The sequence below is a fragment of the Alosa alosa genome, chromosome 11 (assembly GCF_017589495.1).
Source record: "Alosa alosa isolate M-15738 ecotype Scorff River chromosome 11, AALO_Geno_1.1, whole genome shotgun sequence".
In the NCBI taxonomy this organism is placed as follows: Eukaryota; Metazoa; Chordata; class Actinopteri; order Clupeiformes; family Clupeidae; genus Alosa; species Alosa alosa.
This window is the reverse complement of record NC_063199.1, coordinates 9351945-9467298: the sequence shown is the minus strand read 5'-3', so window position 1 is coordinate 9467298 and position 115354 is coordinate 9351945. Positions and strand designations below refer to the sequence as shown.

Here is a 115354-nt window from a genome sequence, read left to right as displayed (position 1 = left end):
TTACTGGCCCTGAATTAAATGTGTGTATGTGTGTGTGTGGTGGGGGGGTATGTGTGTGCATCCCTGTGTGTGTTTGGGTGTATGTATGTGTGTGTGTGTGTGTGTGGGAGGGGAGGGGGTCAGTCTTTCTTTAGCTCTACACTCGGAGGGAAAAGCACACATCTCGCACAGTTGCCTTTGTGGGTAATATATTGTATCATGGCCTTCCCACTGAGCTTATTTCTCGTAGATAATGACGTGAGCTAGGTGGAAGTCCACAAGAGCGAACGTGTGAGCTAATTAAGATTATACGTCAAGAGCCGTCTGGGCACTGTACCACCCGGCAAGGCGCTGCCTCCATTGTTTTTTTTTCACTCTAATTTGAGGTGTGAGAGAGGGAGAGGAAAAAAAACACATCCATTTAAACAACAGGATCTAAATCACCTGGAGAGCAATTTATACCAATTACACCATATCATAAAATAACCCAATTTAATAGTCAGGAAATCAACATGGGGCATTTGCCATGTGTTTGAGACAACAGCTAAAGGATTAGTTTCTAGTCAACGAGCTGTCATTTTGTCTAGCTGATGGGCGCCTCTCTCGCGCTATGGGAGACAACTCTCATTTAACCACAGGGAAATATAATTTCACTCAGCACCCACTCAACTCTGAATGTATCTGAATTTAGCACATACATGTCAAAAATTTCTTTATCGCCAGAATAAACTGCTACATAAAAGTGGTATGGCAAAAAAAATGCAACAATTATGTATAGTCCGTACATTTTAAGGGTGCTTGTTTTTCTTTTGCTACTCGATAACATCTGTTTTTACTCCACTCGTCAAATTTGCTGAGAGAGGGAGAGCACAAGTGAGAGCACACAAGTTCTTCTCCGTTTCTACGAGATGGGATGTTAGCACTGCCATAAAAGACTCAGCAGTCTAGAAATTAATTGGAGAAGTCCATAAATCCTAAGGTGGCCATACTGGCTTGTTTGTACTTTTGCTTTCAGACAGAAAGAAAAGCAAACAGGACGACGAAAAGAGAGTCGGACATTTTACAGTCGTTGCTAATGCAACGCAACAGTAAAAGGCTTTGTTAAGCATTTGCCAATAACCCATTAGACATTTATTTAGCCATCAATAAAAAAAAAATACTATTACACTTTAGATGAAGGGGCATGCCTAGTGCCCACATTATGTGCACATAAGGACCATGTGGCATGCAGTGGAAAACCATGAACCCATGGCTTAAATACCAAATTCAAATAGTGTATAGATTTGTTAAGAACATGATATGTTTTCTGTACATAACCATCAGAACCAGAAATCCTGCTTTAAGCAAATACAACAGGAGACCGAATTATTATTAATAACTGCAAAAGAAATATGAGAGCTTCATGACCAAACAGTGCAATAATGTATCTACACAATGTGCAATTTATCACATGGAAATGGGGAAAAAAAGTTCCATCTCAGATTTCAAATGAAACTGGTCCATTGTGAGCGCTATAATCCACTCCTAATCTGGATGACGGATCCCAGTATGCTTTCTCTCGCTAGTCGCCGCTCATCTCCTCCCTTTGTGCGTGAGCCGGCCTCCTTAACGTTTTAGCAGAGCCTTGACTGGCTGAACTTTGATCTGATGTCTTCATTGAGGAGAGCTCCAGGTTGCCCATTTAGGATGCAAATCCTCTGGGAGGCCTACTGGCACTTTGTAAAGACGGAAAGGGCGAGAGCGAGAGCGACAGAGGGAGAAGGAGAGAGAAAGCCTATGAGAGAGAGAGAGATAGAAAGAGAGAGAGACACTGTGTGTGTGTGTGTGTGTGACAGAGAGAGTGAAAGAGAGGGAGGGGAGGGAGAAGTCCCACAGGGGCTCTGAGGGAATTCTGAGCAGGGGTGCACTGCCAACCCCCCCCCCCTGCTCCCTAATCCACATTGCAATATGGATTAAGGTACAGGGATAACCTCTTTTTAACGCAGAAGAAAGAGTATGGCATAGACAAGGCAGGACCCTCTCTTAATACAACAGCGCGCAATAAAAGCATGCTCTGTGTCAGGCCTCTGTGAATGGGGCTCAATGGAGCTGATTCTCAGGCCTGGTGGGGAGGCTTGCCAAAACCTACCTAGAGCCAACTAAGCGTGAGTAATCTGCCTTCGCTCAATGGCCAGGGTGAAGCCCATTCAGACCCTCAGAAGTTTAAGAGTTGATAAATTTATTATCAGTGGCGATTAGGCGGCCTGGCCTGTCACCTCCTTAGATGGGACGCTTCAAGGGAGAAGAAAGGGGGGATATGAAACCCTTGCAGTGTGCTTTTCTCTCTCTCTCTCTACATCTCTCTCTCATGCTCTCTTTCTCTCACTCTTTTCTTTCTTTCTCTCTCCACCCTCTCTTTCACTTGCTACACTCACACCGCCAAGGCCTCTAATTGCAATACTAATGTGCACCAAACCTCAGATTTGAAATGAACCAAGGCAGAAAATTGATTTCATGCTGTGGCAGTTTATATATTGCCTCGAGAAGACTAATGGCTCGTTCAATGGGAACTGCAACCTTCTAATTTTCTTTGGACAAAGAAACATAACAACACTTTGTTATGTACATGAAGTTTTATGAAACAACGACCATAACAAATATCACTATGTTTATTGTCACAGTCTGTCAGAATGTTACTGGGGCATAAGGCAAAACATGGAGTGAGCACAATAACAGACTTTTGACACAGGAGTCTTGCTCTTTGTTCTTTTAACAGGTTGCAGTGACAACTGAGTTAACGGGCTGTGTGCAATGAAATAAAACGCAACAAGTCAAACAAGCTTTATTCTGAGGAGGATCACACCCACCCGAGCACCCCACAAAAGGTTCAGTGGTTTGGTACAAATCACAAGTGCTCCTCACACACACACACACACACACAGAGACAGGCACACACACAATTTTATTAGCTCCAATCACCTCCATTAGTTTTTCCTTTTCAGCCGCTCAGAGAGCTACGCAGAGGAGTAGGCAAACAGAGAGAGGCGGTGTGGTGCAACAATACGTTGCCATGCTTAACTCACTTAACTCACCCTATTGAGCCCCAACAGCAGTGTAGATGCAGTCAGGGTAAATAGACTCTGTACCTTCAAGCAGACGTAATAGTCCCCCCAGCACCCCAAAGTGTCCCACTTCAGAGCTGGGGCTTGTGGGTTGTGCGTTGAAGACTGGACACTGGGGCAAAACAACTTCTCTGAATGACCAGTGATGGCTCCCCGTCAACAAAGAGGAGGGGACGGGGACGAGGGGGATTCGACGCCATCACTCCGCTGCACAAACACAATGTCCATGTCATAATCATTAAAACAATCATGTGCAAACACAGTAAATATAATCTCGACGCTTCAACAACGGCCAGCCCAGCTAAAAGGTAGGGGAGGGAAGGTGAAGGGGGGAGAAAGACATGAGCGAGACAGTGAAAGAGTGAGAGAGAGAGAGTGAGAGAGAGTGAGAGACAGACAGAGAGAGAGAGGCCCTCAGTGTTCCACCATGCATCTCACAGTCAATTGCCCTGTGCCTGTTGTGTGTACATCGGAGTCATTATGGGTAATTCATCGAGCACGTGTATGGATGTGTGCGCCGAGCTTTCAATCATCTTTATGAGGGGCTCGCTGGTTGACTGGAAGCGGCTGCTCCGGCAACAGTCCATTTATCTTAATGGGGATTGAATGTGCTAACAACTTTAGCTGCATCCTCATTCAGACATCATTTCATATCAATCATCGGGCATCAGCCATGCTGATCTATGATGGCAAGCATTCAGCGCCAACAACAACAAGGAGCATTCCAGTGAGGCAGCTCCACTGACCACAGGGAACAACAGTACTCGTCAGCAACAAAAGACATATTGCACATGGACTGAGTGCAATATTTACTGTAACCTATGATTAATATGGACAATGGTTATAATACATAATGGTTATCATGGTTATATTTACTCATTTACTGATTGTACCTGTATACTGTAATTGTTCTAAATTCTTATTCTGCCTATGGTTTATGCAGAGAACAGCGTCTCAATGTGGCTTGTAGTCATAATAAAAAAAAACACACACACACACACACACACACCAGGAACTGGAAAGAGAGAGCGGGTGTGAAAAAATGGAGATGGAGAAAACGGATGAGTTAACCCCCCCACACACACACACACATACACACACACACACACACATCCTCCCCTCGGGAGCTTCACCTTTCCAGTGCAATAACAAAACAAGCTATTGTCTCACAAGTAACACCTTAAATTAGAGCAGCCACATTTCCCAACACCAGCTCTCCTTCATTAGGCCTGCGAGGGGATGCCGGCCAATCAGGCACCTGGGCCTCTGGCATCCCTGTCCAGCATCATTAAGGTAATTCCTGTTTAAATGCTCATGCAATTCTCCCTGGGCTGGACAGTTACCACACGCACTGGTGGAGAGAAGTAGCAGAAGAAGAGGGCAGAGAGAGAAGAGAGGGAGGCAAGAGAGAGAAAAAAGGTAAGAAGAGAGAGAAAGAGCGGGGGATAGAGAGAGGGAAGAAAAGGAGAAAGGAAGGGAGAGAAAGAATACAAGGTAGGTGTTGGAGAAGAGATGTGGAGAGACAGAAAGAGAATGGAAAAAGGCAGCTTCTAACCTGTTGCCATTTCAGCTGCCCACCCGCCACTGTCCACCCCATCCTTCTCCAGTGGCCAGCAGCTTTGAGTTAGCGCCTCCTGGGGGATATCACACTCCTCACACCGGTCAGGTTTAATGTGACAAAACAAGGCAGAGGAGGGGAGGGGGCAAGACAGAAGGGACGAGGAGAAAGAGAAACGAGGGAGGGTTTCCCTCAGGTGAGAGAGAGAGAGAGAGAGAGAGAGAGAGAGAGAGATAGAGAGAGCGAGAGAGAGAGAGAGAGACCTGCCCCCTGCGTTTACTGTAAGCTCCCACCCAAGCAGGAACAGCGACTCACACAGAGTCAGTGACCTTTCTTTCTCTCCACAACCCCCTCACCCTACTCCCCAACACACACACACACACACACACACACACACACACACACACACACACACACACACACACACACACACACACACACACACATACACAGAGAGATCCCCACGCTTTACAAACACACACTTACACCTGTGCTCACACACCTGGGGTCAAAAGCACACAGGTAAGCGGACGCAGTTCACACCACCCTGTCTTTGGGGACATCTTGCTAAAAACAAGATGAAGACAATGGTTGAGGACAGAAGGATAGTGGAGTCTCTGCTCTGCAACACAGTTTCACATCATATATCTCAACACAGTTTCACATCACTCATATATTTGAAAACATCTCAAAATAACAACACAGTTTCGCATCACTCATATATCTAAAAATAACAACCAATACTATCCTTCACTTCTCAGATAAAATCTGAGATATAGTCACACACATAGATGGTTGACAAAAACAAAAGTTAATTATATCCTTAAATAAAAAAAAAAGTCCATGATGAAAGTATGCAAAGGCACGAAGACTAGTCAGTATCCACACCCACCCACCCTGGGTATAGCCTCCATCAACCCCACCTCTGATATTCAAAAGCTACACTGACACCATGACCTCGTCCTCAATCAATCCAAATATTTACAATGGGCCTCCATCTGCCACCCAAGCCCTCACAGCCACAGTGGCTCTGGCTAGCAGAGTGGCATTAAAAAAATATCCCCCTCTGGGGGGAATCAACATGACCTTCCCTTGCTCTGTCCAATGCTCAAGGGTGTCATTAAAACCAGCAACATCACAGAGGTTCAGTAATGAGCATAATATCCACTTCCTGTCCGAGCTGACAGACACACACACACACGCACCCCGTTGTGGCTATGGCTAGCTATGAAGTAGCAGCATTGAACACTCTGAAGAAGACCACTAAAGAAAGTTTTCCAGCAACTTCTGTGCCATCACAATGGATGATAGGAGAAAAAAAAACATGTCTTTCAGACCGAACAATTATGTGTAGGCACCAGTGATAGGTGTGTAGATGTGTGTAATTGCACATTATTAATGTCACTGAAGACACCTGCCTTTACCATTATTATTAGACATTTGAGCTTTACATTGCAGGACTTAAGCTGCAGTAATACTACACTGGCTGAATTGAACTGAGGTCAGCCCTGAATCTCTGGACCATCATGCTGCCATGATGTAATAGCACCCGATCAATTGTCATTGATTTGATGATCTGTCTAATGATGTCCGCACTGCGAGGGAATCTATACTGCTGCTGTTTTGTACATTCTTGCATCGGTCCATTGCGTTGCAATTGCGTCTGCGCAAACCCTTTTTACCTGGCGGCCAGAGCAGTCAAAAATGCCAATGATTGCTCAGAGCTCTCGGAGATGAGACGCGCTGGTCAGACAGGAGAGTGGCTCGTCTCCTGCTCAGCTTCATTCTCCCCACCTCTCTCCCCCTTTTGTCTCTGAATGGTGTAATTTCGGAGATTGGGAACCCGATGGGACTCCACTGACAACAATAGGGGCCCCAAATGCTTTCAGCAATGATGGATAAATTGCTGGGTAGTAAAATATTATATCTAAGGTAGGTGATGGGGCCTGTCTCCATCAGTCTCATAGCAGAGAGGTAATTACAGTCTGTTAGGTTGTCTCTCGCTCCGCATGGGAGAAGCTTAGGTGTTTGTCATGGTCTTGTCTACTGCTGGCAGAGGACAGTAATGGTCCAAATTAACATCTGTTGCCAGCTTGGCGTCGTCAACGGCATGACAGTCCTTAACCACTGACCTTTTCTGATTATTGACCAAAAAAGGAGGAATAATTAACGCTTACCCTAAAACATCAAATTACAATGTATATTATGCTCGGTGTGAAAGACATTCAATGGCTTTAAATATGTGGCCTACCTCTACTTTTGATTGCATTCATTTTGTCGATTAGAAGCGCGTTCTTCAAACCTGTTATTTGTCGGTTAGTGGGTGATGCAGTCTTCAATGGGTTCAATGCCACTTTGCCTTGCATGCCAAAGCATGCTTTTCATGAAGATTGAGGCACATTTAAGCAGTGTTAGATAACCGGGAAATAACAAAAAGTATTTAACCTATAGAGAACTGCCAAAAATGTTTTCATTTAATGTCTATAGATAGAAGTTTAAGGTTATATTTTTCATTTGGCATATTAATTGCCTCATCAACTGAAGGTGCATTTATGTATAATTAACTAAATACAAGTGGGAGGAGTTGTTAAAGTATTCATTTTTCATTGCTGTGAGTCAGTGGTGGTGCGTTCTGGATTCCCAGTTTCCATTTTGTTGGTAAGGTAATTTTAAAATGTTGAAATGTGCGGTTATTTCCTGTTGTACACACAGACACCCTAAATAAATCCAGCCAGTCAGCAACACATCTATGGAAGTACTGCGTCCAGACACCGGAGGCAATCAACGCGACGGCCCATCCTCTGTCCTGAGCAATGGGGACCGAGCCAGAAAGACCAGCGTGGCCCCCACCCCATTACTCCACCATGAAACCAAACAGATATGGAGAGACAAGAGATTCCTCAGCTCCTCAATTTGTCCTCCGAGGGACTGTCTTTTATTGATGGGTTTCTAGGTCAGCGACCCTTAGCGCTGTTCAAAGGCTCTGAGAAGGCACCCAGATGGGCCTTCTCAAGATGGTGCCCATTGTGCCAGATCCTCTATAGAAATAAAAATGAACAGGAGCCATTAGCCAGCTCTCCAATTGTCTTACGGGGTGGGCGCTCCTCTCGCGGGGGAGTAATGATGACAGTGTCCACTGCTGATCCGTTATCCCCAGCAATTGTCAGGACAGGATTCTTATTTTTCAATGCTGAAAGAGGCTTTGCTTTCCTCAAATGCATGCTTAAGTTTAGGAATCACCTCGAGGATTTGGACTATCAAAACGCTGTAAATAAATGAATAGAGTTTGATAAATAAATGGTTTGACAATGTTTTTCTTGCGTGTAGCAGTAGACCAAATAATGTCACGGGAGTAGTTAATTAAATCGCAATGTGATTAATGTCAGCCTTCTCCTTGATTCGTGTCGTGACTCATTATGATCTGGCTCCATTTTCCTACACTGAGTCTATAAAAAGCTGTCTCATGACAAAAGCTGCATCCTCCATTCATCCGTCATGTCTATGTTTTGCTATGTGCCTAATAAGAACACCCACAGGTGATTTGTTAGCCGTGTTCTCAAGGGCCTGAGGATTTAAAAAAAAAAAAAAACAGGTGTCAGCTTTCCACCTCGTCGTGCCTGGCTCTGTTTAAAACCCCCAGCCAACGACATGAGTGAACACCGTCTGACACTGACATCACCTTATTAAATTAGCTTCTGTGGTGCTAGCGAGGCTAAAGGGAGCATTTAATTCCATCCCAGGCTCTCACCTGTTGGCAGGTGGGAGTAGCACAAAAGTTGCCACTGAGGAAATTGTGCGGGGAATTCAATTTGATTGCCAGCTGCTCGCCACAACATGCACTAACCCCTGAAACCAGAGGACAGTTTTAGGTTATTCTGATGTTGAACAGTAGAGCTCAGTGAACAGTGTCAGAAGAGAGAAGCTAAATCACCCTATTTCTATTTCTATTCTGTCTTTCAGACAGACTCTGTATTCATAAAATGTACACTATTGGACACACATAATTGTTATGTCAGAAAGATCTTATCAATTTACGAAGTTGAGGAACAGAAATAATGAAATAAATGACAAGTCACTTCAGGGACAATCTGGTGGACAAGCCTGACTGTTTTGACAGCCAGTTTGAACCGACAGGATCAACAGCTGGCACAGAGCAGCGCATCACAAGTGACAATTCCCTGTCAACAGCATTAACAAACAAACACGGAGGGCTTTGATAGTCATCCATATGCAGATTATGTTGTCAATCTTTCCAGCTGTCTCAGCAGGCTCCCAGGCCCTCTTCATCTCACATCAGACAAAGTAGCTAAATCCAATAATAAATGGGCAATCAACACCAACCTCTAAATCCCTCCAACAGTTCAAGCTAGCTTAAATTAGAGACAACTCATTACAACAATAACAACAAGAAAAAAAATATTATCAATCTGCCTCTCTTTCATTTTTTCCCTGTCCCTCTTTTTCTGTTTTCGCTCACTGCATCCTCCAAAATCTCCATCTGTGAACATGCTGGTTGATTATCATGTTTATTATGTGGGCAGGGGCTGAGGAGGAGGATGGAGGACCAGGGGAGGGGGGACTGGGGGGACTGGGGGGACTTCTCTAATCTCCTTTGCCTCTCAGCTGCCTGCTACTCTCCTACCATGTTTGCCTAATTGGAGAGTGTAATGTAATAGGCTTGTTAAACAGCGATTGCCATCACCAGTTCAAACGTCAGCCGAGCTGCCACTGCTCCGAGCAGGGCCACCGGCTCGAGCGCTCCACGAGTCTTATCTCCAGGATTTGCATAAGACGCATGGAGCTTTATACGGGAGAGCCAGGTGACATGTGTCTTGTAATCACAGGCCGTGACCCCCTGATTCTCCAGAGGTGCTACAGTCATCTTGATAAGGTAATCCAAGCTAAAGCGGCACTCGAGGGACTCCAGATGAATGCAAAGCTATCTGGAATCTGTCAGAATAGAAATGCTGTGTAATCCGGTGGTTTTCATTGTACAGGATTGCAATAAATTAACCAGAAAAAAACCCATCTGTCTGATAAAAAAAAGATGCATATATGATTTAGTATTTCAGAGGATCAGATACATAAATAGAGGGACGATCATCGGGGTCCATGCAGCACCACAGCAATCGCAACAAATGGTGGAAGCAGAAGTGGTTCCACAGCTTCAAAAGGAAATGTGGAATTGTTAGAAGATGTAATCAAATAGATCACACAAGAACCACACAGAATTTTCTATATGTCCTGCAATTGCTTAAATTTGAGCCCAAAACGTAAATATGGTCATTATATTGCCCCTAGTGGCCAAGTTATTTTATACTTGGTACATAGCTTCAATATTGTATGATGAATGAGACTATCAAGTTTCATAAAGTAAAAAAAAGTAAACAATTTGTCTTTAGTGAGGCTTGGTTTGAAGATCATCTGTGCCGAATTTTGTTTTCAATAAAATGTAATATGGCGGACAATGTGACATGACAGAAATTAACATCATGTGGTGATTTAGATTCAGTAGCTCTCAATGAATCTGAGGAAAATTTTAGAAAAAAAATCCATATAGTTCCCGAGATATGAGCCAAAACGCAAATGTGCTTATTACAGTGCCCCCTATAGTTCTGTGGGGGTTATTACACTTCTGTGAGAACTCTCCTAAATCAGAAGCAGTCTATAGGGAGGGAAAGTAACTTCATCGCCTCCTACTGGTTTTGTTCCTAACGCTCAGCGAAATGAATGGGATTCTCCATAAAGATGTTTTTAGAAAAAATATATCTTAGTCCTATCAATCTAAAAGTTAACAGAATAGCTTCCATATCATATGTATTGGGGTAATCCCTTTTGATTCTGGTGATCATACTTTTTTCAGCCACAATTTGATTGTTTAGAGATTTTTTGTAATGTGGGGATAACGAACAACAGTTGCATGTGATGTCACCAGTTTGGGCACTTAATTTAGCTGATCAAAATGTTGATTTGCTTGACTCGCTGATCATTTTTTGAAATGACGGCGAACGATATAAACCTCCTGGTGATACTTTTTATCGTTAGTTTGTGCTGTGCTACTCACGTGACGTGCTGACAGTAAGTGTAAGTGTCAAAACTAACTAGACTAACAAACAAACCATGCTACGGCGAAAGTCATGCGATTTAAGTTGTAGTCTATTTATGAAACGAAAGGAACAATTCTATTTTTTAAAAAGAAGACGAAATACCACTTAAAATTTCCACAGTTAATATATTATTACTGTACATAGTGAAAAAAATATTTTTGCCATTTTTGGAATTAACTTTGGTGATATGGCTTCATAATATATATATATTTTTAAACTAGTTGTACGAATCTCCGAGAGGAATGAAACCACTAAGGGCACAGGTTTTCACTTTCACTCCATATATACCAAGTGTGCTCTCTGTACCATAGTTTTACCTAGATACCACATGGCCTCTAGAGTGACATGGCCCATTGCCTTCTAGACGACAATATCTAAAGTGGAGGCATGGTTCACATCCTATTTAAACCATCAAAAGATAAATCATCCAAAGATGAATTCTTTTGAGCAATCTGTAATATGTCCATGATAAAAATATGTTTTTCTTTTTTTAATAAATTCTCCAAAATAGTTCCAACAATTCTCCAATGTTATTTTCCTTCACGTAAATAGTGTTGCATAATCCAAATTTTACGTGTAGTTTATCAAAGCTTAAATATAACACAACATTCTTGGCCAACAGTTGAGAAATGTATACGTTTCAGGGCTTTTTAACCCAAAACACCTACCGCTCCTCATTAACCTCCATTCATTTGCCAGTAAGTGTAGCCTTACCCAATATGGCGGCCACGTTCACATATTCCACCTAATAGAGTGGTGAAGTCCCGCCCCTTCCGTTTGCCTCCATGGGACCTATCTTTCAAAAAAATTTGAACGGCAGTCTATGGCGAAAAAGAAATTATTTTCTGGTCCCGGTTGACTTGTGCCTTGAATTACCCATATGATGTTTGTCAATTTTAAAGACAATTTTTCATGTAAAGACAGTTTGTTTCATAACTATTGAATTACAACATTGTGAAAGATCGTAATTCCAACGACTACAAACCCATCAGTCGCGCTAGTGACGTAGCTCATTCACAGCCACACTAGATTGTACAAGCATATCAGCAACAGGTCTTAATTGGGCTTTCCTTGCCGAAGAAAATACCATGAGTCAGAGGATTAAACACATCAGGTAAGTTGTATTCGTCCATAGACTGTACATTACATACTGTTAAGTGACATAGCAGGCAGCAAGATGCAACCGTTAACTAGCATAACAGCTCTTAGCGTTTCATTACGTTGGTGACGTACATCGTTCGAGACGAGAGATGTAGTCCACTGAGTGGATTTGCACAAAACCAACATAACTTTTGAAGTCTATCGAACAACAGTACTTTCTTGACATGAAAAATTATCTTTTAAATTCACACACATCAAATGTGAAATTTGTGGCACAATTCAAACTGGACCAAAAAATAATTGTTATCTCTCCATTAACTCCCGTTCATAATTTTTTGAAAGACAGGTCCCATGGACCGGAAGTAGAAGGGGCGGGACTTCACCACTCTATAGAGCTTAACAGACAATGCAGTAGTCCAGGTTTCTATATCTATGCCAGTATCATGTATACAGTAGTTATATAGTATGGTTGCTGCCCAACCACTTTTATGAAAGAAAAAGAAAGATTCTACAAAAACAACAGTATTGCAACAGATTCTCTGTGTGGATCTCTAAATATACCTTTTCAGCATCAACCCACTGAACTACCACAGATTTACTAGGATGATACAGCATTTGGCTCACTTTACCAAGCACAGGTACAGTATGGGCCGGATCTTTAACACAAGGTGAGGTGTTTTCCACTTGGGACCCCCCGCCACAAACCTTTTACAGACCCTGCCGTGGCTGAGTAGAGGACAATGCCAGCAGGTGCCTGTCTCTCACACTAGCGCCTGAGGTGATGATGGCTGACCTCCCATGCCTATTGATCCGCTCACCGACTGGAGTGGCACAGTGCTATTTCTGAGGACAAGTAGGGATAGCGGCGGCAAGACCATATCAGTAGTGCTACATGAGCCCAGTCAGTATGGCGTCTGTAAGAGTCACATCGATATGGAATAGGGATGCCTTTGAATATGATTAGAATTATTCAGGGTTTTTCCCCACTTTTTTATTCAGAAACAACAGAGGTGTTCATCTCCCTTGTTCTAAAACCACAAGCCATGCCACTCAATACTTGGCTTGATACTTTGCACTACTGTGAAACTCCCATAAACAACAGTGCTTTCCAGGTCTGTTATGAGGGACACTGAATCAGGATGCAAAGAGTGGCTCTATGTTAATCAATATAAGGCTGGCCTACAGGAAATACTGTACAATGTTTGTCCTGAGAGAGAGGGAGAAGTATGAAGATGGATTGATATAGACTAAGGACAGAAACAAATAAATAAAGGGAAAAAAGAAAGAGAGATAGAGAGACTGAGAGGCAGTGGGAGGTGTGAAGAGAGCAAAAGGCTGCTGCCACACTGGCCGGCTAATTTACAAACGAAATCCCATTTGATTTCCAGCCGATCTTCCGCAGGCCCCCCATCTACGCTCATGTATCAAACAGCCCTGAGTGCCCAACAGTGAGCCAGCCGGCCACATATGGATCGTCCCTTGATATCAGCCAGCCAGCGTGTAATCTTATTATGCAAAGTCCTAATCCGCACCTACGTGCAATGCCTAGAAGGGTCGCAATATTGTGATATCAAGGTTCTGAGGGTCATGTTTTGTGATCCCTGCTCGCTCTTTTTGAGGAGATCTGGGACTCGGGGGCTGTCCCAAGAGTCTAGTAAGCCACAGAGATAGAGTGACAGAGAGAGAGGGGGGGGAACCTGGCAGCATGGGTGTGTTTGTATCAGGAGGACAAGATTGACATGAGGTCCCCAGCTAGGATTAGACTTGATTTGGAGCAGTGGGAATTTCTTTTCTTTTTTCCCCCCTCTTCTTCCAGCAGACACATTATTGGACAGGGGAATAAGGGGCCACCGGCGAGGCGAAATTGGATCAGGATTGGCATTCACTGTGAGCAGGGCGCGGCGACGGTGGCGGCAGCTAAAGCAGCAGCTGCCTGCAAATGTCTGACTCCTTTCAGGTGAAGCCACCTCCAGTCACTCGGAAAGAGGGGGTGAGAAAGGAGGAGAGCGGCAAGAAGAGGGAGGAGGAGAAGGGGGAGGAGGGGGAGGAGGAGGAGGAGTTGTGGTGGTGCTGGTGGGGAGTTTGTGTGTGTGATAATTTTGATGTGTGCGAGATTTAGCAGCGGCGTAATGGGATTAAGTATAAAAACCTTTGCGACTGAAAAAAAGCCACCTGGTGCTGTAAGTGGGCAAGGAGCCGGGACCCTAATCCATTCCCATCTCTGGGATGTCTTTCCTAAAGCTCACAGTGATTTCCGCTCAGCTTGCTGGGGCTAATTCCATCAAGGAGCGACTCAATGAAAGAGAGAGAGAGAGAGTGTGAGAGAGAGAGAGTGAAAGAAACAAGTGGCGCAGCAGTCATTAAGCCACCACACAGACGAATCCAACATCCTTGGTCTCTCAAATAGGAGATAAGATGACATCAGGTACTTTATGAAAGAGTTGCACAAGAGCCATGAACATGTGGTTTGCAAGCTATTTTCAGTGATGGAGTACAAATACTTTGCAGAATGAGGAAACAATTAGTCAACATGAGAACATGGCCACTGACTGGAACACTACATTATTTTAACATAATTTAATCGACCTGATATATCTGAGAAATTGTGGTTGACATGGTGACAGAAGGGCTGATTGACAGGTGTGTGTGTGTGAGTGGACAAGTAAGCTAACAACACAATACACAGTATAACAATGGGAAGAACAGATACCAACATTCTGTTGCTGTCATGGTTCGAAAGAAGATCAGTCTCTGACCTAAAACAAGAGAAAAATGATCCATAAGGCCGAGTAGACCATCTACAAGCCACACAATGGCTCAAATGTCACTTTATGAAACAAGAGCATGTTTGAGTTTCTCAAGCAACAATCTATAATTATATGTATTTCACTCATACAGTAGAAAAGTACTGGGGGTACCATTCTGGCTATTCGGACATCTCTGTGCGACAAGAAGCATAATTTTACCTACAAACTGATATTTTAGACCAAATCAATTTTTAAATTTCACATACTGTGACTTACTTCTCAACCATTTTTCCCTTATATATAGTATAATTCTGTCATACTATAAATATCACGCAAATTGAGGAAGCCTACTGAAGCCTATCTGTTGCTGTGCCCACAGAGAGTTTGTTACCAGGAGTACAGGGCCACGCTATTGACCAGGACGCATCACATATAATGATCGGCAGGGGAAGAGCCAAGTGAGGGGGTGGGGGTGGGGGCTGATTAACTAGTTGGAGTTATTTTTGCGCACAGGCCTCGACATGTTGCAGCATGCAGCAGGGGAAAGCCCCAGGGCTGGCTTGGCCTCACCATGGAGCGTGCCACGGCTGTCGCTTGTCTCAGCCCTGTGCATCGGGGACCTTACTGCGCTACTACACCAGGGCCAACCACCCCCCCCCCCACTCCCACGCCCCATCTCCCAGCCACAGCTTTACAAAGAACTGTATAAAGTGCCATTTACCCCTCTGATTTTTGATAAATTGAAAGATGGGTCAGTTATTGTTTAATAAAAAAAATCAGTCTAAACAGTTTATTTAAGCTCATTTTCATAAAAAAACTAAGGGGAAAAAACATCCATCCATTTAAACATTCATAATTAATCAAAATCCCTTTTCTTTCAGTTATTTTTGCACAATATTACCTTTAATGACATCACTAAGAGTCATCACCCCCTCTGTGTATCTCTCCATCTCCCTTCTTTCACTCTGTCACCCTTGTACACACACACATACACATTCAGTCACTCCCTCTCCCACACAAACATTTGCAGCTCGGGTCTACAATGGCAATGAAGGCTGTTAGCATTAGTGCCAGCTGAGTGGCTAGGCTGATGGGATGGGCTGTCCACCTCTATAGCTCTGAAACAGTTGCAGCCATAAACAAAGAGAAAGTGAGACACTTGGCGAGCAGTCACCACTCACGTCACTGCCTGCCCGCCTGTGAGTCTGTCACACACACACACACATACACACACATACACACACAACCCCCACCTTTGCTGCCGCCCCATCCCTGGATATTCTTACTAACAAATAGGTGGTCACCTCTTCAAACGTGCTACTCACCCCACTTCAGCTTCAAATTATACCACCATTTTCCCTCTCAAAACGTACAGTGTCTTGTCTGAGAGATCAGTGTTCCCTCTTAAAGGTTTAAGGTTGGTGAATGGCTAGACAGCTACAGAATTTCCATTGTCTTTTCAAGCATTCACTCTTCCCTGTTTGGCTAGGCTAACAAGAAGGTTTATCGAAACGTTACAGCGCAGCCCTTTTTTTGTACTGGGGTTTAAATGAAAGTAAGTTTAATGAGGTTCCTGCGCCTCTACTACCCTCCCTGATCTCTATTGCAAACACAGTGAGGAGCGAGGCGTAGTGTGTTGTGACACTAAGTACACAAAGTCCTGCTCTCAAACATGCCTGTGTTGACACAGAGTGGCAAAGAACTCACACTCCACACACTATGTGTGAGGGGGATAAAGTGACAAAATATTTGCTTTTCAGTTTGTTACTGTGGTATCCTTGTCAGGGTCTTGTCAGAAAGGCATGTCTAGGCTTTTATATTTTTATTTGTGTCTGTTCTCAAACACCTGAGGGGTGGTATGATTAAAATTACGATTGCATTTATTGAATTTTAACTGCCCTTAAAAAATGAGTACAACATCTTGTCCAGTCAAAATGTTGACAGAATGTGTCTTTACAGTCAATGTATATAAATGAACAGTCACCCCAGACAGTCAACAGTTGGCATCAGAAAAATGGATAGTGGAATTTAGGGATGATGAGTGAAGAATTTAAACTATTCTTCACTCATGTTTGCATCCATCGAACAGAAGCTTAAAATGGGTAAATAAACATTGATTGGGAATACAACAATAAGGTGCACTCTTAATTAAGTCCTGAAACAAACACAAGTTCAGAATTTATGGCATCTCCTTCCCTGTCCTTAAAAGCTCACCACACCTGCAGCTTCCTCGGAAGCCCAACTTTTGTCTGGCAAACACCCCTGAACTGCACTAGCTGAGGCAATTACATTTGTGTCCAAGGCCAAACCCAGGGAAGCCATCTCAAAGGTTGGCGTTAGGATATGAAGCTGTGGGAGAGAGGGAGGTGCCTCTTTTGTCCCAGCGAGATTAAGCCTGAGTTCAAGGGGGGGGCTGCAGGGAGTTGGGAGCCTTGAAGTTCATTAGGAGAAAGAGTGGCTTTCTCTCCATCCCTCCTCTGAATGGGAGCCCCTCTCTCTCAGGGGCCTCCTTTCAAAGATACCTGTGAATTTTGGACGGAGATCAGTGAAACCCTGACGGCTCGTTCCGTTCTCACTGGACGGGAGGCTCAGGTTTGCGAGAGCCATTCCCACAGAGCCTGCGGCGCAGCGGGGTTCCTACACCTTCAATAACGTGAGAACCACTGGAACGTACTGGCGGGAAGCCCAAAACGGCTTACTCACACGTTCATATCGCACCATCCTTTTCCCTGAGTGTCACTTGCCACGTAAGGCAAACAAGCATTTCCCGACAATTTAAGGCTCATCCTTCACATTGGCTAATTATGGATGGTTGTAACAAAGGCACACAATTGGAGGAAGAACCAATGCTTTAAGTCCCAAAAAGACTCATCCCTTGCTTTCATCTCAGAGGTTTGAACTTGATCTGCGATATGAACCACAATTTTCACAATTTCCAAAAACAAAAAAATGCACTGGTGCACACTCAAACACAACACCACATTAAATGGAGCGATGTCCATCATTTCACTATAATGTGTTGTTGATCCTGTCTGCACATATAGGGGGGACAGAGGACTTAATTACAGCTTTGACAGGCCCACTCTCTAAAAGTGATGAGATTATTCGTAATTGATGTCACAGTCAATTATGGTTCGGTCCGTTGCTGGCCCACTGGCAGGTCTAGCCTTGGTTCAGACCGCGGGACGCTGATGAAAAGCCCGGCTTGCCCCGCTCAAGCTGCTCCCGCAACAAGAGGACAGATTTTCGCGAACAGCCTAATGACTCCATTTGAAGTCTAACAAACTCATGACCCCGTCCCGATGCCGTAACCTCGGCTCCCTCCGAGCACGGGGGGAACAAGAGACAATAAAACAAAACAAAACCCGGACCGAGGAGAAAGACAGAAAAAAAGAGGTTGTCATTAACTAGAAGGGCAGCTTCTCACTGAAGTGTGGAGGCAGTTTGCGACTTCATTGTCATGAAGGGGAAAAAAGCTCATTTATTTACATGCAAACAAAGTTAACACGAGCTTAGTGGCTAGTGAGCCTTTACATACACACACAAAATGGAGGGGCTGGCGGCTGGAACAGTGGAAGCAGGCAGGGGGGAAAAAAAACAAGACAAAGGTTGTTACTGTGTATTTTGAAAAGAGCATGTATTGCCGGGAGGACATCACCCAGGGCTTTCTATTTCATTTTAAGGCGTTACAGAAGGTCTGTTGTGACCCAGTTCCCCAACCGTATCCCCAGCAGTGGTAGGTGAGAGAGAACTCAAGGCAAGATGTTATGGATTTAGATATTGGGCCATCTGCTCCAAGTGATGCATACTGTACCTCAGGCGTAGCATAGATGTATGTTTTGAAATCTACAGAGGGTTTGCACATTTATTTTCATGAAATCCACATTGCACATGTTTTTGCCATAAGCACTGGGAAATATAACTAACTTTTTTTTTTAACAGAGAAATGCTTATATACAGTATGCACAGAGTGCAAATGCCTTGAAAATCATTCAAATTTTCACAGACACTGCCAGTTGAAATTCTACTTATATGTGTCATGTGTTGGTCCCAACTGAAACAACACAGTAAGCCAGACCATCTTCAACACAGCAATAAAGACTACAGCAAAATGTAGGTATTACCTTTTCACTTTAATTTACATAAAAAACTACATTTTCATAATAAGGCAAACTTTTGAAAAAATGTCTGGGATGGATATGACTCATGATGGTGAAACTTCTGCTCTCCTGTGAGCCAGTTGAAAAGAAAATCAATCTCCAGGATGGCCTCTTCAATAAGTCAGTGTGTGTGTGTTTCATTTTCATGCAGTCCTCTTAATCTCAATGCTGAGGGAGCAGGTGTCACAGCACACAATGGCTTCTTCTTCCATCTCCTCTGTCCCGATGATGAATTCCCCACCACAACGACAGCCATAAGTGTATGACTGAGTGTCTGCAAGAGGCAAGGCAACATCTAACAACCATTTACAATGGTGTCCAGTCTCAAAGTGAACTAGAACAGAACCACTAATAATATATGACAGGAGAACAGAAACACGACAGCAAATGAGATGTCTTTAGAGATGCATACCACTGTCCCAGTCCATGTCCTCAAGGGAGACTTGAGCATCCACAGGCCAGCTCTGCTTCAGCTCCTGGGCTACAGTGACACAAAACACACAGAGAGATGGGTCAAACAGTACCATGAAGGATGGAAATATGGAGCAAAAGCCTCAAATGCTCAAGAAATGCAAAGAAATGCTCAGAAGTGCTGCTCTGAAGCCTGCATGTGCCACCTGGCATAGGTAGATTAACTAGAGGGGTTAATGCAAATGTCCATGATATTTCCTGAGTACTACACTTACTGAGTAGGACAGTCCAGTCCAGACAAAGGGTCTCTGCAGAAGACTGGCTGGCTCTGCCCGACTCCCTGTGACCTGCCTGAACCTGGTGTGTGTCAGTGGGTTCTGTGAGGGTACTGTCCGGCAGAACGTCCTGCTTCTTCAGATAGACCAGACATGTCTGCCAGACAGTCTGCTTTTGGAGCCAGACAGACAATGTCGACCAAAAACAGAAAATGGCTATAATGGTGCACATAATTGTTTTTGTTGTCACAGGACGTCCGCCGACGGAAAACATGGCTTTGCTATAATTATGAAAATGAATGCAAATCAGCTCTCTGAAGAGTGAATGTGATAAGCTGCCCAAGTACTATTATTAGGCTTGATGAACAAAACATTATCCGTCTCATTAATCTTCAGGAAATGTATTTCCCTTATTTTTGTCCAATATATTTATGATAATTTACAATATAAGCATTGGAAGACCACACTTCATTATGACAGTCATTACATTCTACCTCATCTCAAATGTAAAATCAGTATATGCATACTGAATTTACTTCTCAGGCAAATCATCAGACCTTGCTCTTCCAGAAAGTCACTTTTGTTGTAAAATGAGAATTGAGGCCTTGCATACTCATACCCTGGTAATAAATCGGATAGATCTCTACCTTTTATTCTGTCCACACTACACACTAAAATGATCCCTATACACACTAGAACGCAAACCATAGCTGATATTGTGACAGTATCTCCCATTGCCATAGTTACCATTGTTGCTGTTGCTCTTTTTACGTCATTTTAAGTCTCCTTTTCACTTGTCCACACCATAGACTGTATTTATAGTTCTATATATACCGTCTATGGTCCACACGGATCCGCGGACACTGATTCTTTTTACAGATTTTTTACTTTAGAAGGTGTTTTAAAAATATTGTAAAACACTGTTTACACTGTCTATGCTGGTGGACAAAAACCCAAACACATAGAAAAATGTCAGTTTTAAAAAACTACCCAGGTGTGTGTATACAGGGCCTGAGGGAAGATGTGTAGGACTGTCCCACCAACTCATTGAGGGTGGAGAGTGATGTATGACAAGAAGCCCTCTAAGGCTTCTTGTCATACATCACTAAGGTTTTGCTAAGAGCACGAGTGTTTGGAAAAGAAATGCAAAGGATATTGTTAAAAGAAGCACGTGTTGGCTTTTGGTACTCTAGCCTCTGTAGCCACTCCCCCTCTCAGACAGCGCAACACTGAATCTGTGCACACGAGTGTCGAGTAAGATGTTTGATGTAAAATATGACAGATAACATTAACACAACACAACAACAACGTTTCGACCACTCAGGTCTTTGTCAGGTGTTCTGACGAAGACCTGAGTGGTCGAAACGTTATGCATCACCCACCATTAAACTGGGAGCTTTAGAAACAGTGTGCGGACCTTTTCTTTTGTTCTACTCAGTATTTCTAGTATCCAGCACCTGTAGAATCGGTATAGATGTGCGTACACCTCTACACTTCAGACAACATTAACACCCCATGCAGTGCCCATTCAAAACGACATAAAATTATACCATAAACTGCCACTTTGAATACTTTGGACTGTCTTTCCTGAATCGAAACAAGTGACAATTCCAACAGTGAGGTTCACTAAGGACCTGCTAAAGACGCTTTCAGAATGCCACACTCATGAAGAACATTCAGCTACAAACAGAGTCGCAGAGCATGTCATTTATGCAAAAGATTATTTTTGGAAAGTCACACCGTTGCAAATTTCATATGACAATGAATGGCATCCCTGTATATGGTGATCTGAAGAGGATTAATGCTTAAAAGCCAGTCATTGAACATCTCAAAAATTGTCTGTCAAATGACAAACAACCACATATCAGTCATTCTCATGTTAACTAAGTACATTTGATACACACCTCTAGTTGCAGGGAGAATACAAAGAGGGAAAATGCATTAATATTTAAGTACAACACTTTCAGTGGTAAGGTGGACTGACATCTCAGTCCTAGAGGTGGGAGGTGTGGTAACACTAGTCCATGATGACAATGTTAAAAGGCAACACTTTGTAGGCTAAATAGTGCTAATCATTGAAGGCACACAAGAGATTGTGCACCACTTATATTAAGACTGAGAGGAAAGCTGTAAAGTTAATTCTGGTGACACCAAAAGTGGTCATGTAAATGCAAGGTCCCAACGCCCCCATCAAGAAAGTTTACAGCCCCACAAAGTCAAAGGTGATTTGGCACTTTTCAAGAAGCTTTTTCGAGAAGCATAGGTCATTAATTCGTTTTTGTGCCCAGTTGTGCCTAAATGCACAACTGGGTTTGTGCCTAAATGCCCAGTGTTCCCCATGCCTGACTGCAATTCTTTTTCCCTTTCTTTCCCAAACACATGGAAAAAGATGGCCAAAAAAGGCTTAAATCATGTACGAATGTACAGTATGCATGAAATATACATTACTGCTCATTAATTTAGCATCTTATATAACAAGTGTATATCATTGATACTACAGTAAATCTACCAAATGATGCCAGACAGAACATGATATGTGCAAGCAAGAACAAAAGACGTTACACATTCCAGTGTTTCAGAAAAAGTCAATCTGTACTGAATCTTTGTGAGGAAATAGTAATTAGCACTCTCTCATCCCACATTCTTAACATGTTTGTCTTTAATTAGTTAAGAGACTGCCCTAAGTGGTTAACATTACAGCTATGTGTACGGCTACACATCACTGTTAAGTCTGTCGAAGGAAAATGTGTCTCGCGTGTCAAACTGACAAAGGTGGGAAAAAAGAAAAATGTGTCAATAATTTATGCACAAAGGTCTGAGTATTATTAACTAGTTTTGGGTGTGACTGAGCCATACAACTGTGATTACACAAGAATAATTATGTGGAACTGTTTAAAAGAACAAGGGCCAAACCTCAAGTAGCAAAAGACTATCTGCTAAGAGGCATTTCCAAGAGCTGGTGGGAACTGAAAGACGAGACTTCAGAAGAAACAGTAAACACTGACGGGAAACCCTTTTACATGGACATTTGCTGTTGTCTGTGTAAAAGCTTTTTCTTACAAGCTGTAATCAAACATCCTGCACTGTATCCTTAAGATGAGACTAAATGTTGAAAATGACATTCAATATCACCTTATTTAGTCAATTTAAAATGTCCACAACACACAAAATCTTGCATGCTTTAGATCAGGGATCCTAAAACGCGAGCTTCCACTAGGGTGTACGCGAGATAAAAAGGGCAATGTTGGAAAGGTGTTTTTTTAATCTTAAGCCTACAGTATGTTGTCTTTGTTCTTTGTGTTTCATAATGTTGTTCTCTACACTGATTTTTAATGTAAGAGCTCATAGACCAGTTACACATTTGGATTTTGTTATTTGTTATCATGTAGGGTGGCTAATTAAACATGATGCCTGGAATGTGTCAATAGAATGAGTTACGTTTTTATGTGTCGGATGGTGGGGGTACGCGAGCCGAGTCAGGATGTAGGTGGTGGTACGCATGAAAAAAATGTTTGGGAACCGCTGCTTTAGATTAAGGATGCTCAATATTATCAGCACAGCAAAAGTATTAGCAGGTAACAGCTTAAAAATGGTATAATCAGCATTGGCATACATGAACATCTCTGCAGATACTCCAGGCAGATACATCAGCATGCTTTTACTGGCACAATCTAGAGTTTTAGAGGAAGCATTTTTACTGTGTCAAATTGCATATTTTATATCTACACCATGTTGCAATGATTTACTTATTTTTAATGACCAAGTGTCTACATATCTTAAAAGTATACATTTAGGGTAGAATGAATGAGAGTTTTATACCTGTATATGCAACAACTAGGCCATAATAATAAGAGTAATAGGTCAACTCAATTACAGGAGAGGAAAGGAAATACAATTTCAATTTCAATTTAATTTCACTTATAGAGCGCCAAAACATTACACATGTCTCATGGCGCTTTATAGCCTAGAAATCTAGACGCACCCTAGCGGCAGCAAATGTAATTTGCAGCCAGGGTAGCCTAGCAACTCTCCGTTGGCTTGCGAGCTGGAAAAATGAAACTTCTATCAGGCCAATCACATCGTGTATAGAGTCAGCGACGGTAAATTTCCACGTGAATTTCCTGCTATTTGAGAACAAAGAAGATGGATGCTACTGCTGGCGAACAGCGGTCTTTTGAATCGCGACTCGAGTTAAGCTTTTTTTAAATTGGCAAAAGTTTGATCAACTAGCAATTAGCTCCGCTGGTGGGAAAATGCATAGGACTCATGAGTTGCAGCCGGTTGTAGTGTTTTCCTATTGCGTGCAGAGGAAATTTGAAAGACAACTGTTTATCTCGCCCCTCGGATTGAGCAGTGCCTATGGTAAGTTCCCAGACCCTACATCTTGTGGGTCTGGCTCGTCAGACTAGGTGCTTTACACAGTCTTAAAACATCAAAACATGTATAAAACAGCATCAGCAATAGGCCAAAATGAGTTGACAACCAACTTCGTCCACAAAGAGGACACTGGACTTCTAGAAAGTCAGTTCTGAAACTCGTCACCAAGGCCGGCCCTCATCAGGATGAGACCTGAACATCATTATTAGCCTGCCATTGGAGGACCGCACCGGCGAGTTCCTCTCGGCGAGGCAACACAGGTCACCGACGTCCAGCGCAGGGGGCTGAGGTGGCCCACTTGACCCTCCTCTGAGTGCAGTGCGACAGGGGTGGCGCTCAGGGCAGGCTGAGGAGCAGTGCGGGTGGTGTGTTTGGGGATAAGACGGTCGCACATTAAGGGCTGAAATGACGAGACATTACTCAGGCCTGAACGAGCAGCACTCCGAGATGAGATGAGATGGCCCCACTCGGCACAGACTGGGCCTTACACAAGGCTCTGCGCAACTCAATTACCCCACATGGTAATTACATGCTTTCTCTCTGCAAAAGCAGTATATCCTTGTCCATCCTTACATACAAAGCTGCTTTGGTAATATTTTGTTACATGTCCATCATTGTAGGTCTTCAATAAAACCAGCGCAACAGAGTACATAATGCATGAACATATTACCGCATCTAATACAACTCTAATTTAATGTGTCACCTGTAAAGGGAGATTCCAATCTTCGGGAGAAAACATCAGTAGGGTCTGGACATTTACACCGGATGCTTTTACACCATTTTTTAAATGGAACCCTATGGAAGAAGTGGGTGGTACCCTGAACAAACTCCTATTTTGTGAAACCAGTTGTTTCATTCAATTCAATTTGTGTACCACTGTGATGGTCTTTAACATCTTTCCCACAGCTTAGTAAACTATGTCGACATCTTCTAAGGACTCCAACGGTAAACAAATTATCGCTTTGCGATACAAGTGACAGTTCTAGTCCATATGAGTGAATGAGAATAGTTTATGCTAAGCATAAGTTAGGAAAATGTTAAGTGACGTCAGAAAATTAACCCAAGCTACAGCTAGTTAGCTGTTAAATGTTTTTGTCAATTGGTAAACTTTTTAAGATAGCCATCTCCCCCTATAAGAAAGTCTCTGGGTCAGTCTTTTTAAGTGACCTAGCTGGCTAAAGAGAGTGTGCAGACAATCCTCTGAACAATAGGAAAGGCTGTCGCAAATCCCTCGAACAGGTGGTCAAATCAGAGATTTTAAAGAACGAGGGAACAACATGTCACAATTCAACACACCGTTTTCCCTTGATGAAAGTGAAACCATGAGTTTTCCCACATCTCAACTTTGGCCAAAGTTTTCAGAAATAATTGTTTTCAGTGATAAAACCTCATTGAAATAATATGCATTTTTCATATGGGGTCTTAGAAGCCATCTGTCTCCTTCTAGCCACAGCGTTTTTGTTGCAAACACAATCAACCTAAGCATGCTCAGATGACGTGATAGACAAGTCACCTATCCATCATTGTAAATCCCGATTTGATTGGTCAGCACAGCTCTGGTGCGAGCATAGTTGCTCCATAACGAAGCAATGCCAGACCGAACTTCCCGACCTCAAATGTTGTGGGCGGGACTAAGTTCGGCTGGCACCCAGGTTACTAAGTTACTAATACTTAGCCCTAATTGAACAATATTACTAAAAGATAATACACTATTTTCATCATAGATTACTTTTCTTAACTTCTTCAGAGTAGTGAATTAAACGACTCTCAGGAGATACACTCACAGAGTAACTGTGATAGTTGTCTGTGGGATGTCAATGGGGGTTGACCACGTGAGCATGAGCCACGAGACAGCATTCAGTGGAGGGAGGTGTTTGCGTGCGTGTGTGGGGGGGGGGGGTGGATACTAGGATGGGTGGGGAAGGCTGGACTACGGCTATGTGACGTACTAGGCTGTGAGCCAGTAGCTGTTGTGGCGGCGCTTCCCCACTGAAGACGACAGGAGCGCTCGCCCTTGTTAACAGTGTGCTGGGAATGGATGCACATTTACTGGATGTTCTAATGGAGGGCTGTGGGGACCTCTTTCCTCAGGCAAGAAAACAGGGGGTTTGGGTTTGGGGGTGTGTGTGTGTGTGTGTGTGTGTGTGTGTGTGTGTTGTGGAGGGGGAGGGGTCAGTCTATCACTTCATGTAAGGATAGGCCATGTGTGACAAGCCTGACCTACATTTCTTTCTCTGTCTGTCTGTCTCTCTCTCTCTCTCTTTCTCTGTCTCTCTCTTTCACTTGCTCGCTCCCTCTCAACCTCCCAGAAGTCCCGCTCTGCCTCCACTCTTAAAGGAATTATCCGGAGTAAAATGCACTTTAGATCAATTTACGGATGATTGGGAGTACACACGTTGAGTTGACATCAAAATCATGTCATTCGGATGTGTTTTGAGAAAGTTCGATTTTAACGTTTTTAGTCAAAACTCGTTAGCGTGGAAGTGAGAGGGGCATATTATTTCGCCGCTACAAAACGTTATTTTTATACCTCTTCTACAGTTCCAAACAACATTACACTTACGTGGTAGTGAGTAGAGGGTCCCTAAAGCCAAACCGAAGTATCCCGAGGTCTTTATGTGGTCGGATAGAGAGTCCAGAATGAATTTCATCAAGCCAGTACCTTTCCGGAAATGTTGCCATCTTTGCTGCGATCTTTAGGGGAAAGTCCGTAGGAGTCGATTGCCAAGTATGGGAGTAACACGCTCTAGAAATTCACAATTTCGTCGCCGTTTAAAAAAAAAACATAGTCCAGTATTTCTTTTGAAATTGAAATGAAGTTGTATGGACTGGACTATGTTTTTTTTTTAGTTTTTTTTTTAAACAGCGACGAAATTGTGAATTTCGGCAATCGACTCCTACGGACTTTCCCCTAAAGATCGCAGCAAAGATGGCAACATTTCCGGAAAGGTACTGGTTTGATGAAATTCATTCTGGACTCTCTACTCCCAATCATCCGTAAATTGATCTAAAGTGCATTTTATTCCGGATAATTCCTTTAAGAGTGATACTGTGGGATCCACACACATCTGATGGCAGCACTGTTCCCACTGTCTGGAGTTCCAATTTTGGATGGCTTCTGCAGACTATGCAGCAAGTGCCACTTTGTACAATAAGAAAGCCACTTTCTATTTGCTACAATAAATATGAGAAACGATCCTTCCCCCAATCATAAACCTTACATTATTTATCATGGTGGTACTGGTGTATTACACTGGCTTACTCTTGCTTTCATGTGCTGACAGGATGAGCTGGTTTTCAAGGAAATCTTGGAAGTGCGAGCAGTTTTAAGCTCTGCAAAGTGGCTTTTGTTTACGCCCCATCTCAGATGACCTTTTCAGAAACTACAGTACAGGCCCAGGAGTAATATGTGGCCTTCATGACTAATGTCATACTACCCTGTATTGGTGACAACAATTGCAAAAGCACCAGTGGCAGAACGCCTTCAGAATAACTATCAGTTCATATTAAAAATAACAAACTGACGAGTCAAGATCAAAACAAAATGTGTGTATACAACTGTACTATTCTTCTAATATTTAATGGTTCACTTACATTGTTATGAAATGATTAGATCACTATACTAGGAGAGTTCGATCTCCCTGAAGCTTAGTTACTCATAAAATGCTCCCAATTTAATAAATGAACCTCTTCAGCAGCTCTACATCATCACAGGTGAGATCTTTGTAGACTCTTGAAACTAGGTGACCACAGCCGTTCAGAGCCATGGTTTAAAAACCTGACGACATACCACGCAGCTGTAGGTCATATTCTCTCTTTGTCTCTGCGTTGCTTAGGATCTTCCAGGCCTGGTCCACCTCGATGAACCGCTGCAGGCGTTGATCAGCATCCCCTGGTGCCACGTCCAGGCCTTGCTTGTCCGGGTGATACTGCCAATCAAGAGGAGGTGGAGGAGGTCAAGTTAAAAACAGTGACAGCCAAATCACCGTTGCATTAGACGTCTACTTGCTGGGTTGAGGCACCAGCAAGGGTGTGGACGGCCGACAATTCATTGCAAGGGACAGGAGGTAGTTTAATTAGACTGTGATCTGTCAGTGATGAGAGAAATAGTGGAAGAAAGAAGGAAGGAGAGAAAGAAAGAAAGAAAGAAAGAAAAAACAATGTCACAACCTGCACTGACAGCATTTTCTGGGTAATTTGCTGATGGACCGATGCTGTTCTTCTGGACAATTTACCAGGAGAGGCTGACAGTAGCAAACAAAAATAGACCAGGGCACAAAAGCATTCTTTAAAAAAAAAAAAAAAAAAACACTTAGGAGAGATATGTTGTCCATCAGGCTGGCTCAGTTGGGGGAGGAGGGTAACGAGGGCACAGGCCAAGCCTTACCTCCAGCCAAAAGCAGTGCCACTGATGTCGGCCTGCAACCTCAGATATCCCTACATTATGTCATCGCTTGATTAATATCAATATGGAAGGCTGCTCCTCTTTTTCTAACCACTAATGTCCAACATAGCCCCAAGGAAGAGGCCACGCTTACAGACTTCAATGTTTGTCGTCAGCTCGGAGAGGACACTGCTGGAATCCCACAGCTGTAGGTCTGGCCAGTGTGGGGCAGTGGAGATCGATTAGTTTGGGGGCAGGGGTTTTGCGGAGTTTGCCGTGCTTATGGACCCTGGCCCACTGCCCTCACCCATGGGGGAGACACTGGAAGGCTGGGAGCAGGGCAGTCTGGAAAACAACTTAGATCCTTTCAGCTGAGCGTTCAGCTGGACGCTGATTATAATCTGGCACTGGCAGGCAGAACCTTGCGTGTATGTGTGTGAGTGTGTTTGTGTTTTAGTATGGTGCTGTAGTTCAGAAGCTGAACCGCGTCCAAAGTCGGCTAATGATGCATGGGGTGATACTGAACTACAATAACCAACAGTCCTGGGCAAGCCAATTACTGTCTGACGCAATTATATTTTCAATTTTAAGTAACAGGAAGACTGACTGAATTTAATTGATCATTTTGAGCAATTACTTTAAAAACTAATTAAAATTTAAGGGTGGTTGTGCTCTGGTGATTTTTTCCACTCTCTCCTATTGTTCCTCTGCAGCCCTCCCGTTCAATTGTTTTTGTTGGTGTTTCCACTTTACGAATGAGCAAACTGAATAGGGGAAGCGGCAAGGGACGGGGCCGCGACTTTATGAACACGCCAAAAATTAACTTCCTGATTGAGATAATCATTAACAACCCCTTTCGCTCGGAAATCTGAAGTTGCATTTTGCTTTGTGAGCACTGGGGGAAACCCGCTCTCTCTCTCTCTCACTCTCTCTCCCCCGCTGTCGGTGCCAAGGGCTTTACTCCACCATTTAAAAATTGGTTCTCAGCGATGGCGGTGTTACAGTTTAAAAGGCCAGCCACATTACAAAGGGACAGGGGAGGGGAAAAGGTCGCATAAATTTACTAAAACATTCAGTGTGGTCACGCAAAGCAGGCGGGCTCCGGCCAGGCCAGCCCAGCGCCTCTCGCTCTGCCAAGCTGGGCCAGCTGATGGATGGGAGAGGGGTCAGAGCATTTAGCTGTGTCTGACCCCATTCACGTTCCCCCTTCCACACACCTCCCCCCACCTCTTCATTCTGCATAGGTAGGCTAGACGTTTCACACGAAGGCCCGGCTTACATAAAGCCAGGTCCGCCGGTCGCCATGGTAAAGCTTACACAAGAGGGACAACAGAGCTGACTGTCGAGTAAAGGGATGCGTGCCGGCTCTGAGAGACTTCTCTGAGCCAAGATGGTGTCAGTGTGGGTATTTCAGAGGCAAGGCGATGCCACACAAAAGGTTCAAAGGACCACAGCAAAAAATCCATAATCAAACGGACAAACTTTAATCTAGGCTACAGATCAGATTTCTGTTAAAAAAGTTAGTCAGTGGGTGTGGTTAGTGAGTTGACCTCACAGCCCCATTAAACTTCACACTAAAATATAGACTACTAACCACTGAGGACAAAATTCACATTCACATTACGCCCATTCTCTCCAGGCCCTATTTGCACACTCCTGTCAATCATCATGCTTCGTTACATGCTGATATGGGTATTGATTTTGTGGAATGGAAAAGGATTATCCCACATAACAGCTTTGCTGACACTAATACAGCTAATTAATCTAATCAGAATGAAGCAACACTTGACTTAGTGAGCCTGTTTGCACTGCAAAATGTTATCATTCCATTCCTTTGCCACGCTAGCACACACACTTCTATCTATGAAGTAGGCTACATTGCACTTTTTTATTACTTGTACACACTTGCGTCCATCAATTGTATATTGTAATATACTGGAGACTTTCAACAAGCTCCAGTTAAAAAATGGACCCTGTGCCATACAAATAAAGTGTAATGCTCCTCTATTTTATACCGACATCTATTCTACTAAAAAAATAATAATACTAAATCATCAGACATGCATCCATCAGACAGCGAAATTTACATGCATCACACTGTTCACATGTAACCCTGATTCAGATATGCTGTATGTCTGTGACAGCAACATGACAGGATGTAGAGGCATGCGAAACACAATATCATACATGGTGTGAACAGAAATAAACCAATAAAGTGGTTTAAGACCAAATTCATTTGGTTGCCAGTTCCTCTTCCTTTATGCAACCGTTCCTACTGGGATGCTGGCAAAACTCTAAAGTAGTCTGATCTGACCCTGCATTTGGCAGAAAACTTCCTCTGCCGTTTCCCTATCAACTTCGGGTAGCTAAGGATCTCTCAATAATTGATGCTGTGAAGACTAAGCCCTTGCAGAGAACATGTAGAACTGTAGGCCTGCATTCAACAGGAGGTTCTTTTCTCCTTTTGACAGACTGGGAGGTTAAGGACTACATGCATACTGTATCAGTAAATATAGTAGAAAGAAATAAGGAGAAAAGAGAGCAGAGGTGGGTAAAATTTCTCACTGCATGGGAGCAAAAAAAAAAAAAGCCCGCCATGTTCAAAAAGGAAAAGCACATTTTGGTTAGGCTACAAAAAAAAATCAAATACCACAAAGAGTCAGAAATGACACTTCAGAGGGTTGGCTAAACCCCCCCCCCCGCCCCGCCCTCTCTCTCTCCCTCCTCTGAGCACTCTGCCAGAGGGTCACCTCATCAGATTTCTCAGTTGGGTCCAGGTTGAAATGAAAGGCAAAAAAAAAGCCCCTGGTGGCCGGCTCGGTCCACAGAGGGCCCTGGGCTTCCAGCGGGGTGCGGCCGGGAGGCCGCTCTGCTCGGCAGCCCACAGGTGTGAAGAGCGTCTGACCGTGGAGCTTAGCCCCGACAAGGCCACCCCCCCAAACCCGCCCCGGTTACACAAACACAGTCAGTAACACATACCCACCTGAGCTACTGTCAAACGCAGCAAGGGAGGCTTCCTCCCCCCACAGTGTCCTGTAGCTGTTTAGAGCTCAGGACTTGACGTCAGCCGAGAGGTGGTTTGCTAACATTAATGCTTACATACTGTTCCTTTTCATCTATTTCACCAAGCCAGTTTCTATGCACTCATGGTGACACGTGGGATGATTCTTTAAGACTATGTGATGTTGAGATGTTGACATTTTGTAGCTGTACAGTAGTCTCGGAAATTCATTACAAAAATGTTGAAATCCCTGAAGCGATTAAAAATCAAGCTTGGAACAGGAAGTGATCAGAGAGGAGGATTTATCTGATGCTAAGAGCAGTCTTTACACCTAACCTTAAGGAAGGTTATAACATGTCAATAAACATTACACATCTCAACAAGATGGCCTTTACATCAGAACTGTGCCAGATTATTAATGAGACACTCTAGAGTCTCATGACATAAATCCCTCTTTGTGGTTAACAAGAGTTCAAAATGCAGTTACTGAAGCCATAACCAAAGTCATCCCACACACCTAGGGCCCAACCACAGGGAAGCGCTGCATTGTACTGTACAAGCAAGGCTGTGTATATTGCACGTCCGCGCAGCCGGCAGCACAGGTTTATTTTGACACAGTAAGGTTGTTAAAACCATCTCCCTGGTACAGCTCCCCCAGCTGCCTTCAGTCTGCCGTGCAGACATGAAGGGCAGAACACAATGCAATGCAGCAGCTCTTCTAAAAAGGCCCAGCCTCCTCCTCCTTCCCCTCCTCCTCCTCCCCCTGTGGAGTTACGTGCTTTAATTGCTGTCTCTTTGCACGCATTGTAAAATATTCATTTAGCGGGGCTAATGGAGCTTGGAGAGCAAGAACACAGTATAAAGGGACTGGCAATTTGGAGCACTCGGCAGTTCTGACCATACATCATGTCTCTTTCTCTCTCCATCTCTCTCTCTCTCTCTCTCTCTCTCTCTCTGTGTACTCCCACCTTTGCCAGAGACAGGTCTCAGTGAAGCCGTACACCAATATACACACATGGAGCAAAGGGGAAGAGCAAAGGCCACCGACATCACACTACTGCCACCTAATGTCTGACCACCGACACACTGAAGCCCCAAAGCAGTGTGGGGGATGGGGGAAGAGAGGCGCGCTCCAGATTTGGTTCTTAACTTCATCTATGGGAAGGGACTGTGAAGCTGAAAAATAATAAGATATAGCCACAGACAGGGCCAACATGCAGATGGCTATTAAGTGTATAAACAAAATGAGAACAATCACACAGTGGCAGCCAACCCCCCAAAAAAATTTGCGGCAGAATTAACATAAAATTATAACTGCAGTCAATACTCTAACTGACCTTGAGGGAAAGAGGGTCTGTGATCACGTGTTAGTATCTGCCCTGAGTTGACATTAATGGGACACTTCTTTCTGTTACAAGAATGCACTGACTATTAGGCCTAAATCATACCCGTGAAAAGGCCTTGATTGATTTTCTCTCTATAAGTGTTGTCAGTAATTAAAATGGGTTGGGGATTAAGCAAATCAGCTTATACTTACATTTTCAGGGATTAATAATCAATTTGGCTGAGATTAACATCCTCACCTGTGCACTGAGGTGGCATGTGTTTTATTTGGAGGATAAGCAAATCACACTTTCAAATACAATTCAGGAAAGAAAATCTGATATGCAAATTTTACCTGGCAAATATGGAACGTAGCTACATGTATGAAGGATTTTTTTCCAGAGTGCATTTATTCAATGCAGGATGCACATAAATTAACTGCATTGGTCATATCATCAACATCTGATCGGGGCAAGGCAGCGTGACTTAGACAATCCTCTGGCTTTATCTTGTACGCTCTGTTTATATTCTATACATACATACAGTAAAATCAGATCTGAAAATACAAGATAGCATATTCAAACTGTCTGGCAGTTGGCGTGTCAAATGCATTGAGCCATTTAGGTGACAATTGGCCAATGTCGGTAGACTACATACAACGCAAATAAGGCAGACAGTTTACTGACAAATGCACGAAACAATGTCAGTATCTGGCAGCAGGCTGAAAAAATGAGCAAGACAGAAACTGAGGATGCCTACCAGAAGGACAAGCTTCTGATATTTCTGCTTCAATTCTTGTAACCCATCGTTTGGACTTGCCCCGAGAACTGAGTACCAATCTATTTGCTTTGGATGCTGCTTCGCCATCTCCCTGCAGTCAAAAACAAACATATCATTTCATATCATATCACAGATGTAATGCAATGAAACCATCAGTTTACTTAATATAACGCTACAGAACGGCAAACAAGACGTTGTCGACAGACCTTACGCATTATGCATGGCGATTGTAAATGTGAATGTCTCGTATGTCATTCAAAATTCAAATTCTTATTTAAAAACGGGAGATATAGGCAGGGATTACTAAATTACTAGTTTTAATTGGGTACATTAGCGGGTCATCTCAGCGAGATTCAGCATGAGCTAACGCTAGCTTGGTAGCTTTGATACAGTTAAGGACCTGGGCTTATTTTTTAAGAGGTAGCAAAATAACAATCATTAAAACATATGTCATAACACTAAAACCGACAAAACATAATACTTTCGATTGCAGAGAACATATTCGTCATGTATTTGAACGCACCAAACATCTTCATTGCGCTATGTTGACAACTCAGCTTGTCATGCTTCTCTGGGTGTGTGTCTCGGCATAATGGGTCCCTACGGAAGCAAACTAATCTCATTCTCAACTAAAATGTCAATAAAGACGTCACTGACAAATAAATATAAATGTACGTCTATAACGTCAATTATTTAACTACCTTTAATGCAACAAATGTATCCAAATAGTGAAATGAACATATTAATCTACCAATTGTGGTTGTTTTTTCTACACGACATTTTTAGACGGTAACACATAGGGCAATGGAGTGCAAAGCGCCGTTTCTATGGGAACAAGAGACTTTTCAAGCAGAGCAGGTGAGGAACCGTTCTAGAACTTTGCCTTTCCCATGTCTTTTTTTGTGTTTTGTCCAAAGATTCTAAAATGTTGCCTACTTGTAGGCTATTTAGACAGATGCATGCATAACACATTTTAGTTAAAATATAGCTATCTAATGTAGTTTAGCATAAATCATGATAACATGCCCTGTTTGTTGGTAGGTTGCAATGCACAGTGCACAAGGCAGGATTACCGGTACATAAACTCTATCTAGTCTAGGCTATGTACCGGTTTTGGAGTAGGCTACACTAGTTTGGAGTAGGCCTACACTAGTAATGTACTAGTTTTGGAAGCTCTCAATTTGATAGTAGCCTAGCCTAGTCATATATGTCTGTTTGTGTAGAGTGGCTGTCTGAGTCTAAAATCATATGCCCTGGCCAGCTACAAGATATTTTATCTATGAGTGAGTGACTCAAATCTAAGACATTCACCAAAGCCACGTGTGAGCAGAAATAGCTTTCATAGAAATATATTTTTGCATGTCAAAAAGCGATAAAAGCGCCTAACATGTATTTCACGGTTCTGTCTCTGATTTTATAGGAATATAGGCACTAGGCCTATCCACGTTAATATGGCAAAATCAAGCATTCTGGAGGCTTTATGTCTGCTCAGTAGAGATTAAACAAATATATATATAAAAAATAAGCCCAAACTGATTCAACTTCTTTACTCAAGGAAATAGTAAAAAAAAAAAGAAGCTCACTGCAGGCCAATACCTCATGTCACAATAGGGCACAACTACCTACACATTCTGATGAAGCTATATTGACCAAAATCTCCAAGACCAATTTAAGTTTAAACCCAGTTATTTCACCGGAAATAACACTCCTAATACCTGTAATCTTTCATCCACATTTCTTTCCTCTTCACTGGTGCATCTTGAGTTAAACATTGTTTTTACAATGATATGTAACAGTAATGTATCAGCATTGATACTAGACACTGGAGCCTATTTCCGAGCATGAAGTGCAACCAAGCCCAATATAGACTTATGTAAGAGCTACAAGCCTACACATTGTTGTCCGTGTGGTCGGGTGCTATGACAAGAGTGTGTGACCATATTTAAATAAGAAGTAAAAAATAAGTGAATCGTCGATTGACACCCTGATCCCTTTGTGTGACGCCCCTGCATTTAGGTTGATATCGCCTCTATGTTTAAAAGGCGCAACAACACAAAATAAAAGAAATATCGATAGCTATATAATTCCCTCAAATAAAGGAAAGTAACAAACTTGTTTTGAAAATGTAAGGAGTAGAAAGTGCAGATATTTCTGTTAAAATGTAGGGGAGTGAAAGTAAAAGTTGGCAAAAAAATAAAAACTCTAAGTGAACAACGAAAGAGGCGTCTGTAAAACTGCAAAGGAAGTTGTAAGGCTATAATTTGTTAATTCCGTCGGGGATTACAGTGAAGGTTTTAGGCGGGTATCACAAAGAAGGGGGTGTGGTGGTGGGGAGGAGGGGGGAATCACACCCAGAACAGGTTACCCACTGTCTCTCATACCTAATTAGCAAAGTCTTTAATGAGCATTCTGACGACTGTTATATTAGACATGTAACAGATTGACTGGCTTCAATTATATCCTCAACTTGGATGTATGCAATGAGACAGAGGCTATAGGATGTGTGGTCTGCATTCTTTAGAGACAAGCTCCGATTTGCATTTACGCTCAGGGCATCTTTTGTGTTTAAATCTGCCCCCATCCCGCTGGCACAAACTTGATTTGATTGCTGTTGAGCATATTTCTCTGTGAGTTCTGCACTCTTTGGCACAGTCACTGCTGTTCTGTTTACAGTTTTTTTCAGTTACAAATTATTGTCATTACTGAAGGCAGTCAACAAAACATGACAGCCTGAGCAACCTCATTCACACTTCATCTGATTAAAAGTTTGACTAACGCTATTTCTCTTTCAAAAACAAAAACATCCCTTCTTTGACCCATCTCCCTCTAATTAGTCTGCACAAGTTGGCAATGGAAATTGCACACTTTCTGCTTGCAATAATGATCTGTTGCCTAACAAATTTGTTAAGTGGTATATTTTCTAGCCACCGTGGATATTCACATGTATAGGACTTTGTCAAATTAAACTTAAAATCATTTTCCTGACAAGAAGATGTGATGTGTGAGTGAGCTGCTACTATCAGTCTAGGTAAGTGGAGTAAAATGAAAATGTTGCCAATAAAGACACTATCGGAAGAATATATTCTGTTTAGCCTCTGTTCTGACTGTTTTCACAGTCACCTATCATGCAAATATCTTGATAGTCATAGAACATTGTCACCGCAGTAGGTCAGGTGCGGTACAATGTATATTGAATTTATAGTTACAGTGGTTCATTATTTCAATGAATAGATTAATATAAAGTAAGATAGTACTAGTTTGGCTTAATTTGATGTGGTGCCTAAATTATTGTGTCCTATAGAACATGTGGTGAAATTCTGCTCTACAGGGCTGTTTTGTGAACTTGTCAGAAAAGACTCCCCGCATCGCATTGTTATCATACTATTTCCTCAAGAGTCAGCCACATGGTCTAGCGTGAGATGTGTTTTCCAGACAATACATTACTTAAAGATAATGACTGTTTGTTGTTTGCAGTAGATACTCAGTGCATTTGACATGACACACAGTAAGCATTCAGAGTCCTCTGTCAGGGTATTCATTGTACTGTGCTGACTTCAAAACGACATTCAAAACTACCAATTAACATGTAATGAAACAACATGAGTGTCATTTAAGCCTGGCTGGAGGGGTCCTTTTGACACTCTGTTTACTAAATGTCCCATCCTGTTTTACCCTGTTTGAAAGCAGTTCCTAGAAATTTGATTGCATGTTTCGTCTGTTCTGCATGATGTAGTTCCTGGACTGATATGTTATGGTGGTGGTTGTTGGTGTTGATTAGTGAGATTGTTCAGGTGGCTGTGGAAAGTGCTGGCAGCAATACAAGCTGGCAGTCTATATCCCACCTGTCAAGTTCCATATTTCCAGTGTAGAGGTGTCGCAATCCCTTAGGATAGCATTGCTTTACCAGGGACTCACAAGAGAGTAAAAACAAATAAAAACTTTTAGTTTAGTTGTGGCACTGAACATGTAATTAGTCAAGTGTTAATTACTGATAGGGAGATTAAAGGAAGAAAATTAGAGCTAACTCTAATCAGTCATGGGTAAAAGTTGAAAATAATTCATTTAAATACATCATAGGTATCGGTGATGTGGTGCTACTCTTGGTATGTGTATTTTTAAAAATTCTCATTAAATCCAACGTTTACTGATCCATGACTGATCGAAACATCACACAGAACACTGTATTTCTCCTATTCATGTTTCCATTATCAAATGAGGTCTGACACATGCTAATTAACATGCTCAAGTACATTCTGTTTGGAATGTTCAATTTATAGTTTTGTGTTTACGATTGCTACCTTAATTCTTTAAAAGTTTTAATTAATTTCAAATTAATCTGTGCTGTATAGATATCGTTCGCATGCATTAAACATTCACTCAGGGTGAGGCTTTCTGTCTAATTCATGAAGTTCTGCACAGACTTCAGTGATGTTGACCACATTGGCATGGTTCCTTTGGGCCGTGAACCAGAACCTACAGAGGTTCTGCTGATGAATTTCACCCCTGAAAATTTGGCTCTCAAAAAGTTGGACGATGCTCATTTCCTGTGGTGTCCATGACTCTGTTCATAGGTTCATTTTTTAAGCTGCTGGATCCAGATAGCCGACCACATACATGGTTCAGCCTGGGACCACTCCATTTTGTATTCACTTGTACTTGTATAAGAGAAGCTAGTAGTCTTCTATATCTGAGGCACAGCTGTCTCCATTACAAATGTATTATTTCCTTTTCAGATGGGTTAAATGGGCTGCCAGTCCCATTCAACCCATTTAACCCATCTGATTTCCCTTAATTTTATCACCTTTTAGAAGCATTCTTGGAAGCATGTATCAGTCAATGAATCTCAACTGTAACACATTTACAGCCTTTATGGCCAGAGAGAGGCCACAAAGAAGGGAAAGTGACATGAGCAAAAAGAATGTAGAACGAGTCCTCCTTTACCACTCATCACACATCCCAGCCATCTCCTTTTCCTGAATGTTAGAGTGGGACTTGGGCACAGAGCGAGGCCTTAGGAGAGAAGCACAGGGCTGAACTTGTGGACTGGAGAAGTCAGGTGCGGCTCAATGTGACCCTCTCCCCAGAGTGGGAGGCTCTGGCGCGCGCCTCTCACCAACGTATCCATCTTCAGCAGCAGATGCGTGGGCTGCTGAAGAGGGCCCATGCCAAAGCTCCGGTGAAACCAGACGCCAGCCAGCCTTTTGTCTGGCAGAGGCCAATGTGTGTGTGTGTGTGTGTGTGTGTGTGTGTGTGTGTGTGGGCTGAATGTGGACTTTTGCAGAGTCAGTAGAGATAATTATATGTTTATAAATCCAGTTATCTGTTGTAGATAATGATGAAGTGCATAAATAGGCAAATTCTGATGCCATGGTTGTGCCGCCCCATTTTGGACTGACTTTAAACCTTTAAGAGAAGCTAAGTTGTGTCTTATTTATAGCTAAATCTTCAGTCACTTGCTCTACATTCTGGGAGATGCCTGGCGAGAGCTGTCTCCAGGTTTGGCCGCACAGCTTCATTGTTTACTTGAAACTGTCCACCTGCCGACAGCGGCTTTGTTTTCTCTCTGTGAAGCAACGAAGGCCAAGCGTGTGGCCAGCCAGCCAGCTGAAGGTGGCCAGACAGAGCGCGACAGCATGGCAAGTCTGACCAGCCGCAGCAGCAGCCGCAGCGGCAGCAGCAGGGCAACGCTCCAGGAGGTGTTGATGAAAGAGTACAACACACAGCTCTCAGCCCCACCTCCACCCACCCTGCCCAGGTAATGCAAGCGTTGCCATGTCTACACTTACACTGATGTATCTGTAAAGATTGTGTGTGTGCATCTTCTTTAACATCTATGCCATTATAACAGTACAACATTTACAGTTTTCAAAATGAGAGTCCCTGTCATATTGTTCTTGATCCAACGAAAGGTTTTGGGACAATTAATTCACAATACATGTTGATAAAGCTACAGCCGAGAGCTAGTGGGTCGAGACAAGCTGGATGAATTGCATGTAGATAGATAGATAGATACTTTATTGATCCCCAAGGGGAAATTCAGGAATGTGTATGTGTAACAGAGTTGGCGAATGAAGAGTTGTGCATAATTAACTTCACACATGTACATAACTTTAGTCATGCCACCAACGAAAACAAGATCCGTGACTAATTAGCTTTCTTGTCCATATTTGGACAATGGGTTTGTGTCCCGTGGAGGGTTGAAATGCTGTGGGTGTGAAATAGTGAGTGAGATTGAAAGTAGGTTCTAAAACTGAATTGTACAGTAGCTCTTTTTATCAGGTTTAAAACATGACTTTACCTGAGACTCTTAAAATGCTGTTTGCATGGAAAAGAAAATGAAAAGAAAGTGAGAACACTCAAAGCATTTGTTAATATGGTCATTGCTCCCCTTTTGGAAATTGCTGGAGTTAGGCTCAGGGTGGAGCTTGAGTACCTCAGCCCATGCAGCTCCGAGAGCCTTGGAGTGAAGATCAACACCTGAATGGACCATTGAGAAAACCCTTTATGCAACATGAGGACCAGTCATTTGTAATTCAAGAAGCTTTATCCATTGTATCTCACCAAGGAGCTTGCCCTCCAAACCTAGCCCGATCGCTGTGCCCTCGCCGACTCCAGAAAGAAGATGTGACAAACAAAAAGAGGAAAGAGAAAGGGGGAAAATAGAAAAAAAGGAATATCAAGGGGAGTGGGGGATACAAAAAAGAGAAAGAAGAAAAACAGTCTCTATGTCTTGTCCCTATGCGACATCCAGCAGGGAGAGGAATTTGGGGGTTGCTGAATGGCTGCCAATGCTGTCTTCAGGGGACCTGCCTGTGTTAGAAGGGGACCCCTTTTTGCGGTACAAAATCAAACACACTTCCCCCCCAGTGTGAGACGCAGGAGCACAACACAGAAGTGTGGGGTCGTCGGCGCACAAGCACCTGTGACGGCGCGTTGAGAAAGCGACGCACGTGAGCGATGGGCAGATTAAGGAACCCGAAGCCCCACGTTGTCCCACACCTCCCCTGCGAAATCCCCAACAATCCACCTCCCCTTCCCCCTCCTCTCCCCCTTCTTTGGCAGTGCACACAGCCACAAAAAGGGGGTCAGGAGCTGGGGTTTTGACCGACAGGAGTTTGGCACGAAGCCACCGGCACCGGCAGCGCCCCGCTAGCTGTCATTATTCGCGGGGTGAATTCACCACCAGTGGGGCTCCCGACGCAGGCCCGCGGCGCTTACAGCACCTCTTTAGCCCTGGAAGATGTCCTTTCACGCACATGGATTTTTTATTTTGTTTATCAATGGGGCTGGCAGCCTCACAATGGAGGAGCTGTCGACGCTGGCTAAATGGCCACTCTAGGCGTCAGCCTCAACTTTGTGTGCATTGGCGTTTTCTACTGCTGTGCAGGTTGTTTGCGTGTAAACAGCCACTGCTTAACATTTGAATTTTTACAAATCGGTTCCCTCTGATGTTTGACAGTCACATTGGGGTTCATTTCATTCTTACAGTTAGAGTGTGTATGTGACTACAAAGGGTAAGACTACACAGTGTTTGCTTGGCTTATATACATTTAGTGACACAAAAAGTGAGTTCAAAATATCTAAAAATATAAGATGTGAGAAATCCTTTTTATTGCACTGAAAGTGCTGCTAAAGTTGTGTTTTTGTGTTTTGAAAAGCCTTTGGACTAAGCATACAAAAACAACACGTTACATTCATATATCGCTTTTCTAGACACTCAAAGTGGGGGAACCTCACTAACCACAACCAATACATACACTTTAGGCTTAATGTTGATCTTGACAATAATCAATGTCAAGAAATTTGATCGTGTTTCTTACCAAACCAAACATTTCTGTCCTTCTCTTCCTAGGAAGTTTTCCTCTCCGTATGCAAGCAAGGTCAACAAGCACAGGCCTGTTAGTGCCCCTGCCTCTAAACACAGGTACAGAACTCACCTTTGTCATTACTGAACACACCAATCATATTCACTCGTAGATGGCATTACTTCCTCCTTTATCACTCTTCAAACAGTTTTGACATGATGTGATCCCCTGCATCTATGCTGTATTATCAGAAAGCCTCTGTTGATGTTTTCATTCCTCTCTGGCGTAAAGGTTCTCCAAGCCCTGTGAGGAACCTCCTGTGTATCTGCGCCAGCCTCAGAGGATCAGAGTCACTGCCTACAAGAATGGCTCGAGAGTGACCTTTACTAAAGTCACTGCTTCCAACATCGCAACGGTCATTATCAGTGTATTGCCATTTATTTATGCAAAATGCAGTGTGAAGACAAATGATCTGCCTATATAGCCTGGCTACAATGAGGGTTCTTAGCATGAAAGACTCATGATTTATTATGATAAATACTGGCTGTACATTCTGTTCTGACTGTAATTTCTCTTATAGAGCATGTGCTCTTTAGAATAGTCTCCCATATTGCATGCTAATATAGTTTATCATCTACACACCTCTGTCTAGAACTTTTTACCCATTCGAAGATCTGACCTTAATATCCATGTCAGACATACATATGTATTATGCCTCCATGGGTCAAACCCTATTTTGTGAGCTTTGTCTGGCTTTTGCTGCAGCTGCTGGAGGACTGTACACTGAAGCTGCGACTGAACTCGGCGGCCAGGCGAGTCTTCCTGGCAGATGGCACGGAGGCCCACGCACCTGAAGACATCCCTCAGGACGCCGACGTCTTCATCTCCACGGGAGAGGCATTTGTGGATCCACTGGCAGAGATCAGAGGTAAAGCTTGTGGCCAAAGTTTAGCTGAAAGCACAGGGGTTACGCTTGTCATTTTGATTAAGGCCGTAGCACTCTTAAGCAGGTTTTTTTTTTGGATGGTAAAGCTAGACCTTTAGTATTTTATATAGTTAATGAGGAAAGCAAAATACTAGTTTGTTATGAATCTTGGAGAGTTCAGTTAAAAATATGTTTTTCAACAGAAGTTCATACATTTAGTGTAAAATCTTCAATAAAAATACTTCAGATTGGCACAAATGAGAAATATATAGTAGAAAAGGATTTCCCTGCTGTTTACTGTAATTCACTGCTGTTGCCATATTGAGATGTTACTCTCATTTCGATGACAAAAGCAAGCTTTTTCAGCCATAGTAAATGTTCATGTGCTATTTGTCCTGGCCCTGGAGAGAGTCTGTTGGAGGGGAGAGGGAAAAAAACTGTGCCATCCAACAGCTAAGTTTATTTATGAGGCCTTTGTCATGCGCCAAGAAACGGCCCGGAACTTCTGTGCTGCAGCTGTGTTTCCTTGGCTGGGTTTCATGGCGACACGCATGGCTGTTCTGCGGAGTGGGGTGCGCAGGAGCCCGGCGCGGTGCGGCGCTGCCGTTGGCAGGCCCCGGCGAAGCTCGGCACAGCCTCTTTGCTGGATCAGCAAGCTTAACCCAGCGAAAATCTGGTGTGGCGCGATGGGTTTTGACTGATAATCAATCTTTGCCGTGGCCCGACAGTTGTCACTGGGACAGGGGGAGTGGAGCAGGTGGCAGATGGGGGCCTGTCTGCCGAGACCTGGAGGCCGCGAGGTGGTTCTGCATGGGCCGGGCCGAGCCCAGAGGAGGTGAACGGCCCCGGCACTGAATTAGCACACACCTCTAAGGGAAACGCAAACAGAGCTTATACAAGTGTGCGCTGTACACACAAACGCACGCATATGTGCACAGTAAATATATGAACATCCATGTGCATGTTAAACTCACGCGACGCGCTTTACCTGCATTAACACACACAAAACGCGCGCACACACACGCATACACACTCACAAACCTGCGCCGCGCATGCGCCGCGTGCGCACTCACGCATACATACACACACACACACACACACACACACACACACACCCCTACACAAACTCATACAAGTATTATACATATTTAATTTCATGTAATATGTAGTGTCTACTACAAAAATGTCGATAAATAGTAGAAAAATGAATGGTAGAAAAATATGATACAGCTATTTATGGAGAATGACTGATAATCTAGCATATTACAAAGAGCTCCCACAAAATGATCATGAGCAATTACCATGAATCACCTTGAAAAAAGTTCCTTCCTGGTCTGCTGACACTGTATTCTCAGTAATGCATCCACATTGAATTATTTTCTTAAATGACACTTCACTTCACTACATTATGACTTTTGTCTGTTTATTCTCTGTGGGTTGACTTACTTTGTTTTTATTCGTTTAGTGGTTATTGTTGTTGTTGAGAAGATCGCCACGAGAACCATGTACTGTACTTCACACTTCTCTGTCCTGGAAAATATATTTGAACCTTGAGTGAAAGATGAATGAGATTTGCAAGACACTAGGCTACCAGACAGACTCAAACAATGAAACAAGAGCACACTGGTTTGAAACAAAAGACAAGGAAAAGCAACAATAAAGGGGAAGCCAAAATTCAACACATCAGCAACCATTATTTGTATGTGTGCGTGTGTACAGGGCTGAATGATTTATTGCATTTGCGATAATATCGCGATATGATGAAACGCGATTTTCTAACCGCAAAGGCTGCGATTACTTCGCAATATGTGACGTCGCCAAAGCATTGCACCACTGACTCTTCACACAGACCATTGAAGAAGCAAAAAACGTAAACAAGAGGACCAGTTAACAGTGTCAAAAAAGGTCTTATCAGTAGAGCTACTTTGGTTAAAAATAAACCTCTTCATTACCTTTTGCTTGAACCTACAGTACCATGTCCCTGGTTCTAGTTCCTAATTACCCTGTGCTTCAACTCTGGCTGGGAACTTCGTTAACTTGTCCAGGTGACGATTAAAACTTTACGACTGTTTAGGCTGCACAGCAGCCATTCACATGTGCACTGGGGACTTTGTTTACTGGAGTACAGTGACAGTGGGGGCATTTGCGATATCCAAGGGAATGAATTAATGCATAATGTTATCCGCGAGTAGTTGACACAGCTAACCACCAACAAAACAGGTGTTCTAACATGAGCTTACCAGCTAAGGCTCTTAGGCTACATACATGCTGCCAACTGCTGATAACTTTGCCTATTTAAAGAGTTTTGTCTCCGCGATTGGCTTTGTTGTGATATGAACAAACTAGTTAATTTGCATGCATGCTTATTGCGCTGCAGTATTGATGATGCTAACCTTTAGTTAAAGGAGAATTCCGGTGTGATATTGACCTAAAGTGTATTGAAACATGATACCGAGTGTGAACGTATGTCTCATAGCCCATCTCGGCTTGTCCCCTGCACTCCAAAATCTGGCTAGTTGCCCGATGCTACCAACAGCTTTTTCAATAGTGGTGCTTCGGCGCCGGGCTAACCATGCAAATAAATCACTGTTTTACACCCATTTACGAGGGCTCAATGTATCTCCACACTTCATTGGTAGACTTCGAGGGCCCTGACATTTAAAGCGAGACATTGAGAACTTTGAAAAGCACTGGTAGTTTACTTACAAGGCGATTTATACAGACAGTATCTTCCACGAAGTTTAAGCGTTTGCAGCCATCTTGAATTTAGTCACGATAAATTCGAGCAGCAGTGAGAATGAACAGGTATGATAAAGGGATCAGATTCAAAAATAATTCAGTGGAAATGCATGGATTCCAGTTTCTTCCAGTAGCAGCAACTGGAATCCATGCATTTCCTAAAATTTTGGAATCTAATCCAACAACACCACTATTGAAAAAGCTGTTGGTAGCATCGGCTAACTAGTGCCAGATTTTTGGAGTGCAGGGGACAAGCCGAGATGGGCTATGAGACATACGTTCACACTCTGTATCATGTTTCAATACACTTTAGGTCAATATCACACCGGAATTCTCCTTTAACACCGAGCTGAACGGTCATTCGGCGAAGCCGTGTCTGTGCCACTGCATGTAGGCCTAACTTAACTAACGAAGATCATATCAACATGAAATAGAAACAAAATAGAAACGTATAAGAATCATTAAATGTTTACAAGGCTGGAAGTTCAACAAATATAGGCCTACTAATGTGATTAAAATAGTTAAATAAAAAAATATTTCATTCATCAATCTTATTCAATGACCTAATGCCATTATAACATAGGCCTGGGCTCCAGGAAAGAACAGTTTATGTTTCATTTTTTTGTTGGTCATACTATAGAATGATATATTGCTTGTATTTGTTGAATAAGACAGAAGATAAAGAGCTTAAAAATGATCGCATATCGCATCGCAATCACAATTATATTATTTTCCATAATCGTTCACCCCTATTTGTGTGTGTGTGTGTGTGTGTGTGTGTGTGTGTGTGTGTGTGTGTGTGTATGTGTGCATGTGTGTTGTGGCCCTCCTCCTAAACCTTTAAAGTGAAGCTGTGAGACGAGCCACAGGTGTGAGATGTGCGGATGTGAGAGCGGAGTCGGAGCTGTCACTGAGAGTTTTCCACTGTTTGGCTGCCGAGCTGATGTGTTGCGAAGGCCCGTGATTGACACGGGAGAGGTGCGAACGGAGTCGGAGGAGGAGGAGGAGGAGGAGGGGGCAGCGAGGGGGGAGGTGTCAGCTGGTCCGTGGGTGGACGGCGGCAGATATTTACATCTCCCCAAACCACTGACTCCTCTCGGTGGTGGGGCAGCGGCAGTATTGGGGGAGATAGGGGGCCAGGTAGCGTGCTAACACGCTAACACCTCCCTGCGTCACGCATAGGCACGGCCTTAATTGCTCTGTCATTTTCTGTACTTCAGCGAGGATCCAAGGCACCGCTGTTAAATGAAGCATGGCACAGCTCACCTCGCACGGCTGATGTTCTCCAGAATGTTCCGCACTCTCTCTCTCTCTCTCTCTCTCTCTCTCTCTCTCTCTTTCTTTTTATGTAACTGTACTCAGAGATGAGCTGAAGTGCTCATGTGGCGTGAAATTGCACTGTACTGCCTCCTCTTCTTCGCCTTTAACACAAGTTTATTAAAAAAAACAAGGTAAATCACTTTTTTAACTGTTCAAAAAAAGGACATTCAGAATACAATAAAAGTTATTCAGAATTCAGTTGTGTTAGCAGCTGAGTGGAAAAAGTTCCTGCAGGTTCACACTGGTTTACTACCTCCTGGATCGGCACTTTAATCTTCTAATCCAAATGTTCTTCTAATGACTCCGTGTGGAATAAATCTGAAGTGTGACTCCAAATATTTTGAAATGTTTTGACTGTTGGTTTAGTAAATGAAGCACCTGTGTGGCAGGGATTGTGGTCTGAACACACCATTTCTTGTGCCAGATCCAAGTGAACTATCACTTCCTTTCACAGGATTGCTATAGGAGGGTTGCTATGACTTGTTATGAAAGATTAGATGTCTAAATTGTGTAGGCTGACCGAATGTAAAGCAGTGCAAATGTTTTTTAAGGGTTATGTTGAGCATGTGTTTGTATGCATATGCAGTGTTTCCCATACATTGACTTATTTGTGGCCGCCCACCACAATATTAACATTGACCACCACACAATGATTTTCCAGGTTGTGCTAAATTGTGCTTAAATCTGGTTAGCATTATAACCACGCTGCGCTAATTTGTTAAAAACTGTTGCATTCAAGTTAATTCTGCAAACCTACCACCACAAATAGAATTTAATTCTGTGGGAAACACTGATATGCCTTATGTGTTTGTGAAATGTGACTATTCATTAGCCAGTAAGTTTTGTTACTGTGTGCATATTACATGTACATATGCAGTAAATGGCGACGTATGTGTGTTTGTGTTTATGTCTTATTTTTTGTTTCTTAGTTTTTTTTTATTGTTGTCGTTACGTGTTTATTTTTTTGTTGCTTATGTGTTTTTGCTTAGTACTGTATGTATCTGTTTGCTTTTCTGTTTCTATGTTGGAGTGTGTGTGTGTGTGTGTGTGTGTGTGTGTGTGTGTGTGTGTGTGTGTGTGTGTGTGTGTGCGTTTGTGTGTGTGTGTGTGTTGTGTGAGTATCTGCGTTTTTTGCATCTGTGTGTGTATCCACATACTTGTGTGTCAGTCTATGTGTGTATATTATGCATATTAGCGTCGTGTGAGAAAAAGGCTCATACCTGTCTTGCATAGGGGCTGGCCAAAGCTCACCTGGGAAAGCAGCTGAAGAATGTGGCCACTCCTCCCTCCCCCCCTCTCTCCCCTGCCCAGCCTGTGCACTCTGACAGGGTGATTGGCGGAGCAAATGGACTGCTCATAATGCCGTTCTGAATGCTCTGTCTGTCACATGATAGTCATGCCAAGTTATTAATTCCGGCCCTCCTTCTCACTCAACAAGAGGCCCTAGGGCCACCCTCACACCTCTCGTACAAGCCCGGTGCTGCATCACTTAGCTCCAGCATGTGCTCAGATGAATATTTTTGTTCTAGTCAACCATCAAAAAGTATTAGGAGGTTGTTCAAAACAGAACTGTTTTCAGTGCTGTTTTATGGCATGCTTTTTTTATCTCCACCAGAATGTGTGAGATGGTGCTGTACTGTCTCTTTGGTTCTTAATGTTGATATGTTCCTATTTGTTCTAAAATGTAGAAATGTAGATATTATTTTGGGAGAGGACATCACAAATGTGATCATGGTACAAAATAATCAATATATATATAGATATATCTATACAATATTTATTTATTTTATTATATTATTATTATATTTATTTATTTATTAACAAAGAATTAACTAATCTCCAGCAGGGTTGGTTTGTTTAGGTAATCATGTGAGATGATTCCACAAACACGGTGGATGCTGGGAAGAAGAAGGAAGGGTCGGGGGAGTTGAGGTTGGTGTGTTGAGGTTGGCGGTGGTTGGGCGGTGGTGGTGTAAGATGCCTTAGGGGGGAGAGCGCCCCTGGAAAAACACAATATTGAATCAGAGGGAAATAATCATTTGATTAGTGGCAGAGGCATGCTAAGGTGAGTTTTAATTATGGCTAAATTGTGGTATTACCCCCTCACGACCCCCCCTTCCCGGCATCTGCTGCCATCAGGACTAGGTGATTTATGGGGCCTTTCAGAGAGGCCAGCTTGCCGTAGCTTCTGTTTAGCTTAGTGGGAGCCGACAGCCAAGTCTCTGCAATTCGTGTGTGTGTATGTGTGTGTGTGTGAGAGGACAGCATGGGACAGAGAGAGAGAATATGTGAAGAGAGACTTTATCTGTGCGTGTGTGTACGGGGGATTGTATAGTGTGTTTGTGTGAGTGTCTGTGTCTGCGTGGGTCTGGACTTAATACAGAATAAAGAAGGATCCACCGAGGGAGAGGGAGAGGGAGTACCTCTGTCTTTTGGAAGCCAAAAAAAACTTTACCCGTCTCTCTCTTCCCCCCTGCCCGCCCCTCTCTCTGACTCTCTCTCTCTCTCTCTCTCTCTCTCTCTCTCTCCCTCTCCCAGCCCATCTGTCTGTGAACAGGGAGAGGAGCTGGACGCTGCGTGGGCTGGTCCAGTCTGGGGACGGCCATCAGCGTGGGGGCACCAGGGCCAGTGGGCTCTCGCGCCGTGCCCTTGGACGCCTGTGCCAGGCGCTGCCCACCGCTCAGCGGGTGCTCATCTTCAAGAATGGCGCCGGTAGAGACGGCCGCGAGGTCTCCACCACCACCACCACACAGAGTCTGGAGCAGGTATAGTAAGAAGCCCCGCATCACATCGCACCACGCTATACCGCACCAGGGTCTATTTTAAGATGAAATTTTGTGTTATCTTGTGCTATGGTATGTCCTGTTCTGTTCTGAAGTCTTTGGATAAAAGGAGCCAAAATTATAATGTATTTATAAGATAATGTTGCATTATTGCTCATTCCCCTGTACCTACAGCAAGCCAGAAGTACATGTGAGTTTGACAGGTTAAAAAGATTTTTCATTACCTCCAGCATATGTCTCACATGACCCACAGAGTGCATGATGTTCCCATCTCCTCTGCAGAAGTCTTTGCATCGCTGCATGTGAGAGGAGGGTGATCTCATGATGGCTGGGAGAGTGAGAGTAAAGGAGAGAGCGAGGGGGTGATACGGTTAGTTAGATCGTTGTTGGAGCGACATGAGAGCGCTTCCTGTGGAGGTGTGGGTCAAGCGAGGCCGGGCCTGCCGCTCGCTGGCCTGGAACAGACCTGTCTGCTCGCGCCCTCTCTCTCGAGTATGTGTGTGTGTGTGTGTGTGTGTGTGTCCGACGGGCCGGACCAAAGCTGATTTAATATTCCAGTGAAACCGTGAAGAGGCTTTGACCTCGGCTGCTCCGGCCCATCTGATATGCTTTGATCTGTGAGGTGTGACCCCCCACCCTCCACACACACACACACACTCTGAGTCTCAGGTCCTCGGCCTCGCATGGCCGTGCTGAATTTCAGAGGGTGATCGGCTTCCTGTCCTTTTCTCCCTCCACTGGGTGCAAAACGCACTGCTAGCCTAATCGGTGTCTGCAACCTGACCAAGGGAATCCAGCTGGAACTAAGAAAGTGTGTGTGTGTGTGCATGTGTGTGTGTGTGTGTGTGTGTGTGTGTGTGTGTGTGTGTGTGTGTGTGACAGAGAGAGCTTATGTATGCATGCAGATTTCATTATTAATTTACAACGGTTGATAATTTCATAATTGATTCACTAGAGTTGCTATTTGAAATTATTGAATATAATTGTTGTCAAAAAAATAAAAAAAAGAAGTGTAAAGGTATTCATTGGATTGATGACTGAAATGCATGAACTGCCTTACAGCCATACCATACAGCCATACCACTGTGAAGGTATGCATGCTCAAAGTATTCAGTTCTCCTGTGAGAGCTGAAGTGCTTGACAGTCTTTCACACCCGCTCTCCTGTCTTTGCCAGTCAATTTTCAGGTCCACTCCTGCACAAGCCCTTGGAGAGTTTGCTCCACACCTTTGGTGCAGATCCCCCCTACTGCCTTGACAGAGCCTGCTACAATCACACTTCCCATTGATATCTAATTGCACAGTGTTCGTCACTGCAGCAGCAAAAGCCAACTTGATATGTGCCTCTCTGTTCAAGGCGAGAGTAAGAAAAAAACAGTACATCTGTAAAATGTCATTCCTTATATTGGCATGGGTGTCAAAACAAAGATCTGGGATCGCTCTCTTGTACAAGCTCAAAAGCAATTATGGATATTGGAATGATGTGGAGCAGAAAGTTGAAACAGAGAGCACATCGCTGACACCAATAACAATTTTGTGCATTGTTTCATTGCCCTTTTCTCTTGGTGCCATCTTCTCTGTGGGGCTGAAGAGAGGCTGCATGGCTGATCAGAGGTCTCGGTCTCTGTTGCTCCCTGTGTCCCGGTTGAGTTTGTGTGCCTGAGCAGCAGCCATGTTACCAGACTCATGCATCTTACTGTTACTGCCCTGTATGCACTGGTCCCCAACTTAAAGATATTCTCTGATACTCTCTCTCTCTCTTTGTCTATCTCTCTCTCTCTCCATTCCTCTTTTTCTCCCTCTCTCTTTCTCTCTCCCATGTAATTTAGTTCCTGGATGTGTGCACTGAGAAGTTGCATCTCACTACCTCTGCAAAGATTGTGTTTAACTGGAATGGAAAAGTTGTCGAAGACCTTGACATTGGTATGTAGTGTATTTTTTACGAGTTTGAGTTTGCAATAAATACATACTGTATACAGAAAGCAGGCAAACGCTTACATTGCCGTGGACTTAAAAAGTATTAATGTCACCAGTGTCTGCTGTCTGGTAAGCAAGATCAGAAAGTGAGCATCTCTGGCAGCTAACTGTGCCAGGTGAATTTCAGAAACCCTGCAAGTGATGTCTATTAAGTGACGTGTCAGAGCGGTCCTCGCGGCCCCTCGGATGTAAATGAGTGGACTTGAGTAGCGGAGAGGAGCGCTGGAGAGAGCAGTGGGCTGTGGGGTGTCAGTGCGGATGAGCCTGTGTGATACTGAACTGACAGTCACCAAGGGAGATGGCCAGCCTGGAATGGACAGTTTCCACATGCTTGGCACCATCCCCCCTCTCTCTCTGTTGGTTTCTCTCTCTCTCTCTCTCCCCATCTCTCTCTCTCTCTCTGTCTTGTCCCTAAGAGGCTGGCAGAGGTGTGTGGGCGGGCGGGCAGGCCTGGCTGCGTTCTCTCAGGGCCCTGCCGGCACCCTGGGTGTGAGTTGCGGAGACGGCGGGGGGGGGAATAGGAGTGGGGGGCGGGGGGGACGTGTCCCCCCCTCGCAGCGGCCGGGGTAATGCGACGTGGCACGCCGTAACTCAGGCTGACAGACAATTCGTCACTCACACTCCCCCGAAACACAAGACGCTTGTACAGTCACACGTGCAAACACAAGGGCCAACACACAAACACAAACACACACACACACACTTGGCCAATCTCACTCAGTCTCGCTCTCTCTTTCAAGCATGCACACACACACACATACACATACACATACACATACACATACACATACACATACATACACACACACACACACACACACACACACACACACACACGCACACATACATCTCATCTTTGCGCTACACATCTCACCCAGTCTTTCTCTCTCTAACATACACACACCTACACTTACAATCTCTCCATCTCTCTCGCACACATAAATCAGAATGCATCTTTATAATGCATCACAGCCTTACTAAAATAACTGAGGGTTGTACGCAGAATTGCGTTCCTGAAGAGAGGTTTGTGTTCTCAGCATAATCCTTGTCTGTGTTTACATCGGGATGCTACAGCATGCATATATGGTGGGAAGTTCCACACAGTCGTAGCATCTGACATCTCCAATTGAAAATATGTCATTAAAACAAACACAACAAATCATTACAGTCCCAAATGACGAGACATGCAGTCACACCCCACAAACAAACACAGAAATTAGCCGTCACAACCCAGACACTGCAAACGATAGACATGCGGTGTGACAAAGGGTGATGGGTGTGTGTGGGGGGCTCCTCTATGGTGGGTGTGAGGCCCAGTAGGGCTTCTTCTCAGCCCTGCTGACACCTCCGCCACCCCCCTCCTCTCCCGACCCTCTGTTACCCCACCCTCCAGCCCCCCACAGCGGGGCGGGCAGAGGGGGCCGTCTCTCACGGCCGGCCCGGCGCGAGCTGCTCCGCATCAGAGTGCGAACGTGATTATTGACTGTGGCTGTCCCCCTCTGGGCTTTTACACACACACACACACACACACACACACAAACACGCCACCATCATATGTGCACACTCACACGTTCTCTCTCTCCCTCTCTCTCTCTCTGTATCACACACACACACACACTTGTGCGGCTTGCGCCTTGGCTCGAAGTCCTCTGTGTAATTGCCGGCTGTCACCTGCTCTGGTCTTCACACTGGTTCACACTCTCTTTTTACCACTCCACACAAGCACGTCCCTTGGACATTTGAAATGAGCACCGGGCCACAGAATATCCTTGCACGAGTGCCACTCACACAAAGAGAGAGAGAGACAGAGAGAGCGAGAGAGAGAGAGAGAGAGAACAGAGACATCAATACAATTAGAGACAGTGAGAGAAATTTAACACAAAGACTTGTTTTCTTTTATTTATAAAAAAAAACATCTCTTCTACTGTATTACCCAAGTACAACAAAGACTACTGTTACCAACATAAACTTCAAAGACCAAGACCAACAGTTGACAAAAAATGAGACCATGCCACATGTGCCAATGGCTCAGGAGGTAGAGGAGTCGTCCAGTAACTGGAAGGTGGCTGGTTCGAGCCCAACTCCTTCTGTCGAAGTGTCCTTGAGCAAGACACTTAACCCCAGGGCTCCCAATGAGCTGGTTGGCGCCTTGCATGGCAGCCTCCGACATTGGTGTGTGAATTGGAGAATGTGAGGCATGATAATGTAAAGCTACATGCTACTGTATACAATATCCTATACTATATGTACACTGACACTTTCAGCCATTATGTGTAAGGGGAAGGGAAGTCCGTATGGCCGTCTTATGTCACTGCTATGAAGACTCATAACTCATAGCCAACAGAGAGGCCCCCAGTAAAGCTCAACCCAGCCGGTGTGTTTGAGTGGATTTGTCAGGGTAAAAGATATAAATATGTTTGGAAAAGGCCCATACCTCCCTAGTCATTTGGGTCCCCATTGGGGTTCAGGGAGCGTGTGATCAGACGAGTGAGTCTGAATGTCTCCTTTAGTGGCCACGCTGCTCAGAGGCTGGGCCCACCCCCCAGCACGGCAGACCCCTTCACTCTCAATTTAACCCGAACACTGATGAACACAGCCTGCACCACTCACAAACACAGACACACACACACATACACACACACACACACACAAACAGACAGACAGACACCAAGCACACACACACACACACACACACACACACACACACACACACACACACACACACACACACACACACAAACACTCATACACATACACACATACACATACAAATACACTTGCTCTCACAGGGGGTGGGAGGACACACTCCTACTTTAACATACACTCCCTCCGCCGTGCACACCTGCACAAGTGGCATACATATACTTTCTCTCTCTCTCTCTCTCTCTCTCTCTCTCTCTCTCACACACACACACACACACACACACACACACACACACACACACACACACACACACACACACACACACACACACACACATGTGCTAGCAGACTACACGCTGAATCTAGCACCAAATTTCATGGAGAGAAGAGTAGATATAGTTGCAAGTTATCAATCAGCAGGCGCGAATAGAGGTGGCAAGGCATTAAGAATTCACATCGTTTTCAGTTCACTCGCTCAAGCAGAAGATCAGCCTGCATATTTAATGCACAGCTATTTCCCTCAATTTAAAGGAAAGCACGGCCTGTGAGGCATTCCATAAAGCAAAGAGAGGGATTGTGTGTGTGTGTGTGAGTGAAACAGAGAGAGAGAGAGAGAGAATTAGGGGATGCTTATTGAGAAGCACAGTGTCTATTCAGACCCTAAGTCCACACACCCCATGTTAGCATTTTAAAGGCATTCACACTGTTTGCAACCTCTGTCTCTCTCCCCTCTTTCCTGAGATGAATATCTTGTTCCTCTCCCTTCTTTCATCCCTCCATCTCCACCACCTCCTCCTCCACATCCTCATTTTTTTCTAGTCTTTCCCCCAGTGGGTGTCTCTGTCCCATTAGGTTACAATGTGCAAATCACCCACTCTGATATGTTGTGCTGTGCTGTCCTCTCCTCTGCAACAGCAAGCCAGGCCAGCCCCCCCCCCCCGGGTGAGCGCTGTCAATGTAATGGGATCACGGGAGAGCAAAACAGCTGTGAAAGATTGGTTGTAAGTACGTCAATCGGCCGCTTGTCACTCCTCCCCGTCCTCGCCAGAGATCCAAATTCGAGTCGGCATCAATATTTAAGAAAACAAGCGCTCAAAAAAAAAAAAAAAAAAAAACAAGCACCTGAGGGCCCTTCTCGCCAGCCCTCACCAGCCCCTTGCAAAGAAGCCGCACACGCGGGGTGTGATGGAGGCAGCTGTCAGACGAGCTTGTTGGTGTCTGTGTGGATGTTAATGTTTGTGTAAATTTGTGTGTACCGGTATATGTGTGTGTGTGTGTGTGTGTGTGAGAGAGAGAGAGAGAGAGAGAGAGAGAGAGAGTGCATGTGTATGTGTGTGATGCTGGAATTGTGCTTCGACAACACTTTTCGCCCAGGTAATCACATTCCACGTCCTTTCTCTCTTTTCCCATCCTGCGGCTCTGATTCACTCACAATAATTATTCCGTACGCGATTCCACAAAGCTCATGCCAATGCGGCACATCCTCTGGAAGACTTCCCTTACATGATAACCCCCTTCCCCTCCACCATCCCCCCATCAATCCAGACGATCGCTTGTGGGCCAGGCGGGGGGTTGACTTGGCGGAAAAAACACGCTCACTTGGTCCCACGCTTGGTTTGTGTGAAGCTTGTTGTTAAGCATCATGGTTCATTGTTACCTTTTGGGATTCCACTCCGTAACTCGTCAGGCTGACATAATCCTATCCTTTCACCCCTGCTTTATTCTTATCTATCGTCTATCTATCTATCCCTCTCTTTCTCTCTCTCTCTCCATCTTGTTCTCTCACCTTCTCGCCCCATCTTTCAATCTCTGTCGCTTTCACACACTCTCACACACACATACATGCACACAAACATACCCAGACATACAGATGAAGACACACACACACACACACACACACACACACACACACACACACACACACACACACACACACACACACACACACACACACACACTCTTCTTTAGCTTCACTCACCTTTCCTCTCTCTCGCTTCTTTGCCAGAAGGCCCCTTGTTCCGCAGCTCACCGAGCTTCACACGGTCCTCATCCACCAACAATGAAAGGAGCTTTCAGCAAGGCTGGTTCCAATTCATCTGTGATAAATGAGAAGATAAGGCAATCAGTGCACACCATGACACTGTGTGCAGCTAGTTAGGCACACTTCGAGCCCATTCAGGTGTGCCCGCGAGTCCTACAGTTGGGGGGGCCTACATATATATACACACACTTCTCACACACACTCCTCTGCCACTGATGGTGGCCACGAGGCATGCCGCAGATTGGGGGAGGCTTGCCGCTGTGCTTTCCAAAATGATCTGTCGATTCTTCCCTCCTGCAGGCCCGCCACTCGGCCAGGGACGCCTGTGGACTGGGAGCTGTTGCCAGTTGCACAGTTTGGATGTGCTTAGCTGTGTTTTAGCTTTGGAGTGATGGGGAGTGGGAGCCGAGAGCAAGGGCTGAGTGTGCTCACCCATGGGTGTCTCTCTCTCTCTCTCTCTCCCTGGTTCCTGATGCAGTCCCCCAGCTGGACGGCTGCCTGCTGGGCTCTGGGGCCCCGGTGCGTGGCCCTTTGTGGGCGTCCAGGGGCGAGGCGTTCAGTGCGGCCGGAGCCCAGACCTACGTGAGGGACACGGCGAAGGCCCTGAGGCAGAGGCTGGGAGTCAGCAGGCAACACCTGGAGCAGGTGAGTCCATCCATTCATAGAGTGAGTGATCGTAGAGTGGGAGAAAGAAAGAGAAATGGAAAGAAAGAAAGTAGTCGAAATGTAAATATATTACTGTATCATCACTGCATATGAGGGAGCTGTAGCTGTAGCACTGCCATAGCTGTTGAGAAGCTGCATGCAAGACAACTTTCAATTTGAATCTGAGGGAAAGGGATAAGTGTTTGCGTTCGTGTTTGCCTGGGATTGACAGCTGTATTAGTGCCTGTTAACCTTCAGGCATGCATAAAACCTGGTGTCTGCTGTCTGCTGGAGTATTGCTGTGCGTAAGCTACATGCCACGGCTACAGTGTGGTTTTCTGTCAATATACCAGGCAGTGCTTTAATGGATTGGCACAGAGAACTTCCATAGCCCACCCCACCCACCCTCCCCTTCCCTACACTTAAGCAAGTGCCAGCTTGCATTCTATGGAATACAGTACCTGTGATTGCAAGAGGTTAAACATTTTTTTTTCTTCTTCCTTTTTAAGAGCTTCTTCCACTTCAGTTGTTGATGCTGTCAACTGTTATTGGCTTTTAGATCATTTTGGCACAGACTGGGTTCACAAAAAGGTCAGGGCAAAATAATTTATTTCCGAATGTAAATTAAATGCATTTTAAATTAGCTTCCTCAGCCGTTCACAGACTCCTCTGCCACCCCCAATGCTGTTATTATGTTAGTCTGCTCTGGACGTGGAAGGGCTGCACTGTTCATTGAAAGCCCCGGGCACCAAATATTCAGCACTGTAGAAATGCACTTGGCTTGCATTCGGAATTCGTTATTTCATTTGAGTCATCAGACTAGGTGGATGCAAAGTTAGAAGGTCAGATGTTTATGAGCAATTGCATTTGTATTGGCCATGCACCAGTATATTTTCATTGCAATTAACTTTCACCTATGAAAGTGACATCTGTAGGAGTCTGTGCAGTGTTGTTAAGTTGTGTTTATGATTAAATTGTTCTGTAGATGATGCTACTGCAGCACTGATGGGCCTATAGGGGTTGAATTCTGTGTACATTACCTATAAGCAAGCTGTTAGTAAACTGCTTTCAGTAGCTTTAAGCATATGAATATTTCATGAATATATCTCACAAAGCAACCAGGATTGGTCACAGAGATGCAGTCATTAATGTCACCTGCATGTTTCTCTGGCCTTTCAGTGCAGTGCTTTCTTAGTGCGTGGAGGCATTTTGTTATATTTATATGAAGTTGTTGTATGAAGGGGAGAATATGTATGAGGTGAGAATACTTTCGCTGACAAGGGCTATTGTCTCACATTAACATTCTAATTACGTGTGTGTGTGTGTGTGTGTGTGTGTGTGTGTGTGTGTATGTGTGTGTGATGAGTGAGTGGGGGTCATGGAGATGAGTGACATGCCACTGTGGGAGGGCTTGTCTGTCCGTGTTTGGGGACAAACAGGGTGGTAGCGGGGGCATTGCAGGAATTAAATGCAGAGGCGATTTTGGAGTGGTGATGCAGGGGGTGGATGTGTCCAGTTTATCTTCACTACCTTTACGAGGCAAACAGACATTACATTACATAGACGCAGCCCAATAGAGAGAAAGAGAAAAACAGACACATGGCGTTACGACTGACACACATCTGAGAGATGATGTGTTTTCCACAAGCAGGCTTCAAATGAGAACAGAGTTGGAAGACGATAGAGTCTGGGCATTTGCGTTTTGCGTCTCGATCGATACGCTCTGCATTTGTCCTGATATTCCCTAATCCCTCATTTTCTCAGGCCACACTCACACCCGCACCCTGACCCTCCGCACTTTCCATCACCTCTTCCGTGATTTCGGTCATCTCCATCTGAAAGTCTGTCGCTTCCCCACCACTCTGAGTTGTCTTTGTTCTCCTATCGGGGGCTTTGGCGGAGCGAGCAGGTGCCATTATCTTCTCCGTAATGGACTTGAATGAGAAAGTTTTTTGCTACACTTGAGTTCACTCATTAAGCACAGGATTGACAGCATTAGAGCGTCTTAAACTTCTGACAGCTCTAAGTGCCATAACCTGTGCCAGTATCTCCCGCACTACCAACCACCCCCACCCACCCACCCTCCTCTCCACCTTTCCTTCTCCTGTGCGAACAAATGAAGTGAAAATTGCATTCTCGTCTTTGGCTGATATGAAAATGGAATTTGCGATCATGAAATATACACAGTTGTCACTTCTTAAAAAAAGGTGTCGGCAATTTGCTTCAGTGGGTAAGGTGAATATTTTCTGTGACAGGGGAAGAAGGAGAGCTTTGAGAGAAAAGGAGAGAGAGAGAGAGAGAGAAAGCGAAAGAAGAGGAGAGAGAAAGAAAAAAAAGTGTGATTCCTGTGATCAATGGAAGACTTCATTGCTTTGCGCTTCATTGCGCTTGTAATAAGCAGCTATAGATCTTGGCTGGTGCTGTCTGTGTGCCTTTGTGTGTGTGTCTGTGTGTGTGTGTGTGTGTGTGTGTGTGTGTGTGTGTGTGTGTGTGTGTGTGTGTGTGTGTGTGCACGTGCGTGACAGAGAGAGAGAGAGAGAGAGGAAGATGAGCAGAGAAAGAGAGACAATGGTGCTTCTGCTAATATGGCAACACTGCCACCTAGAGACCAGCAACCCAGCTGGCTCTGAACAGAAGACTGTATGTGTGTGTGTGTGTGTGTGTCTGTGAGTGTGTGTGTGTGTGTGTGTGTGTGTGTGTGTGTGTGTGTGTGTGTGTGTGTGTGTGTGTGTGTGTGTGTGTGTGTGTGTGTGTGTGTGTATGTGTGAGAGAGAGAGAGCAAGACAGACAGAGCCAGCTGCTCCTGTTCTCACCAATTTTTCACCCTGCTATGGACATGAGCGCACACTGATGATCTTTTTTAGTCATTTAACAGTGGGCTGGGTTGAGAGGGCGCTCATCTGAAGCTGGGAATGGAGCTTCCCCAAATGGTTGAGCAGAGCAAGATGAGAAGAGAGCAGAATATCACCACGCTGGACAAACAGGGGCTTTGTTGGCATGTGCCAGAGACTGGCTCCATGGAACAACATGTACAACCCATAAAACCTTGACTGAAAGTTCCCCATACGGATGTAGTATTGAGGGTTCAAGGGAAAGAGTCTCAGCTGCAGTGTGTGTGTGTGTGTGTGTGAGAGAGAGAGAGAGAGAGAGAGACAGAGAGAGATTCTGCCTCTGTTATAAAGTCATGAAAATACATGTTCTCACATAAAAGTCAATTTCCTGGTTCTGTCAGTTTTTTTTTTCTTTCTAAGATTAGATGAAGCATTTTATGTTAAGGACACATGCTCTTTTCCAGGTTCTCGGTCAAGTTTGATGACGTTTTTTCAAAGGACATTTTCACTGAGGCGTGTTGCTTTCATATCTGTCCGGCACAGTTTGATCTCCTCCTTGAAAGCAGTCGGAGCGCACAGCGAGTCACATTAGAGTCATGCCTAAGCCCCTACCATGAGCATAATAAAGCCGCATCAGTTCAGCTGGACAGGGCTGCCCGCTGGCAGTGCGGAACAGCAGAGGAAGTGGTCAGGTGCTGACAAAGCTGTGCAGGTTGGGATGATGGGGTTTGTGTAAGGGGGGGGCTAGGAGCTCAGAGGTCCATAAGCCGTGGTCAGGAGTGTGTGTGTGTGTGTGTGTGTGTGTGTGTGTGTGTGTGTGTGTGTGTGTGTGGGGGGTGGGGGTGGCTCTCTCCGTCCCATCTGGTGGCCCCGCTCAGACCCAGGTGAGAGGAGGGAGGCAGCAGGTTTGCTGCTGCTGCTTCTGTTTCTGCTGCCTACACTACCACCTCCCCTCCACACACACACAAACACACACACACACACACACACACACACACACACACACACACACACACACACACACACCTAAGCCGACCCATGTCACTGAGTTCAGATCAAAGCTCAGCTGCATCCCCGAGATAGACAGACGACGCCCGCACGGATGGAAGATGAAACGGACCGGGAGGTGTCCCTCTCGCAGCCAGTCAGGTCACTGATCCCAGGTCAGGTGCGTGGAGCCACGATGAGCAGGGGCTGCCTCGGAGAGCAGGTTTGAGGTCAGGCCGCAGGCGCTTTGCAAAGAGGCCTCCTTTGGGGGGCAGTTGCTCAGATTGTTTGAGGCCATGGAAGTCGAAGAATCGAAGAGCATCTGTGATCCTCGCGCCGCAGGCATGAGGTCAAGGTCAAAGGTCGGGTGGACACTCCATCCGCACGGACAGGAACCGTGGTACACGAACCAGGCCTCAGTAGTCACGCAGATGGGGAGGGATTAATTTATTTAGCAGACTCACTGGCGACCAATCAAACAACCCTGTACACCTGCACAAAGTCAGCTAAAACATGATGCTTACTGCAGCAGCCACTGCATATGGGTATTTAGTGCTCTGGATGTGCAGGCTCCAGCTCACTGCAGTGTGTGGGTATGTGTACGCCAGTCCGAGTTTTGTGTGTGCTCACACTTCCAGCCGGGGTATGACGAGACAGTGAGACAGTGAGGGGGGCTCAGACCCTTAGGGCTCCACATACAGGCATTTGAGTGCACACCCTGACATACAGAGAAGACTATATCAAGGTAAACAGTCTCTCTCACACACACACACACACAGAGAGAGACACACACACATACTCTATAGTGAACAGCACCGAATAAACATAAGCCCAGCTTTTAAGATAGTGAATGCTCACACAATTCATATGTGGAACACTGCTTGTCTGCATTACAGATAAATAGAGCACATTGCCCATGGATTATACATTTTAGATTACCCTGGCCTGCTAGTGTCTGATAGGTATATGGCACTTAAAGATATGAACAAGGCTAAAATTACATATCATATTCCTGTGCCATGCATGATTAATAAATAACTGGGTTAAAGGTCACCCAAACTCATTTTACTAGCAGCCTGTGCACGTGGAGAAGCTGAATGTCACCGAGCACTACACTGCTGAGGAGCTGAATACATTTTAGTGGCGCGGGTTGGGTTGTACCTGTAGGAATAACATATGGGTTCAAATGCTATGCTATGCAATGCTATGCACCTAGAATATTAGTCTCTGTTGGGTGATTGGCCCCCCTCTTGCAACCCCCCCCCAAACCGCAAACCCCATGCACAGTTCACAACCAGCTACGCACAGTTGCTGGAAGCCTCCCCGATATCAGTGGGCACCTGTCACCACACAGCAGCTTACCTCGGTGTAATCTGCCTGCCCTCATAACCATCTGACCACGACCACCACTTGGATAACGGCTCTTTAAGAAGTCACTGTAAAAAGAGCTTGTGTTAAGAGTCGCTAGCATGCTCATGCTCTGTACGGCGGGGGTGTAATGGCAGGGCTGGGTATTAATATCAGGAGTTAAAAAAGCCCAGTGTATTTTCCGCTACCCTTTTTTACTCAGTCTGTGGTGTTTTTAATTGAGGGCCTGTGCGCTAGCGGGGAGGGCCGGATCGTCGCTCCGCCGGCTCGATGTCAGGCCCCTCTGGAGCGTGTGCCATGCTCCCACTCGCCGCTCCACGTCCACGCTCACCACTCCACACTCTCTCCACGCTGTCCCACCCCTGACTCAACCAGGCGCTGGGGGGAAACGGCTGGCTGTGTGTGTGTGTGTGGGGGGGGCTGGAGGGGGTGACAGGCTCTAATTGCCCTCCGCGGAGATCTAACACCCCTGTGGTAAGAGGCAGTGAAAGGAGAGGCGAAGCCCGAGCCGCGGCTCCTGTCTTCTCCATTGTGCGAAAATAAATACATACAGTTCGTGTCCCAGGGAGTGAAATAACACACCCGGGGCCGGCGGGATTTTCACTGGTCATTTCATCCCCAGCTGCAGGCCGAAAACAAAATTACTCATTGTCTATCGCGGGGAGAGAGAGAGAGAGAGATGCGTGGTGGCGACGCAGGAGCGGGGGGACTTTGCCGTGGCTTTAAGTGCAGTTTATCCAGCTGTAGCCACGCAGGAGCGCGGTGGAGGAACGGAGGGGGCTTCCCAGCTGACTGCCCCTCCTGTGCCCACGTTAGTGGTAGTCCACCAGTATCACTTCATTAGTTAATCTTGGGTGGGTTGAAACAATGGCGTGGTTTTTTTTTAGGAAGGAAATCAGTTTAGAAAAGGATTGTAATGATTCTGCAATTAACTGCATCAGCACCCAAAATGTAACATGTCTTTCACAGGATTTCGTTATGTAATTTATATGTGTGACAAACGAAAAATATCATGTCATGTCACATATCCCACATTTTTACATCTTGAACATGTAGAGGATTTGCTTGCTGTCTATTTTATGGATCTCACTCACTCACTCTTGTGTGGGGAGCAGAGTGAAAAGTCCATTGTGTTGTGTTGGTGTGTGTCGTCCTCGCTGGCCCTGGTTGGTGCTGCGTAGCGCTGGTGTGTGTGTGTGTGTGTGTGCGTGTGGCTGGCAGTCCTCGGCACTCGGGCCGGAGAAGGGACGCGTTGCGTCTGCTCTCTGTCACTCCTCGTTACGGCGGAGCGCCACGGCGGCACCTGAGGGAATCAGAGTCGGCCGGGCTCGCCGTCACAATCTGCATAACGCCGTGTGAAGGGCCAAACAGAGGGGCCAAATGCTGTTACTGGAAACCCCCTGCTACTAAGAAACACTCGCTGACACTCGTTTTTTTTAAGTCTGTATCTGTTTCTTTTTTTCTATTTTTTGAGTACATTTGTCTTTTTTCACACATTTGTCATGCTTCCTCTCTTTCTCTCCACCCTGTCTTGATGCCTGTTTGCTTTAATCTCTCCTTTTTTCTCCTCAACGCCTCGCACTCCCCAATACCTGACTAAACAAAGTGTCACCAGCCTACTCCTGTCATGGTCAAAGTGTCAGGGCAGGCAGCCTTGTGTTTGCTGAGCTGGGAACATGCCCGCGAGTGACTGACAGAGGCCACTGTCTAGAGAGGCTTCACACTGGACTGAGTACTGAGTGAGCGGCCTGCATAGCGGCCAGGAAACAGATGTTTGCTAGAGGCCATAGCTCTTATGTCTTCTCAATGTAATCACAGAGATTCAGGACCAGCCGGACAGGAACGCTATTTTTTTTTTTTATTAGTTTTATTCAAATGTTGTCTTTTATTATGTCAAAGGTGTATTGTTATGTATTCATTTATTCAAATATTATAACAGAGTAATGTATACAGTATATTTTATCTTTCTATTTTTACATTCATATATGCATAAAACATATAGAATGTACAGAATATGTCAGACTCCACTGCTTGTAAATGCTTATTATTTTATCCTAAGGATGCACAATTTCACAAAAGGCTGTTTCTTATATAGTATCCTAAGTGGTAACTTTTTGTCCGTTTTAGACAATTAAGGCCAAAATAAGAATAATGTATTTAAAATAATTCCAATGTGTAAAGTTATCATTAAGGGTGGTTTACATTAATGATAATGTTTGACATTTAAATTATTGAATTTCCCCTTGGGGATCAATAAAGTATCTATCTATCTATCTATCTATCTATCTATCTATCTATCTTAAATTTATCTTACCTGGGATTTAATTTCAAGGCATTTTATTCTAAGAGTAATGATGATCCTTGATAAAAGAGTGATGAGATGATTTAGGTCATTATGTGGATAAATTAAGATATTTGATGAATTAGTCTGTATTCTTCATTTAACTTTAATCCTCTTAAATATTTCAGTTTGAAATGTAAAGCCTGTATTGTAGTCACCTTTCCACATGGGAAACCTCCAAATTATTAATATTTCCATTTACTTATACATGTACAAAATGTATGGTATGGTGGTTTCAAAATGTATTTTCAAACTTATAAATTACTTATTTTTGAAGATTTTAAAAGTTTTTAATTGTCATTGCTATTCTGCTAAACTGTGATATCATATCACCTTTACTGGATGCCTCCCTTCCCCTTTCCATGTCTCAAGGCAAAGCGCACAAAAAAAAGTTGGATGAAGCTGTTTGTCAGACCAAAAAGATTCCATGCTTTCCAGTTTTGCGTATTTTGTGATGATGGTATACAGTGTGTGTGTGTGTGTGTGTGTGGGGGTAGCGGTGTGTATGTGTGTGTGTGTGTGTGTGGGGGGGGGTGTGCGGGTAGGGGGCAGATGCCTGCCAGACCTGAAACATAACAATTAGCATCCCGGGAGTGACAGGCAGGCATGGATGCATCATCTCTGCCACTCGGCTGGGCCCACCGTGGCTGTACCTTGTCATGTGTCATCCCTCATCCTCATCCCCAGTCAGGACTGAGCTCAGAGCTGGGAGCTCCGCGCTGCTCCACACGCTCGTCTACATTTATCCCAACAAAGTGCGCCGTGTGTCAGGACATCCAGAGCATTTCATTCACTGAGCTGTCTCTGTAGGGCAATAAAAAGGAGCAAATAAATCTCCATCCATCATTAGCTCCTTTCATGGCTTCCTCTGTTGCATGCCTGATATTACACTCTCTGCTAGAAAGAAAGGCTTTACCCATCCAATTCATCAGGGCCTCCCGTTTGGAAGCATTTTTATTTCCTAAGCTCCTGCAAAACTAGTTCAGATACTGTTAGTACCAATGCGCCACTTTTCTGAGGATAATCAGTAACGGTTTGGACTTCCTTCTGTTTGAAAAAAGAAATATATCAAATTATTATTCCTATAAAACTGTAACAAAATGTAAATTATAATAACCCCATTCTCGTGAAGTACTGTAATGAAGACAAAACAACTGATAATTGTATCTCAATAACAGAGCAAATTTATGCTCAAAGCCTAACAACACAATGAAGACATCACATTTGGATAGGGTTCAACTCCGAGGCACGGTTCTGCGCAGCACAAGTGCTTTGCCTGGGATGTTTAGTGTGTGCTTGACCAGATGGTTGGTGATGGCCCCAGGCCTGTCGGCACTGGCCACGGACCAACTGGGTCATCAATATATACGCGTGCAGCATGAGCGCAAGTCATCTGTTTGCTTTAAGTGGAATATTTTTTCTCTCTTTTCTATCTCTCTCTCTTTCAGTGTGTGTGTGTGTGTGCACTTCTGTGTCTTACATATGTCCACCTCACCTCTGTTCCCTGTCCACTGAGGTCCAAGGCCTCTGATTTATCTCTGTGCAACAGACACCTGATTTCTGTTTGATTAGTGTATGGTGATGATTGTCTTATGTCAAAGTTAATTTGTCAGAATGTCTTAACTGGATGTAAAAAACAAACACCTTCCAAAGCACAGGCTTGAAAATGACTACACATATTCCAACTCATTCACTTTTCATTGAGTGCTGTGATGTCTTAAAGACAATCTGATGAATTTCTCTAGAAAGCACAAATGTGCAACGTGATAGCCTCTGCACACCTTCTCTTGTGGGAGAAAGCTGCCAATTCCACCTATATTGTGCAGACAAAATTATACTTGTTATTGGTTAAATGACTCGGAAGGGAGCCGGTGGCCGGAGTGGGAAGACCGTCACGGGCGGCTTGGCTAAATGCGCACCGGTCTTGTTTGTCGCGGGGGCTAAAGGTGTAGCGTGGCGTCGGCACGCTAATGACATGCAAAAGGAAGTGTTCCCCCTTTGCTCCGAGGGCTCGGGCGACTGTGGCCCCCGTCCCTCTGCTCACGCTTGACCTCCCCCGTGTTGGCCTGACAGAGGCTCTTTGTGTACACAGAGGCGGCCCCTCGCAGGCCACCAAAGAAACATTAATATTTCTCAGCAGGAGGGGAGGGGGAAACAGGGGTGCAGTGCATTACCTCGCCATTTTCAACAACCACGGCCCCCCATCCCCCTCCCAATTCAACCCCATCTAAGCACAATTTACTCCTCCTGCTTCGCTTTTATTTTCATATCATAACGCACAATCACACACATATTTTTAATTGCTACTTTGTTCAATTCAGCCCCCTTACCATCACCACCACCGGCGCCACCTTCATTGGGAGGAGGATTAAAAATAGGAGAGCTTTGTTAGGAATCTCATTAGGCAACTCTCCTTTTGCGAATAGTGTTATCTCAGCCATATTGCGATGATGACTGAAGGCAGTCTGTTATTACTGTCAGTTGAAATGAGGCATAACAGACAGAGATTGACTGACAGGCAGTGATAATAGTGCCATGAAATACCTAATTGGCTCGCAGTGGAGCGGTGCTGAATGGGGTTTAGTGAGAAGAGGGAAGAACGGGGTTCTTAGCTCGAGAGTTCATAACAAACTGTGGGGAGTTAAGCAAGTTAGAGCAGTATGGATGGATTCCCTTCCATGCACAATTTGTGTCAATGCTGTAATAACAATGCCATCTTAAAAATTACATGTGAAATGAAGTTATTAGGGGTATACAGGGTGACATTTATGTCAGTAACTCAGAGGGTGGATTTCAGTATGTTTGATGTGATAATCATTTGCAATGGAGCTGGGACCAACATCATTTGTGTGTGTGTTTGTGTGTGTGTGTGTGTGTGTGTGTGTGTGTGTGTGTGTGTGTGTGTGTGTGTGTGTGTGTTGTCTATGTTAGTGCGTACACTTTCCCTGACATATCATGCATGACTCTTAACGAGCGCAGCTCATCTCTGATCCCTTTTCTCTAGCTATCACTCATAACCCCCGGCAGGTCTGAAAACACTCTCCGACAAGCTTGTTCTCCTCCATGATGCCATTGTGCCGATTGGATCAAGCAGGAGGGCCTCTCTCCCAGGGCTGGAGCTGCCCAGTGGGTCTGCTGCTGAAACTACATATCAGGAGTCCTGATCCCTTCCCTCAGCCACCCCCTCCACCTCCAGCCCCATATGCACCTGCCCCTGATGCTGGGCCACTGGTGGGGGTGGATATCAAAGCTCCACGGCTGGGGAAGGCTGGAATGGTGGAGGGGGGGGGGGGGATGTAGCTGCTGCCTCCTGAAGAGGATTAGCGCGTCTCCCAGGGAGAGCGAGGGGACGTGGAGTGAACACCTGCCATGGTGTCAATGGAGTGGCGGCGGAGCACCGCAATCATACACAGCACGCCTGGCCAGGAAAGGAGGGGGGTGATGGGGGGGGTTGCGTTTGTGGGCGTTTTGTGGGCAGGGTGGGGGGGGTGCACTGGGTAAATGTTGGGATCTTTGGACAAGGGGGGAGTAAGCCCACTTACCTCCTCTTTCTCCCTCAAAACCTAGACCCAGTGTGTGTGTGTGTGTTAGTGTTAGTGAGTGTACAGTATGTGCGAGCGTGCTTGTGCGTGGGTCTGTGTGTTGGGGTACAGTAATCATCCATTTCAGACGATCATTTTAACAATGACTTGCACATCTTTTCAGGATTGTAAATAGGAGATTATTAAAGTCCTCTATAAGAGATTAGGTCAGAAAAGTCTCATTTCCACCTTAAGGATATTCATCCTCATTGTTTCTTGAACAATGACAGAAAAAAAAATGACAAGGGCAAAGAGCTGCTATTCTCTGTCTCCCTTTGTCACTTTCAAAGGATGTTTAGGCATCTGTCACCACTTTGTAATTACCCTGAAATCTGTCACTTGTCACATAACACGAGAGTAATCAATCTCCATTAGAGGAATTTCTCACTTGTAATAATGATCTGTGGAGGATAAAAAAAGATCTCATAACCTCCTATCAATGCCTCAGCACTTCCTGCTGCCCTGCTGCCCGGACATCTCAGGCACATTGTCTCAGTTCTCGAGCATAATGGCCGGCCATGACACTCTTGAAAGACTTTTTTGACCCTCTGGAGAGGCTTGCTCCTTTCAGCCTCTCGCCCTCTCTCCTCCGTCACCTGGGTTGCCGTGGCAATTGTCTTTCTGTCTTTCATGACAAGCACCATGTTATCACCTCCTGTCCTTCACTTGTCCTGCTAATACATGCTCCCCTCTTTGAGCTCGTCTTGAGCTGAATGGAGACCTGTCATTAAGGGCCCTTTACCGCTGAGGAAATGGTGGCATGGGGGGAAGGCTATGAGAGGAATGTTGATCTCTTCGACAGAGAATCAACTTGAAGGAGCAATGAAAGGCTGATGATCAGCTCGCTTGTCCTTTTTTTTGCCAAGGACTCGAAAGGGCCTTTGTCCTAAAGTGGAGGCTGGTCACAAACATACTGAAGGGTCTAACGTACTTGCCGCTGACACCCCGTCAAAAGTGCTATTGGAATATTCAGTGAATATCTCCTTAAATCGCCTTTCCAGACTCATTTTGTGACTCTTTCAGCTTTCCTTTTTCAGTGTGACTCCCTCATTGGATTCCTCTCTCAACTCACTTGCTCACCGTCAAAGACCTCTATGACACAGTGAAGACTGAACAAAGTAGGTGGATGTTTGGGGGGGGGGGGTATGCAAGATGATTGTTTGTTGGATTCTCTCCAATCGTCTGAAGTCTTTAATTTGTTTTGCAGAGAATAAGACAAAGATGGAAAAAAAAATCCATTGTTCACCTTCAAAAAGTGCTGCTGTTCTTCAGACTCAGACGATTGTCCAACTTGATCAATTCTCAATCAAAAAGCTGCACAAACTTGCCTCCTCCTCTCACAGTCCCCTCGGGATTCACCTCTCCTCACATTTTTGCTTTGAAAAAGTTTTTCAACTCTTCGTCAGGCACAGCGAGAGAGAGAGAGAGAGGGAGAGAGATTAGTGTGGACTCAGCCGAAACTGTCAAGAGTGAAAGGGTGGGAACAAGGAGGATCGGGCAGGAGGAGGAGAGCAACTGTCAGAAGGCACATTACCGGGGTTACGGACAGCCGATGAGAGTGCGTGATGGAGTGATCTCTAATCACAGTGTTTGTGAGGAGTGGCCGCCGCCTCGTTACTGCCCCTAATTAAGATTCCCATCAGCCCTCGCCACCTCTGCCGCTGTTTTGACAGAGGCTGTTAGGCGTCTATCTTTTATCAACGGCTGGCTTGCGCTGAGGTCTTTTCAAACGCAGCCTACCTGTCTGTCTCGTATTGATTCTCAGGCACTCTCTCCTCAGTAGCGATCGCCTCTCTCTATTTGCTACATTTGACTGAGGGCTTCGACAAGCTTTGGAAAGAGATATGATTACCACCAATTATGGAGCCCTGTGTATGTCAGTGCACTAAATAACGTTCGAATCGACGGAATGCTCAGATGCCGAAACATCATCATCATCAACATCATCATTGTCATCATCCGCCGAGCAAGAGGCTATTTCCCACCTCCACTACCCCACCTCCATCAGCGGTCACCAGTCGCCAGTGCCAGGTCCGGCGGGGCAGGGGTCAAGACAGCTCGAGCCAAGAGGCCTCTGATTGAGCTCACCTCACCAAGACAGAGAGGCTCTCACACTCCCTCCCTGACAGCACAATCAATCCAGTGTTGTGTATTGATTGGCCAATATCACAGTTGCTTTCTAATGAAAGGGTAGGGAAGAGAGAGTGAGAGTGATTGAGAGAGAAAGAGAGAGAGAGAGAGAAGAAGAGAACATGGTGGTGGAGAGAGGGAGGGCTGGAAGGTGGAGCGAGAGGGCTGGAATTAGCTTTCGATTTGCTCCGGGGTCTGCTACTGTTGGGACTCTCATTTTGCCTCGCCACCTTTGTCTCTCTCTCTCTCTCTCTCTCTCTTTTCTCCTTCTCTTTCCCTCGTTCTCTCTCTCCCTCTCACACCCCTCAACACCCCTCTTGATCAATACTGCATCATCCAGAGTGGGGCCGGTAATTACACCAACCAGTTCTCCCCACCCAACACACACACACACACACACACTCTCATCTTCCCCCTCACCCCACCCTGCCCAAACCAGCACAAGCACAGAGATCCACACACATACAGAGAGACATGAGGGGGGAGAGGAGGCTCGGTTGGGGTGGGGGGGGGGGGGGGCATAAGGTCATGTAAAAGCTCAAGCCTGCAGAGCTGAAGGTGGCGGGCGAAGAAAGGATTCCCCGGCTTTGGCCCGGCCGCGTAGTGAGGCGAGGGCTTAGCTGAGACGCCGCTTTTTCCCCCCTCTTTTTTAATTACTGTAATTTTCCACCCAAGCTGGTGAGTGAGCTGATGGAGTGAGGCACTCTCCTCCCCGCTGTTCCTGACGGGGCCTGATGGGCCTTCAAATTATGCATTGACTCGGCCTGTTTCGCTCCTCCCTCAGTGTTTAGCGCTAATAACCTGTAGAGTCCACCCCCCCCTCATCTGTCTCTCTCTCTGTCTCTCTCTCTCTGTCTCTCTCAATGTCTGTCTGTCTGTCTATCATCCAAATCTCCTCCATCATCAACCCATCACTCCCATACAACCCATCACTTTCCACACAAACAAATGCTCACTTTACACACACTTTCAGACACACACACACACACACACACACACACACACACACACACACACACACACACACACAGACATTACACACACACAGACATTACCCCTGCTACGTCTCAGTCCATGATATTGGAGTGGTAATTACTTTGTGTGAAATCTCTACTGCTATCACAGTGTATTTTGTGTCTGCCTGTAAGGTTCTCTTTGCTCCTGGTAGTTGTGGCTGATTCGAGTGTTGCCGTTGATGTACAGGCAAAGTCCTTTTAGGCAAGTCCCTCCACTCGGCGGCCATATACCAACGTTTTAAGGGCACTCATCGGGCACAGTCTTTGGGTTGAACTGCACGTGCGCAAGGCTTCACGTCACCAATCTTGCTCCAGCGGCGAGATCACAACACATGATTGGTACGATGTCTTCACAAAACACCATATGATTGGCTCAATGTACCATATGATTGGCTCAATGTATTCACATGTCGGACGTTTTGCGAGGAAGGGGTGGGATATGTGTAGACAACGGCCATATTGGCGTGACAAACTAGCCCCATGCATTTCTATGGAGTATTTTGTGAGTGCTGTGTCTCCACATTAGAAAGTCTCTGGTACAGGTATCACATTTGGTCGAATTACTGACTTTCATGGGAACTGGTAAAGCAATGCCCGTGGAATTGTGTGAAGCAGCAGTTAGCTTTGTTTTCCATATAGAAGTGAACGCAGAACTTTGACAAAGTTCAGGAAAGAGGTGGTGACGTGTTGTGTTGGGTCCAGGAGAACAGGTGTTATCATGCTCCACGGTTCACTGTATCACCCCATGCTTCATTAGGCATCAACGTGCCGAGATATTTTCAGTGTTACCTCACTATGCTCTCCTTCCAGCGTGGGCTTGCTAATTGCCTGATGAGCTTCTCTCATCCTCCACAGTTTCACTTCCTCAACATAACACATGCATTGGAAAACAAGCATTTCACAAGAGTGGGGAAAGAGAGAGTGAATGGCAGACACAACAAGTAAGGTATTTGTTGTGCTGTTGTTTTTTTTTTATTTATTTATCTAGGGCTCTATTTATTAGGGCTCTGCCCTATTACAGGTTTCCGTCTTTGCCGCTGCGGTACAGAGATTGGAATGTTATGCATCACTGGCCACGAACGGCAGCCTCCAACTGTTCTCTCTGCTGCAGTCGGCGTGTCGACGCAGGAACAGACACATAACCCGCTAAACTGAGGGTGTGACTTCACAGTTTGCCTGAAAGGCCTGCGGTGAGAGACTACCGGCTTCACCGACAGCTTTTGTTTTTTTTTTGTGTTTTTTTGGGGGGATTGAGAGCGATGGAGGTTGGGATGGATGGGGTTCAGCTGCTCTTTTCCGCAAACTGCTCTGTGGTTTGCTGTGGCACTCTGTGGTGTGCAGTTGACATATGGAGATGAGAGAGTGAAATGGCAGCCAGTGAAATCTATTTATCGGTTGGGTCCTCTCCCTGCACAATGTGACTCCCACTCAGCACTCTCCTTGCTCCTTGAAAAAAGAGTCCAGCTACACGCTGTCCAAGTTAAGGAGACACGAGGTTCAAACTCGAAAGACCTGCACAGGTTTCGACGTCTCACGTCTTTGTTCCCTTCAGTGCAGGACAAGAAGGAACAAAAATAAACGGAGGCCTTTACTGTGTTTTCTTCAATCAATGTGCTATTTCTCCTGGTAGCTTCATTTTTGAGCATAGGGTCGCAGGGGATGGATGTCCAGGCAGAAAGCCTGATGAAGGGGCTGGGCTGCGGGCGCTGGGTGAGTCCACTGACAGGTTGATACTGTAGTGGCCTTTCAGCGCTCTCCTCAGAAAACAACAGCCCTGGGATGAGTTATTGACTTGTGTGTATATTATGCTTCTTTCCTGAGTCGACGTGGTTGTCAGTATAAATAATTGATTTTACACCATGACTGGTTGATTGATAATATTTGTTTTGTTTTTTCCATATAGAGCTTTTACTTTTCTGTTTTTCTTTTGTCAAAGCAATTTTCCCTTGTTGTCTTCTTTTACAAAGTAGGACCTTTAAGAGCATCTTATTTATTCCTACGGCAGACATTTGAAATTGACAGTACAGTAGAAGGATTTCATCAGCCTTACACATTCCACTATTACAGTTAGGCTACAGAAATTGTATTTTGTGTATTTTTTTTCATTCTCTGTCTTATTGAATTTGTTGGTTACAGTGGTTTTTTTTACTTTACTGGGACATTTCAATAGAGTTGCAGTTGATTCAAAAAGCATTTGTCTTCCAGCTGGAGTCTGTAGAGGCAAGCAGGACAGAGGATGTCACATCAAAGGAGATCCTCAGTTTCACCGGGACACAACGGGCAACGGCCAGAGAGAAGGTGCAGTTTATCTTAATTAATAAAGATGTGCTTTACTGTTGAGCTTAAACCCTTATGACCCCCTTACCTAATGAAGAGCTAAGACATACTGCACGTCAAATCATGCCCAATCTGCAGTGTAACATAACTCTTACACACCGGCTTCAAATTGTAACCTAAAATGCGGTTTTAAACGTAGACTATTGGCTCTTCTTAGGACAAACACACCCTACTAATGTTACACTTTTGCATAATAACAGTTATAAAACTGTATGGTATGTTTCTTTGGATAGTATGTTACTCCTCAGTACATTTTACACTCTGTAAGGGTGTGAGTGTTAGATGCCGCATCCAGTCTGGCCACAGCTCAATTAGCACTACAGCTCTTGACTGTAACTCACAAATGCTTAAAAGGAGACAGCTGCCTCCTGTCGGCTCTGCCAGGAAAAACCCTTTGATGCTGTAAAGTTTTCGCCGAAATCAGCCTCGCGCGTAGACAAGTCCGCCATCAATCCCCTCCACCTGATTGTGTGGCCGAGTGTTTTGTCTGCGCTCGCAGCGAGCCGAAGGAGAAACGGAGAGGCATTGAGTCGGGGGGAGGCCCTGTTGATCCTAGACGGAACCTCGTATGAATGCGGACGCGTTCATTAGCCCCTGTCCACTCTCTCTCTCTCCCTCTCGCTCCCTCCCTCTCTCTCTCGCTCTCTCTTTCTTTCTTTCTCTTTTGCTCTCTGTTTCTTTCACTTTTGCTCTGCTTCAGTGACTCCATACACATACGCTCGCAGCCGTGCACAAGAGCCCCCGTCTGAAAACGTAAGCGCTCTGGCCCCGGCACGTAAGCCCCTTCCGAAACAGCACTCAGCGCCACTCACAATGTGCTCACTGGTCTCCAAAAGAGTTGTGCAGATCATGAATTCACAATCTCAAAATGTAGAGCGCATTACGAAAGGCTGTTTGCGTGTCAAACGCTGATGGGACCTCGGCGTCCGTGTCTTTGTTTATTGTTGTTCCAAACGGTCTTGTAAAATGTCTATTCTCACAATAAGTGCTGCCTATGTCGACCAGTGTTCTAATGCAACGATTTGAGGAAAATATCTATTCACTCTGGGGACTGTTTCATATCACCACACAAAGGCTTGCAGACAGACAGTCGGTTCAGCATTGATTGTAAGCAGGGGCGGGGGGTATGTCATGCTTACAGGGAAAGACATCCTCTCTGTATCAGTTCATCTTCTCATCAAGAGTCAAGAACGCTTCAGGATAAAGCACTAACACAGTTGATAATGCTTGCACAAACACACACACACACACACACACACACACACACACACACACTCACCAACACTTACACAAACACGGACACACTGACCCACTCCCTCACCCATTCACACTGACCACGCTCCTGTCTCTCGTGATAAGCTTTTCACAGTTTATTATGGCTTGGCCCTACAATGTCTAATAGGTGTGAGAGAGATGCCCGGTCAGATTTTTCTCTCAGTCCTCTGACCTCCTGTATGTCTCTCTCTTCTCTCTCTGTCTCCCTTTCTCTCTCTCCCTCTCTCTCTCTCTCAGGCACAGGCTCAGATTAAGGAACTGGAGGATTGTCTGAGAAATCACCAGCAGCAGCTGTCCATCCTGGGCCGAATGGTGGAAGAAGAGTCTTCCAGCCCAGCAAGCAGCAAGTGGCCCCTGTCCCAGGGCCCCCCACTACCCCAGGGCCTCCAGCTCAAAGTAGAAATGTTTTCTTTTTCGAGAAACATTTTGTTTTTCTTAAAACGTTTTCTTTTTTTGTTCTGTTGAGTCAAAATCATACTTTAGTTTCCTTAAATATTTTTTGCCAAAATATATGCATTTTTCTCTGTGAAAAAGTCATAGAAGAGTTATACTTAAAGTAACAATGTGCAACAACTTGCCATTTTTTATGTATGATTTAAAGATCAACTTAGCTAGAGATCATACATTTTTGAAGGACTTGCCATGGTTAAGTCAGCGGGCTCTATTGAACCAGAGGCCCCATAGAGTGTGGTGTCACAGGTTTATTGCCAGTGTGTGGGGTGTTGCTCTTTGATGCCACCAGTTGTGTGTAAGCACAAGTATACAAGACAACACTGGACCTGTCCTGCTGTGCAGTGCCATTTTCCAGAAGACATCTTGGTCTACCTCTGTCTTTGTCTGTTTATATGTGTGTGTGTGTGTGTGTGTGTGTGTGTGTGTGTGTGTGTGTGTGTGTGTGTGTCCTCACCAAACTCAGTGGGGTTCAGGTGGGTTCAGGAAGGTCTGTGGGGAGTGGGGGGGGGTCTGTCATGCCCCCACCCTCCACATTCACTCTGTCATCCACAAGTGGCTCTGCAGAGGCCTGCCGCCCTGACCACTCTGGACACCTGCGGATACAGAACAGTTGTGACAGTTATCTCTGAGGTGTAGTCTTATAAACTGAATGAGTGAATAATTACAAATACTGGGCAAGTGTATGTCTGTATATATATGGCGACCAAACAGACAGATAAATATGGATGTTTATATAGAGCGCTAAATGAATGTAGGTACATTTTATGTATAATCGCTTTTCAAATAGTAATCCAAGTTACTGGTCCTGGAAAGATTTATGACCTCACATTCAGGGGAGTTCTATGTTTGCACGTTCATGAGGAGGTTGCGGCCTCATTAACCCCAGACAGGATGACCACCCGCCGACAGTCACAGGCCTTTTTACCTGGCCCTGGCACCGTCAGTGTCCTCCATGTGCCTAATCCCTCCTGACTGGCTCCGGAGGAGGCCGATCGGGCCAACGTGGGCCCATCTGACAGGCACGCAGCACAGTGTTAATGTGTGTGTGTGGGGTGTAGTGGGTGAACTTATCAAGAGGTGTCAACTGCCCTCTGTCCACAAACAATGCTCTTACAGTACTACACTCACATGTCTCATAGGCAAGGCATGAGGCATGATGAGCCACCAAGTTTGGTGCTTGGTGTTGTGTATAGTGTGTGTGTGTGTGTGTGTGTGTGTGTGTGTGTGTGTGTGCGTGTGTGTGTGTGTGTGAGATTGTGTTTGTGTATTGTGTGTGTGTGTGATTGTGTTTTCTGTGTTTGTGTTTATTTGTGTGTGTGTGTGTGTGTGTGTGTTACACTTGGTGGTATAGGCCAGGTGGGTACAAAATGGGTGTCTGGAGGGCTGTACCACTTGGTGCCCGGGATGGTGCATAGCAGCGTGCCATGCTGAGCTTCAGTGAATTAATAAATTGGCTCCAAACCCAGATTAGGCTATGTATTACCCATCTTTGTTAGGTTATACCCAGGGACACACATTTTATCCTTTATTGAAATTCAGATAATTCAGATGATTTAACTGCAGATTTTCATAATCTTGTAACAGTTGACCTTCTCTCCATATCACAAAAAAGCACTACAACAGTATATGCCTTAGTGTCATAATCAAAGTCATAATAACCCACTCTGCGGTGTGCTCTGGTCAGTCTCTATGACATGTATTGCGTGTTGTGATTTTCCACTGTGCCCATAGGTGTACCAGCGGGGCCGAGACTCAGGACACACACTGGTGTTTGTGAGCCGCGTTGAGCTTGAGAAGGGTACCCAGGGGGACGAGGAGCGCATGATGGACAGGGTGAGTGGACTCCCTCTCTCCATACACCACATCGCTAACACTGGCAGCCTGCTGTCTGCATGAATTCTACATGTGGTGCTATTTTAAACCATGCAATTTAGTTTCTTTGTTTTCCACTTGTAAAAGTTAAATTGACATTTTTATATTTGTACATTTAACATATTATATTTTACTTTAACATACTGTGTGCTGTTTGATTTCTTGTATGTCTCTACGGGACATTTCTTCTATGATGAGTTTCATGTCTGGATTATAGCACAGCTTGTAGTGTAGTCAGAAACATGGGGTGTTTTGGAGAAGGCTATCTGAACAAGTGATGTGCTCGGCTGGGATTTTGCTGCGAGGGAACCAGAAAGGTCACACCCTCACAGCTGATCCTCTATCTCCCCCTGCTGGCCAGAGTGTGCCTCTGCACAGCGGCCACTGGTCATTTTACGCTGCTGTGACTTCCACTCTCCATGTGATATTCCTGTGTTACAGTGACAGCTCTCACAAGATGTATCACAGGCTGTGACTTCTCTTTCTCTCTCTCTCTCTCTTTCTCCTCTTTTCTTCCCTCTCCTCCCTGCATGAATTCCTCTGAACATATTCCTCACTCGCCGGGATATATCTGGTGGGAAGGCTGGAATGTCTTTATATTCCTCACCTTCCCTTGTTTCTGTATGTGTGTGTGTGTGTATGTGTGTGTGTGTGTGTGTTTTACTGAGGTTGTTTGAAAAAGCTAAAAAGTCCTGCCACTGCGTGTCTCTTGCAGCTCTTGCAGGTAATCCTAGGCAGGCTCGGAGCTGGTGCCACGGGTAGCCCCTACGGCTGGAGCCTCTCCCCCGCGTGGATATGCGATGAGCAGGGTGAGGCTGTCCGCAGCCCCCTCCACCTCCAGAGCGGTCAGAGGGTCTGGCTGTCCTATGGGGAAGACCACAGGTTAGCCCTCTCTCTATCCCTCCTTCTTAGGATAACTATCATGCATTAGTGTGTTCCCTCTCCTGCAGACAGTTGGGGTTCACTCTGTTTTGGAACAGATTGGCTTAAAAACAGATAGTTCAGACAGTTCTCTCTGTTTCTGTCCACTCTATTTATTTTTCTTTCTCTCTCTCTCTCTCTCTCTCTCTCTCTCTCTCCCTCCCTCCCTCTCTCTGTCTTGCCTAAGTGGCAGTGCCGTGATGGTGTGGCGGCCCCCTCTCTTCATGTCTGAGTAGTCACTGTAATGATTGCAGATGGGCTCCCTGCAGGGGGTCCCTGGACCCAGAGCCCTGTCATTGTGGCAGAGGGGGCAGCCCCGACCCACCACAGCCTCCCACTCACCCCCATCTCCCACATCACCCACGCCTCCTCGCCTTAATTGAAAACGAAATTTCTGGCTAAATTGTGCATATCCGCAATTTTTTATTATTATTATTATTTTTTTTTTAATTATTTCGCGCCTCTGTCACCTGAGCCGTTCAGATGCCACTACATTTTAAAGAAGAAGAAGAAGTAATAACTCTTTCCACATTGGGCAGGACCACCTTGTGATCTTTACAGAGAAACTTCCGGAGCATACTCAGTCTGACTGTTGGTGCAATCCCATATAAATGGGATTGGGTGTAATTCAGTGAGGGAAAGGGGTGCAGTGGAAGGAGGTGGGGGTCGGGGGAGGGTGGTCGTGGTGGTGGGGGAGAGAATCATTCACCCATACTGATGGCTCACCCTAGAGATGGGTAGTATTCAACAGGGATTAATGATGATATGCTTATTGACTGGAATTAATGCCTCACAGTTTCCAACACATAGGCCTAATAAACAGAGGGGAACTGTATATCTGCAGGAGGAAAACAGGACGTGATGCAAAATTGTTGAAACGCCACTGATTCCAAAAGATTTTTCACTTCAACTAACACTCTCTCACTCTCATTCATACTCTAGTTGCGGTTGCACCTTCAGAAGTGTTGTATCCTAACACATTATTTAGCAAGCTCATGAAAACAAAAGTATATCTATTCAGTGGCATATTGAAAGTAATATCAAGGTGAATACAGAAGATATGTTTCCTTTTAAAATGACTAATTTTAAAGTAATTTATATACATAAATGTACAGTATTAATATCATTTTTTTTGTATTTATACTATTCATATTTCCCCATATCATAATTGAATCTTTATATGGATTACATTTAAAGATATACACAATATCAACATAAGTTTTAGTTCTGAGTCAAACAGATGTTTGTTTGTTAGGGGTATTGGCATGGGGACAATTTGCACTGCCATTGTTTTTTCAGTTTTTTTTTTATTTTATTTTTTTTTTAGAACATCATGTAACATTCAAATGGAGATACATCACTTTAATATTCCATTATGCCCAATATGTCACATTGTTAACAGTAAGTGTGAGAAAATCTCTTGATCAGAATCCCAGAGATATCTCACAGAAAGTCTGAAAGAAAGCGAGCTTGTTTGACATGATGGCAGAAGACACTGCTGCTGCTGCTGCTCTGCCTGCCACTGTGAGTGACAGCTCAAAACTAGGCTGCAAGGTGGGGTGTCTGTCTGAAGTGTGCTGTGGGATGAGCTGGGGGCCTCTAGGGGGTACTGCTCCCCACTGAGGCAGCATGGAGTCGGGCAGACGAGGGTGGATGGGGGATTGTAGCTCCACTGGGGGCATGGGGTAGCTGAGAGAGGGAGGCCTTGTGGCCCCCCAAGTGAGCAGCTGTGAGGAGGAGGCCCCCATCCCTGTCCCATAGCCTCCAGTCCAGCTGGCCAGCCATCCATGAAGCATTAGCAAGTGTTTGTCCCCGAGCTCCAGGGGTGTGTGGGGGCCGATGGTGGGGGGGTGGTGGGGGTGGGGGTATCCTCATCTTTCCTGCCCAAAGTTGTTCTCGCTCTCAAGACGTGTCGCTGTGGTCACAGCACGGCGTGTATGACCTTTCTACCCCTTTCTGAGGCCATGCAAAAATAAATAAATAAATAAATAGATAAATGCATAAATAAACAAACTGCTCATTCCAAGTGCATTTGAGTCCACTGTCCACTGGCTAGTCCATTGCTGGTAAGTGTGGTTTAGTGTTATCTTGAATGCCCGAACCGATATCTCCTGAGTGGCAGATAAAAACCCCTTTGCGATCGTGTGGCCCAGTGTCATCCTAGGGCCTGGGGTTGGATCAGAGGGATGACCGGGAGCTCTGTAGCCCCTGTAGTTTTGAGGGGAGGGGAGGGAAGTGGGTGTCTGTGGAAAGCTCCCCTTGATAACGCACTGCTCCCCTGGCTGGCCTAATCATTGTGCCTGGTGACGGCTGAGCAAATCTTCCACCACGGGAGAGGGGTTGGCAGGGTTAAACTCATTTCTCTGCCGACAATGAGACACACTAAATGAGCCCATTAGGCACACGGCACTCGTGTAGTGCAGTGGTGACCAAACGAGGACCAGCGCTCTTAAACGCAGGAAGGGGAAGGAGAGGGAGAGTGGGGGGGCAAAGCTTGACATGAGCTACTCTTGTAGCAGGAGTCCACCTTTGACCCCAGGGGGCGTAAGAGTCTTTGATAGGAGCCCATGAGGCAGGCAGTATATCATGACACTGGGAGATGGTAGAGCTGAAGTGACCTAGTCGAGAGAAATCATACAAGGCGAATAAAAAATGTATTAGTGGGGAAATTATAGTGATGTAACCCCCTCCTCCTCACACTCACACACCACCAACTCTGATAAGAATCTAAAGGTGTAAAGTAATTGTATTAAATTTGATCTTTTAAAATGCAATTTCCTCGGGAGCCCCATATGTGCCTGTCAGGCTCTTCATGTGAGTCAGATGAAGAAGTTGTCGGCGAAGTCCATTTCGGAGTCGGGAGTCGCCGTAACCGTTGGAGTTTGTGGGGGCAAATTATAATTAACGCAGTTAGTCTGCGGCAGTCCGAGATTGCCCTGCACTTTTCTTGTGATGTGCTTTGAAAGCTTGCGAGCAAAAAAAAAAAAGAAATGTTGAAATGTTCAAGCTTGAATGCACCAAAATCAAAGCTAATTTAGGACAGAGGTTCCACGTCTCCTCCAGCAGTTAATTAATACAATATTGTGCCTCTGTTTGATAGGAAATTGTAGTATTAATTAAATTAGCCTGCAATAGTAAGTATTAATGTCCTAATATTTCCTAATTAAGATTGTATCTTTGTAGGATTATGCTAATTCAATTAAAGGGGTTTCAGTATCGCAAGTATTTCTCTCATTTCTCAAATGAGGGAAATAAACAAAATCCTGAGAGCGAAGTAGACATTTAATTTAAAAGAGAACACAGTCCAAAATAATTCTGTGATGCTTGCGAACAGCATCATAAAAACCACTCTGCATTTTCTTAACATGTTTATTATGCCAGCAAGGACTCCCTGTGCTCTATCAGCCTCTGTGCTTCATGCACATGTACTGTTTCACACTACATACTGAGAGAAGGAAATCAATTTGTGTTGCATCTTCGCGATACACAAATGCAAATGTACATGTAAATGTGTGTTTGTCTTTGCCTCAGGCTGTCCAGCAGTGTCAGTAGTGCAGGAGTGCTCACTCTTTCTCTGGAGAAAGTGGCCACTGCAGTGGACGTGGATCATCAGGCCATTCACAAGACACTGCTGGATCCAGATGTAGACCATGAGAAGTATGCGCCCTTATTTTTCCAAAGGAGGTGGGAGTGTGATGGAGTCTTGGTGATGGAGAGGTGTTTTGCCACCATTGTTAAGGTCCATTACATGGACCTTGAGCAGAATTATTTACCCTGTTGTGCTCTCAGGTGTAGGAACCAGTTTCATTCTCAACATGTTTAGAAACATCTGGATGCAAAATTGTTGATATTTGCCCTTCACTTCCACTGAGAGCAACGGGCTATTTAATACATTGTGGCTGCAAACAAGCACCGTCACCCGCATGCCCTCTGATGAGAATGACCTCCACCCAAGCCATTACATCCATTAAGCAGCACATACAGGATGCACTGCAGGATGCTCACGCTGGCTAATTAAAGAGTCCACGGTCTGGAGAGCCCGTTTCTACTGGCTCATTGGATCTGTGGGGAATGAGATCATGACCAGTGGGCCTCGATTGACCCGTAGCAAGACCAGGGAGACACAATTGTGTGATGTAACTGTGTAATTGTCGTGTGACAAACGGCCCCATTCGTACACATGACTTCTGGACCATTTCAGACACGTGTAGATCATAGATGAGAGAGAGAAAGAAAGAGAGAGGGAAAGAGAGAGAGAGAGAAAGAAAGAGAGGGAAAGAGAGAGAGAGGGACTGTGAAATGTGTGTTTCCATGTGGGTATGTGTTGCCTTTAGAGTCTAACCTCCTTTTGCCATACTTCTCCTAACATCCTTCTGTTTTGTTTGTTTTGTTTTGCTGTAATATGTTCTGACTTTGTGTTTTATAATCTATCATAAATACAAAAAGCCTTGAGATAATCCATGGTCTTCATTGTTGAAGGTTTGGCATATGCTTATGTTCCACAGGTATCATGCCTCAGAGGAATTTCCAAAGAATCACACTGCTCACCCTACTCAGTGGTCCCTTGTTAAGACCTCTCCAGACACAAGTAACCACTACTTGCAACTTAAGGTACTTACTGATGAAGAAAACAACACAAAACATTCACTGTGAGCTACTGATATGCAGCTATTAAAAGTCATATCAATGTGTTTATGTAAATGGAACAGCCATAGAAATATTTAAACGTTACCTCTGTGTCATTTGTTTGGTTTCTTGTCTGTCTGCATGTTTATGCGGTGGAGGATTATATAGAAGCTACTAGACTGATTTCCATGATAGATGGTGGAGGTGTGAAGCATGCAGTAAGAACCTGTTACATTTTGGAGTGAATCTGAACTATGGGGCTGATCCACTTTTTTTAACATTCATGTTTCTGTCTATACTTTAACAAGTTATTTTGTTGTTCCCTTCACCCTGAACATGAATAAACTTGTGATGAAGTTTGCACAGTGATCTATATGTTCCAAAGCGGCAGCCCTGATAGTAATTGCAGTGTGCTGGCTAAACATACACAATGATGATGCCTGCCCACCCACTGTACATTAATTAGATACAATAGATACAGCTCAGCCTGGCATCAAATCCCCCATGGACACATCCCAGAGACCCCTGACAGAAATATCAACCTCTCGGAGACATGTAATTAAATGTGTGCTGCCTCACTGATGAGACAGAGAAAGAGAGAGAGAGAGAGAAAGACAGAGCCTCAGGCCTGTGCTTATTTAAAACTCTCTCCTGCCTCTGACCCCCTGCCCCACACACCATCAGCAGGTGCAGTGATTATTTCAGCTCAGTTGAGGTCCATAGGGGAAGAAGTGACCTGAAATCTTACAGCTAATTGCATGACATTAACAGCCAATCCCACATATAGAGCATTTGCTGATCAAGTGCATAGCTAATCTGTTCTGTAGGTGTCCTTAGGAGGAGAAGAGTGTCTGAGAAGTTCTGCTGTGAAATTCAGTATAAAAATGAATTTGTTTTTGAAAGTTTTTTTTTAATATCAACAGAGGACCTTCCTTCCTTGTTTTAGGAAAATCCAGCAGTGGTGTTTCTCCCGTCGGTCACTGTGGCAAAGCACGCCACGGCAGACGGGCCGACCGGGCAGACCGGTGGTGCAGAGAGCAGCTGGGTTTGGCCATCTTTGGCACATGTTTGGAGCATACAAAAGGTATAATTTACCTCCTCGTTAAATATGAAGCTTCCTTAATAATAAATAAATATATGAAAAAATAAATTAGCTATCAAATAAATAAATAAATAATCCTCACAAGAAAAGAATACATCACTGACTGAATCATTTGTTGAGAACTTGGCAAAGTGTGTGAAAACTTTGCTGAGTTCACAGTAACATTTGCGCAAACCACACCTGTATTTCAGGGAATTTTTAGACACTTTTGGTGTTGTTGTTGTTGTTGATGTCACTGTCAACGTTGTCACCGCTGTTGTTTTTGTCTGGCATCAGGTAAATTCCAGTTCACTAGCTGTGGATACACAGTCAGTGAGTCGGACGCAACAGCTTCTCTCCTCTCTCTCGCGCCCATCCGATACACCCCCCACACACACACACACACACACACAAACACACCCCAGTTCAATGGCGTGTGTGACAAGAAGCCCATCATTTTCTGGTCACGCTCATCTGGATCTGACACTTTCCCGCCCTAATTCCCCCCAGTTTTTCACAGCTTACTGAGCCTTAAAGCTGCCCAGTTCAGAGGAGGCCACTGAACGTCTTTTCCACATATTTACATTGTAGCGAGCATATACATTCCACGCCAGTAAAACAACAAAAAAACATGCCACATCATACCTTAGAATGCTACCCCTTCCATCTGACAGTTCTCTGTGAAGTAGGTTCATTGTGGGCTACTTAATTGCTTGTTAGGGGTGGGGTGGGGATGGGTGGGGCTCTTCAACAGCGGAGGTCCTTAAAACATGTCACTGGGACAGTACAGTATGAGGAACGGAAGGCCGTTTCGGGGGGAAAAGAAGTGTGAAATTGATGAGGTGAGTGTGACTGGGGTAGTGATATGAGACAGATAGTGGAGGTCAACTCCTAGTCTCTGCCGATAAGGCCCACATTATCCATCATCCCTTTCCCCTTCGCTGCACGCCCGCGGGTGAGGTAGGAGGGATCAGATCAGGGTGGAGTAGGGTGGGGGGGGGGGAAGGGGAGAAGTTCGTGTGAGCAAGTCCGAGGCGCTCAACTCAATTTGGCCGCAGACTCTTAATCGCCATAGATGACACCATTTTTCCGTGAGGAAAAAGAGGGAGCGAGCTTGCTTGAGTCATTTAATCAGTTCGAATGAACACGGTTAGCCGACGGAGCCAAGTCGCTCGGCCGCGCCGAGGCCCCCACGACTCTGAATTAGTCTAATGAGGAGCGCCGGGCTAGTCAGCGGCGGTGAAAGTCACACTGTGCGCCGAGTCAAGTTGGCTTTGGCTCTGCTGTTCACACCGTGGCGAGCTTGATTCGCCGGCGTGGGGGTAAAGCATTACGAGGCGGCGAGTTAACACGGCTGAGTGACCGACACCTCGGGGCCCGCATGAAACATTTTGACTTGTTTGCAGATAAAAGGGCCAACAACACTGGAACTGACATATGGAAAATGTGGAAAAGAGAGAGAGAGAGAGAGAGAGAGAGAGAGAGAGAGAGAGAGAGAGGAAGGGGAGAGGGATAACTAGCAGAGGCGCTGTTTATGCAATCAGCTCTGAAAGTTTTTGTCATCAACTGAGGAGGTTTTGCTTTTCTTAAAGTTGATGAGCGTACGAAATCTCATACCCTCTTGTCAGACACATTTTCTCACATTCGTACATATGTCCATTTCTACATCCAATTCTATATGATGTCCAGACAGGAGAGATTGTGAGCTGCGCCTTCCCTCAACTCTGCCTGGCAGCATCCCCTGTGCCAATCACACTAAGAGTCCCCAGTGGAGAAGAGACACAAGCTCACATGCTGCTCCTGCAAAAGAGGTGCCCCTCCTACACCCCATACACACACACACACACACACACACACACACACACACACACACACACACACACACACACAGCCTGCACTCAGCTAATAACACACTGCCTCACACCTCTCTGATATGTGCAATACACACCCCCTGCTGAGGGTGAGGTGTTGAGTCCAGTCGGTAATGCAAATTTCACTGTTCCTTAACAGGGAGATGGGTTGTCCATTTCAGCGGTGGAGGTTTGGTGAAAATGGCCACATCTATTCTGAGGTGAGCTCTCTCTGATGGCCCTGATTTAAATGAAAAAGTCAATCAATGAGCAAAGTGTCAATGAGCAAAGTGTAGTGAATGAATTAAGGGCCTGTCCACACGGAGACGCTTTTTAGGTTAAACGCAGAGGTTTTGCTTCGTCTTAGCCGAACGTCCAAACGAATCCTGTAAACGCACTGCCCGAAACCGCACGTTTCTGAAACCTGGTCCCAGAGTGGAAAAATCTGAAACCGTAGCCCGTTTGAATTCGTTTAGACAGCTTAAACCGCGACATCCTGCTTGCGTATCGATGATGTCATCGCCACACCTCAGCTGCCCTGGACTTGCACTTATAGTATTGCCTAACAATACTAGTTTTCATACATGACATTACCTACGATTACACTCTGTAAGATAAATATCACAACTGGAAGGCGCGCCGATAGCTTATGACTTGGTGGACTGAACACTGTTTTTCCCGGTGTTTTTTTTAAGCATTCTAGCTACTGTCAGTGACGCCGAGAGAACTTAAGTTATTAGGAAAGTGCGGTGTAAGTTTAGGCTACATTAATTTGTGCATAGTGCCAGTGTCATTCATTTATTTTACATGTCTTACAACATATATACATGCATTCACAGTCGAAAGTGAAATCAGATATAAGCATACAAAGGCGCTTTAGAACTCACGTTAAGCCGATGGTAGCACACTGAATGCAAATGCTTGGCGATTTGATGCAGGCAAGCGTATTGACTGTTACTAACAAAGGTTTTATAGCAATATTATAAATGTGGCGACAGAATAGCCTAGAACTTGGGTAAGCCTTGCGTTTAGTAGCCTAATTGCGGTGATAGCCAAAACTAATGTGAATCACGGACTATCCTACAACCAAAGAAAGTAAAGGTGATTAGTAGGCCTAGACGGGACTGCACCCTTGATTAGTAGGATTAGACGGGACTGCACCCTTCACAAACCGTAAAATAAAGTTTATTAGTTTTACAGTTGACTACAGTTGACAGTTCACCATCAGTCCACACAAACAATTCTGGTTTCCTTGCACTAGCCATTTCGTCGTAGCCTATTCTGTCTGTTTGTAAAGCGCAAGTTTTGGTCAATTTCTGTAAAGAAACAGTGCCACCTATAGGCCTGGGGTATGAAGTAACGTGTTGAGTCTTGTTGCGATGGATCCGTTTGGACGCAAATATTCTTGATACGGTTCCAGGGAAGACGGAGGAAAAAAAGATCGGTTTGGTACGTGTGGACTAGGCCTAAAGCTATGGTGTGGTGTGTCTGAGCGTTGAGCTGATCCATCAATGGCTTTTTAGCATCTTACTAATGATTTTAAAGTGGACATGCAACACTAGATGAGCAAATATCAATATTTTGCTTTGTTATTAATTTAACTTAGACTTTTAACTTTGTACTTTGCCCAGCATGTCATTCAGTAGGATGCAGCAGTGCTTCAGGATATGCGCTCTTCCTAAACCGCACGTGTGTGGTTGGTGACTTTTTTTGTGGACTCTTTTGTGATAACCGTCAAGGCATTTCATTTTGTTGCAAAGATGTGAATCTCTCTTTTGTGTACAACTTCAAATGGCTCTCACAGCATCCTGACTCAATTGCTCTCGCTGGGTTGAAGCTGTTCTGTGCACTCAAATACCCCCTTCACCCCCACAACCACCACATATGTCCTAACGATGCCCTTTGAACTTTGACCCCCTGCCCACAGGCGCTCTCTGAACTGACGCTGACCTACCTGCAGGAGGAGTGTGGATGGGCAGAAGTGACCCCCCAGCACCAGGGGGCAATAGAGAGACCCCGGGGCAGAGAGGGGGCAGACGGCCGTGCTTACCCAGAGGTGGGCACCAGCGGAGAAAGCCACGAGCCAGGGCAGGGGTCATCAGCGTCACCCTCACAAAACACACTCACACACTCACACTCACAGTCAGGGGATGAGCCAGACACTCACACACATGCACCCACACACACACACGCACACACGCACACACACACGCACACACACACTCACAGTCAGGGGATGAGCCAGACACTCACACACGTGCACCCACACACACACACACACACACGCACGCACACACACACACACACACACACACACACACACACACACACACACACACACACACACACACACACACACACACACACACTGATCCATTTATACCTTACTCAGCTAGACATGCGTGCAAACACTCGCACAGGAAGAAGCGTGCACACACACCACACACATAAACATACAAACACATACATACATTCTAACTCACAGGTTTTTTAAGCCTATACACACATCCCCATAGACAGCTCTACACAGACATTATGACATCTATGTCATCCTACAAATATGCCTCACAGTTGTGATGACCATTTTTATTTAAAAAAAGAAAAAAGAGGAACTGTGGGATTCCACAGGTTTCCCATTTGGTTTTGGTTTTATGCACATCAAAATGGGCAAGCATGTCATCTTTGTCAAATCAAAATTGTTCCTATAGCCTTTACTGTACGTTCTGTTTTTCTCTCTTTCCTCCCTCGCTCCCTCTCTCCCTCGCTCCCTCTCTCCCTCTCTCCCTCTCTCTCTCTCTCTCTCTCACCCCTCTAGCCGATTGAGGCAGCACCAACAGACAGTCCATGGGGAGAGGCAGCCAGTCAGGGAGCCCAGCTGTCAGTGGCCCTTCTCAGGCAACACAAAGGCAAACAGGCGCCGGTCGCGGCTCAGAGGTAGGCCACTGGCAAGCCTCACGGTGACCGTTCACTGTCATAAGAGGATTTCTCTCTTATGTGGGACTGTTTCCCCTATCTTTTCAAAATAGTACCTCACGGTAAAAGCCCTGAAGTCTTCTTATGAAAGAGAGAGAGAGAAAGAGAGAGAGAGAAGGCTGTGTGTTTAATAATACATACCCTACAACTGTGTAATATAAAAAGTCAACATTTAAATTTGACCAGTAATCAGTAAAAAGTGAAGACATGGGTGGGATCAGTTCTTCATTCAGAGGCCACATAACATCTCCTCTCCCTTCTGACTTGTAGTCCCTTAGAGATGTGTCAGGAATACTCCATCACTTGTCACTAAGTCCCAACAGATTAAGTAGTGATACTGTATGGGAATAATGAGTGTGATGTGTGAGCATTGGCCTCTCTCAACCTCATTATGCTAATGCGATAGAACTTTAAAATGCATCCATGCCACTCGTGTTGACTAGAGATCACGCTCCGCGGTGCGTGTTGCTGGATACGTTTGCACCGAACACACACACCAATACGGAGACAGACACAGAGACAGACACACACACACACACACGCACACACACACACACACATTTGCAGTTTTTTCCCCAGCCATGTTTTTCTTCGCATATCTGCCTCTTTAATGCAATTTAACAATTTCACATTTGCCACTTCACGACTCACCGCAGACCCCTGTGTTAAATCAGGACGCTTTCAGTGCGCACTCAACAAGTAAGCTAGTGAGGTGCTAGTTAGCTAAGAGTGCACACACAGGCCTGTGCAGTGCGGCCTGCGCAGTGTGGCGTGCTAATGTGCGCTAACGGACGCAGCGCTGCTGAAGAGCACTGAGCACAGGAGGCCAGGAGATGAGGTGTAACGTAATCTCCTCCCTCGCTTAACCCAGTTTGCATTGTGTGGGATCTGTGCATGAGGCAGGATGCGATTCTAAAAGCAGTGGCAGAGGCATTGTGGTGTGACAGGAAACTTCAAAAGATGGAAGTTTGAATGGCTTTTTTTCTTTTGCAAGCAACTCAGCGGAACACCTTCTTCCTCTAGACGATTCAGTCTAATTCAGTCTGCTGTGTTGATGCTTCAAAGGATTTAGTCCAGCATGATCTCATTTGGAATTTTAAGAAATGCAGGTGCAGCATTTCTGAATATTGATGAAGCTCAAAAACAGACCATGCTGCTATTCTTTTGGTCAACGTTCTTTAGAACGTTTTTTCATCAAGTGTAAAATGATAAATACCAGTAATGAGGTTCTGATACAATAGAGTGACTAAGTGTGAACAGTGGTCATTTTTCCCTTGATATATCTTTCTTCACCCATGTTGATGCCTTCTTCCTCTTTCAGATAAGCAAGGAATCCTGGCTTTGTAATACGTAATCCCATCTCAGCTACCACGTCTGTATTTATTTTATTCCCATTTAAATAGCTTTTGAAAGATGTATTTGGCCAGATTGGCCTATAATACTAATGCCAATCTCAGTGATGGCAACAATGAGATGCCCTGTGTCCAGACAGTACATGTCTTCCTATGAAAGTACACCTATTCCTTCTGAGTTTGTGAAATGATTGTTATATTACTGCTATTAGAGGCAGAAAGAAATGAGAAGAGAGCAGGAAGGGTCAGAGAAGCTCTATAGATCTGTTTTGAATGTGTTGGTCGATCAATTGGACTACCTCACATTTCCCTATCCCATTTAATGGGGGGTGTGGGGTGGAGGAGGAGGAGATGGGGGTGCGTTCTGAGGAGGGGATGCCCAGTCAAGCATGCGTGCCGGGCCCGTCACCCACTGACCTGTGACAGAGAGGCCCGTCAGCCTAACCGCTTGTGACAGGCCCACTCCGGGCACATCTGCGCCAGGGCGCCTGTTGTTTTCCCACTGGTGACGGTGCGGAGGCAGCGGAGGCTGCGGCAGAGAGCAGCAGCAGCAGCAGCAGCGGCGCCACAGGGGGAGGATAGATGGGGGGAGGGGGGGCGCATCCTGCTCCACCTCCCCAAACAAAAAACACCCATCCACCCTTTCAAAAGTGCTTCCAGGCAGGAGGAGGAGGAAGCAGTTGGCCATTTGTGATTTGAAATTGGACTCATTGGTTGTGAAAATGTAGTTATTCACTTCATCCTGACTATGAGTAGAAACACAGGTTTACAGAGAAGTTAGTTGCAAAAAGTCCACTGACTTTTAGTCCACACAAAGCGCATGCTGTGTCTTGCCATATTAGTGGAATTTATTAAGCAATTCCTCTTATCTGGTAAACATCACTCTTCCAGGCCCTGGAGTCAACCGATGACAACATTTAAAAGGAATAAAAAGTTTAATGATGAAGTAAAACAGTGCATGATAATGTCAACACACAGATAGACAGTGCAGGGCAGTAGTTCTGCTCCAAAAGAGTTTTTTAAAGATACTCAAATTTATGCAGCTACAGATTATAGTCATCTACTGGGAAGTGAATGGCATGAAAAAGTTCAAGTAAGACATTTAAAGGCAAACAGAACTAAAGGCTGCTTTTGACATGGTACAAAGAAGCCAAACTGGTGCTCTGAATACTGATGCTGTTGTATCTGAAAGTTTCTCGTATTGATGCATTTAACCACAATTTGGATTGCACCTGCTTTTAAAAGGTGAAATTCAAAGTTTCAATTCTAACTCAAAACGTATGCTGTCACCTGTAGTTTTGATACATACTCCTATACTTCCATACTAATGTGTTTCTGTTCACTTTTCTCCTCCCATGTTTTTGCCTTCACCTCCCACTTCTCCCTTGACCTTCCCCTGAATGCATATGCATGAGTAAACCTCCGACCCGCTCGGCTAATCCCTAACCCTGAATGTGACTGGGGCCATGTTAGCCTTTAAAAAGCTTATTATAGCCCTGTCACACACTCCTTCCCCCAAAACACACTCTCTCTCACACACACAAACACAGTGGCACTCACATACATACACAGAATGCAGAACATGTTCATTCACAAGAGCACAGACACACAAAGCATGGTTTTTTTTTGCATGTTTAGCCCTGATTGGTCTATAAAGCATAGGAAATGCTATACTTTCATTCCCATTTCAAGTTACTCCATCATTAAATCCAATTAGGTGGGAATGGGTTTTGAACTGTTGTATTGCTCCTTCCCAGTAGCATCTTAAAATGTATAGATTTTGGTGAACCCAGTGTTCTTGAAACACTGTCACACACACACACACACACTCCACACGTTTGTGTGCGAACACACTTCTTCGTGCCACGCAGCATTCATCAAGCACATCCTGACCCTTGCTTTCCGAGCCTCCACCCCACCCCACCCCTCCTTGCTCTCCATACTAATGATGCGGCGGCTCCATTATTCCCATCATCACCCCGCCGCCTCATGTCTTACTGAGCAGAGCTGTCTTTCATCTCCTGCGAGGACCTGTGCCGCACGCGCACACACACACACACACACACACACACACGCATGCACAGACACACACACGCACACACACTCACACATACTCACTCCCCACTCCTCAAGAAAAACCAATTTGCTCTTTTGATGCCTCTCGTTGTCCCATCTGAGCTGCTGCTTGTGCTGCTCTTGCTGCCGCGGCCATGGCGGCGGCCACCTCTGCTGTCTCTGTGCCTGATCGCCGGAGTTCAAGCTAAACGCATGGGGCCCTTTGAAGCGGCCCTCCACAGATGTGGATTGGCTGGCTTTCAGAGTGTTTCAGAGGGCAGGATTAGTCAGTTTATTTAGTCTTACTCAGTAGGCTGGGGAATCGTTCGTATCATATCAATGTGCATATCAAAGTCCTCAACGTCAGTGTGTTTTGAAGTTGTTCTAATACTCTTTAATTAGTGCCTTATAAAGCTTATTGCAGGGACTTGGAAATTATGGTAATGAAGGTGATATGAAGGACGTGAAACATCAACAAAGTATCATCATAACAAATGTTAATGCTAACTTATTTTGTAACTTAGTAATTATCTCTAATGCATTTGAGTATGCTAAGCATCATGATGAAGGTAAATAAAAATGAATTGTGATGTGAAGCGTAGGATCGTGACTTATCATAGGTCATTTGTGGTCAGTTTTTCTTGTGTCAATGATTTGTCATTAGAGAGATAAAAAGAAAGACGAGATGAGGACACAGTCTTGGTAGCTTGCATTACGGTTGCATTATGTTCTTAATTGAACTGGGTGTGTGTGTGTGTGTGTGTGTGTGTGTCTTTGTGTACATGTCCTGTAAACTATGTTAAGCTTGTCTTCCATAGTTGTCATCCCACAGAGTAAAATCGTTTTCCTTGGTAGTTTCATTGGACGGTTTTGCTACCAGTCTGTTTTACCGCATTAATGGCCTAAATGCAGCAGCAGCGCTGTCCATACGACGCGGCCTGAGCCTGGAGCCCAGCAGTGGTGGCGCTGCCAAGTCTGGTTGTTACTGTCAGTCCATTTAACCAGCTTTTCTGCCAGCGCCCACTCACAGACACACATGTGTAATTGATGGGTCTCTGCCGGGCTCCAAATAGCTCTGCGTCCAAAAAAAAAAAAAAAAATGGATAACAGGTCCACAGGTTGTGGTGGGATTTCAGACACACTCGTCTCCATGCTACTTTTTTGACGTCCATAAAAAGAGGGATGGATAGCAGGAGAGGGGGGGGGGGGCAGTGTTTGAGGCTGTCCTCCGACACACACACACACACACACACACACACACACACACACTGACAGGCCATTGTGGGCTGAGAAAGAGCTGGCACTACAGATGTCGCCTTTACTGCCAGACAATTGAGCAGTGTGGTGAAACACAGAGGGATGCCATTGGAAAAGTACCTCTGAGGAGCAGCTAAGCTGTACACACACCAACTACCAAGTTAATAGATTTGGTAGCTGTAGCCTACTATAGGACAACTACAAGACAAGGAAGTCCTAATGAAGTGATTACATCTATTGTAAGGGGGATTCTTTATGAATGTTTTGTGTAATGCTCGTTATTATTTTAAAGGTGATGCAGTCTGTAGATGTGGCCTTTGGCATCCTCTGACCTTGATTTTTATGATGACAAACATGGAGTTGCAATGGATGTGGAATTGATTTAGTCATCACTTATTTTTCTTTTTTCCTGTGAGCCTAATCGTCTAACAATCTTGACTGCATCTGTGCAATTTTGCTGTGCTTTGGGTTTTTTTCACTGTATGCAGGACAGGTCAGTTTAGGTTCATTCTGGTCTGATAATTCTGTTCTGTTTTTCCATTTTGTTTTCTGTTTCTCTCTGTTCTGTACAGTATTTTTTACATTTTGAAGACTTTCACAGTAGGCTTTCAGGAACCAAGGTGTTTTTATTTTGTGTTTCATTGCTCTACCCTGACCAATGCGGCATTTCAGGGCAATATTTTTATTTATTATGGTGTGCTGTTGACAGTGGGATGGAGGAGGTGAATATCTGTAGTGTGAGTATGTGGAGAGGTTCACAGTCAGACAGGTCAGCGGTAGGGTGGACAGGAGGCTGTGGAGGGACAGCTGAGAGGAGCTGACCCTGTGGCCCGACACTGCCAGCATGGAGCTCCATCTCACCGTGTGATAGACAGCACACACACCCCTGATCACTTTAGCCTGTCCTTTTAGAGTGTTTTGTCAAGTATACACACACACACACATACACACACACACACACACACACACACACAAAACACCCTGCCCACATACACACACACACACACACACACATACAGAGAGAGAGAGAGAGAGAGAGAGAGAGAAACAAACACACACACACAGACACACATCCTCCGGATCACTTTAGCCTGTCCTTTTAGAGTGTTTTGTCAAGTACACACATACACACACACACAAACCCCCCTGCCCACACACACAGATACACACACACACAGAGAGAGAGAGAGAGAGAGAGAGAGAGAGAGAGAGAGAGAGAGAGAGAGACAAACACACACACACTCCCACTTCCTCAGCTAATGTTAATTAAAAGCTGTCTGTGTGACAGGCCCCATATAGGTGGAGGACACCCCCTGCAGAAAGAGCCCTTGGTCTCCCCTCATGCGTAGCCTGCATGGAACATTCAAGCAGCGAAATCGAAGGCCAGGCCAGGGACATGACACAGAGTTACGGACACGGTGTCCAGGATTACTCTGAGTCAGGTCGGCCATGTCGAGCTGTCAGCTAATGAAACAGAAGACATCATCTCGCACAAGTGTCTTTGACCCACCCCCTGCCTCTCACTCAAACTCCCACAAACCCCCTGGCATTGATCAGCGGGGCCATTTTCTAGTCAAGCGCCGAGGGCGGCCAGGTGCACATCCGCTCGGGGGAGCAGCAGGTCACAGTGGACCCATGGTTGGGGGAGTGCTGAATACAGCAGCGGTCATGTGTTTCTGGAGATTTGGATGGTTGTATAGGTACATACCAAAGATTCTAGAGCTCTGTTCTAGAATCTTTGGTACATACTGCATAGATGCAGAATACATTGTGGGAATTAGCAGGAACTGTGTCTATGCCTTCGTATAAGTTGGTATTGGATTCCCAGTGGCGCAGCGTACGTGTGTGACTCTGTGTGTGTGTGGTTGTGGTTGTGTGTGTGTGTGTGTGTGTGTGCTGCACCCACTGAAGCAAGCACCCCATGCTCAGTGGCATTTCCCAAATGTGCCCCAGCTGGGGGCCGCCACTGCACTGTGAGAAACTCGTGCACACACACACACACACACACACACTGTCTCACAGCAAGGGGTACAACTTTTATCACACACCCATGCACACACACACACACACACGCTTCTCAGCTATTATTCGTGTCGCCTGGCACGGTGGCACGGGCCGCAGTGATGCGCGTTTCCATCACAGTGGTCTAGCTCCATTTGCAGAGCACGTGAGCGAGGGCTGCCTAATGCCCGTCACCCAGCTGTGTGATGCCCTTTCTTTTAAGTAATGTCACCGTGTCTTCTTTCCCTCTTTTTTTCCCTTAATGCTATTTCTGTCAGCGGACTCCAGAGGTAATAAATAAAGCTTGTGGGCTTTCGGAACGAGGGAGGGAAAAGAGGAAGAGAGGGGAGGGAGGGATGGAGGTTGGAGAAGGAGAAAGTGGTAGCTAATTGACTCTCCAGAAAGCATCCTAAATGATGTGGGGCTCAGTCATGCAGATACACACGTATCTGGGAAAACACACTCTACAGTCACACATGCAGATAAGCCCTGTGCCAGTCTTACTGATGAGCTTTGTTTGGGACTTTGGTGCGGAAGGAGTGTGACTGTATGTCCATCCATGCACATATTCACACTACTCTCTTTCACCAAAAATATACATCTAATTTTAAAGTTTTAACTGTGGTATACTAGGATAAATATATTCACAACATAGGTGTAACTAAAACCATTTATGCTGTAATAGTGAGTCGATAAATATTTGCTGTGGTATGGCTGATGCAATGCAGTCACAGTATTTACTTCAGTTTCTTTTAAATAAATCTACACAATGGAACATTTTCAATACTGAAATGATATAGTACCAGGGTGTTTCATGAATTGTGTATATTTAATTTGCTGTGTCTTGAAAGTGCCTATAGTGTCTAGACAGGCAAGGTAAAGAATGTGGTCTAGCTTCAAAGAATAAAGGAACCATCAATTCTGTTGGAATATCGACAGAAATTCCACATAGTTCCTTTCTGGAAGTATGATTGATACATATCAGCGAGTTTCGCCTAACTATGTACGATAACTGATTGAGTGTTTCTGGCTGGTTGGTTATTTTTCTGTGCATGTCTGAAAGACAAAGTGCAGTACATGCAGTTGAAACAAGTGTGATTGTGTTTTATATTGCTTTAATGTGATTAATGATTGTCTTGATTGGCTTATACTGGTCCCTGGAAGCATATATTTCCGATGCAGTAGTATGTTTGTTCAGGAGGAGAAAGTGGCGTGCTAAAAATGAACAATGCTTTATCATGTCATTAACCTGCTGAAGCTTGTCAGACAGTGCACAGCCTGACTTCTTTAAATAGACTTTTACAGACAAATCATTATGGAAATTATCGGATGCCAGTTATGTTAAACGAATGTTATGTCTGATCTGTAATCATTTCGTCTTAGTGAAACATTCCAATTATGTTTTCATTGCTTCCAACCGTAACGCCTTGTGAATGTCTTGGCACAGGTAAAATTGGATTTCTCCACAGCTATTATGTCAATTGCATTTGTACTATTGCAAGAAAATAAATAAATTTGCTTTAATTGGAGTCCCACAATAGTTCCCGCTGTCCCGGCCGTGCCTCGGGATATTGCCTCGGTAATGTGTTTTTAATCAACTCTTAAAGGCCCTGGGAGTCAGTGCTCTGTGATGGGTAGCGTGTTGACCGCTTCTGTGCGGAGAGAGAGCGTGGACGGAAAACAGGAGCTCCAAAGAGCCATTTTCTGCAGTAGGCTCTGTAATTAGCGTGCCAGCAGTGGCACATTAGAGATGTATTAAGCTCTCACAAGTTGCGCTTCAGCGTCAGGTAAACCACAGGAGCTGCTGCTGCTGATGATGAAGTTCCGTCTCCTCGGTGACACCGGGACCTCCATTAGAACAGTACCTGATGGAGTCTTTTAAAAGTCCCCCCTTGGGGATGAGCCAACACCCCAAACCGGTTTAGTTAATAAACAAAACGCCTGATACAATTGCCTGGCCATTTTACGTAGCTGTTTTCAACACCAGCAAGTTTTGTGGTACCAAGTGTTCTTACAAAGAGTCTAATGACGTTGTCTAGGTTACGAGAGCCTGAGTGCAATGCTTTGTTATCAGATGAATTGTTTTCATGACCTTTGTGTTCTCTGCTTAAGGCATGTTTGTTTCAGTGTAAAGGAAATACCAGTTGTGGCAAGCCATTTATTGCTCCTTTTCTTACCTAGATCTACCCTAACCTAGTACTGTACCTGTACATAACAACTAGCTGACTAGTTGACAAGTATTATGGAAAAACTCGACTAGTCAACCAGTCAAAATCAGTAGTCGTGACACACCTATTGCTATGTGCACATACACACAAAAACATACACATAGACACACACACACACACACATTCCCACACAGACATACACACACACACACACACACACACACACACACACACACACACACACACACAGCATTCCTGTCCACTTCAGGAAGCCTTCACACATTCTTCTCTCACACAGTGGAGAGGGAGTGAGGTTGTCACAGGCCCGTGACACCTTTGTAACATCTCCATCTATCCTTGTTCTCCATCTCCTCCCTTGACCCATCTAATTCCATCCATCCTTCTGTCATGCTGGGCCGACCACTCACCGACTGGACGAGTGTGTGTTTGATTGTCACCCACTCTGTGCAGGGGGAGGTCCAGTCTTCACTGCTCTTGTCAGCATGACACACAGACCCTGTCAGGAACAAGCTGTTGGGTCTCTCTCTCTCTCTCTCTCTCTCTCTCTCTCTCTCTCTCTCTCTCTCACTGTCTGTTGCTGCGCCTCAGTGTAAGTGTGTCTGTGCACGAGCTTAAAGCCTGCAGGTGCAGCAGCAGTAATGAGAGAAAGAGAAAGGGAGGAAGCACAGAAGAAAGATTGAGAGGGGAGGTGTCAAGAGCCCTCACATTTGAGACAGAAAAGAAAGCTGAGAGATGTTGAGCTGTCCAGTCTGACGTACTCTACCTGTGTTAGAGAGGGATCTCTGTCCAGTCTGACATGCCTGTGATCTCCGAGAATTCACACACTGCAAGGTGTGTGTCATGGCCCTCATAAGTTATGAAGGTAGTACTACCATAATTACTACACTGACAATACTGGAAGTAGCCTCTGGGCATATACGTGTGCTATTAAATGTAACAATAACAACAGGTGGTTACAAATAAATGCTGTATATTTAACATGACTGTATCCACTTGCAATATGCATTATTTTACACAGCAATATGGAAGTAATCTTGGCTAACTTTCATGATATTGCCATTATATAACCCAACAACTTATGTCTTTAACAGTTTGCCCCTTGTGTTCTCTTGTATAATTCATCATCAAAACATATGGATTACTAAGCATATCACTGCCTCCCTCAAAGCACTCCACAGTAGTTGTGTTCTTTTCAACACCCTGAAGATTTAAGATTAGTTTAATATACTAATATTAATTTAAGATTAGTTTAATATATTAATATACATTATCTGGCATTATCTGGCCTTTATATATATATATATATATATATATATATATAATATATAAGGTTGTATGCAAAATGCAGAGTTGAAATGTTATCCCTTTAATGTGTTTTCAAATGACGGCTTAACTAACAACACCATAGTAGCTTCTTTCTTTCTGGGACTATTATTTTTGGTAACTCGCTGTCTATTTTTCCCATTGTACATCCTGTGCCGTGTAATTCCAATGTAATTAGTTATGTAAATGTCCTAACAAAGCACTGTAATTACAAAGTGTCACATTGTACTTACTGCACTCTGGTTGATTGTTAACTCTCATCCACACACTCCGACAAACAACGACTCCATGTTTTGGGGCATTTGCGAGTATTTACTGTACACAAACCATTGCTACAGGCACAGTAATTTGGGAATTATGAACAGATAATGCAGTGGCAATGGAGGAAACAGTCAACCCGTGAATTATGTAAACGGTGCAGTGAATAGTGCTTGAATGTCAACTGGTGGTACTCTGTGTTTTTGTCGTGTTCAGTCTCTGACGGCTTGTGCTGGAATGTTGGCATACATTGTTGTGGCAGGCAAGTGTTACTCAGTATGGAGTCAGTGTGAGCGTGTGTGTGTGTGAGTGTGTCTGTGTGTGTGTATGTGCATGTGTGTTTGTGTGTAGGACATTATGTATGTGTGTGAGACATCATGTAGAGCCACCAGGAAAGGCAGTGGTGCCCTGTGTGGCGTGACCTTGTGTGTGTGGAGGCCACAGTGGGGCAGCAGCACCAGCTGAGCCTCCATCAGGTCAGGGGTGTGTTTCCCCAGGCACGCTCTCTCTCTCTCTCTCTCTCTCTCTCTCTCTCTCTCTCTCTCTCTCTCTCCTTATTTCTCTCTCTCTGTCTCTCTCTTCCTTTCTCTCTCTCTCTCTCTCTCTCTCTCTCTCTCTGTGTTCTTGTGTATGTGTGTATGTGTGTGTGAGAGAGAGAGAGAGAGAAATTGTGTGGCAAAGTCATCTGTTCCCTGATAAGGTGACCAACAGTCCTTTGGGCATTCAGAAGAAGGGGGACCATGCTCACTGTACACACAATCACGTATCCTGGATACTCACACACATTTTACTTACACTTCTTTTACACAAATAGACATACTTACTCGCAATATACTGTGTGTGCAAATACAACAGTACACTATTTGGGCAGCCGTGGCCTACTGGTTAGCGCTTCAGACTTGGAACCGGAGGGTTGCCGGTTCAAACCCCGACCAGTAGGTACGGCTGAAGTGCCCTTGAGCAAGGCACCTATCCCCTCACTGCTCACCGAGCGCCGCTGTTGTAGCAGGCAGCTCACTGCGCCGGGATTAGTGTGTGCTTCACCTCACTGTGTGCTGAGTGTGTTTCACTAATTCACGGATTGGGATAAATGCAGAGACCAAATTTCCCTCACGGGATCAAAAGAGTATATATACTTATATACTTATACTTACTTATACTTATACTTAATTATTTTTTTTAAATCATGGAGTAGATACGGCAGTTTGTTTTGCATTTCTCTCATGACCAGCCATCTTCATCTTCCTTATTGACTCATTTTCCCCTCAAATGCAAATTACTAAAAGCAGGTGGGTGTATGTATTTGCATCTACACATGTGTGTGTCTGTGTGTGTGAGTGTGTGTTGTCGGCCCCCGTCGGCTCGCTCTCTGATGGAGCAGGTGAGCGGCATGGCGTCGCGTTCTCATCCCGGCCCCTCCCATTAGCATTAGCGCTAATGATGGGCGCGGCATGGTGCAGCGCAAATCGGGGAGCAGGCGCCAGGGACTGGGGGTGGAGCTGTGGGGGGGACAGGGGCCCGGCTCTCAGCCCTAATCATCTCAGCATGGGGCCACAGCTCCCGGAGGATGCGTTCTTGTCATTACGCTCGCGCTCAAACAGCGGCCCATTTAAATGTCAGGCCTGATGGGCCCACTCCTCCCGCAGTCAGAGAGAGAGAGAGAGAGAGGGAGGGAGGGAGGAGTGAAGAGAGAGAAAGAGAGATGCTATCTCCAAAGAGGGTGGGTAAAGGAGGAGGAGGGGGGAGAAAAAAATCCATCTGATCTGATGAGCAGAAATTACCTTTTAATTAGCCAATTCTTTAGGCTTTCGTAATTGTTTTGGTCACACAACAAATGTGAGGCCTGTAATTTTGGGGAAAAGCTATTTTGCGGAGTTGGAAAAAAAAAACGATGTGAGGATAGTGAGTAGATTTTAGGGAGGTGGTGGGGGGAGGGCACAATTTTGTCAGGCTGTTTCATTATGGGGATGGAGAAGAGTGTCTGCAGCATGTCAGTTTATAGGCTGTAACACTGAAGCTAAACACAAATCATATACACCTATCGCAGTCAAATCAGGTTTGAACAGCCCAAAGGACTACATATTTTTAACATGTAGTTATATTCAAGGTGTAAACTTTCCACATGATTGACAGTGGGACTGACACTTGACTGTATAAAACCTGCACTCACTGATGCACTTTCTCTTATTGTACTCTACCTTTTTTAAATTGTTTTAATTTATTCTAGAATTGTTGAGAGATTGTTTGTGATTGATTGATTTAAGTGATTGATTGTTTTAAAAGTTTTAAACGGTTTACCATGTAAGTCGCTTTGGCTAAAAATGCGTCAGTCAGATGTAATGTAATGTAATGATTGACCGTATATGAGAACCCTCGTTTCAGCTGTCACAGAGCCATACAAACATGGCTAATGCTGGGATGTTTTCAGTGAAACCAGACCACAGTTCCTAAGTTCTGAGAAACTGTGAAGTTACTGTTTGTATTAGAGTCTACTTTGGTTGCTAGTACTGCCACTTCTATGAACATCTCCCGTTAATAAGACTTGAGCACAGAAGATGCACTGCATTTTTAGTCTTGAACTTTTGTTTACATTTCATTATTTTATCTGCTTATTCTAGCTATTCTTTTTTTATCTTATCTTATATTTTATTATTGATTTTACTACAAATTACCTCAATTATTAGTTAACCATCCATTCCTGTTTAATAAACTTTGTCTCTTACCACTTAAAGATCCATTGTTAAACAGACCCCTCTTAGCCCCTCTCTGTACTGTATTTAGCTCTTGGTCCACTTTAGTGATGCTGGACACTGCAAAATAGGCAAATCATATGCATAAGCCACTCTCAAGTGTCCGTGTGTGAACAGATGGTGCAGGTCTGAGATCAGACTGGATGGATAGCTTTCGCTGGCTTATGAAATCCAAGTTTGTCAGTGAATTTCTGTACAGATATCTATTCGTCTGCACCAGGACGCCTAAGTTCATTGGTCCTTATTCATCAGTGGTGCGTCACACGTACATACAGTACATACACAAATACACAGTATGTGGTTCATGTATGCATGTGCACACAGTGAAAACTCACTCTCCCACAGACACACACACACACAGACATACACACTAAATACACACACAGATGTGTTTGCCAAGGGAGGGTGCTGACATTTAGCTCAAGAATTCCCCTTAAGATAAAATCATAGACAGCATTCTCCTCACAACCCCCCACCAGCTTGTACTGTAGTCCTCATTCACCTTTGCTTGGTTCCACATTTCACAGAAATTATAAGATAATTGTAGGATTTTGAACTCATTTGAGAACTTTGTCTCACACATATTCAACATGTCTCCTCAAATGTGTATAAATAGTAGAGAAGGTATGTGGTTGAAATAAATGGTTAAGTGCTACATTAAACAGGATGATTGTGGCAGCAATGCCTTAATCTATATACGTTGTTATATCCAAAAGGTTCAATCCCAGAGCAAGGGGAGATGCAGCAGGCTACCAAGGCAATCTATTTTATCGTCCTAGTGTGTGATGGAGCACTGTTTCCATCTAGTGGCGAGTCAATAAAACACCACAGGCAGTGTCACCATTTTGACCCCTGCGTCTCCAGTCAGTGGTTGCAACTCTGCCTCTGGCTCCGAGCTTCATGCACATGGTCCTCTAATGAGCAGTCTGGCCATCGGAGCAGTTGACTCGACCCCACACGCCCCCAGCCCCCATCCCCTAGTGCTGCTCTGAACCCCACTGTGTGTTTGGGTGAAGGATGCTGGGAGCTGGGCTTGGCGTGACAGGGTTATAGTGGCTGTCAGTGTCAGTCAAATGAGCAGTGGCTGATGGACTGGGCAAACTCTGCTTCAGGGACCAGCGTGGAGGTTTACCATGTGAGTGGATGTGATCCCTCTTTATCTGTCTGTCTATTCCTCTCTCTCTCTCTTTCTCTCTCTTTCTCTCTCTCTCTCTCTCTCTCTCAGTCTGTCTCTGTCTCTGTTGCCCAAAGGTGCAGCTCAGGGTGCACATCTGTGTCATGCGAGCACGGGCGGTGTATTCTCCACCAGTGCTGTGGGCATGCTGTGTACAGCACATAAATTAAAGTTCTCACTGGTGCCACACTCACGCCTGTACAGATCAAACCCCGGTTTCTGTGCAATTGTGTACTACCATTCAAAACAAAAGCTGGATGACAACAATGACTTTTGTTCAATCCCCAGGTTATGTTGGTATGTTTGTCTTTGATTGTAAAGACATTGTTTTGTTTGTTTTGCACAAGGAATGTTTTGTTTATTCTCTTTTTCATTAAGTGAAAGGGTCGAGATGTGTTTGAGGTGAAACTGCAGTGTTTGTCATGATGTGAGGTGGTGGAGGCCTACTCCTCTCATGCAGTCACTCATCTTCCTTGACGCAGGTGGGCCATCAGGCCAGATAGATGTCACAGCAAAGAGAGAGGGAGACGGTCCAGCACGCTGAAGCCACCGTGGAGACAGCAGGGCTACGTGTGGCCAGTGCTTCCCTGCGGGGAGATCAACGAGGTCAGTGATGGTTGAGAATCCTACAGTTGAAGTCATACATTCATATACAATTACACATTAAAGCTTCCTTTTAGCTAACTGGTGAAGCCCACTTCCAGTCAATCATGCTAAGCAGGCTAAAGGTGTCAGACTGCGTTATTGGACACACAGAGAAGTATCCTTTTATCTAACTGGAGTAGACGACAAATAAGCTCATTTCCCAAACATTTGGCGTGTTCCTTTAAGCTTGGATGCAAACTGATCTTTCAGCGGGACAATGATTGTAAGCATTTCCAAAATGGTGACACGTTTGTAGACAGAAAAGTAAAGATTTTAGAGTGATAAATAGCTAAATCCAATAGAACATTTGTGGGCTGAACTGAAAAGGCAGGTTCAGGAAAGTATGAAGCCAGGAGGAATGAGCCATACTTCCTGCAGATTGTTGTGCGAAGCTTGTGGAAAGTTAACCCAAGCATTTGATTTAAGTTATACGATTTGAAGGCAGTACCACTAAATATTAACAAAGTGTATGTCAACTTTTGACTCTGAGAATATCCTAAAATAAATAAAAGCTGAAAGAAAAAGAAAAAACTCTTCATTATTCCATTAACCATTATTCTGGAATTTTGCATCACCAAAATACTGTAAAGTAGAGTGCGGGGTATAACCTGAAATGAAAGAATTGGGGATTCATTGAATTTAGTCAGGGTGTATGTGATTGTGAACTTCTAACTTAAACTGTATCTTTCAGACAACACAGGAAAATCCATTGGCGTTCCTCCCATCACTTTAAATTCCTATGGAAAATGGAAATGAAAATCTCTTTAAATGTGAAATGTCCACTCTCTTAGTTAATTGAAAGTAACTCTCATATCAATAATCAACTTGACCTGCTCTTCTCATTTCTGCACCTCTCTAGGATCTGATGTGGCCACTAGAGGGTGCTCTTGTGCCTTCTAACCAGCCATTCCCTCTCAGCGGCACTAGGGGGCATCAGAGCTTCACACCACTGAGGCTGAGGGTGTTGAGGAATGGCCAAGTAGTTGAGCGCACCAAGGCCACGTCTGTCACTCTTCCAAACATTACAAGCAGCCGGATGAGATCACAGTAAGCAAAACAACTAGAGGGCGCGTTTCAGTGCTTATGGATGGCAGAAATGCAGTTACTTTGCACAAGCTAAGCCCACAGGTAGGGGGATATCGCAGGTATTGCAGTTTCATTTCACAACATCAAGGGAGTATGACCTACGACCAGCGCATTTTATAGAATTTCATAGATACTTTCCTCACGTTTAATATTTTTCTGAGAAATTCTATTTAAATAAGTCTGCAGGAATGCTAAGAACGCTGTTATATACGGAAATAGATTATTAATAGTTCAGTCAAAAATGTGGATGTTGATCAGATTCAGACATGATCCAATCATAGTGTCCATATCTGCATTCCTTGTCCTCATTTTGCAGAGTGGCCAAGAGCAAAGGATCCAGTGACAACAACACAGAAGATCAAAATGTTGAGTTTCAGGAGTTCCTCAATAGGTAACAGTGCATAACTTGATATCATAACACATGCCTAAAACAGATGATCAAGTGCATATAGCACAGGTGACACACCTGAACGTGGCACACCCTGAATGCTCAGAAAACCTGCATTTTTTTAAAAGCTCAACAGTCCCACAAAGTTAGATCAAATGGCTCGGGTCTGGTTGTTTCAAGTCATTTCAGCCTTTTATATGAAACCCCAGATCCTTGTGCTCTCTCCTCAGGTGCACTGAGTTGCTGAAGCTGCCCTCTGTGGCCCGCAGACTCTTCGAGGAGGACGGGAAGGAGGCTTTCCAGCTCACCGGACTGCAGAGAGACCAGCTGGTATAAGAAGCTTGTTTGCATTCCAATACAAATTATGGGTTCTGGGTTCCGCTTAAGGTTTCTTCCGGTTCAAAAGAGAGTTTTCCTGGTCACCCATGTTAGCGCCAGGACATCATGCAAGACACTTAAGCACGTTGAGACAATGCAATTCAACTCAATGCAAATAATTTTAAAATGCACAATTAACAAGTGATAATTGTGCATTTTAAAATTATTTGCATTGAGTTGAATTTAATTGAATTTAAGTTTATTAACTAAAAACATTGTGGTTTTGAAAGTAGGTTGTTGCTTTGATGCGTACATGAACCTGTGTTTTTCTGAGAAAATGTTAAAATACCAGCCATTAACAAATTCTTTAGCAGTGTGTGGTTACAGCACAAAACTGATTATGCTAATTTATGGTAGTCTAGGACATGTGCACAGACTCTGCGTTAGAGGCCGTTAAAATACCGCTCTGTGTCAGCAATCACGTGTGTGTGTGTGTGTGTGTGTGTGTGTGTGTGTGTGTGTGTGTGTGTGTGTGTGTGCGCGTGTGTGTGTGTGTGTGTGTGTGTGTGCGCGCATGTGTGTGTGTGTTTCCTGTACAGTAAATGAGTGTCCAGTCCATGCATGTTCAGTAAATGCTGTGACTATGCAATGACCATGAGCCTGAGCCTTTAGCCTGTGTGTGTGTGTGTGTGTGTGTGTGTGTGTGTGTGTGTGTGTGTGTGAGTGTGTGTGTGTGTTGCAGGTGTACGTGTCATGTGGGGAGCCATGGGTGAGCCCTCAGCGCAGACAGGCAGAGGCCCACAGACGCCTGGCAGTGCTCCGGCTGGAGTGGGACGTGGCCTGCATACGGCACTACTGTGCCCTGAGGAGCCCCCAGGGTAATCACTCCATGAGATTCTCCACAACTGTGATGTGATCTTTCTCTTTGTTTCTTTCTGTCTGTCTGTCTGTTTATGTCTGTCTCTCACGGTCTCTCTTTGTCTCTCTTGTGTGCGTCTGTGCGTGTGTGTCTGTGTGTGTGTGTGTGTGTGTGTGTGTGTGTGTGTGTGTGTGTGTGTGTGTGTGTGTGTGGTTGTGTGTGTGACCGTCTGAGTGTGCGTGCGTGCGTGCGTGCGTGCGTGCGTGCGTGGATGTATGTGTGTGTGTGTGTGTGTGTCTGTACAAGCATGCGTGTGTGTGTGTGTGTGTGTGTGTGTGTGTGTGTGTGTGTGTGTGTGTGTGTGTGTGTGTGTGTGTCAGACCTTGTTCTTGATGTTGAAGGACAGCCACAGGAGGGCTCTGCTGTTCTAGTGCGGCCGTACTGTCTCAGCCCTGAAGATACGACCCCTGAGCAGAGTCAAGCCTCCTCCGACACCTCGGACTTCCCCCTGTAAGTCATTATTATCACTGATCAGGGATTCACAACCACAACGTCCGCTAACCTCTAACCTCCATCCCCATTCCAACCTTTTTTATGGCCGTTCATCACTGGAGGCAGAGTTTGGTCCATGATTATTAAATTGGCAGAGAAATAAAGTGGTGAAAGTGGCTGATTTTGGTCCTTCAGAGGAGACACACATTGGAGAGCTCACCAGAGGGCTGATGAGCGGGTGACTCAGCGTCAATGGCCATGGCAACAACGGGGCTCCCAGGCTTCCTCATACGGGGAGGATGACTCTATTAATGAAGATACATCTGTCAAAAAAGACAAAAGCAGGTCAGTTTTGCAGTCAGAGAGAACCTAGAACATGAGAGTCTAATGTGTGATCAATACCAAACACCTACAAAGGCATTTTTGTAAGTCCAGTTTGTTTGTGATGTTCAGCTGATATATTCTGATTGAATACAGAACATTTCCAATACTTACTATGTCACTATTCCACCAGTGCCACCATTCCACCAGTGTCACCATTGCATGAACTGTTACTACAGTAACTACAGTCTTTAGAGAATGTCACTGTCCTCTTTAGGCTGGGAGGCCACAGACAGCAGTTTGAGTGGGCCAAGGGACAGCTGGTGAGCTGCAGGAGCCCATGGCTGGCTGTGGGAGTGAGGGCCAGAGAGGGGAGCTCTGCTGACCTCTCAAGCTCTCCGCTCCACCTGCTGCCCAGGAACCCATTGGACCCTCACCAGGTCTGGATCAGCAGAGAGGGAGAGAGGTGGGGAACCACACGTGCTTTCTTCACGTTTCTATTCAATGTTGTTGTAATGGAAAATGAATGGAATTTATTTTTGAAAACCTTTAATCCCAATAGACCAGTGTTTCTCAAACTTTTTCAGACCAAGGACCACTTAACCAATGAAAAAAAACCTCACGGACCACTCAAAAAAAAAAAGAAGAGTAGATGTACTTCAACAGTATATTACACAATAGGCCTCACCTTGCTTATTGTGTCAGAGGATTCATATGATTTAAACTGGCGTAGCATACATAGGCATGTTGCAGAACTGTTTGAATTTACATACAAGTTGGTTCAATACTGCAAACAACTCATCTATATTATATTCTACCACGTCTGCTCGCGGACCACTTGGGATAGCTTGCGGACCACTAGTGGTCCCCGGACCACACTTTGAGAAACACTGCAATAGACGGATGGGAAATGTATTTGAAAGAAGGGTTTTTTTTTTACAGTAGCTTAATGACTTTTATGTGCATGTGACTGCATGCATACACACAGGACGTTACACCTGCAAGCTGACCCAAACTTGGTCCTGGCGGTGTCCATGCCCCAAATCCCCTACACACATCAGCCTGCTACCATACCTACAGGCTGGCCTGTCATTCTACAGGTGAGCAACATATGTGCATATGAGAGAAGAGAGAGAGAGAGAGAGAGAGAGAGAGAGAGAGAGAGAGAGAGAGAAGAGAAACCACACACACACACACACACAAAGAGAGAGAGAGAGAGAGAGAGAGGCACACCCATATAGAGTGTATTTGCTAAAACAGATACCCAGTAATCCTCTGCCTGTGTGCTCCTCTGTTGATGCCTTCTCAGAAACACAAGCCCCACAGCCCCACTGCTGCTGCAGCCAATCAGAGGTGGCGCTGGCTGCCGGAGCAGAGGGTCCTGTGTGCTTTTTACACTGACGTCCTGGAGCAGGAGCTGACCGCAGCCTGCCTGGCCTCTGTCTGCACCTCCTGTGTGTATCCACAGCCTCTGCTGCAGCAGGTACAACTGCAGACCCATCTCTCAAGACCACAACTCTTCCTGTTGTAAATGTGATAGATGTGAACCATTTGAACCATGTTAGTTATGACATATGCAGTTATTCAATAAAAGTCAGTGAATCCCATGGATTTTTATGTGTATCTTTATTATTAATGTCATTTAATGATTTAGATTAGATTAGATTCAACTTTATTGACACATTTAATGGACAAACACACAGTGCTTAAACAGCCCATCTGCATCTCTTTCAGGGGTACTGTTGGAGCAGCCCAGGAGGGGAGGAGAGGGTGGAGGTGTGTGTTAGCTGTGCCACAGAGCTGAGAGGGAAGGTCCACTTAAAGAGGCTCCCTGCAAACTCCACCTTCCGCTGTGCTACAGCCAATCGGAATCCTCGCCTCAATCCTAAAGGGGCATTCAGGAGCCTGAGTGTGTGTGAGGTCAGAGTTCATGTTCTCACCTCAGTTTAACAAATGATTGCAGGTTCTCACCACTGCATGGTTTGTACTGAAGAACCAATGGGAGAACATTGGTTGTAGAGTGTTTTTTGAGTAAAAGAATCCTTCAGAAAGAAGCCAAACGCACCTCTGCATGATGATCTATACTGTAACTCTATTCTTGCCTGATCGATGATGTATTCATGTATCTCCAAAACGAACAAAAACTAATATTTAAACTGCGAGGTCTTACAACTCATCTGGGTTTTCCATATGGAAATACATTAGGCATCTAGGGCAGTTTTGTCCTAGGTGTTTTGATTTGGTGTGTGTGTGGGAGGGGGGAGGGGTATGTCTTTGTGTGCATGCTTGCACCTGATACATATTATGCATATGAACATATGAGTAAGGCTCCAGCTGTGGTGTTGATTTTTAGACGGATCTGAGCACCGAGGCTGCAGACGCGACTCTGCAGCGTCTAGAGGAGAATCTGGACCATCTGAAGAGGCAGTGTCCAGGGCAGACGACAAAGACGCAGTCCCCACGGGCTGGCCGCTCTGGCAGCACGCAGCTGCCAGTGAGAATCCTGGCCCACAGGAACGGCCAGACCCAAAAGGAGGCCCAGCTGGTCACAGCAGCTACCATGCCCCTGGTGACACACATGGTCTTACACACATACATATAGTATTGTATATAATAATACAATCAACCCACAAAGATTTCCTTGCTAATAAGCACAACATATTTACTTGCTAATTGCTTGTGTGTGTGTTCATAAGCGTGTTTGTTTGAGTGTGTATGCACAAATAGGCAAAGATTTGTGCATGCATGTCTGTGTATGAGCCTGTGCATGCACCGCTGTTCATGTTCAAAAAGACCCCCCCTGGACACCCTATTCTTCCCCTGTCTCTCCACACTGGTAGCTGCTGACTGAGGGCACCAGACGGCTGGGTCTCCCGCGGGCTGCCCTGCACTTCTACACGGCTGACGGCACCCGCATCCTCACCATCCAGCAGCTCAAGGCCTGGGCCCTCAACCAGAGCCTGCAGGAGCACCAGCCCCTCACGGACACGGACACCAGGCCCCACACTCACATGACAGCTGCCACCCTCTCTGGAGGTACAATAAACAGACCCTCCCCATGGCTTAAACAAATATTAAGCTGGTGATACACAAGGCAACTTTCTGAGCAATGTTGCTGGGAAACCACATAACCGGTTCCATATGTAGATGATTGTGACAAGTTGCGTACTGATAATTAACATACTCAAGAAAAAAAAATGTCATGCAAAGAAAAAGATGTTTACATGAACGTATATCAGTCTGGCCTCTTACTGACCTCCAGAGGCAGCCCTGGAGGGTGGGGCCGACCACACTGAGGCCCAAGCCCTTCCGCTGGTCACCGAGGCTGAGGTGGACACAGTGGACCAGGCTCTGCTGGCCCTGGTCCTCAGAGAGCCCATCCCTGTGTGGATGTCCTGTGGGGAGCCCTTCCAGCCGCCTGATGGTATCCATGCTCCCCGTGTCATATTTCCATATTGTATTGTAATTGTGAGCTGCCATTTGTACGTATACTGTATGCCAGGACATATTAGAAAAGATAACAGGAACTCTACCAATAGTGTCAGTAGTGCAGTAGTTAATTCCTAGCTAAGGTCTCATCTGCACTGTAGCTTGAACACTCAAGCTTTTTGGGTAAAAGCGTCTGTTTTTGGCGGGGAAAGCGTCGGCTAAATGAATAAATGTCAGTGTTTCCCACAGAATTGAATTCTATTTGTGGTGGTAGGTTTGCAGACTCAAATGTAACCGTTTTTAACACATTAGTGCAGTGTGGTTATGATGCTAACCAGATTTAAGCACAATTTAGTAGAACCTGTAAAAATCATTGTGTGGTGGTCAATGTTGATATTGTGGTGGGCCGCCACAAATAAGTCAATGTATGGGAAACGCTGAATGTAATGTAATGTAATGTAACTAGTGGTAAGAGACTTCATTAGTTTTGCTAAGGCTAGTCATGCTTTTCTACAGAAACTTTTATACCTGAAAGATGTCTGTCAAAGTAAAGACAATGTTTGCAGTATGCTGTAAATGAATAGAACACATACTGAGTGAAAAAAACAGGTGTACAGGAGTAAAACATTAGGTAAAAGCTACTTTTCTTAGCTTAGTTCTTGTGTCTTGCAGTGATGAAACAAAAAGAGATGCAAAGAGTGGCATGTTGGATGGAGAAGGAGAAACTGTTTCTAGATCTGGAGATCAGGAGGCACAAAATGAGGCAGCAGAAAGGTGAGGTGGCAAAATACAATATGGACCATGCACTACTAGTACTGACATATTATTTCTGATGTAATAATATGAAATAACAATGACGATGAGAATCAGCATAATATTGCCTCTATTTTGTATGCTTTGTCAATATAAGCAGTGTTCACATGCTCTCTGATTCCTCTCAATATTTACATCACTCAACACAGCCCGACCACCACAACTCCAGAGCCCATCCAGACAGATTCCCCAAACTGTAGAAAGAGCCTCGGAAACAACAGCTGATCTCAACGCCTCTGAGGTTTCCTTTCAAATAAAACGAGTCTTTTTGCATTTTACTAAAAGCAATATTATTATAAAATAGTAATAAATTGCCTTTGTACTTTAGTGATCACAACTCAAATTATTTGGTTGTCTCAGACATGCATCCGTGTGGAAGAGTCTATGCAGGATCAGGGCAGTAAGCCTGTCCAAGAAGGGCCATCAAGCTCTACACATGACCACTACTATCAGCCCAAGGTCAAGAGGGTCCTGGTGCACTGCAATGGAGGGGACATTACCAAATCAATATATGTCTGGGGCAGAACAATTGATGAGGTAGCGCCCTATATACTGTAAAGTTTAAAGGTGGAGCAACGGCAATGGGTTTTCTCTCTAATGCAAGGAGGTATACAGAGGTGTAGAAAAGATAGAGCACAGAGGAACGCAAAGCAGTGGTATTATTTTTTTAAGAATTATGTTTTTATATCATTTTAAAATGTCTACTGTATGTAACTATCTAAACAAAGACACTGAATAAGATATGTGTGTATTTGCCTTAACATCTCCAAGAGGTGGTGAGGAGAGAAGCCATTTTATGTAGGATACATTCTAGTTAACCCAGAACTTTGTGGTTGTTGTGTTCTGGTTTATTGTGCTGATTGGTTGATGAGGCTGTGTGATGCCTAATCCCGTGTAGCTCCTGAGCTGTAGTTCTGAGCGGCTGGGACTGCCGCGACCAGCCAGCCTGCTGTACACCATGCTGGGGGAGCCTGTCACCTCCTGGGCCCACATTCAGAGGGACGCCCTTCTGTGTGTGGCAGCAGGAGAGCCCTTCCTCACACCCAAAGGTGAGAGTGCACCCTCTCTCACTCACACAGATATCCGCTACTGATGTCTACTGTCTTCCCCAAGACTAACAAACTCTAGAAGTTTAGTGCTTACTTAGCAACAGTTTGTGTTCACTTCTGCATCAATGCTATTATAAGGTTCAGCCTTCACATAGATGCTTTGATATTGTTTGATAGTGTTTGTTCTCCTGACTTTCCTCAGACTGTCGAGACAGAATAGAGATGAAAGCCAACTTTGCCCGAGCTATAAGGCATCATCGCCTTACCACCAGTGGTATGGCAGTCAAACTGAAGGAACTGCAAACTATCAGTGTAGAACACCACAGTAGATGAGTGACCAAGGAACTCCAACTCCAAGGAACTTATTTCACCTGTGCTTGAGTGTGGATTCAGATGTATTAGCCTGAGTTTCCCATCACAACCCTATTTAATTAGCATGTTTATGTGTGAGAAACATCAAACTTGCATTATGCCTATTTGACTTCAGCCTTAGTCAACTGCATATGCAGCCTTTAGAGGGCGATATATTGCTATTAAAAGTGTGCAACCATTCTTTCAGTATGTAACATAATAACGAGCTGTTAAAAGGGGATGTGTTTCCCCTTGGTGATATCTCTGGTAGAAAGAACTGGGGAAGAATGAAGTCCACATTTTTAATACATCTGACATCTGTGTGAACTAATGCATTTAACCATTAAGGTGGTCAAATTGTTACTGCTGAATTTCATTAAATTGATTAAATTAATTATTAAATATTTATGCATTTGCATAAATATTCAAATTGTAGACCAATCACTGCAGTATTTGTTGTGATATGTAAGAAAGTAGTCTTGTTCCTCTGCAAATTAAAATTTGTCATGTCTTACAAATTCTCCTCTGTAGCATTAAGAGGACACAGAAAGCTGTGGGCAGGTGCCATTTCGAAACTATGCAATGGATTAATTTTATTATGTGAAAAAATATTTTTAGATTGAATGATTTTATTCACAGCCAGTATTCCAGTTTTTGTGTGGATTTGTGTATACAGGGCATACTGTAACTGAGGCTCTGTAAAGCAACTTGAACATGTTTACCAGTTTGAATTGACTGAAATTAAAATAACTAAATTGCATTAAATGTTTATGTTTACAATTCAAAGGATTCAATGATTCAAAAACCTTTACACAGTAATAAAAAAAATAGGTTAGAGGCTCATGGGGTTTTAGAATACAAGTACATCCATAAATAATTACATATCTGCTCTAAGCTGCATTATCAGGTAGAGGCAGTCTGTTTTCCTTGTTTATCATGCATATAGCGGGAATGAAAGTTATGTTGCTGGTGCTCTGAACTGTCTGTCTTATGAAAGCAGCTGGTGGTGGGTGTGTGAAGATTGATTGAGTCTGCCTTTCTTTCTACTGCGTAACTGAAGGCCTAAGAGTTGGGTCTGAGAGGTACCAGTGATCTTGGTCGCAAGCTTGATGATTCTTGTGAGTTTACATTACTTGTCTTTGCCATGAAGGTGAGCCAGGATGCAATATTGAATGTGAGGAGGACTGATTCAATTAGTGACTATACCACTGGTAAAATGTCCTGTCTAACATTAAAACCTTTCAGGGTCTTCGAGAGAAACATGTGCTATTGAGCTTTATTTATAGATTCCAGCAGCATGTTGTGTGACAGAAAGATTGTGGTTGATCTCTGTGCCCAGGTAGCCTACTTAATGATCTTGACCTGCTCCACTGCTTGCCTCTTCAGCCTGAGATTGTGTGGGTGTCAGGTGTTCGGTTCTCCCCACAAAAAAGCTCTTTGGTCTTATTGATGTTCAATTTCAAAGGACCATTATGTTCTCACACTGCCTGCATATAGGCAGGGAGTGCTTGTTTGTCAGGTGAGTCACCATGGCCATATCATCAGCAAAAAAATGGTTGAAAAGACACAGGCCTGTGGGACCCCAGTATTAAAACAATGTTGCTGGATTTAAGACCTGACATGTCGGAGTCTGTCCTAATCCATAACAGCAGTGTTGTGCTAACTTTTAGTTATTGGAGAGAAGGCGAAGAAGTGTGTTCATGTTTACTGTCTTAAAAACAGATGAAAGTCCATGAGTAAGGAGTTTGAAGACTCAACATGCCCGGCCACTGTATCCAGAAGACTTAATCTGGCCTCCTCAACTTCTCATGTCGCTGTGTCTGCAAACTAGAACAGGTCCAGTAATGGGTGGCCTGAAGGGGTGGGGGGGCAGATTCATATTCTGAAGTGTCACTTTATACCTTGATGGAGTGCTGTTGACAATCCACCATAATTTACTGCCAATCAATGTGTAGGTTTAAGCCAGTAATGTGGTGTGTGTGTGTGAGAGCTGGGTAGTAGATGCTATAACTGCAAAACCTAATAAGTTTGTTTCATTGATTGTACAATCTGAAACAAGAGGTTTGTTTTTACAGCAATGATACATTCATAGAGATTTAAGATAGCTATTTAGATTATATCAAAAGTGCAAGTGTGAAAGAATCATTTGACAAAAAATTAATCGGCAGATTGTGGGCCAGCGCCCTGGAATGCAGTCTCGTTACCCTGTTATCCTTACTCCAGGACGAGAGGGACATTCATTAAAAACAGTCAATCTCTGTAAACCCTCGATTTTAATTAGATGAAATAGGCAGTCATTCTGTTCAAAGTTTGTTCAGAACATGGGCAATCATTGTCATGCTCTTGTGTTTGATTGAGGATTATGGTTTTCAGGGGGACCAGAAGTGTGATATTTACCTTTGGCTTTAGATAGGATTATATGTTATAATCTATCCATCATCTCTGATAATAAGTATTTATTAATGATTTATGTGGAGAATGAGGTCTCAAAAAGAGGAGGGACACATTCCATGAGGTGGCATTAAATGATTAAACAACACATGGGCTGAGGGTTTTAGAATGGTGTATGGCTTGTTTTTGTGCTTTGTCTAACAACCTGTGTTTTCAGTTGTTTTAAAATCCGATATGGTCTGGTGGTATGCATTTTTTTGTATATGGATTAATTGGCTGTTTTTTTTTTCTGTTAATTATATTGACATACCAGAAGTCATACACGTCTTCACAAGCAAATCCCTCCTCTGATTTAAAATGCACAGATTCAAATGAGCCTTGGAATTATCTGACATCTAACAGGCCCATTTTAACAGGCCAATTTTAGCCTCAAAGCTACTACAGAATTCAGGATCCAGTCAGACAGTTTGTGCTGTGTACAAGCCCATTTTAGCCTCAAAGCCAAACCCAGCACAGAGGCCTGGATGTGTTCTGACTGTGAAAAAGGAGAGGGACTGGTTGTAGCGACACTGGCCATACGGTGACCGCACAGCTAGCTCACACCTACACCTGAACTCTGGAGCAGACAGAAATACACATACATATACCCCCCCCCCCCCCGCACACACACACGGACACATGCACATACACACACACACACAGAGCTCAGCATCCACATGGCAGGACTCTAGCTAGCTGCCAAAAGCCCAGTGGCTGAAGCTGATCGAGTGGTTGCCCTCTCGGTGGTGAGCTAATTAAGGCTAGCCAGAGCAGCAGGAGTGCTGGCCTCCCGATCAGAAAAGGCCACTGCGTCCACAGTGGACACAACCACCCACAGTTCCTCACCCCCTCACCAGTGTAATTAACCTTTATTGTTGGACTGCCATACTTTCACTTCACCAATGTGGCCTGCTGATTTTTATATATATATATATATATATATATATATATATATATATATATATATATATATATCAGACGGACATTGTTTG

General features: G+C 44.7%; 2 protein-coding genes across 2 annotated transcripts; one reads left to right on the top strand and one right to left on the bottom strand.

Annotated features, from left to right (window-relative positions):
• Positions 1-18707: 18707 nt before the first annotated feature.
• On the bottom strand, positions 18708-33910 carry dnajc24 (DnaJ (Hsp40) homolog, subfamily C, member 24). The gene is made up of 5 exons (XM_048256081.1): positions 33828-33910; positions 33284-33395; positions 27607-27745; positions 19166-19234; positions 18708-19027 (listed from the first exon to the last, which is right to left on the bottom strand). The coding sequence occupies exons 2-5, from the start codon at positions 33389-33391 to the stop codon at positions 18897-18899; spliced, it is 447 nt and encodes a 148-aa protein (XP_048112038.1). The 5' UTR covers positions 33392-33395; positions 33828-33910; the 3' UTR covers positions 18708-18896.
• A 4996-nt stretch (positions 33911-38906) lies between these two features.
• LOC125303419 (doublecortin domain-containing protein 1-like) lies at positions 38907-112649 on the top strand. The gene is made up of 37 exons (XM_048257178.1): positions 38907-39059; positions 41157-41228; positions 41401-41524; positions 41875-42037; positions 48632-48858; positions 50704-50797; positions 56014-56180; positions 72640-72732; positions 74284-74442; positions 76231-76332; positions 77087-77253; positions 80824-80949; positions 81798-81903; positions 82865-83002; positions 84689-84810; positions 85010-85070; positions 86777-86905; positions 87665-87783; positions 102664-102787; positions 103686-103873; positions 104229-104303; positions 104531-104630; positions 105361-105496; positions 105858-105987; positions 106165-106314; positions 106568-106756; positions 107279-107390; positions 107600-107773; positions 108025-108210; positions 108644-108859; positions 109131-109326; positions 109553-109714; positions 110392-110493; positions 110682-110773; positions 110893-111069; positions 111431-111581; positions 111784-112649. Exons 1-37 carry the CDS (start codon positions 38938-38940, stop codon positions 111912-111914), a joined length of 5082 nt encoding a protein of 1693 aa, XP_048113135.1. The 5' UTR covers positions 38907-38937; the 3' UTR covers positions 111915-112649.
• Positions 112650-115354: the final 2705 nt, after the last annotated feature.

Excerpts from the sequence above, each read along its gene's own strand:
- LOC125303419 (XM_048257178.1), top strand. The coding sequence starts at position 38,938 with ATGGCAAGTCTGACCAGCCGCAGCAGCAGCCGCAGCGGCAGCAGCAGG. Across the intron at positions 74,443-76,230 it reads CCCAGGGCCTCCAGCTCAAA|GTGTACCAGCGGGGCCGAGA; the intron begins GTAGAAATGTTT and ends CTGTGCCCATAG. Across the intron at positions 87,784-102,663 it reads GCGCCGGTCGCGGCTCAGAG|GTGGGCCATCAGGCCAGATA; the intron begins GTAGGCCACTGG and ends TCCTTGACGCAG.
- dnajc24 (XM_048256081.1), bottom strand. The coding sequence starts at position 33,391 with ATGGCGAAGCAGCATCCAAAGCAAATAGATTGGTACTCAGTTCTCGGG. Across the intron at positions 27,746-33,283 it reads ATCAGAAGCTTGTCCTTCTG|TATCACCCGGACAAGCAAGG; the intron begins GTAGGCATCCTC and ends CTTGATTGGCAG. Across the intron at positions 19,235-27,606 it reads ATATGACCTACAGCTGCGTG|CCCAGGAGCTGAAGCAGAGC; the intron begins GTATGTCGTCAG and ends GTGTCACTGTAG.